We start from the raw sequence: 144179 nt of genomic DNA, 5'->3' as shown, positions 1-144179 counted from the left end.
AGACAGCATATTAAAAAGCAGAGATGTTACTTTGCCAATGAAGGTCTGTCTAGTCAAAGCTATGGTTTTTCTAGTAGTCATGTATGGATATAAGAGTTGGACTATAAAGAAAGCTGAGCACCAAAGAATTGATGCTTTTGAACTGTGGTATTGGAGAAGACTCTTGAGAGTCCCTTGGACTGCAAGGAGATCCAACCAGTCCATCCTAAAGGAAATCAGTCCTGAATATTCATTGGAAGGACTGATGTTGAAGCTGAAACTCCAATCCTTTGGCCACGTGATGCAAAGAACTGACTCATTGGAAAAGATTGATGCTGGGAAAGATCGAAGGCAGGAGGAGAAGGGGATGACAGAGGATGAGTTGGTTGGATGGCATCACCAAATCAATGGACATGAGTTTGAGTAAGCTTCAGGAGTTGGTGACAGACAAGGAAGCCTGGCATGCTGCAGTCTGTGGGGTCACGAAGAGTCAGACAGGACTGAGCGACTGAACTGGACTGATAAGTATTATGGGAAGCTCCTTGTTTTTGTCCGCCTCACCACTCATTGAATACTTCTGTACTCCAATGTGTATGGGTTTTTCCAAACTAAGCAATTCTCCAATTCTTTGCAGATACCAGATGTTTTACAATTCAACTCAATTCTGATATTACCTACCTGGTGGTGAGTAGTATCAAATCCCACAAATTAAGGACTCAGTCTCACAAGACTGTATCCCACTGCACTTGCCAGTTGCCAAGTCCAGGTTGCTACCTGGCTTCTGACTGGCTGTAAAGCAGAGGTTCCAACAACCCACTCCTCAGGTTTGATAATTTGCTAGAACGGCTCACAGAACTCAGGGCAAAAAGGAGTTTATGTACTAGATTACTAGTTTATTACAAAGGATACAACTCACGAAGGGCCAGATGGAAGGGAAGCATAGGGTAAGACATGCAGGAAGGAGTGTGGAGCTTTCTTGCCCTTTCAAGGCTTGTCACTCTGTCAGCACCTCCACGTGTTCAACAACACAGAAGCTCTTTGCATTTTGTCCTTTCGAGTTTTCAACTTCTGCCCCTCTTCCTTCCCCAGGTTATTTCTGCTTTTTTAAATGATTGAGTAACTCATTACTCAACCATTATATATGTTTATACACCTATATACATATATATGTGCATGTATATATATACACACCACATCTTCTTTATCTATTCATCTATCAATGGACATTTGGGTTGCTTCCATATCTTGGCTCTATTGAGGTGCATGTTTCATTTTGAATTATAGACTTCTCTGAATATATGCCCAGGAGTGAAATTGCTGGACCATATAGTAACTCTATTTTTAGTTTCTTAAGGAAGGAAAGTTATGACCAACCTAGATAGCATATTAAAAAGCAAAGACATTACTTTGCCAACAAAGGTCCATCTAGTCAAGGCTATGGTTTTTCCAGTGGTCATGTATGGATGTGAGAGTTGGACTGTGAAGAAAGCTGAGTTGATGCTTTTGAACTGTGGTGTTGGAGAAGACTCTTGAGAGTCCCTTGGACTGCAAGGAGATCCAACCAGTCCATCCTAAAGGAGATCAGTCCTAAATGTTCATTGGAAGGACTAATGCTGAAGCTGAAACTCCAATACTTTGGCCACCTCATGCAAAGAGTTGACTCATTGCAAAAGACCCTGATGCTGGGAGGGATTGGGGGCAGGAGGAGAAGGGGACAACGGAGGATGAGATGGCTGGATGGCATCTCCGACTCAACGGACATGAATCTGAGTAAACTCTGGGAGTTGGTGATGGACAGGGAGGTCTGGAGTGCTGTGATTCATGGGGTCACAAAGAGTCGGACACAACTGAACAACTGAACTGAAGGAACCTCCATACTGTTCTCCATAGTGGTTGCACCAGTTTACATTTCGAGCAACAGTGTAGGAAGGATCCATTTCCCCACACTCTCTCCTGCATTTATTTACATATTTTCTGATGATGGCCATTCTGACTGCTATGAGGTAATTATAGCTTTGATTTATATTTCTCTAGTAATTAGTGATGTTGAGCACTTTTTTTCAAGTGCCTATTGGCCACCTATATGTCTTCCTTGGAAAAATGTCTACTTAGATCTTCTGGTCAGTTTGTTTTGATTGTGGTTTTCTTTTTGCATATTGAGCTGTATGACCTGTTTCTGTATTTTGGAAATCAGTCCCTTGTTGGTTGCATCCTTTGCAAACATTTTCTCCCATTCAGTAGGTTGTCTTTTCATTTTGTTTATGGTTTCCTTTGCTGTATAAAAGCACTATTGTAATTCTTTTTGAAGCCTAATAATGTTTATAATTTTTTTCCTTCTATGTAATTTTTAGAATAAGCTAATCACAGTCCACTTTTAAAAAAATCCTGAGGAGATTTGGACCATAATTACTTTGCTTTCGAATATTGAGTCTTCCTATTCAGGAACATGGTGTGTCTCTATTTAACTGGTTGTTTTGTATGTTTGTAACCCACTCCAGTGTTCTTGCCTGGAGAATCCCAGGGACAGGGGAGCCTGGTGAGCTGCTGTCTATGGGGTCACACAGAGTCGGACACGACTGAAGTGACTTAGCAGTAGCAGTAGCAGTTTGTATGTTTGTAAAGTTTAATTTTTTTCACACAGATTTTGTGCGTTTCTTATTTCATTTATTTCTCTAAACTTTATAGTTCTTGATGCTGCTGTGAATGGAATCTTCAAAAACATGTTATCAGCAGTGTATAAGAAAGATACCCATTTTCGCAAGTTGATATGTATATAGCCATTTTTCTGGTTACTGACAGTCTCTTGCTTTCAAAGTTTTTTGTTAGCAATTGGAGACAGAAGTTGGCTGCTCTTTCCCTCATCTCTTATTCCTGGAGATTAAAGGCAAGACTTTATTTTTATGTTTTAACTAGATGTTACTTCTTTGAGGATTGTGATTGTTGTTCAGTCATTGGGTAGTGTCTGACTCTTTGCATCCCCACAGATTACAGCACACCAGGCTCCTCTATCCTTCACTATCCCCCAGAGTTTGCTCAAATTCATGTCCTTTGAGTCGATAATACAGCTAATCATGCAATCCTCTGCCGCCCTCTTTTCTTTTGTCTTCAGTCTTTCCCAGCATCAAGGTCTCTTCCAATGAGTTGACTTTTTGTATCAGATGGCCAAAGTATTGGAGATTCAGCATCAGTTCAGTTCAGTTCAGACCTCAGTACTGTCTGACTCTTTGCAGCTTAATGGACTGCAGCATGCCAGGCCTCCCTGTCTATCACCGACGCCAGTGTTTACTCACGCTCATGTCCATTGAGTCAGTGATGCCATCCAACCATCTCATCCTCTGTCATCCCCTTCTCCTCCTGCCTTCAATATTGCCCAGCATCAGGGTCTTTTCACATAAGTCAGTTCTTCGTATCAGATGGCCAAAGTATTGGAGTTTCATCTCCAACATCAGTCCTCCCAATGAATATTCAGTACTGATTTCCTTTAGGGTAGACTGGTTGGATCTCCTTGCAGTCCAAGGGACTCTCATGAGTCTTCTTGAACACCACAGTTCAAAACCATCAATTCTTTGGTGCTCAGCTTTCTTGATAGTCCAACTCTCACATCCATACAAAACTATTGGAAAAACCAAAGCTTTGACTAGATGGACCTTTCTTGGCAATTAATGTCTCTGCTTTTTAATATGCTGTCTAGGTTGGTCATAACTTTCCTATCAAGGAACAAGCGTCTTCTAATTTCATGGCTGCAGTCACCATCTGCAGTGATTTTGGAGCCCCCCAAAATAAAGTCTCTCACTGTTTGCATTGTTTCCCCATCTATTTGCCATGAAGTGATGGGACTGGATGCCATGATCTTAGTTTTCTGAAGGTTGAGAATTAGGCCAACTTTTTCACTCTCCTCTTTTACTTTCATCAAGAGGCTCTTTATATCTTCTTCACTTTCTGCCATAAGGGTGGTGTCATCTGCATATCTGAGGTTATTGATATTTCTCCTGGCAATCTTGATTCCAGCTTGTGCTTCCTCCGGCCCAGTGTTTCTCATGCTGTACTCTGCATATAAGTTAAGTAAGCAGGGTGACAATATACAGCCTTGATGTACTCCTTTTCCTATTTGGAATCAGTCTGTTGTTCCATGTCCAGTTCTAACTGTTGCTTCCTGTCCTGCATACAGGTTTCTCAAGAGGCATGTCAGGTGATCTGGTATTCCCATCTCTTTCAGAATTTTCCACAGTTTGTTGTGATCCACACAGTCAAAGGCTTTGGCATAGTCAATAAAGCAGAAATAAATGCTTTTCTAGAACTCTCTTGCTTTTTCAATAATCCAATGGATGTTGGCAATTTGATCTCTGGTTCCTCTGCCTTTTCTAAAACCAGCTTGAACATCTGGAAGTTCACAGTTCATGTACTGTTGAAGCCTGGCTTGGAGAATTTTGAGCATTACTTTACTAGCATGTGAGATGAGTGCAATTGTGCAGTAGTTTGAGCATTCTTTGGCATTGCCTTTCTTTGGGATTGGAATGAAAACTGACCTTTTCCAGTCCTGTGACCACTGCTGAGTTTTCCAAATTTGCTGGCATATTGAGTGCAGCACTTTCACAGCATCATCTTTTAGGATTTGAAATAGCTCAACTGGAATTCCATGACCTCCACTAGCTTTGTTCATAGTGATGCTTCCTAAGGCCCACTTGACTTCACATTTCAGGATGTCTGGCTCTAGGTGAGTGATCATACCATCATGATTATCTGAGTTGTGAAGATCTTTTTTGTATAGTTCTTCCATCTGTTCTTGCCGCCTCTTCTTAATATCTTCTGCTTCTGTTAGGTCCATACCATTTCTGTCCTTTATTGAGCCCATCTTTGCATGAAATGGTCTCTTGGTATTTCTAATTTTCTTGAATCTATCTCTAGTCTTTCTCATTCTATTGTTTTCTTCTATTTCTTTGCATTGATTGCTGAGGAAGGCTTTCTTATATCTCCTTGCTATTCTTTGGAACTCTGCATTCCAAAGGGTATATCTTTCCTTTTCTCCTTTGCTTTTCGCGTCTCTTCTTTTCACAGCTTGTAAGCCCTTCTCAGACAGCCATTTTGCTTTTTTGCATTTCTTTTTCTTGGGGATGGTCTTGATCCCTGCCTCCTGTACAATGTCATGAACCTCTGTCCATAGTTCTTCAGGTACTCTGTCTGTCAGATCTAATCCCTTGAATCTGTTTGTCACTTCCACTGTATAATCATAAGGGATTTGATTTAGGTCATACCTGAATGGTCTAGTGGTTTTCCCTACTTTCTTTAAGTCTGAATTTGGTAATGAGGAGTTCATGATCTGAGCCACAGTCAGCTCCTGGTCTTGTTTTTGCTGACTGTATAGAATTTCTCCATCTTTGGCTGCAGAGAATATAATCAACATGATTTTGGCATTGACCATCTGGTGATGTCCATGTGTAGAGTCTTCTCTTGTGTTGTTGGAAGAGGGTGTTTGCTATGACCAGTGCATTCTCTTGACAAAACTCTATTAGCTTTTGCCCTGCTTCATTCTGTACCCCAAGGCCAAATTTGCCTGATACTCCAGGTGTTTCTTGACTTCCTACTTTTGCATTCCAGTCCCCTGTAATGAAAAGGACATCTTTTTTGGGTGTTAGTTCTAGAAGGTCTTGTAGGTCTTCCTAGAACTGTTCAACTTCAGCTTCTTCAGTATTATTGGTCAGGGCATAGACTTGGATTACTGTGATATTGAATGGTTTGCCTTGGAAATGAACAGAGATCATTCTGTATTTTTGAGATCGCATCCAAGTATTGCATTTCAGACTCTTTTGTTGACTATGAGGGCTACTCCATTTCTTCTAAGGGATTCCTGCCCACAGTAGTAGATATAATGGTCATCTGAGTTAAATTCACCCATTCCAGTCCATATTAGTTCGCTGATTCTTGATTTCTGATCAGCAAATCAGGAATCGGGATCAACATCAGTACCTCCAATAAATTTTCAGGGTTGATTTCCTTTAGGATTGACTGGTTTGATCTCCTTGCAGTCCAAGGGCTCTCAGTCTTCTCCAACACCATAATCTGAAAACATAAATTCTTCGATGCTCAGCTTTCTCTATGGTGCAACTCTTACATCTGTGTTTGACTACTGGAAAAACCATAGCTTTGACTATATGGATCTTTGTCGGCAAAATGATGTCTCTGTTTTTTAATATGCTGTCTAGGTTGGCCATAGCTTTTCTTCCAAGGAGCAAGCGCCTCTTAATTTTATGGCTGCAGTCACCATATGCAGTGATTTTGGAGCCCAAGAAAATGAAATCTGTAACTGTTTCCAGTTTTTCCCTTCTATTTGACATGAGGTGATGGGACCAGATGGCAAGATATTTGTTTTCTGAATGGTGAGTTTCAAGCCAGCTTTTCACTCTCCTCTTTCACACTCGTCAAGGGGCTCTTTAGTTCCTCTATATTTTCTGCCATTAAAGTGGTATTATCTGCATATCTGAGGTTGTTGATATTTCTCCCAGCAGTCTTGATTCCAGCTTGTGATTCATCCAGCCTCGTATTTTGCATGGTATATTCTGCATATGTTAAATAAGCAGGGTGACGATATACAGCCTTTTTGTACTTCTCTCCCAATTTTGGCCCAGTCAATTGTTCCCTGTCTGATTCTAACTGTTGCTTCTTGACCTACATACAAGTTTCTCAGGAGACAGATAAGGTGGTCTGGTATATCCATCTCCTTAAGAATTTTCCACGGTTTGTTGTGATCCACACAGTCAAAGGCTTTAGTGTAGTCAATGAAACAGAAGTAGATGTTTTTCTGGAATTCCCCTTGCTTTCTCTATGATCCAACGAATGTTGGCAATTTGATCTCTGGTTCCTCCCTTTTCTAAATCCAGCTTGTACCTAAGTCCACAAGAAACCTTAGGTTTAACCCAGGTTAAATCCATTTATGGATGCCTGAAATGTTTATCACTGTAGTTAACTTTAATATGATGTATAAGAGAGATGGAAGCTTAGTAAGAACTGAGACAAGCTTGAATATACTGGCTAAGATAGCTTTATTTCTTATTCTTTGATTTTATCTCTTTTTTTAAAATGTTACAACAATTACAAAATAGCAGTTTGATAATAGTGAAGACTATAATTTTGGGGATCTTATAATTTTCCAAAGGGAACACTGAGTACAGTATTAATGTGGTTTTTGGTAACATGCCTCAATCTGGCTCAGTTCAGTTAGTTCAGTTGCTCCATCGTGTCCGACCCTTTGTGACCCCACTGACTGCAGCATGCCAGGCTTCCCTGTCCATCACCTACTCCCTGAGTTGCTCAAATTCATGTCCATCGAGTTGATGCCATCCAACCGTCTCATCCTCTGTCATCCCCTTCTCCTCCTGCTTTCAGTCTTTCCCAGCATCAGGGTCTTTTCAAATGAGTCAGTTCTTCACATCAGGTGGCCAAAGGATTAGAGTTTCAGCTTCAACATCAGTCCTTCCAATGAATATTCAGGACTGATTATTATTTATCATTACATTATTTCTGTCTACTATTGTACATAATCAAGAAAATGAAGTTATATAGGCTTGAGTACTACAATTGCCCATATGCCATGACTATATTAGTGGAATGTGAGCAGAAGCATGGCTATGTATTCATACTAGATATTTTATAACTATTGCAAAGCATGTAGTTAGATTGACTATGTAACCACTCACTCCAATATGTTATACAATAATTATTTTGTATATTTGGATTTAATCTATATGGGAAAAAATCACCAAGATAAAGCTTTTTCTAAAATATTATTTTTATAGTTTATTAACTTAACTATCACGTCTTACTTTTGTCCTTGTTTCACTGTCACTTGAGCTGTAAGTTGAAGTGCTCAGAATTACCACTGAATTCATATCACATGACCCCGGCTGCACATGAGAATGGATAGTACCCTATGCTACTCTATATAATTAGTAAGTGTGGTTTTTAAGGGTTTCATGTAAAGATTTTAAGCTCAAATTTTCCATTGCTTCCATTAACAAACAGATATGTCCACAGAGAATATGTTGGCCCCAAGGAATAATAAAATCACTCTTAGGAAAACAACAAATCCTTTAAAGTAACCATTTTAAAGGAAAATGTCATTGTGAACATATCCCTGAGAAAATAAAATAAATTTTCCACGCTATCATTAGAGAATTACTTTGCAGACAGAAATTTTCAAAGCTTTCCCATGAACATCTAAACCTCTATAGCATGGTATCTTTGTATTAACTTACAGCTTCCTCTCCACTCTTCTCCCCCATGAAATCTCTGCTCAAGTGTTATGTTTTTCTTCCCATTTTCTGAAGATACAATGAAATCTCGCCTCAGGACCTTTGCCTTCAAACTTTCCTCCCTCTATGCTTAGCAAGCTTCCATTGACTCCTCCTCTCCCCCATCTCTGCTCTTACTACTGTTTTGTTTGTATTCAGTCTGATTCCACAGGGCATTCTGACATAACAAATTATACCATAGAATAAATTCTTACATTGAGCTGAGCAGACTGGTTCTGACACCCACATGTCAAGCCGTCATTACCTGTGGGAAACCCTGGAAGGGATGGTGGAAGGCAGTTTGTGAGGGGTGTGGAGCAAACCCTTGCAGGCCAGGCAGTTTCTGCCAGCTTAGGACAATTCTCTGGAGAACAGGAAGGCTGTGTTGGCACCTTATTAGGTGGATCTGGTTGAGGCACCAACTGTATCTACTATAAAAGTGATTGCTCAAGTAAGTATGTTCTAACAGGATCAGCAAACAATAACGTGGTAGCAAAACAATATAACTTCTACAACAGCATCATGAATTACTGGATTTTATTCATTTCTGTGTATCAGAAGCTGAATTGAATTAACAAACTGATTAAAGAAACCTGTAGATTAGGAATTACTATAAAGGCTTAATAATCTGTGAGATAATGAACTAATTTTAGCAGCCAACAACTTCCATTCAACCAGTATTTATTTAAATCTTACTCTGTGTCAGTTCGTGGCACTGGTGATATAAGGTTGAATCAAACAACTGTGCCACCCTCCTTCCAACAAGAAACATAAAATATAGTGAACTGATTAAATATTGCACATCTAAAACACACAGATCTTGCATGATAATTTGATATTTTGTCAGATTAAAACAGACTCCCTTGCTATATGCTTTTAGCATTCTATGATAAGAAAATTCACTTCCAATTTTCAACTCTTGCACTGAAGTCTTTTTGTGTGTTTAGGTTTACTGGATAGGACAATGACATAATGGAAAAAACACACATGTTGTGATTAAACAGATATGTATTTAAATTCCAGAGCAGGACTCATCCTTCAATTTAAACTTTTGCAAGTTACAGAATAACTTTGAATCTTTTTCTCTTTCTCTCTCAAGAAAATGGCAATAAAATACTCATTGTGCAGGGTTAATGTGTGGTCTTTCATCCTGTCAGTTCTTGCCTCCTTCCAGAAACTGTATGTTGAATATAAATTTCAGAATAGAGGAAAATGAAATAGAGAGACTGCTCCCAATTACTATAGATTACCTAACAATGGAAAACTCTGAATCTGTACAGTTTCTATCCTGAATTTTAGTACTACTAAAGATTTTTGGCATGTGCAAAAGTTTTGGAAAGCAAGCCTTATTTTTGGTAAATTGAAAAGTATCAATCAACTTTTACTTTTTCTATTCAAGAGCTATCTGAAGGAAAAGGGCTTCCCAGGGCGCTCAGTGGTAAAGAATCCACCTGCCAAGCCAGAGACACAGGTTCAGTTCCTGGATCAGGAAGATCCCCTAGAGGAGGGAATCGCAATCCACTCCAGTATTCTTGCTTGGGAAATCCCATGGACGGAGAAGCCTGGTGGGCTACAGTCCATGGGGTCGCAAAGAGTCAGACACGACTGAGCAACTGAGCACATCTGAGGGAAAAGAAAGTCACTGATACAGATTTTCTTTTTCTGTAACTTTCTATGATCTTTCTGCAGTCATCATGAAGAGAGAAAAATTGGCTCAACTGACTAAGGGCCCTGTAGATAAGAACTAATCTTCCATTGCTTAGTAAATTCTTACAAGTTAGAAGATTTAGGTGAAAGGCAATAGGACAAAAATGAAAAGTTTTACAAGCCCTATAGTTGGGTCAAGACTAGACAAAAATGTGGAGAGGATGGTCTTTGGTGTTCCTGATCTCTCTTTTCACTCCTCCATCTTGAGTACACAGGGCGCTCCAGTGCTTTCCCCTTTCTCCTTTTATTGGAGGTTCTGTTAAATTAACTCTAATTTGTAAATGTATTACCTCCTTCAGGGGTATTTTTCAGTCAACAAGGAGGTAGGACAAAGTCAGAGGAATATATGAGAAATATATGAATCTGTAAGCAGTATGAGGAATATGTTTAATGAACTCAAGGATTTCTTCACCTCAATGAGATAGTTGAATGTGGTAAAATGAGCACTGGGCAAGCATACTGGGCATAGGAGGTTTTCTTTTTTCTTCCGTTCTCCCTTTTTGGGCAATAGCATAATAGTATTATAATTTCCTTTTGTGGAATTACCTCTCCCCTATTAAATAAAAACTTCCTGATACCATAAATCAAGGTGCATGTCTCACTGACTGAGGAATGGATAGGTGACCCAAGAGCCAATCTGACTTTTTCTTACTAGTCCTTGGGCTCATTAATGGATTGATCCAGAATAGGGACAACATATTGGTTCCTTATGTTCTATGATTGCTCTCTGTCAAAACATTGAATACTTTCTGTGACCACTGTAGCTACCTGGTTTTTTTATTTATTTTTTTTTATTTTTTTTTGTCATACATTGATATGAATCAGCCATAGATTTACACGTATATCTTGGCACTTGAGACTTTGCCTTATCTGTGAGATCTCCATTATCTCCCAGCTAGTCATTCTTAGGATAGCGAGGGAGGCTTCTGTTTCTTACAACCGGAGACAGACATCCAGCTTAAGGTATTAGGAGACATGATGGCTCTGTGTGAAATACCAAGCATCTCTGGTTTTATTTTTCTCCTGTGTGAAAAGGAGGTAGTTGAACTACATGATTTCTAACATTTCTTCTCTAACTCTAAAAAGAAATAAATATATAAGGCCAGCCCTCCTTAGAAGTCTTTAATAATTCTGAGCATATGCCTATTCCTAGATGAATAGATTGAGGGATAATGCACTTTCCCATTAACTGTGACTTCTCATTTGGTCTCTTAGCATGCCTTCATCCTCTAGGCCCTGGAGTCCATTTAAGGTCATTTAAGCAGAGGCCACATCTGCAATATCTGAATTATCTGGCTAAGCATCCTGAACTTGTTGGATATTTGCCAACCATATGCTAGGTCAGGGCCTGTCAGATGGCCTCATTTTGAAGGGCTATTTAAATGGCAAGAGAAATTACATCTGAGAGAAAGAAAAGCATGGGTAAAGAGTACAAGGAATTGGCACAGCTGGGTTTCATTAGCAATAATCAACCTTATCCAAGATAAAAAGCAACAGGAAGTAAGATGGGGACAATGTGTATATGTATGTGTATGAATATTTATGTATGTATTTATGTATATGTTTGTATATATGTATGTCTGTGTAAGAAAGTAAATGTGTAAACATTTTTAAAACATTATTTCTTCTGCCTGCTTTGCTCCCTCATTCTTGACTTGACTCTTTCTACTGTGTTCCTGTGAGAGTGTTTGATGTATGAAATCATCTCAGAATTTCACAGCCTTTGAGGCAGTGACTTTGATGCCACAGGCTCAGAGGAGGATTAAATAATTATAACATTAACAAGAAAAAAAGTGCAAACATTAAACAGCTTCAGGACAATTGAAGCAATGTGAAAAACATATCCATGAAAGATCCATATCCTTTTTCCTCCAATTATTGCATATATTATAGTGATTAATTTTGTGATTGTGAAATAAAACCTTTATTATAGAACACAATAACTTGGAAAATAAATAAAATATATATAAAGGAGCAAACAAATATTACCTATACTTTTATCACCCAGATATATCCACTAATAATATAGTGATGTATTTCCTTTATTTGCAGAAAATGTTTTTTAATGAAATAATCCAAATTTCAGCTTTACTAAAAAGAGTCTATAATTTGGGAATCTTCTAATTCTGAACTTGCATTTAGTTAGCAATTTGCTAAAAAGAGACAGGAGTTCCCTTAGCAACTCTAAATTTAGCTTTAAAAATTTCTTTTAAAATGATTATTCTGCAGATTTTATTTTTGAAGCTTAAATTTGACATTCTATGTTTGCCCCTCCCCCAACCCCACTCCCTCTCAGTCTGTTGTACTAATCCTTGTTCACCTTCAAGTGAAAGCCAAAACCCGTGCCCCACATTCACACAAATCCATAGGACATGTCGAAATGGGAAGAGAGAGTCAACAAAAATCATTGAGCACATGTCAGGTGCCTTACCAGTGACTTTTTGTGGGTCATCTCATTTAATCCTCACAAAGCCTATGATAAAGATAGTACTAATATGCTTATTTTATTGATGAGAAAACTAAATCTCAGGGAAATTAAATGACTTGCTCAAGATGGTTATAAACTAGTTAGTGGCAAAGTTAACGTTTCTGTTCAGGTCAACCTGATCTCAAAGCCGCTATGCTGCTGTAGCATGTAAGGGCAAAGAAAACCCACACCTAGACAAAACTGTGAAGACAGAAGTGTGTGATTAGTGCCCTTAATTCCCATCCAGTAGGAGCCCTTTTTAAAAAGTAGTCTTTGACGGGAAGAGGAGTATTCATTAAGCGTTTTCTGTATTAAGGCAGATGAGATACTTTGAATATTATGATGTTCACAGGGAACACTGACCTCTAGACTATTAGAGCTGGGATCTAGAGCTCTGCTAAGTATATCTAGCTATACTAAGTATGTGTGCATGCATGCTAAGTCGCTTCAGTGTCCAACTCTTCACGACCCCATGGACTGTAGCCCACCAGACTCCTCTGTCCCTGGGATTCTCCAGGCAAGAATAGGAATGGGTCGCCATGCCCTCCTCCACGGGATCTTCCCAACCCAGGGATCGAACCCATGCCTCTTCCATCTCCTGCACTGGCAGGTGGGTTCTTTACCACTAGTATTACCTGGGAAGCCCATGAATTAATTTAATTCCTTCAATTTACAGATAAAAAACAGAGGTCTGGAGAGGTGGGACTGTAACTTCTTGGAAATAATAGGGCATGGCCTAGAATCCATGTCTCTTAATTCTCTCAATCTAAAGCTTTCTGGCCACACCAAGGTGTCTTTCTTTCACAATGTAGATGAATCTGATGAAACAAAATGATTTTGAATGGACTTTGAACAGTATTGTTTTTCCACCTGCTAGATCATTTTCTCTAGGTTCAAATTTCTAAGGCCAAGGCCACATAGTGGCTAATATTTACTTTCAAGACTCTGTCTTTCTGATTTTATCAACAGAATCATGTGAGATTCAACTATATTCCTAAGTTTTAAAATGCCCATGTGAAACTTCTTCTGTACCATCTGTCCTGTGTGTTGTTTTAGTTTATATGGAACCACATAAGGCAGCAGTTATGTCTGAAATGGTTTCATGTTGCAATGTGTGTTCTTTTTCTCTTTTTGGCTCTTTGTTGTAATTTTTTAAATGGAAAAACACGTCAAACACAAAAAGTAACCAAATGAAACAGAAGTATAAAACACAGCCCCTTCCTATAGTTTAACAAAAATAGCTTAGAAAATAAAAGGATAAATTAATGCATACAGAATCATTTCTATTTGAATTCTTATGATTGGTCTCAAGTCTACTAGCCTTGGAAGAGTCCACTCTGAATTTTTGCATCATGAAATTCAGTGCTTCTTTTCAATCCAGAACTCAAGGCCATTATTGAAGCCCCTTTACCTTCAGTTTGAAAGACAGTTTCTTTTCCCTTGGTTTTGAACTTAAGCTTGATTTTGAGCCTCTGAGTTTGACTATTTAAAATAATTAGATTGCAGAAATAACAAGAATATTTCTTATCAGATAGAAATGATGAAAACAGAATGTCTACTTAGTTTTATTCCGATAAAGCCTGAGCTGAAATTCCCAGAAGCCTGAATAAGAGTAAATAGTGAGGACAGATGTTATCAGATTTGTAGACTTATGAAGCAATTCTGTGAAATGTCATTTGAATAAGTAAATGTTTTTCAAAACTAAGCTCCATCAGCAGCACACCCAGGATGTTTACTACAGTATGCATTTCAAATAAACACATATGGATTTTCTATATTGATGCTTTTTCTTTGAGTTTGCTAAAGGCTTGAGTTATGTTAAATGAAACAGAGAAGCAGAGGAGGATATCTAAATGCTGGGTGACAAGTGGGGGTGATGGATGCCTATAATTTATACATCTAGAAATCTAATCTATCATTATTTTGGGAAGAAAAGCATTTTATATGGTTAAGGACTGGCTACCTTTACAAATCTCTTTCATTTCAGAATTCCCATAAGTTAAAGTGCCATTTATATTTAGATATGTAATACAAAATGAATATTTGTACATTTTTAAATAGAAAAATATTTGGCATATAACATTGTGTAAATTTAAAGAATACAACATGCTAATCTTAATACATTTATATATTGTAGTATGATTGTTATTTTATTGATAATTAGCACCTCTATCACTTTAACTATCATTTCTTATGGATGGCTAGACAAATTAAATTCTAGCCTTTTAGCAAGTTTGATGATTATAATAGAATATTGTTGTCTATATTCACCATAATGAGCATTATTAGATCTCTAAACTACTCACTGCAAGTTTGTCCCTTTAAACAAAATATGTCTGATTCCATTCCTTCCCTCACATCCCTGGTAACCACCATTTTACTGTTTCTATGAGTTTGGTTTTTTAGATTCTACATAATGAGTGAATCATATAGTACTTGTCTTTCTCTGTCTGATTTACCTCACTTAGCGTAATGTCCTCAAGCTTCGCCCAGGTTTTCACAAATGACAGGATATCCTTCTTTGTCGTGACTGAACAATAGTTGATTGTGTATATACACCACAACCTAATCAATCATCTGTTGGTGGGCACTTAGGTTGTTTCCATATCCTGGCTACTGAGAATAATGCTGCAATAAATATGAGGGTCCATATATCTCTTCAATATCCTGTTTTCATTTCCTTTAGATATATACCCAGAAGTAGCACTGATGGGTCAAATGGTAGACCTGTTTTTAATATTTCAAGGAATTTCCATATTGTTTTCCATAGTGACTGGACCAATTTACATTTCCACTCACAGTGTATATGCTTTCCCTTTTCTCCATATCCTTGCTGACAGTTGTTATCAATTGTCTTCTTGATGATAACTATTTAATACGTATGAGGTGGTATCTCATTGTGGTTTTTCTAATTTTAATTTTTTGAATGTTATAGCTTTTAATTTATTTTTAGATCTCATTAGAACATCAAACACCTATATTTTCACTGTGGTTTAATTTGAGTTTCCCTGGTGATTAGTGATATTGAGCATCTTTTCATGTACCTGTTGGTCATTTGGATGTCTTTGGGAAAATGTCTGTTTATTTCTTCTACTTATTTTTAATTAATTTATTTGTTTTTTGCTGTTGTATGAATTTGTACCTTTTAAGTTCACAATTATACAGTATTTAAAAATATCCCATATCCTTATATACTGTACCTTTGGCACATGACTAAAAGAAGTTTATGCATGCAGAAATCATTTGATTCTGGATGAAATCTCAATTCCCTGACAGTGGCAAAGACTGAAGAAAAAATACAGATTTCCACATTTTTTGTGATAAGCCCATGTTGGGTAATGCTACCCTATATGGGGCTTAGATTAATATATTATCAAGTATTTTCTAAATGTCTACTCTATGCAAGCACTGGGCTGCATTCTGGATACATAGTAGTGAATGAGATACACATTATCCCTGCTTCCTGAAACTTTCAGTCCCGTGGTCAAGACAGAAAAGATAAATAACTACAAACTGTAAAAAGAGGATAGAAGAAACAAACAAGGAACTCTGGTAGGGAATATCTGGGATGAAGGAGATGGGCGAGGAAGACCTCTATGAGGAGATGACCTTTAAATAGAATGCGTGGTGAAGTGGGGTAGCAGTGAGGTGTTCTTTTCATCGCAACCACTTTTTTGAGCTGTAAATCTGAGCTAAATTTTTAAATGTATTATCTGTCACCTCTACAATATGATGCCCACATTAAAGATGAGCAAACTTACGCCTTAGTTACCAAGGTCACAAGGCCAGTAGTAAGTGGAAAGGTCAGTCAGTTCAGTTCAGTAGCTGTTGTGTCTGACTCTTTGTGACCCCATGGACTGCAGCATGCCAGGCCTCCCTGTCCATCACCAACTCCCGGGGTTTACTCAAACTCATGTCCATTGAGTCAGTGATGCCATCCAGCCATCTCATCCTCTGTCATCCCCTTCTCCTCCTGCCTTCAATCTTTCCCAGCATCAGGGTCTTTTCCAATGAGTCAGTTCTTCGCATCAGGTGGCCAAAGGATGGGAGTTTCAGCTTCAGCATCAGTCCTTCCAATGTCACTCTCAGACACTTTTCAGGAAGTTTTAACAGAGTATTCACATATAACATGCACATCTCCTTTACTCCCTTAATTCCTTAGATTTGTACAAAATTAAATAGAAACAGAAAACCTAGGGCAATAGAAAATATATTTATGGAATTTATATAGTTGTGTTTGAAAGTTACTGTACTTTTGATGACTGAATACTAAATAAAGCAAACATAGAACAAGAATCAACAACTCTCTTGGTCAATTAGAATTTTCATCCTGATCCATGAACTAGTTTGGACTCACCTAGGTTATGATTCTGTAGAAGTAAGTAATAATGTGACATGCCAGAAAATTTACCCAAAACTTGGAAATAAGGCCAGAAAAAAAAAAAAAAGGTGGACACTCTTCCACCTTTTAAAAAGCAGGGGCCAAGGCCACCCAAGGATTATGTAGGGAAGGTACTCAGTTCATAACAATACTTAATACTGATTAAAGGCCCAGACTTTAGTGACATGGCTCGCTCACTCAGAGACTTTGTCAACTGGAGATAGTGATGGAGTCTGCTAGAAAAGATAACCCCAGAGATTTATGGCCTGTTGGTCATTACCAGTTTACATCTTAACCCAGGAATCTCATTCTAATATTTCTTTGTTAAATTTCCCATAAATACCTCAGCTTCTTGAATTCTTTTTGAACTTATCTTACTGGCTTTCTTGTTAGTTAAAGAAAACCTTTTACATGTGTTAATTTTATATTTGCTTGAGAGTCATGATTTTACTTTTTGAAAATTATACTTTAACATGAAGGATAAAGAATCTTTATAACTTGGTTTTATTGTGTTTTATTGATGTTTGTGAAATGGGATTATTTTTAATTTGCTGTGAATTTTTATTCTTATTACTTGATTTATAATTCACTGGGCTTCCCTGGTGGTTCAGATGGTAAAGAATCTGCCTGCAATGTGGGAGACCTGGGTTTGATCCCTGGATCAGGAAAATCCCCTGGAGAAGGGAATGGCAACCCACTCCAGTATTCTTGCCTGAAGAATCCCACAGACACAAACTATAATCCATGGGGTTGCAAAGAGTTGGACACGATTGAGTGACTGAATGTTCGTGTGTATATTTATGCCTGAAACCTCCATAGAGGAGGTTTTATTCTTTTTAATCAGTGCTTTTGCAAGCAAATCCTCAAAAATTTTCAGTTAGATGAAATATTTAAACTTAGTGGACCCAATTAACATTTACAGTAGGAGCCTAATGCCCAGAATAGATGAAGTAAGCTGAGACCAATCTGATGCTACAGCTAAAATGGAAATGACATCATCATAGATCCTTCTGTACCTGATTTCCTCCTTTGCCTCATTTTCCATTTATCCTCTTGTACATACTTTGCAGGATATGTTGAGACAGGTGTTTTTAAAGAGCAATTAAGTGGGCCAGTATTTCATATCTGTTTGCCTGCCTTTGTTATTCCATTCGGTAAGGTGAATGGACATCCAATTGCTAAGAGCATTGTTTATGCTTGGGTTCTATGCCTACAGTGTTCCACCGATTTAAAAGAATATAGATTCCAATTTGATAAGCAGTGCTCATTAATGGATTTCTCCATTTCTTTCACTGGAAGTTACTGACAGACAGTTAAGACTGCTTTGAATTTGGAGGAAACTATCTGATACGAATAAAATGGACTGATAACGAAGCACTCACTTTACTGCCCACATCTCATTTGTCTACATTCCATTAATTCTATATAACTCCATGCTCATTGACTTAAGGTGTTTTGTTTCTGTTATGCTGATATGCTGTGGAAATAACATCTTTTAAAATTTCCAGCTCAAAGTATCCTACATAACAGTTGAAAGTGATAACTTGAGCTTTGAGGGAGAGGGATGCCGTATCACACCACTGGTACTTTTCAGGTTTGTAGAAAACAACAACGACAAAGTAGTTGAAATGTAAATGATCCAGCTCTGCCTGATTATTATGTCAGGTGATTTCCATTACTGATAACTGTTATATATAAACCAATTAGTCATCTTTGTGCAATTGTAGACCAAGGAATTGCCACATTATTGAAAAAGAAACTAGAGGCTTCCTTTGTGTTTTATGTTCACTTGCTGTAGACAAGTTAAACTGTTGTTAGGTCCTGGATGTTAAAGTTCCAAATAAGTCTCATTGTGTCCTGAAACTTTAAACTTTTCTAAAACAATCATCTTGCTTTCACACTAACTGGTGAAGTGATGTTTGGCAAGGCAGTTAACCTCTCTTCTAGGTTTCCTTATCGTGAAAAGTGGTTGTTGAAGCAGGTGACTGGAAAGATTTCTTTTCTAAGCATTTTTGAGTCTTTAATTTGGGCCTTAATTTAATGAAGCTCAGGCATTTATAGGCTATTACTAATTGGTGAATTTTCTTTTAAAATGACACTCTACATTAGTGTTTACAGTTGACATACGACTCCCAGAAAGAAACAGGTTTGTCTCCTCAAAACTAACAGCTTATTGGGAGTAGTAAGTGTTTAGTAAATATATTTTGTGTGAATTAATACATTCTACTACAAATGTTTAAACCTTCCTAGAGAAGGTTTGTGGTGTTTTGTTTTTTTTTTCAAGTATTACAATAATAACAGGGCTTCCCTGCTGGATCACACAGTAAAGAATCTGCTTGCAATGCAGAAGACCTGGGTTCAATCCCTGGGTTGGGAAGATCATCTGGTGAAGGAAATGACAATCCACTCCAGTATTCTTGCCCGGGAAATCCCATGGACAGGGAAGCCTGGCGGACTACAGTCCCCTGGAGTAGGAAATCCCCTGGAGTAGGGAATGGCAACCCACTCCAATATTCTTGCCTAGAAAATTCCATGGAGAGAGAAGCCTGGTGGGCTCCAGTCCATGGAGTTGCAGAGTCAGACACAATTGAGTGACTGAACTGACTGATTATAATAGAAGGTAAATATTTTCTTCAGTGATTTGCAATAGTTAAAATGTGGAAAGAGCACTGGATTTGTAGATAGAAGAACTTGTTTCTAGTCTTGTTCTGCAACTCAGTTGGATGATTCATATCTCTTATCTGTAAAGTGGGAATAATATCTCACAGAGTTGAGATATATACTACTTCATCTGTGAAGTGCTTTGCAAATCTGAGATAGACTCATTTTTGGATTAATTTATACGACTTAGCAGCAGCAGCAGCATACAACTCTTGATGAAAGTGAAATAGGAGAGTGAAAAAGTTGGCTTAAAGCTCAACATTCAGAAAACTAAGATCATGGCATCTGGTCCCATCACTTCATGGCAAATAGATGGGGAAACAGTGGAAACAGTGGCTGACTTTATTTTTTGGGGCTCCAAAATCACTGCAGATGGTGATTGCAGCCATGAAATTAAAAGATGCTTACTCCGTGGAAGAAAAGTTATGACCAACCTAGACAGCATATTAAAAAGCAGAGACATTACTTTGCCAACAAAGGTCCGTCTGGTCAAGGCTATGGTTTTTCCAGTGGTCATGTATGGATGTAAGAGTTGGACTGTGAAGAAAGCTGAGCGCTGAAGAATTGTTGCTTTTGAACTGTTGTGTTGGAGAAGACTCTTGAGAGTCCCTTGGGCTGCAAGGAGATCCAACCAGTCCATCCTAAAGGAGATCAGTCCTGGGTGTTCATTGGAAGGACTGATGCTAAAGCTGAAACTCCAATACTTTGGCCACCTCATTCGAAGAGTTGACTCATTGCAAAAGACCCTGATGCTGGGAGGGGTTGGGGGCAGGAGGAGAAGGGGAAGACAGAGGATGAGATGGCTGGGTGGCATCACTGACTCGATAGACATGAGTTTGGGTAAACTCCCAGAGTTGGTGATGGACAGGGAGGCCTGGCGTGCTGTGATTCATGGGGTCGCAAAGAGTCGGACACGACTGAGCGACTGAACTGAACTGACTGATACAACTCTACATAGTAGATTGCGTGCATGCTTATTTGCTCAGTTGTGTCCGACTCTTTGAGACCACATGGACTGTAGCCTGCCAGGCTTCTCTGTCCATGGAGTTTTCCAGGCAAGAATATCAGAGTGGGTTGCCATTTCCTACTCCAGGGGATCTTTCCCACTTAGAGATCGACCCTGTGTCTCTTGAATTTCCATCATTTGCAGGTGGATTCTTTACCACTCCCTGATCTGGGACGCTCCACATACTAGATTAAGACCTCTTTATTTTTCTCCCCCCAGAGTTGAAATGGAAAACTGCAAAGGTTGATGAGTTTATGCTCACAAAACCAAGTTGAAAAGCCAGGGCAGCTATGGCAAGGTTGAAGTTTATCCATCAGAAGTGAATGAGACAGAAGGGAAAGCTTCCTAATCATTTGATCACCAAGATAATGATGGCTGACCAATTAAATTAGTAATTATATCCAGCATAAAAATGGCCATAACAGATGTGATCATCCACACTGTAATTTAATGGAAAACAACAATCATTAATAACACAAGACTGCGGGTAAGGAAACCTGGACTTACACTCCCACCAATAATAAAGAATATAATCTAAAGTTAATCATTCAATCTTTCTGAGCCCTAGTTTCCACTTCTGTGATACTGTGCTTGGCAGTAAATGACTTTCATGTTTCCTATTTGGCATCATTGCTGATTCCTGTTTCAGCCATGCCTTCCAGTGATAGAGTTGAGGTAGGTGTTTTCTTTTTGCTACATTTCTATATCTTCTCAAATCTATCTGGAATGGCAGGTTAAACTATTCTTTATTTTGTGCCTACCGACAATCATTGCATTTAGGTTAGTCAAAACATCTGTCTTGGCTTTTACGATTTGAAGTTTGGAAAGGATATTTCCAAAGAAAATTTAAAGAGGTTGATAATTAAATTTATCTGTTCACAATTCAGAGGATAAATTAGGCAGGCTCTTTTAATACCAAAAATTATTTTTCAACACAGTCCAAATTAATAAAATGATTGCAATCTAAGATTACGTATACATAAATCATAAAATAGAGCTTCTAATTTTTTAAAAATCAGATCAAATAAGATTTTTCTTCAATAGCACATTATCACTCAAGCTTAAAAATATTTTGAAGGTAAGTAAAGCAATATTCTAAGCTCATATTTACAAAGAGAAATTTTTCTCAAGAGAACTAAACAAGTACATTGCATCATGACATTGAGACTGATAAGGCTGGTAATCAGTCAATCCGAAAGGAAAATCAACCCTGAATATTCATTGGAAGGACTGATGCTGAAGCTGAAGCTCCAGTGCTTTGACCATCTGATGGGAAAAGCTGACTCACTAGAAAAAACCCTGATGCTGGGAAAGATTGAGGGCAGCAAAAGGAAAAGAGGGCGACAGAGGATGAGATGGATGGATGGCATCACTGACTCAGTGGACATGAACTTGGGCAAACTCCAGAAGATAGTGAGGGACAGGGAGGCCTGGTGTGCTGCAGTCCATGCTGTCCTGCAGACAGAGAGTTGTACACGACTTAGCAACTGAACATCGAAGGCTGGTAAACTGCCTTCCACGGAAACCAGAGAAAGTAGTCTCCCTCGAGACATGTAAATGTGAATCAACCTGGTGAGGCAATTCATGAATCAACTTGAATAACTAAAATCAAACAAAGCCTCTTTATGATACCATATACCTTGTCAACATTTGTTCATTTGCCTGTCAACCTTATTTGGCTGTTATAAAGGCCAATTAAGTAGGAAGTGAAAACTCAGAGAAATGACTGAGGACTGTAAGATTTTCTTGAGGTAGGATCAAGCAGGATGGGGTCTAAGCCCTGGGTCTCTGTAGCTGGCAAGTCTTTACCTCTTTGTTAGGGCCTACTACATTGGGGGCATTGTTGCTGTTACAAAATCAGGGTTTTGTGCATGAAGGGGAGGAAACAGCTGTCTTCCATGCATATTGTCCAGTATACTCATATCTGATTGACTTCCTCTAAGTGAGTACCTATTCAACCAGGATTTCCAACTTTCACTCCCTTTCTTTTATGCTATGGAGCTGCTAGAAAAGAAAAAAAGAAATCCATGCAAAATAGAAAAACAAAACTAATGACTTTTTCTGCATAAGCCTTGCTGAGGTAACTGCCATGGAACCACAGAACTCTGAAGGACAGTTTGTAAACCACTGTATGAATTTGTCAATTTTTTAAAAAGTTGTGACATCCAAAAATGAAGACATAATTCAGGGCATGCATGAAGTTTGGCTTGCATAAAATTGATCTTTCAACTCACTTGCTTATATCTGGTAGATGTTTTTTTAACCCATTTTCTGTTTACCTATATATCAGATTAACCAAGTATTTCTGTTCTGTCAGTAAAGCTTACCCACTGAAGCCTACAGTGCTGAAGACTCAAGGCTAGGGAGGCTATTCTCTAGTATACTCTATGTGTCCTCTCTCTCAGTTGAGTGGTACACTTACCAAGACTCAGTTGAGCTTTTCTAAGTTCTTCATATAGTTGTACTTGTTACTGCAATAATGTAATTTGAATATTATCTAACCAAAGAAATACAAATGCAAAAATAAAAGTGCTATCTTCTGTTTACAATAGCGAAGACATGGAAGCAACCTAAACCATCAACAGAAGAATGGATAAAGAAGATGAAGTAGATATATACAATGGAATATTACTCAGCCACAAAAAAGAACAAAATAATGCCATTTGCAGCAGTATGGATGGGCCTAGAGATTGTCATACTGAGTGACTTAAGTCAGACAGAGAAGAAGAAATATCATATGACATCCTTTACATGTGGGATCTAAAAAGAAATGATACAAATGAACTTACTCACAAAACAGAAAGAGATTCACAGACTTAGAGAATGAGTCTATGGTTGCCAGAGGGAAGGATTCAGGGAGGGCATAGTTAGGGAGTTTGGGATGGGCGTGTACACACCGCTATATTTAAAATGGATGACCAACCAGGACCTACTGTATAGCACATGGAACTCTTCTCAGTGTTATGGGGCAGACTGGATGGGAGGAGAATTCGGGGGAGAATGGATACATGTGTATGTATGGCTGAGTCCTTTTGCCTTCACCTGAAACTATCACAACATTGTTTATTAATCAGCCATACCCCAATACAAAAAGTTTTTAAAAAAATAAAAGTGCTACCTTGTGGAAACTAGATTGACAAAAATTAACTCAAAGGAGAAAACATGGGAGACAGTCTTTGAAACCTTGGCTTAAGCCGAGCCAAAATTTCTTAGATGGGACACAGAAAACACAGACTATGAAAGAAAAAAAATCAATAAATCAGACTTCATTGAAATGAAAACATTTTGATCTTTGAAAGAAAATGAGAAGAAAAGCTTGAACTGGGAGAAAACATATGTAACACATATACTTGATAAAAGACATATTCATAATAATAAGAGATAAGTAAAAAACTCTCACAATTCAATAAGATCACACACACATATGTGTGTGTGTGTATATATAAATGTAATATATATATATATAAAACCGATTTTAAAAAAAATGATCCAGAGTTGAACAAATAAGTAATGGGTGGTGGATGAGAAGAGCCAGGTTTCTACCAGTTGGAGAGGGAAATCACAGATGAGCAAGAAGAGAAGGCTAGAAGGAACCCTGTGATACTGGATTAGAGCCTGAGACATCTTTTGAATTCAGTAAATAATCTTTCTAGGTGGCTCAGTGGTAAAGAATCCACCTGACAAGCAGGAAACACGGGTTTGATCCCAGGGTCAGGAAGATCCCTGGAGGAGGAGGTGTCACCCCAATCCAGTATTCATGCCTGGGAAATCCCATGGACAGAGGAGCCTGGCGGGCCACAGTCTTTGGGTCACAAGGAGTCGAACACGGCTTAGCAACTAAACATCAACAACAATGTAGCTGGTACACGCAAGAACCTAATTCTATCTAAGAGGGCGTAGGGATTTCAAGTATAGCTGGGCCTCAAGAGAACAGGGAAGAGGTCTCCATAATGCAGCCTCCCGAGGCTCACCAGACAGCTTCTCTCTCTCTGATGCTCTCTGTGGTCACAGGGTGTCTTGTTATCTCACCTAAAGCTTCTACATTCTCCAGTTCTTCTTATAACTGGCCTTTTCCACCTGTGAAACTGCAAGCACATGGTTGTAACTTGCCACCAGCTTAAAGTCTACATTAACTAAGCTCAGTGCCCACCACCATTGAACTAAGCTAATCTCTGTCTCTTAGATTTAGTTCTTCAGAGAGGATATCCTTGGGCCAGCTTGGCTCACCTGTGTCTGGGGAGCAGGGTTACTTGTGTAAATATGGCTGCTGGGCAGGAAACTTCATTGGTGTGCAACCTGTGCAATCACGTGGGGTCCTGGGCTCCGAAGGGCTCGCCAAACTCACTTTACGGTTCCACTGTCGCTATCATAAAATTCTTTATGTCTATATATATATATTTATTATTTATTTATGACTGTGCTGCATCTTCGCTGCTGCTTGAGCTTTTCTCTAGTTGCAGTACGCAGGCTTTTCATTGCAGTGGCTCCTCTTGTGGAGCACGGACTCCAAGGTGCACGGGCTTTAGTAGTTGCAGCACATGAGCTTAGTAGTTGTGGATCCCAGACTTCAGAGCACAGGCTCAACAGTTGTGGTGCACGGGCTTCATTGCTCCCAGGCATGTGGGATCTTCCTGGACCAGGGATCGAACCCATGTCTCCTGCATAGGCAGGCAGATTCTTAACGACTAAGCCACCAGGGAAGCCCTATCATGAAATTCTTAGTTTTCAAATGAGGGCCCCGTAGATGATTTCGCCAGTTCTGTTCCTGGGCTCAGCCATGGGACAGGATTTGGTGGTGTGGATAGACTCCCTTATAAGCAGACACTGGCAGATAGGCAATATTTGGTGTATTTAGAGTCTCGATTTTCAAAACTAGGCTTCTTCCTTCTTTGTAGTCACATCCCTGCTTAGTGTCTCATTCATCTCATCAGAAAATTGTTGTTGTGTCCCTAAGTCATGTCTGACTTTTTTGTAACCCCATGGGCTGTTCATGGGATTTTTTTCAGGCAAGAATACTGGAGTGGGTTGCCATTTCCTTCCCCATCTTTTCGACCCAGGAATTGAACCCATGGCTCCTGCCGCACCTCCTGCATTGCGCTGGGTTCTTTATCGCTGAGCCACTGGGGAAGCCCATGTATATTGGCTCCTAATGTACTATTCCGTGCTATGTACTGAAAACACTCAGTGAACAAGATAGATTTAGTTTGTTGTCATGGAACTTAGCGTCAAGCCAAGTTGACGCCAGTCCTAGAGTTACTGCCTTCTTCAGTTCTTCCTCAAGGAACTGGGATTCTGGTGGTAAGTAACCTCTGACCTTTCCATCCTGAAGCTCCTGCCTGCTCTTGTCATAACTCAGACAAGTATAATTGAAAGGTATGTAGGGACCTTAGTGGCAGAGACTGGTAAGGAAAAGAAGCCAGTAGTAGGATTTGTAGATTTGCCAGACTGAAGTTTCCTTTATTGCCCCACTTCAAGTGCACTGAGTCCCAAGAGACTGATAGTCGGCAGCCTAATATGGCAAGTCTGAAGGGCATATTAAGTTTGCCCCCAGCTGCCATTAATATAAAGGTTAGTCTTATCTGATAGGAAATGGGAGTGCAAGGCATCAGGGAGTTGTAAAACTCAGATGGGCAGCAACATTGTGGTTTTAAGTCCTGGATTTATTTTATAGCAAGATAGTTAGCTAGCAGCTGGGAACATAAGGAAACACAGCCTTCCTAGTGGAAAGTGCTGGAAGAAGTAGGGAGGAGGTATAACATGTCAAGTATATAGATGCTCAGATATTAATAAAGATCAACTAAGGAAGCCAATGCAGAATACACCATAGAAAGTCTTAAGAGGAGGCTGAGATCCCTGGACTCCTCGCAAATCGTGGTCAACACACCAGCACAACCATTTTCAGATCCAACCAGCTGCTGACTCTTCCTTGTACTGTGCAGAAGTCACTCAGGAGCCAAGTGTGGCTGACTCTGTGGGTTGAAGGTATCTGGATCTACAACTGATCAGATTTGCTTAAATGCATACATTTGTGAATATTGTTAACTCTGCAATTATTCTATGCTGAAGATAGCTCAGAGGTAGAGAATCCGCCTGCCAGTGCAGGAGACACGGGTTGGATCCCAGGTTGAAAAGATCCCTTGGAGAGGAAAATGGCAACTCACTCAAGTATTCTTGCTGGGATAATCCCATGGACAGCTGCCATAATCCCATGGCAGGCTGCAGTCCTTGGGGTCGCAAACAGTCAGACATGACTGAGTGAGCACACGAAAGTAAACCACATTTTGAGGTACTCATCTACTTTGTGGCATACTTCTCTTATTCTGACAGCTTCACTAGAGCATGCCTCATGATGTGTCCTGCAATAAAGCCACTTTGCTACAGCAAAAATTGCTAACCCTTCTTCCTGTTAGTAAGAGAACACCTGAATTTGGCTGATCACATGACTGTGCAACTTTATTTCTCAGCACCCTAGGAGCAAGATATGGCTTATAGAAGACTAAGCTTTGCTTGTGTGATGTGACTGGAGATGATGCGTGCAACTTCAGCATCATTTCCTTAAGAATAAAACTGCTCACTTGGAAGTCCTACTTTCCCTTTTTCCACTGGCTGGATTTCCAGGCTACAACTGCAGCAGGGTCCTTGACCTGAAGTGTGGCAGAAATAGTAATCTGGGCCCCAGGATGACCCCATCAAATTAAGCACCCCTGCCAACTTGGGACTGTTAAGTGATAGAAAAATGACTTTTTAACCCACTATTTTGGGAGTCTCTTTACCGCAATTATTGTAGCCTATACTCTAATTTGGGCTTCCCCGTGGCTCAGTGGTAAAGAATCTGCCTTTGATGCAAGAGCTGCAGGGGACTTGGGTTCGATCCCTGGGCCAGGAAGACCCCCTGGAGAAGGGCACGGCAACCCACTCCAGTATTCTTGCCTGGAGAATCCCATGGACAGAGGAGCCTGGCAGGGTGGGGTCCATGGGGCTGCAAGAATCTGGCACAACTGAAGCGACTTAGCACATACTCTGATTCACCTGTTTATCGAGGACTCCTTTGTGCCAGATACTGTGCTGTGAGCATTTCTATGTATTATCTCATTCAGTTCTTCCAATCATGCTGTCCAGACAGTAGTAATATCCCTATTTTATAGGTTGCTAAATTGAGGTTCAGAGGAGTTAAGCTACTTACTCAAGATTTCTTAGCTACTAAACAGCATAGGATTCAAATTCAGGGCTGTTTGACTAGTCAGTCCTTGTTGTCTCTTCCCATGTATCTCCCATGATGCTACTGAGCCCTCTAGGAATTTTGTTTCCTCTTCTAATGTGACACTGTAGAAATGTTGCTGCAGATAGTAAAACATTCTCCTCTCCACATCCCACTTCATCCACACAAAAATGCAGAGTTTAATACACATTATTATTAAAGGTAATAAAACAAGTGGGATGGTCCATTTCCAGTTATATTGTTTACCCCTTTGATTCTATCTTCAATTTCTTCTTGTAACACTATTAATGAGGGTATGACTCTATGTACGCCAGGAGTCATTTTCTGTAATAAGTTTCCTTTCCTGATATATAATTGAAGAGAAGCTCTGAGACTATTAGAAGAATTAACCTTTCAACTATATAAGAGTCTTATTGCTTGTATATATTTTTTAATTATAGGAGAATGTCATCAGTAGATAAAATATAGTCTCTACCTCCATGTGCAACATACTGGTGGGTATATTGCTTTTTTAAAAATTTAATCTGGGGAAGCCTCAGTTGCAGGAAGGGTATGAGTTAGGTAGAACTGAACTCCAGCAAAGTCTTACTTTAGGGTTTAAAACCAGGAAATGCTGAGATTAAAAGCACATTGATATCTTCAGGAAACAGTTGTGAGTGTGTGGTATGGGAGAGAGGATGTGGTCTAAGTCATATAAATAACAAATATTTGAGTTCACTAATTGTCAGGCACTACAGGCATACCTCATTTTATTGCACTTCACTTTATTGTGCTTCACAGATACTGTGTTTTTTTACAAGTCAAAGATTTGTGGAAACCCTGTATCAAGCAAACCTATCAGTGCCATTTTTCCAACAGCATTTGCTCACTTTGTGTCCCTGTGTCCCATTTTGGTAATTCTTACACCATTCCAGACTTTTTCATTACTATTGTATTTGTTATTGTGATCTATGATCAGTGATCTTTGATGTTACTATTGTAATTGTTTTGGGGCCCTCTGAACCATGCCCATGTAAGACAGTGAACTTAATCCATAAATATGTGTGTTCTGATCACTCCATTGACTGACTGTTCCCTCAAGCTTCAATTTCTCTGTGTGTGTGTGTCTGTCTGTTTATTTCTCTCCTTGGGCCTCCCTACTCCCTGAGACACATCAGTATTGAAATTAAACCAATGAATGATCCTATAATATCCTGTAAGTGTTCAAATGAAAGGAAGTATTGTATGTCTCTCACTTTAAATCAAAAGCTAGGGATGATTAAGCTTAATGAGGAAGACATGTTGAAAGCTGAGACAGTCCAAAAGCTTAGTCTCTTGGGTCAAACAGTTAGCCAAGATGCAAATGCAAATGCTCATTGACAGTACACCTGGTCAGCCAAGAGCTTTGATGGAGATGTGCAATGAGATTCATGTTGTTTTCATGCCTGCTAACATAACTTCCATCCAGCCACCCATGGATCAAGGAGTCATTTTGACTTTCAAGTCTTATGATTTAAGAAATACATTTTGTAAGGTCATAGCTGCCACAGATGGTGATTCCTCTGATGGATCCAGGCAAAGTAACTTGAAAACCTCTGCAAAGCATTCATCATTTTAGATACAACTAAGAATATTCATAATTCACAAGAAGAGGTCAAGATATCAGCATGAACAGGAGTTTGGGAGAAGTTGATTTTAACCCTCATGGATGGCTCTGAAGGCTTCATGACTTTGGGAAAGAAATAGCTATAGATGTGGTAGAAATGGCAAGTGAACTGGAAGTAGAAGTGGAGCCTGAAGATGTGACTGAATTGCTGCACTATCATTCTAAAACTTGAATGGATGAGGAGTTGCTTCTTACAGATGAGCAAAGAAAGTGATTTCTTGAGATGGAATCTAATCCTGGTGAAGATCCTGTGAAGACTGTTGAAATGACCGTAAAGGATTTAGAATATTTCACCAATTTAGTTGATAAAGCAGCAGCAGGATTTGAGAAGACTGATTTCAGCTTTGAAAGAAGTTGTATTGTGGGTAAAATTTTATCAAACAGCACTGCATGCTACAGACACAGAAAGGAAGAATCAACCAACACAGCAGATGTCATTGTTTAAGAAATTGCCACGACCTCCCAGTCTTCAGCAACCACCACCTTGAACCATCAGCAGCCATCAGCATCGAGGAAAGACCCTCCACCAGCAAAAAGATTAAGACTTGCTGAAGCCTCCATTGATGGTTAGTGTTTTTTGGCAATAAAGTATTTTTTATATGTGTCCACTTTTTTAAACATAGTGCTATTATGGGCTTAATAGATTACAATTTAGTGTAAGCATAACTTTTATATGCACCGGAAAACCAAAAAATTAGTAACTTTCTTTATTGCAATATTCACTTTGTTGAGGTGGTCTGGAATCAAATCTACAGTATTCCTGAACTATGCCTATATAAGCTGCAACAGGGATACGAAGATAAATTAGACATGGGTTTCATGTACATGGAATTTTGCTTTTGCTTTTTAATTCATTTGAGTTATTATAAGTTTATTCCTTGAGTTTTCTGTATTGTACTCTATGGAAAATAAAATTTGCTTTTAAAAGACAGAATTTCAAGATATAATGATGTTCTGACCTAGAACCAACTCATCCCTCATTAATATCACTATTCAAAACTACAATTTCTGCATGGATGATTCAGAAGACAATAAAAAGAGTCATAGGACCAGGAGAAAGGGACAAATGGACCTCAAAGTGTTTGGGGGGAGGAGACAGCGTTTTGCTTCACAACCTAGAATGAAATAGAATCTGAAACAGATTTCCTGAGTCAGAAAATTTGGGTTAGAACCTTGCCCTTGTCTATAAGTTCAGGCAAATTACTTCAATATTCAACACTTATTTATTGGAAACTGTTGTTGTTTAATCGCTAAGTCATGTTCAATGCTTTTGCAACCCCATAGGCTATAGATTTCCCAGGCAAATATACTGGAGGGGGTTGCCATTTCCTTCTCTATATTGAAAACTGACAATGGGTCAAACACTGAACTAGGTGTATATTGTAGTGAACATCATAGATAAAGTTCCTGTCTTTGTGTCAGTTTAGTGGTACGTATTTGACAAAGCCCATAAAGGAATAGACAAGTACTACTTTAGAAAGGGTGATCAGGAACGACCTCTCTAAAAGGGTGTCATTTGAGGCGAGGCTTAAATGAAGCAAAGATATTATCTCTTCTGAGCTTTGGCTCTCTCATCTATAAAATGAAAAATAATAAAGGTCTACCTTATGGGGCTGTTAAAAATAGACTGAGACAGTATATGGGGTTCGCAAACCATAATCACTAATCCAAAGTGAGGTATTCTTGCTTTTACTGTTAATGTTGTGTTTCTCTTTGAAAATAATGTTCTAGGCATTTACAGAGGTTGTGAAGGAGAAAGGAGCAGATTACAGAAAATACAAAAGAGCATAAAAAGAAGTTTAAGGACTTTCTTGGTGATACAGTGGACAAGAATCCACCTGCCTATGCAGGGGACATGGGTTCAATCCCTGGTCCAGGAAGATTCCACATGCCGCAGGGCAACTAAGCCCGTGAGCCACAGCTGCTGAAGCTGCACACCTAGAGCCCACGCTCTGCAACAAAGAGGAGCCCCCACTTGTCGTAACTAGAGAAAGCCCACGCACGGCAGTGAAGACCCAGTGTAACCAAAAAGTAAAGAATTTAACCTATTTAATAATTTAGTATAGAGTATCTGTGCTACTTGTTCGTCCTTTTTTATAATCCAGTCTTTAAAATCACAATTCTGTAAACAATTCATTTTTTGAATGTAACATTTTTTTCCCCAAATTTAAAAATAAGCTTTATTGAAGTATATGTTGCATATAATAAAATGCACTTATTGTATACATAGGGCTTCCCTGGTAGCTCAACTGGTAAAGAATCCACCTGCAATGCAGGAGACCCTGGGTTGATTCCTGGGTCAGGAAGATCTGCTGGAGAAGGGATAGGCTACCCACTCCAGTATTCTTGGGCTTCCCTGCTGGCTCAGCTGATTGGGAAAATCCCCTGGAGAAGGGAACGGCTACCCACTTCAGCATTATGGGTTTCTCTGGTGGCTCAGATGAATCTGCCTACAATGGAGAAGACCCAGGTTCAACCCCTGGGTTGGGAAGTTCCCCTGGAGAAGAGAATGGCAACCCACTCCAGTATTCTTGCCTGGAGAATTCCACTGACAGAGGAGCCTGGTGGGTTACAGTCCATGGAATTGCAGAGTCAGACATGACTAAGTGACTAACACTTTTCCCCTATATTGTACACTTACAGTTCAATGCATTTTGAGAAATGAATGCAACTATGTAACACAAACAAGATTTAGAGCGTTTCTGTCACTCTTTGTGTCCTTTGCAGTTTAATCCTCTCCACCCTTGATCCCAGGGAACTATTGATCTGCTTTCTGTCACTATTGATTAGTTTGCCTGTTCTAAATTTTATACAAATGAAAACGTACAGTATGAAATCCTTTGAGTCTTTTGTGTTTTTATTCAACATGTCTTCAAGACTTGCATGTATTGTTGCATGTATCTGAATTTTTTTCATTTTATTACTGAGTAGTATTCCTTGCCATGGATTTAGAGCAATTTGTTTATCTAGTCACCTGTTGATGGACATTTAGGATGCTTCTAGTTGTGGGTTTTTATTAATAAAGCTGTTATAAATACTCATGTACAGACTTTGTGTGGATATGTTTTCATTTCTCTTGAGTAAATATCTAAAAGTAGGATTACTAGTTGTATGTATTTAACCTTGTAGGAAACTGCCAAATTGCTTTCCAAAGTAGTTGTGATATTTAAAATTTCCACAGGCAATATATAAGTGCTCCAGTTGCTCTGTATTTTCACTAAAACTTTGTATTATCAGTCTTTCTAATTTTAGCCATTCTAGTAGGTTTGAAGTGGCATCTCATTGTGGTTCTGTTTTATTGTATACACCTGCGATGACTAATGATGTTGAACTATTTTCATGTACCTATTGGATATTAATACATTTTATTTTGTGAGTTATTTATATTAATATTTAAATCTTCTGCCAATTAAACATTTTCTTCTTATTTTTTTTCATTTATATGAGTAATAGTTTTCTTTCTTTTTTTTTTTATTAGTTGGAGGCTAATTATTTCACAACATTGCAGTGGGTTTTGTCATACATTGACATGAATCAGCGATGGATTTCTTCTTATTTTTTTGCTGTAAAATTGCTTTGTATATTTTGGATACAAGTCTTTTGTCCAATGTATGTATAGTGAATATTTTTTACCCCATCTTTGGCTTGTTCTTTTTATTTTATAACTTTTGCTCTTTTGATTTTTTAAAAGAATCTTTTTGAAAAGTAAGATTTTAATATTTATGAAATCCAATTTATCAATTTTTTCTTTGATGGTTAGTTTTATTTTTTCTACTTTTATGAAACATTTATGTACCCCAAGTCCATAAATACTTTATTCTGTTTTTTTCTAGAAATATTTGTATATAATTCGAATTTTAGGAATAGGTGAACTAAATTCATTTTGGGAATCAGTGAACTAAAATGGACTGGAATGGGTGAATTTAATTCAGATGACCATTATATCTACTACTGTGGGCAAGAATCCCTTAGAAGAAATAGAGTAGCCATCATAGTCAGCAAAAGTCCGAAATGCAGTACTTGGGTGCAATCTCAAAAACGACAGAATGATCTCTGCTCATTTCCAAGGCAAACCATTCAATATCACAGTAATCCAAGTCTATGCCCCAACCACTAATACTGAAGAAGCTGAAGTTGAATAGTTCTATGAAGACCTACAAGACCTTCTAGTACTAACACCCAAAAAAGATGTCCTTTTCATCACAGGGGACTGGAATGCAAAAGTAGGAAGTCAAGAAATACCTGGAGTAACAGGCAAGTTTTGCCTTGGAGTACAAAATGAAGCAGGGCAAAGGCTAACAGAGTTTTGCCAAGAGAATTCACTGGTCATAGCAAACACCACCTTCCAACAATACCAGAGACAACTACACATGGAAATCATCAGATGGTCAGTACCAAAATCATATTGATTGTATTCTTTGCAACCGAAGATGGAGAAGTTCTATACAGTCAGCAAAAACAAGACCAGGAGCTGACTGTGGCTCAGATCATGAACTCCTTATCGCAAAATTCAGACTTGAATTGAAGAAAGTAGGGAAGACCACTAGACCATTCAGGTATGACCCAAATCATATCCCTTATGATTATATAGTGGAAGTGAGAAATAGATTCAAGGGATTAGACCTGATAGAGTATCTGAAGAACTATGGACAGAGGTTCGTGACATTGTACAGGAGGCAGGGATCAAGACCATCCCTAAGAAAAAGAAATGCAAAAAGGCGAAATGGCTGTCTGAGGAGGCCTTACAAAGAGCTGTGAAAAGAAGAGAAGCCAAAAGCAAAGGAGAAAAGGAAAGATATACCTATTTGAATGCAGAGTTCCAAAGAATAGCAAGGAGAGATAAGACAGCCTTCCTCAGTGATCAATGCAAAGAAATAGAGGAAAATAAGAGAATGGGAAAGACTAGAGATCTCTTCAAGAAAATTAGATACCAAGGAAACATTTCATGCAAAGATGGGCACAATAAAGGACAGAAGTGGTATGGACCTAACAGAAGCAGAAGATATTAAGAAGAGGTGGCAAGAATACACAGAGGAACTGTACGAAAAAGATCCCAATGACCCAGATAACCATGATGGTGTGATCACTCACCTAGAGCACAACATCCTGCAATGTGAGGTCAGGTGGGCCTTGGGAAGCATCACTATGAACAAAGCTGGAGGTGATGGAATGCCGGTTGAGCTATTTCAAATCCTAAATGATGCTGCTGTGAAACAGCTACACTCAGTATACCAGCAAATCTGGAAAACTCAACAGTAGCCACAGGACTGGAAAGGGTTAATTTTCACCATTAAGTGTGGTATTATTCTTTAGGTTGTCCATATATATCATGGATGATTTTTTTTTTATCATGACAGATCTTGGATTTTGTTAACAGCTTATTCAGCATCTATTATAATGGTTATGTGCTTTTGCTACTTTAGTTTGGTGAACTACATTGATTAATTTTTGAGTATTAAACCGTCTTTGCATTTGTAGGACAAATCTCATTGTCAAGATTTATTAAATTTTTTATATGTTGCTAGATTTGAGTTCATAATATTTTATTTTAAATTTTTAACTTTTGTCTTCCTGTATTACCTAGCTGATTTTGGTGTCAGAATAATGTGGCCTTATAAAAAGATTTGTGAAGTGTTCCCCTGTTTTTTATTTCCTGTATTGTGTGGGATTACCTCTTTTCCTTCCTTAAATGCATGATATTATTCATCAGAAGATTCTCACCTCTGATCTCACCTTTTGTTTTATTGTCACAGTTACACTTCTAACTTGAATTATTTTGAATATTAACTACTTAACCAAAGAGTGCTGATAAACAGATGCTGCCTGGGACTGATAAGTTAAAAGCTAGTTATAACTAGATTAGAAAAATGAGAATTTAACTTACTTACATTATTCCTGTCTTTTTTCCTCTCCTCCATATGTTTGATATTTGTATTATTTTTAGTTCTTCTACTGTACATCTTTATAGCTCTAATGTATATTCATAACCCTCTATTTCTTGTTCCATAAAGTTTTAACAATCTCTTTTAACTCCCGTTTCTTTTAAGTTTATAGTATGAATGCATCTATTTTATTTTTTACTTGTCATCCTGTTTCCATATCCTCCCTCGTGTCAACTAAACTTTAAATTTTTGCTGTCAGGGATGTTGAAATTTGCATTTGGTCTTAGAAACACAAGTAGGTCGTCTATATTTTGCCGTAAGTTAACTCTTAAAGTTAAAAAGCACTAGATGGTCTTTATTATCACGGTAAAATTTATTCAATGCTGGTTCAATTTACTGTGCCAAGATTGTATTTCTTTCTTTATAGATTCAAAGTAAAAGTGGCCTTTTTGAAGAAAAATATTGCTTGGTTTTTTTAAAATTATTTATTTATGTCTACACTGGATCTTCACTGCTGTGCCTGGGCTTTCCTATAGTCACGGCGAGCGGGGGATCCTCTCTAGCCTCAGTGTGCAAGCTTCTCATCGTGATGGCTTCTCTTGTTGCAGGGCTTGGGCTCCTGGCACGTGCGTTCAGTAGTTGTGGCCCACCAGCCAGGTCGCTCCACAGCATGTGGGATCGTCCCAGACCAGGGATCAAACCCATGGCCCCTCCATCGGCAGGCAGAGTCTTAACCACTGGACCACCAGAGAAGTCCCAAAATATCACATTTTAAGATCGAGGGTATACTCTTTGTTAAGCTTTTATTAACCAGTAGCTTCATTTTAATTTTTTTCTTAGTTAGACTGTGTGTTTCATGTGTTTTATTTTGTTTTTCCTGGGTTTCTGTCCTTTTTCTGCTTGCATTATCATGTACTGGTTTTCTATGGCTGCTATAACACATTACCACATACTTGGTGCCCTCTAATAATACACATTTATTATCTTACAGTTCTCTAGGTAAGAAGTTTAAAATGGACTAGTAGGGCTGCATTTCTTCTGGGTGTTCTAGGAGAGAATTTGTCTGCTTGCCTTTTCCAGTTTCTAGACACTACACCCATGTTCCTATCCCCCTGACCCTGCACTACTCCAGCTTCTGTTTCTATTATAATACCCCCTTCCCTCACTCTGATTCCCCTATCTCCCTCTTCTAAGGCCTTTTGTAATTACAATGGATCTACCTGGCTAATCCAGTATAATGTTCTCATTTCAAGATCCTTAATTTAATCACACCTGCAAAGCCTCTATTGCCAAGTGAAATAACACAGTCACAGGTTCTAGGGACCAGGATGTGGATGTCCTTGGGGAACCATATTCGTACGTACAGTATTTTACAACTTATCAATCATATTTTACTCCAGCAAAAAATAAACATGTAAGAGTACCCTGCAAATCAAGTTTTCCCTAGAATTAATTTCCAGTTAGTTCTTTCCCCCATGCTTTTCCTGGCACTAACCTTGTATAGGGTAGGAATTTGTATTTTTCAATCAGATTACTAGACTGTCATCCATCTTCGTTATTAGACAGAAAAAACCTTTTGAAAGAAGATATATGTGCTTCTTTCCCCATTTCTAATTCAACTGAAAGTTGTCCCCTTTTTGGAAAAAACTGCCTGAGGCCTCAAAGAAAACTCAACACATTATAACATCCAGGTTTGTCCTTCCAAGGCTCTGAATGTTGCATTTTTATTAAGTACACTGTCTGCATCACAAGATTCAACAGACAATTAACTAGCTGTGTGCTACAACATAATAAAGTAGCACTTGACTTTTTAATTACAAGCAAAAGCCACTCAATGTATATCACATCTAGTCACTGTGCTAATTCCATTGATGGATGTAATGATGAATATCATGGTTCCATGATGGTTTAATGAAACTCAATCTGGGGGTTTTATATGGACAATTGAAAATAGATTTTTTTTCTTTAAGGTTTTTGTACTGGTAAAGATGTCCTTTGGAGCTGCTGGTAGCCTTCTTGGTATCATAAAGGGAGAGTCTATGTGAAAGAAAAACCAACAAAAAGAATAAGTAGAGCTGTGAGTTGGAAAGACAGATAGATGGTGAGTCCCAGTGACAGTTGCTAAGCCCTTTGATCTAGTTACGGCTAAATCCAACTGTACATCTCCATTGTCTGAGATAATGAATTCTCTTTTATTTTAAGCTAATAGGTCTTAGTTTTTTATATTCTTTTTTAAAAATTGAAATACAGTTGACGTAAAATATTATGTTAGTTTCAGGCATACTACATAGTGATTTGACATGTACATACATTATAAAATGATAACCACGAAAAGTCTTGTAACTATATGTCCCCATATAAAGTTATTACAATGTTATTGACAATATTTTTATGCTGTATGTTACATCCACATAGCTTATTTATCTTATAACTGGAGGTTTGTAGCTCTCAATCCCCTCCTCCTATTTTGCCCTCCAGGTTCCTCCCTTCTGGCAACCACCTGTTTACTCTCTGTGTCTATGAAACTATTTTCATTTTGCTTTGTTTGTTGATTCATTTTGTTTTTCACACTTGTGAGATTTTGTGTGTGCCCTTTAGGAGCAGAGTTGCTGTTTCCTGTAGCTCTCCACCTCTCTATCTCTCCCAAACATAAGCCCTGCTGGTTTTTAAAGCCAGATGTTCTGGGGGGTTATTTTCCATGTTAGGACCTCTGGTTGAGAAGCCCAGTGTGGGTTTCAGCCACCTCACTCTCTGGGGAGGACCTCTACAGTTGTGGTATTCCTCTGATTTGTGGGTCACTAACCCAGGGAGTTGGTGATGGACAGGGAGGCCTGGCATGCTGCGATTCATGGGGTTGCAAAGAGTCGGACACGACTGAGCGACTGAACTGAACTGAACCCAAGGATGTGGGTCCTGACTACTGCTTCTCTACCCTTCCTATCAATCTATTTGTGATTCCTTCTTTATGTCTTTAGTTGTGGGGAATCTTTTCTACTAGTCTTCAGGTCATTCTCACAGATAGTTACCCTGTAAGTAGTTAGAATTTTCACCTGGAAGGAGGTGAGTTCAGAGTGTTTTATTAATACTCCTCCATCTTGGCCCTTTCTAATAGTCTTCATTTTCTTCACAAGTTAAAAATAGCTATTTAGGTAAGAAATTTGTGAGGACAGAAATATGAATCAATAATTCACTCATTTGAAAATTTCCCTGAGACAACGTGAAACTCTGATCTAAAGATCTTGTATTTGCATTCTATATTCTCTTTTCTCAAAAGGAGCAGAATATTGTTCCCTAATGGTAATTTCTGTTACATGTTTATTTACTCACCTCTCAGAATAAAACTTTGTAGTGGGAATTGAGTGGCTATGACTTCCTAATAGAGGAAGACAAAGTCATTTAAGCTCTCTGAAATTCCCAATTACTGGGCTTCCCCCGTGGCTCAGTGGTAAAGAAACTTCTGCAGTGCAGGAGCTCCAGGAGATGGGGGTTTGATCCCTGGGGCAGGAAGATCCCCTGGAGCAGGGCCTGGCAACCCACTCCAGTATTCTCGCCTGGAGAATTCCACAGACACAGGAGCCTGGAGGGCTACAGTGCATAGGTTCGCAAAGAGTTGGATGCAACTTAGCATGCACATTAGCTTTGGGGCTTCCCAGGTGGTGCTTGTTGTAAAGAACCCTCCTGTCAATGCAGGAAACATAAGAGATCCCTGGGTTGGGAAGACCCATGGAGGAGGCCAGGGCACCCCACTCCAGTATTCTTGCCTGAAGAATCCCATGGACAGCGGAGTCTGGCGGATTACAGTCCATAGAGTCGCAAAGAGTTGGACACACCTGAAGCGACTTAGCATGTGCACACACGTTAGTTTTTATCTCTTGAACATATAGACAGACAGATAAACACACACACACACCCCCCCCCAGAAAGAAACTAAAATACGCCACAGAATGTTTTAATAGTAAGGTTAAATCTACGTCCTTTGACTGATCAATCCTCTTTCATGTACGTAATTACTTACAAGGACAACAAAAAATTTCATCCCAAACATCTGTATATTTAACACATAATCCCTCTGCTGGATTTACTTTGGATTTGGTTCGCAAAGATAGACTCTAATGTCTTTAACTGAAGCTTTAAAAAATAGATTTTAGATACCCGGGCTCTAATCTGAATTCTAGGGAGAAGCCTCCTCAGTGCATATCAGATTTTAACAAGAACCATCTCATCTTCCAATATCCACTTTAAAAAATATTTTCCATGCTCTTTCTGTTATCTGCTTACAAAATATTGGACTGGTTTGTCTAATGTTATTTGCAAAGGAGTGACTTTTGTGTTGCCCTCTCCCAAATCCCAGGATAATCCTCTCTGAAGGTCTGATAGACTTTATAGAATTAATATGACATTCAGAGTGCTCTCAAGGCTCTGAACCACACAAAGTATTTTTCCAATATTGTAATTTATCTGTGATCTTTTTACTGCTGCGTCCTCTAAAATACTCAAGAAGACAAAGTCAACATGGCTTATTCTCTAGTCCTTTTTTTTTTGTTATAGGAAGGCAATTTTTGAATGTGAGAGGTAGATGATGGTACATTCATAGTTTCCTCTTTGGAAGTGAAAAGTATCATTGTTTTTTCACCAATGGGTTTAATGGCTTTGGATACACATAGCTTAACTGGATCCTTTGCCACTCTCACAGTAACATGTACCCATTTCCCAGTATTGGGGGAATCTGTGGGGCATCCAGGTACATAAGCAAAATAACCTTCACACTAGGTTTGATAGAGGACTCTTAGCTCTGAGTTTTGTTCTGAAATTGCTTCATAACCCTGCAGCGTCTCAGGTTCCTGAATTGTCTACTTCTCAGGAGAGATAGGGGTGTGTGTGTCGGCCCATAGAGTCATACCTAATCACTAGCTGTTTGGTGGGGAATTGCTTTATTCCAGAGCTATCATCTCAGAGCTCAGCACTGGAGAAATAAGATTCTGATGTGTCAGAGTATCATTTTGAAGCCCTGATCATTGCCCAAGTCTACATAGAGAACTATGAAGGGCTGTGCTTGATGCTATGGAAATCTGAGTTACAAGGGATCAGGAGAGAGGAGAAAGGCTCGGAATTCAGATAAGTTTGTCTGTCTCAGTTTTGCCAAATGGTGGCTCTGTTTCAGAGCTCAACTCCAAGGGCTGGGGGGAATAAAAACTTTGAGTTTATTCTCCTCCCCACTTTATGCTTGTTTTAAATTTTTTCCTTTGTGGTCACATCTGAGTTTTCCTGACTTCTACACTCACAGAAACAATTTCATGCTGAGAATTGTTACAAAGCAGATCAGTGAATAAAAAATAAGTCAAATGTTCACATCTAAGGTCAAAACATTTATACTGCTCTGATAAAGACACCCAGTAATTTTCTCATTATTTAAATGGAACTTATGTCTATAAGACATTCCCAGAAACAATCTTCCATGTAGCTGCAGATAAAGGATTTTTTTTACCACTAGCTCTCTACAAAACCTCTATTAACAGAGCACAAAGTAATTATATTGTCTGGTTGTTTGGTAATATTTGGAAAAAAGTAATTGTTTAAAAAAGGAGAATATGCAGACAGGCAGATTTAATAATTTATATATCAATTTTGCCCTTTGGGTGGTTCTTATTAACATATAAATTAACTTATAAAGCATATTCTGAACAGTGCATAAATTCTGGGACAATTAGATAAAATAAAACCAGGCTCATAAAGTTTCCCTCTACACTTTAGAATTTCTTGTAGCTCAAAATGGAAAAGTAACTCAAAATTCTGAAAACATGTGAGACTGCCTCACTGTGCTGTAGAATTTTGAATCACTTCCAACAGAAGGCTTTCTTTAATATTTGGGCATAGATCGCTTGCCAAACAGGGCAACAAAAGGTAGAAAATGCAAGCATTAGAAGCTCTTCCTATATGTCCCATTGAGTTATTGAATATTCATACCCTACTTGTATGTTCAAAAAAGGTATTAGGATTCAGGGTGCAGCTTCTGCCAAAAGTCCACTTGTGAATAGACATTTTTTAAAAATTAATTAATTTTTTGAAAGATAATTGCTTTACAGAATTTTGTTGTTTTCTGTCAAACCTCAGCATGAATCAGCCATAAGTATACATTTATCCCCTCTCTTTTGAAATTCCCTCCCACCTCTCTCCCCATCCTACCCCTCTAGGTTGATACAGAGTCCCAAATAGACTTTTAAAATCTACTCTAGTAAAGCCCAGAAATCATTGCAGCAGTTTATGCCATCTAGTCTTAAATACTTTTGAAGCCCAGGAAATGGATCATGCCTAAAAGGCCCAGGATAGGGTATTTAAAAATATTATAGTATTTCTAAAAATATTATAAATGGTAATGGATAATTGATGATGGTAATTGATTCAGTAATATTTGAAGACATCTTTATAATTATTGTCCCCTAAGATCCTTCTTTCTGATCAATGAGATCCCTTTTCAAATTCATTTATATTTGGAAAGAAATCTCAACATATAGAAAATGAAATGAATACTTTTTTGCCTTTTCATACTGTTCATGAGATTCTCAACAAAAGATCTTCATGACCCAGATAACCACAATGGTGTGATCACCCACCTAGAGCCAGACATCCTGGAATGTGAAGTCAAGTGGGCCTTAGGAAGCATCACTACAAACAAAGCGAGTAGAGGTGATGGAATTCCAGTTGAGCTATTTCAAATCCTAAAAGATGATGCTGTGAAAGAGATACACTCAATGTGCCAGCAAATTTGGAAAACTCAGCAGTGGCCACAGGACTGGAAAAGATCAGTTTTCATTCCAATCCCAAAGAAAGGCAATGCCAAAGAATTTTCAAACTACCGCACGATTGCACTCGTCTCACAGACTAGCAAAGTAATGGTCAAAATTCTCCAAGCCAGGCTTCAACAGTATGTGAACTGCGAACTTCCAGATGTTCAAGCTGGATTTAGAAAAGTCAGAGGAACCAGAGAGCAAATTGCCAACATTCACTGGATCATCAAAAAAGCAAGAGAGTTCCAGAAAAGCATCTACTTTTCCTTTATTGACTACGCCAAAGCCTTTGATTGTCTGGATCACAACAAACTGTGGAAAATTCTGAGAAATGGGAATACCAGACCACTTTACCTGCCACGGGGCTTCCCTTGTGGCTCAGCTGGTAAAGAATCCATCTGCAATGTGAGAGACCTGAGTTTGATCCCTGATTTGGGAAGATTCCCTGGAGAAAGGAAAGGCCACCCACTCCAGTTCTGATCTGGAGAATTCCATGGACTGTATAGTCCATGGGGTGGCAAAGAGTCGGACACGACTGAGTAACTTTCACTTTTACATTTTACCAGACTCATGAGAAATCTGTATGCAGGTCAGGAAGCAACAGTTAGAACCAGACATGGAACAACAGACTGGTTCCAAATAGGATAAAGAATACCTCAAGGCTGTATATCATCACCCTGCTTCTTTAACTTATATGCAGAGTAAACATGTGAAATGCCAGGCTGGATGAAGCACAAGCTGGAATCAAGATTGCCAGGAGAAATATCAATAACCTCAGACGTGCAGATGATACCACCCTTATGGCAGAAAGCAAAGAAGAACTAAAGAGCCTCTTGCTGAAAGGGAAAGAGGAGAGTGAAAAAGTTGGTTTAAAACTCAACATTCAAAAAACTAAGATCATGGCATCCGGTCCCATCACTTCATGGGAAATAGATGGAGAGACAGGGGAAACAGTGACGTGACAAACTTTCTTTTCTTGGCTCCAAGATCACTGAGGACAGTGACTGCTGCCGTGAAATTGCAAGACGCTCCTTGGAAGAAAAGCTATGAGCAACCTAGGCAGCATATTAAAAAGCAGAGACATTATTTTTCCAACAAAGGTCTGTCAAGTCAAAGCTTTGGTTTTTCCAGCAGTCACATATGGATGTGAGAGTTGGACCATAAAGAAAGTTGAGCACCAAAGAATTGATGCTTTTGAACTGTGGTGTTGGAGAAGACTCTTGAAAGTCCCTTGGACTGCAAGGAGATCCAACCAGTCCATCCTAAAGGAGATCAGTCCTGGGTGTTCATTGGAAGGACTGATGCTGAAGCTGAAACTCCAATACTTTGGCCACCTGATGCGAAGAACTGAACTTTTCATTGGAAAAGACCCTGATGCTGGGAAACATTGAAGGCAGGAGGAGAAGGGGACAACTGAGGATGTGATGGTTGGATGGCATCACTGACTTGATGTACATGAGTTTGAGCAAGCTCTAGCAGTTGGTGATGGACAGAGAAGCCTGGCGTGCTGCAGTCCATGGGGTCACAAATATTCAGGCACGACTGAGTGACTGAACTGAAAGAACACCTATGATATTCACCTTCAAAATAAACAAGCGTTAACTTTCATTCCCTTCAGTTGTTTTTTCTTTTTTAAATAAAGCATTAAAATCTCTCTGTTTCCTTTGTCCTGCCCCATTCTCTTTTCTTTCCAAAGGTCAGTGTCATTTGTATATGTATCCCAATTGTATTTTTGTACCATATTAATGTTATGTTCTTTAACATAGTTTTTGTGATATTTCCATAAATGTCTTAATTAAAATTTTTGAATTGTATTTCCTATTTGTTATTGCTAGTGTTTAAATTGCTATTGCTTTTTGTCTGTCACTCTCAAGTCAAATAATCTGAATTCTCTTAATTTTATAAGTTTATCTGAAGGTTCTTTTGAATATTTTAGGAAGGTAATTATATGGCTTACCAGTTAAAATTTTACATCTTCTTTTCTAGCTCTGATACCTCTTTTCTTTTATTCCTTTGATTAGGAATTCCAGTTTGATTTTGCAGACATCCTCATCTCATGTTACCAGATATGCTTCTGAAGTTTTACCATTTAGACTAATGTTTATTGTTAGTGCTTGATAGATTCCCTTGATTAGGTAGGAGAAGTTGTCTTCCCGCACAGGCTGTGTGACCTTGGACAAGTTACTTAATCTCTCTTCACCATAATTTTCTCACCTATAAAATGAAAATAATTATAATTGTATCTACTTCATGGGATCGTTGTGAGGTGGTTTATTATTGTCAATGATTGTCAGTTTTGATTACAATTAGAATGATTATTACCATGTCTTTGTGCAGATACTGTGTTAAGTGCTCCCATGTCTCCTCAAGTTTCCCAGCTTCCCCGGTGGTAGTATCATTGCTTAGGAATGGTGGAGCTACGCTTGAATCCTCTGACTCTAATGCCCATCTTCTTAATCACCACCTTCCTGTGACTGGAGGTTTATGAGAGGATAAATCCAAGAAACAGTTCATAAATTCTGGCATCATTCTACAGTATCAGGTATCTGAGAGGGAAAAACAAGAGGACTTAGGCTGCCTTGTGACAATTCTCACGTTGTCACCAATCTTGCTGCTGTTTAGACCACTCAACCCTGATTGCAGTCTACAAGACATCCCACAAACTTCACTGAAAACACTTCAAGAATGTCATGCCTATTTTCTTTGCCATGAAAAGGCCAACATAACTTAAACAGTTTTGTTTGGAAAAAGGATGTTTTTGGCATTGAACCATTTAGCATGAGGATATTTTATGGAACATCAAACATTCGATGATAGCTAACAATGCTGGTTTCGCTTAAATGAAAGCCAGCATGAAGCAACCAAATTGTTGCATCTAACCAAGAGCCACAAGACTCAGTAAGCCATGGGGGCATCTATATCAAAGGGAAAGATTTTCCAGCTACTACTTAACCAGAATGTTAATCTCTTTCTGGAAAAAAAAAAAGCAAGGTAGAAGGACAATGAGAAAAAAGAAAGAGAAAAGGAAGTTCTAGTTATTGGGAGCTAGCAAAACAAAGTACCCCAAGTACCTTCATTTCTTGAATAACAAGTAGAAGTAGCACTCCTTAGAGGTATAAAATAGCATTGATAAGGATTCTGTAATTAAAGTTTGAATTCTGAGTAGTTATATTAACATAAGTAATAATGTGTAAACCATTCTCCAGTAGAGAATGGGAAGCTCCAAAGAAGGCCACCAAGCAAAGAAGAATAAAATAAATAAAGAAGAACATCTAGACAGGAGAGCTCAAGGACTCCCACTGTGATCCTCTCATTCAGGATTTACCTATCCTTTTATTTTTGTCCTTTTACAACTTTTATTTTGTATTGGAGTATAGCTGAATAACAAACAGTGTTGTGATAGTTTCAGGTGGACAGCCAAGGGACCCAGCCATACATACACATGTATCCATTCTCCCCCAAACTCCCCTCTATCCAGGTTGCCACACAACATCTAGCAGAGTTCCATGGGCTACAGTATTACCTATCCCTTCACAAGAAAGGGTTACAGCAAATACCAGAAGCATCCTCTATATTATTTGTAGTTTGTGGTGTTATGAATTGTTGCTTAGATTGAAAGTGGAGTAGCAATATACAATATAGCATTTATCCTTTTACGTCAACATAAAGTCCTGAATAAAATACCTCCATCTCAGGCAGTGCTTATGGAACTATGGAGGATTCAGCTGATAATAGTGGTATAGGCTTGTTACCTATGCAATTTTCTCAGGAGAGAAAGGAAAAAACAGAGAGAAAAACAGAGTGAGAAAGAGAGATGTGAAATTAGCCCTAATGCCCTAAGGCATCCATTGTATGTAATGAATAACTTCCCTCCTTTGCATCTAGAATATTACTAGTTATTCTATGCCACCATCCTTGGAAGAAATGAGAATATAATATTCAAATCACTTTTTGGTAGAGTCTAATTTTCTTGTGGAAGCTGCATTGAAAGAGACTGCTAGAAAATGTTTTCAGAGGAGGCCTTGGCCCATCTGGATGCGTCAGAGGTTTCACTGATGTGTTGAGAGATGTTGAACTATTATTTCTTGTTACTGACACTTCACCCAATGGCATTAAAATAGCCTTTAAGCACTGACTTTAGAGTCTAGCAGGCATGGATTCAAATTCTAGGTCTTGCATCTCTAGGCTGTCTGATTTCAGGAAATTTATTTATCTACACCTGTGGCATGTATGATACATAACATAATAGTAGTGTCTACCTTACAGGCTGTTGTGATTTCAGGAGACAATGCACATAAAACAGGCTTCAGTGCTATTGTTAATCACTGGTTGTGACAACCCTGAGTACCCCCCTCTGCATAGCTCTCCTCTGGGGGAGATGGAGAACAACATAGAACCATTAGACCTGTCTCCTACTGAGCCATCTGGCATCGATTTTTCAGCTGCACATCCCGGGGACAAGCTGCATCTCACTAGGGCCATAAAATAAAGGAAGCAATAATTTTCCTCTGACCACTCAACTGCTAAAATGAAGGGACCTGGAATTTTACACCCTCCAGTTTAACACAGAGAAAGCCTTGTAATAGGTTACCCTGTTGCTGGTTTCAAGAATGTTAGCTAAGGGGGAAGGGATATTTTGTATGCTAGAAGACCTTCCATTATCCATTAGCGTTGTGGTCTCTTTGAGTTCTTGTCATAAACTGAAGTGGTATTTTATGAAAAAATTAACCCCAAGTATCTTTGGAACCAATAAAATTATATTCTGTAGAAGGCTTATTCATCTTCTGTCTATATTTTACTGCTATGTAAAACATAAGGAGTGAGAAAATGCAGAGAAAATGCATGAGGAGAGGCAGAGAGATGAGCAAAGAGAAAAGGAAGAAGTATGTATTGATCCTAGTCTTTTTCGCTTTGACTAAATATGTATTTTCTGTTTTAAATTGGAGTATAGTTGCTTTACACTGCTCTATCAGTTTCTGCCGTATAGCCAAGGGAATCAGCCATACATATACATATATTTCCTCTTTTTTTTGGATTTCCTTCCCATTTGGATCACCACAGAACTCCCAAGTAGAGTTCCCGGTGCTATTCAGTAAGCTCTCATTATTTATCTATTTTATACATAGTAGTGTATATATGTCAGACAAGGGAAATGCAAATGTATATAGTGTATATATGTCATGCCCTCCTCCCTTCCCGCCTTGGTATTCATACATTTGTTCTCTATGTCTGTGTCTCTATTTCTGCTTTGCAAATAAGATCATCTATACCATTTCCCCCCTAGATTCCACATATATGTGTCAATATATGATATTTGTTTTTCTCTTTCTGACTTACTTCAGTCTCTTTGACAGTCTCTAGATCCATCATGTGTCTGCAAATGACATTATTTCACTCCTTCTTACGGTTGAGTAATATTCCATTGTATATCCATACTAAAACCAAAAATAAACAAATGGGACCTAATTAAACTTAAAAGACTTTGCATAACTAAGGAAACGGTAAACAAGATGAAAAGACAACCCTCAGAACGGGAGAAAATATTTGTTAATGAAACAACTGACAAGGGATTAATCGCCAAAATATACAAACAGCTCATGCAACTCAATGTCAAAAAAGACACAAACAGCCTAATCAAAAAATGGGCAGAGGACCTCAATAGATATTTCCCCAAAGAAGACAAACAAACACATGAAAAGATGCTAATAAAAACATCACTAATTATTAGGGAAATGCAAATCAAAACTACAATGGGGTATCACTTCACACTGGTCAGAATGGCTATCAAAAAAATCTACAAACAATAAATGCTGGAGAGGGTGTGGAGAAAAGGGAACCCCCTTATACTGTTGGCTTCCCTGGTAGCTCAGCGGTGAAGAATCCGCCTGCAATGTAAGAAACTTGCAGGAGATGTGGGTTCTATCCCTGGGTCGAGAAGATTCCCTGGAATAGGAAGTGGCAATCCACTCCAGTATTTTTGCCTAGGAAATCCCATGGACAGAGGAACCTGGTGGGCTACAGCCCATGGGGTCTCAAAGGAGCTGGACACTACCGAGGAACTAAACAATAGCAATAAAAGCTTACACTGTTGGTGGGAACGTAATTAAATATATATTTTCTAAGTCTCTTTTTCAGACTACAAAGTAAAAAGCAGAGCCAAGTTTTATTTTTTTTTAAATTAAAAACCATGTTCTGCTTTTCTTTCTGGTTATAAATATTCATTGGGCTTCCCAGGTAGTGCTAGTAGTAAAGAGCCCGCCTGCCAACGCAGGAGACATGAGACCCGGTTTGGATCCCTGGGTCGGGAAGATCTCTGGAGAAGGGAATGGCAACCTGCTCCAGCATTCTTGCCTGGAGAATCCCATGGAGAGAGGAGACTGGCAGGCTACAGTCCGTAGGGTCACAAGGAAGCAAGCACGCCTGAAGCGACTTAGCACACACGCATAAATATTCATTAAAAAATATAAAAAGGATATTGAAAATAATACTTTAAATTTCCTATAATGCTATTAACCAGATGTAAACATTTATCACATTTTGGTGCATTTCCTTTCTAGTATATTTTCTATGTGTATTTGTGAGGGTCATATTAAACATATAATTTTTATCTTCCCTTTTTTATCCTAAAGGAAATCAGTCCTGAATATTCATTGGAACAACTGATGCTGAAGCTGAAGCTCCAATTCTTTGGCCACCTGATGAGAAGAGCTGACTCACTGGAAAAGACCCTAATGCTGGGAAACATGGAAAGCCAAAGAAGAGGTCAGCAGAGGATGAGATAGACAGCATTACTGACTCAATGGACATGATTTGAGCAAGCTCCGGGAGCCAGTGACAGACAGGGAAGCCTGGTGTGCTGCAGTCCATGGGGTCACAAAGAGTCAGACACAACTCTTAGTGACTGAACATCAGTAACAAATGGATTCCTAGAAGCTAAATTACTGAGATAACACATGCAGCACTTTTGAAACACTTTTAGTGTGGGATAACACTTTTAAAATATTTGATGCATATACTGGCAAAAAGCTTTGGGCAACCTTCTATACATTTATTCAGTTATTCAGTTATTTCACCCATGTATTCATACCAATTTACAGTATTTTGCATGCTCACATCCCTCCTTAACACTGAAAAGAAATTTTCTTAATATTTCTAAATGTATAAGAATTTTATTACATTTTTGTTACTATATACATTGTATTAGAAAAAACATTTTAATATGCTTACTAGCCATTTATTTGTTCTAGGAATTTTCTATGTTTTCTGCTTATTTTTAAGGATGTTGTGGGTTATTAATTGATAAGTATAACTTCTTTATGTAGAAGATAACACTTGGCTGTATTTATTGCAAAGGAGGATGAATGGCTTAGCTGCTTGAATTTTAACTACACAGCCCTGGCCCTGATGTGCAGAGGAAGGTTTAGCAGGAAACACTGAAGGCGCTAGTAGGCTGCAAAAGTCCTGGTAAGTGGGGCTAGCTGAGGAAGAATTAGATTATAGAGAAAGAAAAAAAAGAACATTTAAACAAACATGAGGATAGGGGAAAACCTTCCCAGGGAGCTATAGTTCACAGGCTTAATTAACTTCATGGCAAGAGGCAGTGGGAACAGCCCCTGGCATACTGGGCTGAAAGTGCTCCCTCCCAAAAGACAGTGCAAGGCCTGTCTCTAGGTGGGACCTACTCTCCTTGTGGTATCTGGGTACCAGATGTGGAGCATTGAGAGGCTTTAAATAGGCAAAATGGCAAATTTTATCAGTTATGAAGGTAAGAACACAGCATTATCTCAAATGCCATTCTCTGAGATAGGAGACAGTTTGCATAGGTAAATATCACCATTCACCTCCATCTCTAATTCCAGCAGATGTGCTGTTTATTTGCACAGGTAGATAACCAAAGCTGACTGGCATTCTGGTGAGATTGAGATCAAGTTTCCTTCTAAGGCTTATTCCATCTTAGATGATATTGCTGCGAGTCTGCTATGATCTTTGTCGATATCATAATTTTGAGATCTTGGGATTTTTCTTTTTTCTGGGATAATGACTTTATGTGCTAGGTGATTACTTTTTTATTTCTTCAGCGGGTGTTTGGGGAGATTCTGTGTCAATCTAGTATATTCTGTTAACTCTTCAGGAGGCTCATGATAAAGTGGGTCCCACAAGAGGCTTCTTTAGCGTCTGAGGCCCTGAAAGAAACATTCCCATCCCAGGAAAGACAGCTGAGGCTGCAGCAAACCAGGAAACATTGATTCTTTCTCGGCATTGCAAATGGTAGACTGAGCAGAATACAAAATTAGAGCATAATTTAATTTTTTTTGAACTTTAACTCATAAGAACAAGAAAATCTGATTTCAAACTTAAAGTCCTCTGGATATTTATATTTTTAGATTCTAATATGCAAATAATTTTAACCTTTAGACTTAAATTTCTCCCCAGGAATTTGCAATGGAATGTTAGTTTATATAGCAATATTGGGCATTGCTATTTTATTCTTGGAGTACTTCAGTTGGCTAATCTCATTGCAAAGCCTCTGCTGGGCTGTGATGAGCAATGTGGCTGGATATAATTTGGAATAAGAAATAGAATGAGAATTTTCTTCTTCTATGACGTTCATGAAAAAGAACAATGTCCAGAATGACTGTTACAGGGCTCTTCCTGTCTCTTCTTTCACCTGCACCACAGTCTAGGTTAGGTTATATTGCAGTAAAGATCAGCCATAAAACCTCAGTGGTTTAATACAAGGAAATTTTTTTCCCTAACTCATCCTATGCATCTAGTGCAGGTCAGTGAGCACTGCTTATCATAAAACTTACTCAGGAACCCAAGCTGATGAGTGCTCCTTCTTGACCTGAGCTTCTTTCAGCATCACGGCAGAGGGAAGGGAACATGGTGAATCATAAACAGTGCACCTCAGCTTACATCTCATCAACCAAGAAAGCTGCACTCCAAAGAGGATGAGATCATATGATCCTACTACGTGTCTAAGAGAAGAGAACTGAAATAGTTTTCAGCAGCTCTTCCGCAAACACTTTATAAAAATCCCACCTCCAAGTGTGTATTAATACACCACTATTGATTCCTCTCACTTAATACATTTAAGAAATTGAGTTTCTAAATGAATGTGGAAAATTAGACATCAGTTTGCACGAGTGAATGGTGCATAATGATCTGGACGTGTTAAAAGCCATAGCCAGTGGCCGTACATTTTACCTGTGGGTAAAGACCCTGAGTAGAATAGCCTAGAGACAGTCATGGGCTGGGGGTGGGAGGGGGAAATGAAGTGTCTTCTTACTTCTGTTCAGGCCAACAGTTTCCTCTGTGTCAGAAAGGAATGTATTTATAGACCATTGAAAATAGATTCTCAGTCTAGTTCCATCAACTTGTGGTTTGTGTCTATACTGGATTTTGGCCACCATTGACTGTCAGTCTTAGATTGTAGTATTATTGTTATTGTCATATTTTTTTCTGTATTGCTTCTAATTGTTTTAATGGGGAATAGGTAAAAGTTGCATCGGAAGCCATATAAAAATGTTAACTAGTGAATTTTTATAGTATTGTTCTATGAAGTCTCATAAAGGATTTATTTTCATTCATATTGTTGATTTTAAGTAATGTCTATGGATAAGTTGTTGATTTCCCTTGATTTTGATTGAAGAATTTAACTTTTAAATGAGTGAAAGTTTAATAAGTATAGAATATAAAACCTCCAAGCTAGAAGACTTAGAGAATGAACTTACGGTTGCTGGGGTGGGGGGAAGAATGGGGGGAAGCGATAGTTAGGAAGTTTGAAATGGACATGTACACACTACTGCATTTAAAATGGATAACCAATAAGGTCCTACTGTATAGCACAGGGAACTCTCTTCAATATTATGTGGCAGCCTGGATAGGAGCGGAGTTTGGGGGAGAATGCATGCAAGTATATGTATAGCTGAGTTCCTTTTCTGTTTACTTGAAACTATTACAACAGTGCTAATTGGCTACACCCCAATACAAAATAAAAAGTTAATAAATAAGAAAAACAAATCTCCCAACTAAACATTTCAGAGAATGTTTTAGTCCTCATTATTTTCTAAATTAGTTTGCTGGGATTACAGTATCAAAGTGCCAAAAAACTGGATGGTTTAAAGAACAGAAACTTACATCTCATAGTCCTGGAAGCTGGAAATCCCAAATCAAGGTGTTAGTAGGGTTTATTCTTTCTAGGGGCTGTTAGAGAGAATCTGTTCTAAGCTTCTGCCTAGCCTCTGGTGGTTTGCTGGCAATCTTTGGCATTCCTTGGCTTGTAGAAGCATCACCCCAATCTCTGGATTAATTTTCACATGGTGTTCTCCCTGTGAGCATGTCTGTGTCCAGATTTTTCCTTTTTATAAGGATACTTGTCATACTGGGTTAGAGGCCCACCCCACCCCAGTATGACTTTTATTAACTACAATAATGCACCTTTATCTTATTGGGAGATGCACTCCAAGACTGCCAGTTAATGACTGAAAATGCACAGAGCACTGAACGCTATATATACCATGTTTTTTCTTATGCATACATATCTAAGATAAAGTTTACAATTAGGCACAGTAAAAGATGAACAACCATAGCAAATAATAAAATAGAACAACTATAACAATATACTGTAATAAAAGCTATTGAATGTGCTCTGTCTCTTGCTACCTATCTTGTTCTCTCTCTCAAAATATCTTACACAAATTTACTGTCTTTTCCATTTTAACTAATCACTTATGGCATGATGGACATAACTTTTGCAATCTGAGGGATGACAATGAAACTGTATGATTTTCTTTTTCCTTCTTCGTGGTTTGTTCTTACAATAGACCTTAGCAACCTCAGCATATGAAATTTTTCTTATAGAGTCAAGAACTTTCTCCTTTTCACTTAAAGGAAGCACTTTATGGCTTCTCTTTGGCATATCAGAATTGCCAGTAGCACTTCACCTGTGCTTTGGAGCCAGCATTAAGTAAAATAAGGGCTGAACACAAGTATTGGGATACCATGACAGTCAGTCTTGTAACCCAGACAGCTGCTAAGTGACTACTGGGCACGATGCAGTGGACAAAGGGGTGATTTATGGCCAGGGCAGGACTGAGTAGGATGGTGTGTGGGTTCATCATTCTATTCAGAACAATATGCAATTTGAAACTTGTCAATGATTTCTGAAATTTTCTATTCAATAATTTTGGACCACGGTTTACCATGGAAAACTGAAACTGTGGCAAGTGAAACTATGGCTAATGGGGGAGGGGGCTGTTGTGAGTACATTTGCAATACCTCTTTCCAAATAGGTTCACATTCTCAGGGGCTTCCAGCACAGCCCAGTCGGTAAAGTATCTGCCTACAATGTGGGAGACCTGGGTTTAGTTCCTAGTTTGGGAAGTTCCCCTGGAGAAGGAAATGGCAACCCACTCTCGTATTCTTGCCAGGAGAATCCCATGGACAGAGGAGCCTGGCAGGCTACAGTTCATGGGATCACAAGAGTTGGACACACCTTGGCACTTTTTTTTTTTCACATTCTGAGGTATGGAACATCAACACAGAAATTTGGTTAACTCATAATATATAGGAATATGAAAACATAATTTAAGCCATAACATTTACTATATAATAAAGATCTACAAAAATAAAAATGTCCCCCACAAATTCATTTGGCCCCCTTCGTAAGGAAAACATAATTGTAAGGGACAAATAGAAAGCAGGGGAAGAAAGTGAAATAACTTTCACTGAACTCTTATAATATGTCGGTAAATATTTAGGCATTTGAAGCATACATCATTTAATCTGATATCAACTGTCTTAGGGAGATAAGTGTAAATGACAAAAACCAAGTTTCAGTAATTAAATTACTTTCCTAGGATAAATTAGAAACTGGATTCACACTAGGATGTGTCTGACTGCAAAGCCCAGGACTCTACCTTTTTCTTGGCTCTCTGCAAAAGCAAACTATCAATAATAATGATATAGTAATAATAATAACCACCTCAACACCTGGGAAAGTTTCATTAAAGCAATCATTTCTTAAATTAAAATGGTTAAAACAATCAGTGTTACATCTGACAGGGTGATAACACTCAAAGCTTCAATTCTCCCTGAACATTCACAGCAGAATTTTCCTTCCTACAGCTGAGTAGAGGCTAATTCCTAAGAAAAAAGAGGGACAAAGAACAACAGAACACAATTGAAATATTTATGAATGCCAGAAATTAAAAACACCTTTTTCACATCTGAGTTTTAAATCTTCAGGCTAGTCATAAAGCCAATATTATCCTAAGAGTTTCATGACAGCGATAGCTAGCAGTTATTAAAGTTTCCTAGATGCCAAGCACTTTTGCTTGGCAAACGTATTAACTCATTTAAACTTCACAACGATCTTGTGGGTTAGGGATAAGATCATCTCCATTTTACAGATGGAGCAGAGGAACACAGCCCAAATTCAAAGCCTGGTTCTCAAACACTATGCCTAGCTCTTTCTCACTGAATAGAAATGTTAAACCATAAATGAGAGCTCTGTGTGGTCAAAATTCTGCTTTGTAGCCAAATCTTTCCTAATGGAGGATTTACAGTGGTTAGAGCAAGAGGTTTGGAATCAGTCAGACCTGAATTCGAATTCTGGTTCACATTTTATTAGGTACCTGAACTTAGGCAAGTAGCTTAGCCCTCCAGCCTCATTTATCATTTTCAAAATTAGGATAATAACACTTTTGCCACAGGTTATTATAAAAATTAAATGAGGTAATGTATGCAGACCACAATCACTGGAGCTTAGGTAATAACTATCAAATTTATTATTATTATACATAACACTTTTGAATTATATTCAGATACATTTTCATGTCTTATAAATCATGTCAACTGGCAATTTATCACTGTTTAAAAAGGGGAGTTCAAGTGCTTCAGGAGAAGGATAGGTACCTGTTAAATCAAAGAGATTATGGCTAATGTATTTGGTTGAGATCAAAGCAAAGCAATAGTTTTAAAAGCCTCATTTTGCCAAGGAAGAAATGATTTAAAATTTTCTTTTACCTTTATTAGCATACTGAAAATTGAGCCTGAGTTTCTAAAATGTAAATGTATTTCCTTGAGTAGGGCAAAGACTTCTGAAGCCTCTCTTGGCTGGCTTTCGGTCTCGACTGTAATGAGAGGAGAGCATAGAGGAAGCAGGATTTACAGTCAGAGCGTTGCACAAGTAGATTAAGGAGGTCAGCTAGCGGAGTCCTTCTAGTAGCCCTTTCTGCTTAGGACTGGGAGCACCGGAAAGCACCTCAAGAAAGTTAGTAGAAGGAAGCATTTTCAGAAACACCCAGAGAATTTAGGAAGCATCTGGAAACAGCAAGGTTTCTGGCCAGCTTTTCTGGTCTGGGTGTAATGTGTGAATGCTGCAGGCATCTGGGAGAAGTCTAGCTCAGGACGAAGTGTTACATCCACATGGGGTGGGAGCAAGATCATGGAGGTGGTGGTAAAAGAACGCCAGATCAATGGGGCTTCGCTGCTCTCCTGGTTCCCTGGAGCTCACACGTGGCAAATGCATGCAGGAAAGTAAGCAGGAACACTGAAGAGGCCACAGATCTGCAGCAGCCTGGGTTAGAGTGAAGAGCAGTCAGTCCCCTTCTAGGAACTGGCAACAGAAAATACAGATTCCAGTAGTGGATCCTGGTATATACATGCTTACTTGATTGCTTTAGTCATGTCCCGCTCTCTGAGACCCCATGGACTGTAGCCCTCCAGGCTCCTCTGTCCACTGGATTCTCCAGATAAGAATACTAGAGTGGGTAGCCAATTCTCTTCTCCCGGGGATCTTCCCAACCCAGGAATCGAACCTGTGCCTCCTGCATTGGCAGGCAGATTGTTTCCCACTCAGCCCCTGGGTGGGTGCTGGTGCGCCTGCTTACAAACTGTGCAAGTTCAACCTACACCTCAGTGACCTCCAGGCCAAGCAGCAATCTGAATCAGAAACTGTCTAGCAGTGACTGGCCAAGGCTTTCCAATCAGCTTTCCTCATGGCTAAATGTTAGCCTGTAGATCCTTTTCTCTTAGTACCAGCTTGGAAAGAGCAGAAGAAAAAAGCAAAACTCTGAATGACTGGAAAATTTCCTGAAGCATCCAAGCAGAGATTATAGAAATTAAACCATAGGTCACACAGATATCACTGGATTGTTCTAAAATGTAGTATATTTTCTTCTGCTGCCTGGTGGGTTGGGTCTCCTGGGTTAGAACGGATAAGGCATAGGAGACAGGAAGTCCAGTTCCTTTACACATCTTGCCTCACGTAAGAGCCTGTGAGGAGACTTAAACATCAGGGTATAGCTGTTTTCACACCAAGAATTGATTATAACCCCTACCAAAATGAGAATGCTATGGTTTTTCCTATAGTCATATACGGATCTGAGAGTTGGACCATAAAGAAGGTTGAGCACTGAAGAATTAATGCTTTTGAATTGTGGTGCTGGAGAAGACTCTTGAGAGTCCCTTGGACAGCAAGGAGATCACATCAGTCAATCCTAAAGGAAATCAACCCTGACTATTCATTGGAGGTACTGATGCTCAAGCTGGAGCTCCAATACTTCAGACTCCTGATGCAAAGAGTGAACTCATTGGAAAAGACCCTGACGCTGGGAAAGATAGCTGAGGGCAGGAGAACAAGGGGATGACAGAAGATGAGATGGTTGGATGGCATCATCAACTCAATGGACATGAGTCTGAACAAACTCCAGGATATGAAGGGCAGGGAAACCTGGAGTACTGTAGTCCATGGGGTCACAAAGAGTCAGACACAACCTAGTAACTGAACAACAAGATTAGAATGAAAAGTTTTCTTAAGGACCAGGCCATGAACCTATGAGAAAAACACGGGAGGAATTCAGACTGTTGTATAGATATGCAGAGAGAAAGAAAGACCTAGTAGATAGTTTCTGGTGTTCAAAATAGGTTTTTTGGATATGTAGCATGATACTGAATTTGAAAGTCAGTCTTTTAAAGAAAGCCTTTGGAAACAGCCTACACAAGCTAATTTCTATGTTGGAAAAAAATGGCATTGAAGGTAGTGACAGATGACAAATGAAAGGATGAGTGTTGTAAGTTGGCTTCTCTGGAAATAGATGCTGAGACAGAGTTTGGGGGGCAAGATGTTTTTAGGGATCAGTACTTGTGAGAAAGGGGAAGCAGTAATGGACAGAAAAAGAAACTGATGAGGTTGTGATGAGACTCAACAAAGCCTCAGCTAACCCAAAGGGAAACTCTAGAGTGAGAATTGCCCATTAGCATTGTTTTGCAATCTGCTGAATTGGTCAGGTCTTTACACCCCACCTCATTTAGGGTTGCCCTGGGAAGGGCATGACCTTGGCTGAGACGCCTTTTTATAGCTGAAGGAGATCCTGAAGGAGTTGTAAGCCCAGATGCTATCTGCTGACCACTCTCTCAGCTGCCAAGGCAGCAAAACTTTTCTTGAAGGGGGATCCGAGCAGTGAGCCTTAGGTCTACCATCAGGGGTTGGAGACAGAGTTCCCAGTATCCCTTTGCTGAAGGACTCTGAAGTATCTGTTAGTCCCAAAGGGGCACGCTCTGAGTACTGGCGGAGGGGACAATCCAATAAAGTCCTGAGGTTATGATGGAGAGGCTGCTGGGAAGACTTGCAGAAAAATAAGGCCAGCAGCCCCCTGATGAGTGCCACATGAAGGGGCGTCCCTTTCCAGCCCCTGTTCATCCAACACCAGGAGGATTCAGAGACCACAATAGAGCTGAGGATACCCGTCTTACCAGCTGAACTGCACCTCTATTATTCTGTACAGGCAGACACCACCTTGGAGTGGAACAAAAGGAGCAACAGAGCATTTAATATTTGTTGTGGTTACCTGACCAGAAATTGAATTCCCTAAAGAGATTTCAAATGAGTGGACCAGACTAAGGTTCCAAATTTAGACTAAAACTTGGCTTTTAATTTCCCATTATCTACAAGGCTGAGAGAGCATCAGAGAGACAACATCAGCTGAGAAGTGCTCAGGGCTTCACTGGTGGCTCAGTGGTAAAGAATCTGCCTGCAATACAGGAGACACGGACTCAATCTCTAGGTCAGGAAGATCCCCTGGAATAGGAAGTGGCAACCCACTCCAGTATTCTTGATTGGAAAATCCCATGGACAGTGGAGCCTGGCGGGCTACAGTCCGTTGGGTTGCAAAGAGTCAGACCCAACAGTGACTGAGCATGCACGCGTGCAAGGAAACCACGTCTGCTCTGCCCGCTTGGTTGTAGTGTGAGAGCCACTTTATATTTGCTGCTTTACCAAAGGAAAACAAGCACCAAAAGTTCATTCCAGACTTGGAGGACAAAAATGACACTGGAAGAGGGATCAGGATTACGTTTTCTGAGAAAGTACATTATGCAATTGCTAGGTTTGGTGGGTGGACAGTGTAATTTTTCATTCTGGCTTACTTCCTATATGAAGTTCTGAAATATTAGGACCTTACTCATTCTCACTGGCCATAAAAGTTATATGTTAAACAAAGCCCAAGATTTAGTAACCTACAAATCACTTCTGACTTCCCGCTACTGTGAAAATCTACACCCAGCATAAAAAAAAAAAAAAAAAGGTTGTCATTGATCTAGTTGCCTATGAACATTATAAACACTGAAGTCAGCAGCCAGAGACTAAAGAAAATTAAATTCACATAAATTTCTTCATCAGCAAGTAAAACCCCAAAACAACACAACTAAAACTCTGGAATCAAAGGATGGCAAGATGTGAGAAGCAGGAGGTATACTATCAGAAACCCAAGGCACAGCCCAAAATTAATGAAGAGAGCTTCAGATGAGAGAAGCCTGGCCATCCCTCAGCTGTGCCAGCCCCTTGAACGGAAAGCCATAGATGAAAATGTCAAACAAAGCCTGGAACAACTGGGGTCTTAATTCACTCTAAATTTACTAATCCCTTGAAAATGCACAAATGCTCAAAATGATCACTTTTATTATGGCCACAAAAGTCTAACTCTGGAAGGAGTTTTAGCCCCATTTCTAAACAATTTTTTTTTTTGGACAATGGAACAGAACCTTGAGGCTTTATTGTGTAATATCATTATGTGTACTCAGAAGTATGCCAATGTGTCTTTCCAACCGTGCTAAAAGATCTGTAAATGAACCTCCTTTCCTTTTTCCATCTCTCCTAGAGCTCCATCATGTTGCAAGTAGGACTGATTTTTATAACAATAACAACAACTGACATCTATTGAGCATTCACTATAGTCCAAGCACTATACTCAGTGATACATTTTAAAGTTTTAATTACAATCATTTAAAAATTTTAATTCCTCCCACTCTTCATGAGATAACCATTATTATTATCTCCATATTACCCTGAAGAATAGAAGGCTCAGAGAAATTAAGTAATTTTTTCAAAGTCTCATATTTATGATACAACTGAGTAAAAAGCCAGAAAAGTGTCCCTAGGTGAGAAAAGCCAAAATTGGTGGTGAAATCGGCATGGTTTTGCCCGTGGATCCAGTGGTGTTGTCTCAGCCTGTGTTACCCAGACAGTAGAGCTGGAAGCAAGGCGCTTAGAATACTTCTGCTTGATTAGGGAGTGCGTTTCCAGCTTGGGGGACAAGAGGCAGAAAAGGAGGAGCCGGTAGAGGACCACATTACCAAACTGGCAGCTGTCAAGTGAGACTGACTCTTCAGAGCCACAGGGTCATCCTTCAGGAAGTCACATAAACGGCATCTCAAAAGAGACCATCCAGAGGGAGAAAGAGAGATAGGCTGTTTATTAGCTGTCTCCTTCAGCAAAAGTTGGCCTCGTGGGGCACCCACTCCCTGCACTTCAGGGCTCTACGAGCAGAATCCTGTAGCGCTCTTAATCTTGGCATTAACGCCTCCCTGGGGCTGGAGATGAGAGGAACACGGTGCAGCCTAGTGCGAGGCGCTGTCGGCAGGAGCCCACATAGAGCTGCTGGTGTTAAACAAGAGACAGGTAAGTCTGAGAGCTCCGACCCCTCTGAGGGCTCTGAGACATGTGTGCCCTTCTTTTTTTGCAGGATAGAACTCAGTTCTAGAATGTTACAAGTGGTTGGGATGCTTAATAGTGACTGAAATATAGGAAGTTAGTTTGTCATCTCAGGTGGACACTGAAGCGAATTCTTATGCTCTAGTCCAGAACGCAGAGTCTCAAGGCATCTGGACAAACAGCAGTTATATAGCACAAAAAGGGTCAAGGGTAGAGAAGAGGAACATAAGAAAAGCCACCTAGTCATGAATTCTTCCCAGAAAACTAACCAGTGGGGTCCAAATACATGCACGGAGGATCTCAAGAAGTGCACCCTCTTTCCTGGAGGAAAGAACCAACTGATAGATTGTGATATAAGAGACTTGGATGTCAGCCCTTGCTCTCATATTAACCAACTATGTGACCTTAAAGAAGCAACTCAAATACCTTGGTTTTGTAATCTGTTACAGCTTTTTGTTTTGCTTTTGTTTGTTGTTCTGCGGCCTCACCACGTGGCCTGTGGGATCTTAGTTTCCCAACCAGGGATTGAATCAAGGCAATAAAAGCATCACGTCCTAACCAGTGGACCACCAGGGGACTCCCCCAATCTGTTTTTTTTGGTTTGTTTTATTCAAAGGTTTTCAATTTTTTTTTTTAAACGAACATACATGGGATTCAGTAAAGGTTACTAACTGAAGGCGATCTAATGCACAGATTCTCTGTGGCTTTGACACAACTTCTACATGGTCAGCTCGCTAGTTAGGACTGTACATCTGGTACTTTTTGTTGTTCTTCAGTCATTCAACAATGTCCATCTCTTTGCCGCCCCATGGAGCCCTCTGTCCACAAGGCTCCTCTGTCCATGGGACTGTCCATGGGACTTTCTAGGCAAGAATACTAGAGTGGGTTGCCACTTCCTTCTCCGCCCCTAATCTGTTTTTTTAAAAGTTTTTTTAAAAGAAAGACAGAAAAAGCCATTGGACTTGGGATAGGGAAAAGAAGACTAATAAATGGGAGTACTGATAATGTACAAGGAATTTTATTTTCAGTCTTTACAGTAAGTTTCCTTGGACTAGTAGCCTTCTTCCCTGCTCATGTCATATATAACCACTCTTACCATTTCAGTGTACCTCCTACCAGAGTTTTTCTATGCATTTAAACACTACGCATTAACCTTAGAAATCATATAATAGTGCTTATGTATATATATATATTTTCATGTGTATACTTTTCTACAGAAAAGTGATGGCATCTGTGTGCAGCTTGTTTTTTCCTTTAACTATAGGTCTTGGAGAGCTTTGGTTTTCCCAATGGCTCAGCAGTAAATAATCTGCCTGTAATGCAGGAGATGCAGGTGGAATCCCTGGGTCAAGAAGATGACTTGGAGGAGGAAATGGCAACCTGCATCAGTATTCTTGCCTGGAAAATCCCACGGAGAGGGAAGCCTGGTGGACAATAGTCCAAAGGGTCACAAAGAGTTGGACATGACTCACACACACACACACACACACACACACACACACTTGGAGATCTAGGTACCTAGAGATGGTACCTAGAGAGCTATCTCATTCCTGTTTGCTCCTGCATAGTATTTCATAGTATGGTGATAACTGATTTATTTATCCATTTCCCTGCTGGTGGATATTTTGTTTATTTGCTGTTATCCCATGTTTCTATTCCCATCTTCTAGAGCTGAGTTCCCTCGTGGCTCAAATGGTAAAGAATCTGCCTGCAATGCAGGAGACTCGGGTTTGGTCGCTGGGTCAAAATTCCTCTGGAGAAGGTAATGGCTACCCACTCCAGCAGTCTTGCCTGGAGAATCCTATGGATAGAGGAGCATGGTGGGCTACAATCCATGGGGTCACAAGGAGTCTCACACAACTGAGTGACTCTTACTTTCACTCACAGACTCTTCTAACTAAAAAATTCTGTGCCATGAAGGAAATGAAAATGTCTAAGGACATCATAATTCACTTCCAAAAAACTCATTTATTAAGCAGTGAATTAACACCAAATTGTGAGATATATGTTACCATTAAAATAAAAGAGCTAAAGAGACCAAACAAAGGAATCTAAACAGGTCCAGGCAAGGATAATGTCTCTTTGGTAACTAGGGACAAACCAGAATCTACTCTGTGTTCATTTAACCTTGTGACTCAAGGCTTTGCATGGATAATCTTGATTATAGCAGTTTATTCCAAAATACTTGAGGCTTAACAAGATACCATGCAATATACTGGATAGTACAGACATTATCTTTTTAATCCTTGATAATAATCCTTTAGAGAAGGTCTTTGTTTTGTTGATGAAATCCCTAAAGGTTTAGAAAAGCTAAGTAATTTTGTCCAGAGTCACCAACAAGTGACAGGACAAATTTCCAACCTAAACTCCCTGACTCCAGAAGTCTGCCTTCTATCCGCTGTCTGTCATCAATTCCTTCTCTCTAGAGTCAGTTCAGAAAGACCTGCTCCTAAAGAATGGGTTCTCAAAAAAAAAAAAAAAGCATATGTTCTCACCTGGTGGAACAGCTGTCAATGCCCTGTCCTGTGCTTACCTTCTCAGCTCATCTCCCACTCTCTTCCCTGCCCTGGCCCTAAATTACTTAGAGTCTCCCTGAACACATTACTATGAACTTTGACACATATTATTTTTCTTTTCCTGGAACACTTCTACTCTTTGTCCAGGCAACTCCTACTTATCTTTCAGCTCAAACATCACTTCCTCCAGGAAACTTTCCTTGTAGCAGCCCCAAGATTAGGTTAGGACCTTTTCTTAGCTTCCTAGGTTTCTAGGACCTAAGTAAACAAAAAGTAAACAAGATGTTTACTTTTCATAGCATATATGACATAATTATAAATATTACAAGTTTATAAATATTTATAAATATTCATAAGTTATACATATTTGTTACCTGCCTGTCTCCCTATATTACACAGTGAACTCCTGTGCGTTGGCAGGCAGATTCTTTACCACTAGTGCTACCTGGGAAGCCTTGAGAACGGATACCACAGCTTATTCATAATTCAATCTCTAACTCTAGCACAGTGTATATTACACAGTTGTTTAAGTTGCTAAGTCATGTCCAACTCTTGGCACCCCATGGATTGTAGCCTGCCAGGCTCCTATGCCCTATGGGCTTTCCCAGGCAAGAATATTGGAGTGCGTTGCCATCTCCTTCTCCAGGGGATCTTCCCAGGGATCTAACTTGCATCTCTTAAAATCTCCTGCATTGGCAGGAGGGCTCTTTACCACTGAGTCACATAATACACGATAGGCATTCAATAAATGTTTGAAAACTAAATCTCATAGTGATGACAAAAGTGAACCTGGAAGTGTACTTTTTAGCACCACTTGTGCTGATGGCATTCCTTTATTAGTGTGTGAGATGAGTGCAATTGTGCGGTAGTTTGAGCATTCTTTGACATTGCCTTTCTTTGGGATTGGAATGAAAACTGATCTTTTCCAGTCCTGTGGTCACTGATGAGTTTCCCAAATTTGTTGGTGTATTGAGTGCAGCACTTTCACAGCATCATCTTCCAGGATTTGAAATAGGTCACTAGAATTCCATTACCTCCATTAGCTTTGTTCGTAGTGATGCTTCCTTAGGCCCACTTGACTTCACATACCAGGATGTCTGGCTCTAGGTGAGTGATCACACCATCATGATTATCTGGGTCATGAAGATCTATTTTGTACAGTTCTTCTGTGTATTCTTGCCACCTCTTCTTAATATCTTCTCCTTCTGTTAGGTCCCTACCATTTCTGTCCTTTATTGAGCCCTCATCTCACACGCTAGTAGAGTAATGCTTAAAATTCTCCAAGCCAGGCTTCAGCAATACGTGAACCATGAACTTCCAAATGTTCAAGCTGGTTTTAGAAAAGGCAGAGGAACCAGAGATCAAATTGCCAATATCCTCTGGATCATCGAAAAAGCATGAGAGTTCCAGAAAAACATCTATTTCTGCTTTATTGACTATGCCAAAGCCTTTGACTATGTGGATCACAATAAATGGTGGAAAATTCTGAAAGAGATGGGAATACCAGACCACCTAACCTGCCTCTTGAGAAACCTGTATGCAGGTCAGGAAGTAACAGTTAGAACTGGATATGGAACAACAGACTGTTCCAAATAGGAAAAGGAGTACGTCAAGGCTGTATACTGTCACCCTGCTTATTTAACTTATATGCAGAGTACATCATGAGAAATGCTGGGCTGGAGGAAGCACAAGCTGGAATCAAGATTGCCGGGAGAAATCAATAACCTCAGATATGCAGATGACACCACCCTTATGGCAGAAAGTGAAGAAGAGATCTAAAGAGCCTCTTAATGAAAGTGAAAGAGAAGAGTGAAAAAGTTGGCTTAAAGCTCAACATTCAGAAAACTAAGATCATGGCATCTGGTCCCATCACCTCATGGCAAATAGATGGCGAAACAGTGGCTGACTTTATTTTTGGGGGCTCCAAAATCACTGCAGATGGTGATTGCAGCCATGAAATTAAAAGACGCTTACTCCTTGGAAGGAAAGTTATGACCAACCTAGACAGCACATCAAAAGCAGAGACATTACTTTGCCGACAAAGGTCCGTCTAGTCAAGGCTATAGTTTTTCCAGTGGTCATATATGGATGTGAGAATTGGACTATAAAGAAAGCTGAGCACCGAAGAATTGATGCTTTTGAACGGTGGTGTTGGAGAAGACTCTTGAGAGTCTGTTGGACTGCAAGGAGATCCAACCAGTCCATCCTAAAGGAGATCAGTCCTGGGTGTTCATTGGAAGGACTGATGTTGAAGCTGAAACTCCAATACTTTGGCCACCTGATGTGAAGAGCTGACTCATTTGAAAAGACCCTGATGCTGGGAAAGATTGAGGGCAGGAGGAGAAGGGGACGACAGAGGATGAGATGGCTGAATGGCATCACCGACTCAATGGACATGGGTTTGGATGGACTCTGGGCGTTGATGATGGACAGGGAGGCCTGGCGTGCTGTGGTTCATGGGGTCGCAAAGAGTCAGACATGACTAAGCAACTGAACTGAACTGAACTGTGCTAATGGCCCCAAGACAGTCACCTTAGTCTCCCCAGTGCCAGACTGCTGACCTTCCTGAGCTTTCAAGATTTTTTTTTCTGCATAGGGGTCAGGAGGCTTGGGTTTAAGAAAGCTTGGGAATCTAAAGTCTGTAAAGACAAAGTAGCCCTTCCTTATGTGGAGTCCAGATTTATCTACAAAAGATGGTGCATTCCTCTACATGAAGAAAGAAAAGAGAACTGGACTCTACTGAAGAAAAAATAAATTGTAGAAGAAAAATAATGAAGATCCCCTGGGAAATGTCATGGAAAATATATCGTTCAATAGTTTTAAAGAACAAGCATCAAAAAATCCAAAGCAGAATATGTGAAACATAAACAGATTTTGCAGATGATAAATTGGTCTCCTGTGCACATTTTTCTCTTTTCAGTTACAGATCATTTGATGAAAAGAATTTGTTTAGTCCAAGTTTGCCGACAGAATTTTTGTTTTGACAGTTCAAGGAATGTATCCACTTTATCTCACTGCCTTTGAGCCCTCAAGATGTAGAAATTTTGTGTTCTAGACAATGTTTAAAAAGTATTCATGGAACTGAAACTTACAACTTGGGCTAACTAAATATTAGGAAGAAAAAATAGAATGTGGCACCAGAGAGAAACTGACCTACACTTCAGAAAGAGTTGACATCTTCATTTGATTGTTCAACCATCCTTAAAAATAATGCTAAGTCACTGCAGTCGTGTCTGACTCTGTGCGACCCCATAGACGGCAGCCCACCAGGCTCCCCCGTCCCTGGGATTCTCCAGGCAAGAATACTGGAGTGGGTTGCCATTTCCTTCTCCAATGCATGAAAGTGAAAAATGAAAGTGAAGTCGCTCAGTTGTGTCCGATCTTAGTGACCCCATGGACTGAAGCCTACCAGGCTCCTCCATCCATGGGATTTTCCAGGCAGGAGTACTGGGGTGGGGTGCCATTGCCTTCTCCAGTAGCAGTAATTATGGCTACCTTGTACTGAGCACTGACTATGCCAGTGTGCATTTGTGTGTGTGAGTGTGTAGCTTATGTGCTCAGTTTCTCAGTTGTTGTTCAGTCACTCAATCATGTCCAACTCTTTGCAACCCCATGGACTGTAGCCCATCAGGATCCTCTGTCCATGGGATTTTCCTGGTAAGAATCCTGAAGTGGATTGCCATTTCCTCCTCCAGGGGGGCTCTTTCATAGCCAGGGATCGAACCTGTGGCTTCTGCATTGGCAGGCAGGTTCTTTACCACTAGTGCCACCTAAGAAGCCCCAACTATATGCTAGGCACGCTGTCAAATTATGGCAATGCAGTAGGAAGCAAAAGAGATATGTCTTGTCCCTGGATAAGTAGATAGTAAACAGATCATTACATATATACATATATAATTCTGAAGGTTAGTAAAAAGAGATTTTTTAAAAAAAGAATAATAGAGGAAGACCTACTCTATATTGATATTAGGGGAGACCACTTCAAGGAGATAATGTTTAAGCTGAGACATGAAGAATCAGTCAGCCAGGTAGAACTGTGGGGAAATAATTGTAGGCAGAGGTCAAGAAATATGTAAATATCTTGACTCTGGGAAGAGCTTGGCCTTTCCAAGGAACTGAAAGAAGGCTGTTGTTTTCCTGTTAGTGCCCAGATCAGTTCTTTCCCCTGCCCCAGGAATGCTGGCATCACCAAGACCTGACTCTGCAGGTTGTTTTAGACTGTCTTGTCGGATGACTCTGCTGAAGAGAGCCTGCAGAAGGGGCTGGTAGGAGATTGAGGTGAGCAAAAGGGAGAAACCAGGATACTTCTATCTCTTTTCCCTGTCTCAGGAAACCCTCTCCAGCAATGATGATATCTTCTCTGTGGCTTTAGAGGGTTTTGGCTTTGGGGAAAACATGATGATGATCCCTTTCCTTTGCTTTAAGACTAGAATAGTTGGCTGGGGACACAATTCTTATAGTTTAATGGTAACTCCTTGTGCACAAGGGTGTAGCTGTGGTTACAATCACCCAGTTGCTTCTGTTTAGAAGGTAACAAGTTTATAAGAAACGGAAAGGTTAAAACATTGCAGCACTCGCACATTAAAACACCATCTTCCTATTTTCCCACTAAAAGAGAGAAAAAAAAAATACTGTGACCCATTTCTGGAACATCTTGCAAAGTTATCAGAATTTTGATCAGGGCAGCCAAGGTTTAGAACCGTGACTCACATGATCAGTAATCCACATGGAAGCAGCTGTCTGAATTTTTTTTTTCTTTTTTGGCTAACAGTAGTAAGTAGAAAAGTCTACCCTTGCACAGGAAAATTGCATGTGACCCAGAGTGAGTTGAGTGTGTTACGTATACATTTATAGTAGTAGTCACCAGTAACTGGACATTAATTCTGCTCTGGCATCTAGATTCTTTACATATAATGATACATTTTCATGATAGATCAAAATTACCCTTAAGATTGTTAGTATTATTACCTCCTTCTATAGAAGAGAAACTGAATGTTGAGAATATTAGGAAATTTATTTAAGGTCAAAGAGATGGTAATCTGCCACAAATTCGCATCTGTTTGACTTTACAATCCACAATGCTATACTACAATAGTATCTCCTTTTTTCAGTAATCTCACAATAGTTCCGTTTCATGGTAGAATTAAGTATTTAAAAAATGAGGCTTGAATTGTATTCAACTTTAAATATCACAAGTAACTGAGCCAGGACTGCAAATATGTAAATGGTGGCAATGAGGTAAAAGCAACAAGGCTGTTAGATCCTATTGGGCTATGCTTTTATTAAGGAAGTGAATGGATCTTCAAAAACTGTTTTGCTGTAGTTGTTGTTTTAAATAAAAATTTGAGATGTGTTGCACTGGCTCCCAGCCAGTCTTGGATGCCCGGGACTCCTCCCCTTGAGTATGATGATCAATACCTTCTTTAAAACAGCAAGCATGTATGAGGATGTTTGGTACTAACTCTAACTAACTGCAGGGGTTTTCCGGAGTGCTGTGCAAAAACCTCTAGGAGTGAATCAGCAGAAAAGAGGGCCTTGACATCTCTGGAGTACTCTGGGGGACGATGGATGCATAGGGAAATTTATACTTGCCATTTCTGCCTTAGCAACCTATTGCTGGTGTCGAAAAATGCCTTAATGCTTTGGGTTTCCTTCTTCTACTGGACTTCCCAGGCCAGTTCCTCAAACCCTTTCAAAACAAGTCATTATAAGATGTGATACTGGCTGTATGGTTAGGGGAAAAGGCATCTTCTTTTTCTTCCTTTTTGTTCTCGAAATATGAGGCTAAGAAGAAGAAAAGAGGGGAGTTTGGTAATGTTTGCTGATACAGCACACATGGGCTGAATGACCTGATACCACACGCACTAGACCTGGGCCAGCATTTATTCAGAGAAATTCACAGAACCAGGAAGCGAGCAGATGTACAGTTCCTCACTTGCCAGTTGCTCTCTGGGACAAAGCAAAGCCATCAACAGGACTGCCATCTACATTTTGGACTGATAAGCTGCATGCTTAAGGAAGTGCCTGCATCAGCTTCGATATGATGAGGGCCTTAGGTCCAAGCCTTGTGTTCTCCGGTCTCAGAATTTGTGACTGGGGCAGCCTTTGGCATGAACAGCTGCTCAGGTACAAGCCTTGCAGTTTCAGATGTCTGTGCGTGGAACCTTGGCCTCCTGTCCAATTCCTCCACCTCAGTATTCTCTCAGGATATTTGCCAAGTGGTCCCGCCCTGCAGGAAGACAACTCTTGCTCTGGGAGGCCTGCCAGGGGAGGCCAGATAAATTAACCCTTACTTCTCACTGAAGCATAAACCTGAAGCTCTCTGAGGACCAGGTAAAATTGAGACCATTTTGTTAGCATGCTTTGTTGAGTCTTTACCAATGCATCAAGTGTTTCGGCCTGTAGTATTTCTATTATCATCCTAATCGATCAAAAGAAATCGATCAAACCAAAAGCCTTCATTTTATGGGTCAGAGTCATTCCCTCCAACATGTCTGCTGTCCAAATTCTTGGTCATTTCATTATAAGCAAATATGAGTTTTCCAATAGCTTGATACATCTGTTTCTTTGAATTCTTATTCTCTAGTGATTTTTTCCCTTCATCCTACCTCCCCGACACTCCCACAGTCCTGTTGTAAATCTTGTCATTACCAGCAACTGCCACTCCTTTGTTATCTCAATTTCACATCCCCACCTTTTATCTTTCCAGTTCATGCCTTTTAAAGTTCAACTTTAACCATCCTTTGACCTCATCAGGACTTCTAGTGCCTTGATCCCTGTATCATTTTCCTGTCCCTCATCCTGCTTTCACATTCTTCATTTCTATCTTAAAGTCTACGATGACCCCATCATCACTTCTGTGCATGTAGAGAAATGCCTCTCTCTCATATTAACTTGGAGAAACACAACCCCGATTAAATCTAACTCCCCGCCTACTCTGTATAATATGCAGCAGAAGGAAGCCATACTACCCTTTGATTAGCCCCATTTTAAATTCATAACTACAAACATCAAAGGGGTCTAATGCTGCCTGGCAATATCACTGTATTACCTGGTCCATTTACTATTCAACTTTGCCAAACAACTATTTTCCACCTTCTCTTCAAACTTTTTTTTTTTTTTTTTAATGCATGGCTTTCTGCTTCCTTTTTTTCAGGTTTCTGCTCAAATGTCACCTCATCAGAGAAGCCTGCTGGCATAAATAGTAATTGCTTTCACTCTGTCTCTTTGCACTGCTGCCTGCTCCCAGAGCACTAAAAACCATATGAGAGACATTATTTAATGTATGTGTTTGTTGTCTGTCCTCTGTCTTCAGCTAGATGGTGAGCTACTTGAGGACAAGGACCTTGTCTTTGTTTTGTTGAATATTTATCTATTTATTTGGCTGTGCTGGGTCATAGTTGTGGCACATGGGATCTTTGATCTTTGTTGTGATATGCAGAATCTTTAGTGGCAGCATGTGGGATCTAGTTCCCTGACCAGGGGTCAAAACTGGGCCCCCTGCATTTTGAGTGTGGAGGCTTAGCCACAGGACCACCAGGGAAGTCCCCCCAAACTCTTCACAAACTCTCTCCTCCATCTTTGCCCTCAGATGATAACCTTCCTGCCTACTGACTTAAGAAAATTGAGGTACTTAAAGTTTAGACCTTTGCTACACATTTACCCTGTGGTAGCATCTGTACCGTGTACACTGCCTTTCTGCCTCTTCCCAGAGATGAGCTATTCATGCACCTAGCTAAGGCCAGCACCTCAAATCCCTTTCATATGCATGCAAAGATTTTACTCTGATAAATTTTTTCCAGTAAATTTCTTCTCCTTCTGCAGCATTATATTTTTCTTCCTCTCAGGGTTATTGCCATAAGCTGCTAAACATTATATTGTTTCTTTCATTGAAAACAAGCAAGTCTCTTGATTCCAGTTCCTCCTACAGTTACTGTCCCATTTCTCTGTTACTTTTGACAGCAAATTTCTTCAAAAGAATTGTCTCTGCCTGCTCTCTCTAATTCTTCTCCTCACCTTCTGTCCTGAATATCCCACTGCACTCAGGCTCTGACCCCCGTGATTCCATTCTAACTGCTCTTATCAACTTCACCAATGACTTTTACTTGATTAAATTCAGTGGTCAATCCCAGGAGCATTTGCCATCCTCTCATCCCTAATATACCTTCTTCACTTAACCTCCAGGACACTATATACTCTTGCTTTCTTCACACCTCACTGGTGACTTCTTATTTCCCCCAATGATTCCATCTTTTTCTTCCCCCAGACTTAAAAAAAAAAAAATTTATTTGCTTACTTATTTGGCTGCATCAGGTCTTAGTTCTGGTATATGGGAACTAATTCCCTGACCAGTGATGGATCCCAGACCCCCTGCACTGGGAGCATGGAGTCTCAGCCACTGGACCACCAGTGAAGTCTCCCAGACTTCTCAACATTTGCTATTGACAGGGTTCAGTCTTTGGAGAGCTTCTCTTTTCTATCTACATTTACTACCCATTTACTACTATCTACATTACTATCCCTTTCTATCTACATTTACTAATCTCATCTAGTCTCTGTAAGCTTTGTCAGCATGGATCTGGGTTGACCTATACGCTAAATCTAGTTTAGTCCTTAAAAAGTAGATATTTTGAAGTCTTGACTGAGTTCTCCCAGTGTCCACTCTGCCTCTCCATCTCAGTTAATTGGAACTTGAACATTTCCCAGCCAAGGGCAAGCTCTGGTAATTGTTCAGTTTGTGTGTGTGTGTGTTGAGTTGCTCAATTGTGTCCTACTCTTTGCAGCCCCATGGACTTAGAGCCCACCAGCCTCCTCTGTCCATGGAGTTTTCCAGGCAAGAATACTGGAGCAGGTGGCCACTTCCTGCTCCAGGGGATCTTCCTGATCCAGGGATCGAGCCTGAGTCTCTTGCATCTCCTGCATTGGCAGGTGGGTTCTTTACCACTACACCATCTGGGAAGCAGTTTATTCTCCAGTAATTAGAGTTGCCAGATAAAATATAGTAAGTACACATTGATACTCAACACTTATTTGTTGTTCACCTAAAATTAAAATATAACTGTGCATCCTATGTTTATATTTGTTAAATCTGGCAGCTCTAGCAGCATTTGGGTTTTGCCTTTCCTGTGGAATCTTACCCTGCATATGCATAACTTAAGAGTTCAGTCAAGGACTCAAGGGACATCTCTGAAGATTTATGGAGATCTAGCTCTATAGACAATTTTTCATCTATAGTACTCTGTCCTACCAATTCCTTAAATTCCAGTCTCTGACTCTTCAACAACAAAGACCTAGCTCTATCTGGGCGACCTCACTCTTTTCCACAATCCTGAAAGGGTGCCAAGTAGGAAGCTGGGAGAATTGTAGGGCTCATTTAATTTGCTTTCCTTCTCCCAGGAATTCCAGTTCTAAACTGCCTATTGTCCAGTGTCTGAAGACAATTGTTTATTTTAGTAGTGATAGTGAAGTACCATCTGCTCCTTCACAGACAGAAGCAAAAATCCATCTTTTGTCTTTTGAATTTTCTGGTGGTTTTCTTTCTTTGTTGTCCAGAAATTTAAGAATTGCATAAAAAGTCAAATTTAGCAAACATTTTGGTATCATTTAGTGCTATAAAAGACCCTTTCCAATAAATTACTATTAAATTTTAATCAATTTTCTTTTAATAATTGGTTTACTTTTTTACAGTTAAATCTTTGGTTTCTCTGAATTTATTTTGATGTAAGGAGTGAAGGTTCAGTCAGTTCAGTTCAGTCACTCAGTTGTGTCCAACTGTTTGTGATCTGATGGACTGCAGCACGCCAGTCTTCCCTGTCCATCACCAACTCCCAGAGCTTGCTCAAACTCCATCGAGTTTGGTAATGCCCATCCAACCATCTCATATTCTGTCATCCCCGATACAGATTTTTGTTCTTGTTGTTGCTTCCAGCTACCTAGAGTAGAAGATTAAAGACATTGATAAATTCATAAATTTGTGGACCACATTCCCAATGAGAGGTGGATTCTACTTCCCCTGTCCATGAATCTGATCTGTCTTAGTGATTGGCATGGCCAGTTGAGAACAGCAGAGGTAATGCTTGCCAGTTCTGGGCTTAATATTGGACAGCAGTGATAGCTTCCACCTTAGTTTCTTGGAGCTCTAAGTTGCCATGTCAGAGGATAGCGCCATGCCTGTGGGAGAAGTTGTATGGAGGGGCTCTGGGGCTAGCTGGGAAGAGAGTGGGGAACCAAGAAGAACCCAGTCTTCTAGCTGTTTCTGCCAAAGTTCCAGGCATATGAGTGATGCTCTCTCAGACATTCTAGACTGACTCAGCTATAGCTGAATATCACTAAGTGACATAGTCAACACCATGTTAGAGCAAAATAATCACCTAGCCAGATCCTACCCAAATTCCTGCCCCCCAAATCACAAGATATAAACAGTAGTCTTGTTTTAGCCATGAGTTTTAGGGTAATCCATTATGTAGCAAATTTTTAGTTGTCCCAACAAGATTTTTGATGAATCTATTTTTTTCTATTCATGTGATTGTCACCTTTATCAACATTAAATTTTCTTTTGTAGGTTTTTTCTCAACTTTTGATTATGCTGCAATGATCTCTTTATTATTTCTTTACCAGTTCTGCAGTGGTTTACTATATAGCTTTATGATATATGTGCAATGTAGTGGAGCTAACATCCTCTCATCTTTCTTATTTTTCAGAATGCCTCTGCAATTTGTGCATTTTCAGGTGAGGTTTTATATACTCTTGACATGTAACAAAAAGTTCACCATTAGTATTTTTATTGGTACTAAATTATACTTCAATCTAAATTTAGAAAAAATTAACATGAAATATAGATAAAATTTTCATTCTTTTATAAGCCTCATTGGTTTAAAGTGTTTTAAGTATGTAAGCAAGCCCTCTGCATCTTCTTGGAAATTTTTACATGAATATTTGATCACTCTTGCTATCCTAAATAAAAATTAGTATTCTATAATTTTCCAGTTTATTATTGCTTGAATATAAAAAATTTGATTTGTATATTAATTAGAAATTATTCAATGGCTGAGAGTTCTTGTTTCTCATAATTTGCATTTGAAATTTGTGATTTTCTGTGTATACGGTTATTCACATCAAATCATAATTTTGCCTTTCTTTCCAAAATCAATCTTTACTGGTTTTATTTCTATATTGTAAGTTCCACGAGGGCAAGGGTTTTTGTCTTTTATGTGCTGCTATATCTTTAGTGCCCATAAGTCTGATATGTGATAGACATCCAATACACTTTTGTCAATTAAAAATTAAGAGTGCAATAATTTCGAGTTGGAGTCAGAGTGCCTGGGTTTGAATCCCGGCTCTACTATTATTGGTGTTAATCGAAATTTCATAAATGGAGACCTGATTAAAAGAGGAAAGTGTCTATTTGGGGTTTGTTAGGACTGCAGCTTGGGAGTCACAGATTCAATAAGCACTTGAATTGTGTTCCGCCAGCCTCCAAAATGGAGGAAACTTATAAAGGCAAAAAGCTGCAAGGCCAGTCAGTTACGTAAGTTGTTTGTCAAGAATTATAATTGGAGCTGGCAAGCAGTGACGGTGCCTGGACAGCAAGGACTGGCTGGGGTTTGCAGTGGTTGCATAGTTACAAGGGGAGACCTTGAGACCATAAAGTTGCAGCCGGCAGGTGTTGTTCTGAATCTGCCTGGTGGTGTCCTTGGGTCTGGTACAGTTCAAAGAAAGTTCAAGTTCTCAGCGGTGCAGGGACACGCCTCAGACCAGATCCTCAGTAGCCACCCTACTCCATTTTTGTGTGTCTGAACTGTGATTACTCCATTATAATTTCAATTTGCCATTCTTGGATATGTTACTACATCTCTGAATTAAATTTTCTTAGCCTCAGTTTCCTTTTTCAACAGCAATTTGGTGTTGCAATAGCATCTTATAAAATTGTGAAGATTAAATGAATAATCATAAAAACATCTTAATGGAATACTTGACACATAGTAGGTTCTTGGTATATTTTGATATTTCCCATTATTTCTCATGTCTAACTGTTCTTAGTTATAGAATACAATAAAGTAATAGTAATTATGGTAAATCACTTTTGCACAATTAGGAATGCTTATAGAGTTTCACCATTAATCATGATGTCAGTTGTTGGTTTGACACAGAGATTTCTTAAATATGTTAAGGAAGATTAGATATACAAAATCCTATCATTAAGGTTTTGATTTAGAATATTTGTAAGATTTGGTTAAATTATTTATTGAAATAATCATGTTATTTCTTCTTTAACCATTTAATAGAGTTTAAAAATCTTAAGAGAGTTTATAGCACTATAGTTTTTACTATTGAAAAATTATGTTCTTTAGGCATTAGGAATCCAAATAGCATTTCAGGACTAAAATTTTAAAAAAATACACTTATCACAGAAACGTGATTCTATATACTTCCTTAAAAAGTAATAATCAGTTCTCACAATAACAGGATCTTTGAACTGGACTAATATGTGATGCTTCTTGAAATTTCAGAGTTCTGGTGCAGGTTCACAGTTCATGTAAAGAATCTGAAGTTACCACAACATTTATCTCAAAGAGGAGATTTTTAGAGGCAAGCGCTTGGACTTTCTGCATTTCTACAACAGAACTGACTATAGAGTTTATTCTTTGTCCCAGATATTTCATATATCTTTCTCCCAATATTTTATTCTGCAAATAATTCAAACTAAAATAATTTTTGAAAATCCTTTCAAAAATTGTATAGCAGCAACGTATATGTATATTTAATGAATGATGAGTATGTGTTTTATCTTTTGAAAAAATTCGGTTCTATTGAGATATAATTGATGTATAACATTGTATGTTTCAAGTGTATAACATAATGATTTGATATTTATATTTATTACAAAGTGGTTACCACAATGAGTTTGGTTAACATAATTCACCTCACATAATTATAAGGTTTTCTTGTGATGAGAACTTTTAAGATCTACTCTCTGAGCAACTTTTCAAATATACTACAGACTATTGTTAACTATAGTCACCATGCTGTATATTACACCCCCAGAACTTATATTATATATATACATATACATATATGTCTTATAAAACTGGAAGTTTGTACATTTTGACCACCTTCACATAAACCTTTCTTTTGTATCGACCGTTTCTTCTTAGCAGTTTTGCTTGCTGTTTCACTTTACTTTCCAACTCAAACTGCTAGTGTCAGCCTACCCATCTCATTAGTAGTAAAAGGATCAACATTTATAACATAACATTTTAATGGCTTTCCTGTTGATTTGGGTTCTGACTACTATGGTCCTTAGAAGAAGCAAATCAAAGAACCACATTTTCCCCAAATCCCAAACCTTTAGCCTGATAAAAGTATTTCCCCCTAAATTTGTGTTTATTTATATTAAAAAGTTTCATAAAAATCAAATCATATTAAAAAAGAGTAAACTGCCTGAAATTGGGACTATCTCAGGAAACTTCCAATCCCCTCACTAAAGTTTGAAATGTGCTCTTTCCATTCATCCCTGGTTTAATTTCCATGTATATATTGACCTTTTATACTTTTGACCATATTAAAAAAATTTTATACCTTGGATAGAGATATATCTCAGTGCCCTTGGATTTGGGATTTCAAAGATCATCCTTTTTCCCCACAATTTCCCTTACATTTATGAGTTTTTCCACCTGGATGCAGTGGATACTTGATCTTTTTTTGTGTATACATCCTTCATTTTTCAAATGTTCATTCCAGGACCGAAACGATCACACTCCTTTATTGCTGCAGCCGGAGTTCCAAACATGTTAGGTGACCATTCTGAGGGCCAGTATATTGTTTCACCAGAGCCCCACATTCTGTGACTATTCCTGCCCATCTGCTGAAGCTAACCGTGTTTTCTCCTCACTGATATCCCCAGTCAACCGAAAGCTGCCCTCCAGAAAGCAGCAATAAAAGCTGGGTGGTTTATGGGCTTGTGTATTTGCTTTGGAAGTGTTCTCCAGTGCCACATTTCTGGGCTAGTAATTTTCAAACATTAATTTGTTATGGTAGTATAAGACTCTTCAAATATCATCTTACATGGCAGTCCACAAGGTAAACTAGATGAAAAGGTTGTTGCTCTGGTTGATGTAGGGATAGGGCCCGGAGTCCTGGGAGCTCAGAGTTCTGCATCTCCTGCTCGCTCGCGTAGAACAGCACCTATAGGTCTCGGTAGAAGTCCTCATGTGAAGGTCTCAAGATGGCAAAGATGTATTACAAATAATACATCTTTCTTTTAAGGTCTCTTGCTTCTGTTAAATGTGTTTTGTTTGACCTCTATAGTGTTCTTATTAACTATATTTTTTTCCCAGCTGCTTTATTTTCAAAGAAATCACAATGAACTCTTTCAGCTGCTTAACTTGATACTTTACCTCTTCACTTCTAAATATTATGTGTTTACTGCCATTTCTTTTTTCTTTACTTTTTACTTTTTTACTAGTTAGTATTTATAAACATACCAAGAAGGTTGGTATTGGAGACACAAAATCCAGAATCTGAACTACCTGGCAACCAAAAGGTGGAAGGGTATGTTTTACTGTAACTTACCATCAACCAATTTCTTTCCACCCCTTAACTGAGAGAACCAGGGATTTGAGAATGTCTTCTACAGCGCCTCTGTAGATTTTCTTTGACCAGAGGACCCTAAAATGGTTTCAAAAAAGACAAATTGCTATATCTTCCTGAGCTTAGCAATTTCACAATTAAATTTTCATATCAATTAATTTTGACCAAAGGGCAACTATCCCCTTCTTAAGCATACTTTTATTACATTGTGGCTTGTGCTCAGTCGTGTCTGACTCTTTGAGACCCCATGGAATGTAGCCCGCCAGCCTCCTCTGTCCATGAAATTTTCCAGGCAAGGATACTGGAGTGGGTATTCATTTCCTCCTCCAGAGGATCTTCCCAACCCGGGGATCAAACCCATGTCTCCTGTGTCTCCTGTCTCCTGCATTGCAGACAAATTCTTTACCCACTGAGCCATCAGGAGAGCCCCTTCTTAAGTATACTTTAGGTTTTTTCCTCAATATTTTCATTGTTACTGACTGCAGTTTACTTTCTTTTAATATATATTCTATTATCATGTATACATATTGAAAGTATAATAAATTTTTCTGTAATAATTTCAATTGAATAAAGTTTGGTTTTTTTGTTATACAAGTAAATATTGTAAGTTTATTTGTATAAAATATGGACTATTTTGCCAATTTCCTTTTCTTCTTTTCCTGTATTTGTACTGGAAAATTTGTATCTCCTATTTTTTTTTGTTGTTGTTGTTGTTCTTTATGCCTTGGCTGGCACTTTCAGAACAATAATGATACATAAATTTGATTGTGGCCACCCTTTGGTTGCTCCAGCCCTAATAGGAATTCTTTAATAGCTTGGGCTTCCCTGGTAGTTCAGCTGGTAAAGAATCCACCTACAATGCAGGAGACCCAGGTTCAATTCCTGGGTAGGGAAGATCCGCTGAAGAAGGGATAGGCTACCCACTCCAGTATTCTTGGACTTCCCTGGTGGCTCAGCTCGTAAAGAATCTGCCTGAAATGCGGGAGACCTGGACTCAGTCCCTGGGTTGGGAAGATCCCCTGGAGAAGGGAATGGCTACCTACTCCAGTATTCTGGACTGGAGAATTCCATGAACTGTATAGTCCATGGGGTCGCAAAGAGTAGGCCATGACTGAACAATTTTCACAATAGAAGCAGTGAGTTTTATTCCTGGTCTAGGATATAAGATTCCCCATATACCATGTGGCGAGGCCAAAAGATTTTTAAAAAATTGTTTCAGGTATATTCACAATTGCTTGTTAAAGTATTTCTGTGACGGCTGTTTACAAATCCTGTGAGGTAACTCCAAAGTCTGTGTCATCCCATTGTTGACATTTGTTGACTGCTCTTTCTAATTCAAGTTGAGATTCTCCTGGTTCTCTGTAGGAGAAGTGATTTCATTTGTATCCTGGAGATCACTCTGTTTCCTCTTTACCTTCTTTTGTGCAGCTATTCATCCCGTGTAGGTTTTCATATGTTAAATGTGGACAGTTACAATACACTACACTTGTTGAAATGCTGTCTTGGAATTTCACTTTTTCATACAAAGAGCCTCTCTGAGAAACCTCACATACTTTGGCTAAATTCACTGTCCAATTTATAATTACATTTTGTTTCTTACTGCTGTTATTTAACTTTTAACATCTCTTACTTTTAAAGTCCATAAATATTCATTTTTAAAAGAATATTTTATTATTTATCTTCTCCCACAGAGGGCCCCAGGCCATTTCCATCTGTCCCACCTTTTCCAGCCATGTTCTCAGCAGCGAATCAGAATACAGGTATTTAGCTTGCTATTTTTGTTATTCAGTCATGAAGTTGTGTCTGACTCTTTGCGACCCCATGGACTGCAGCACGCCAGGCTTCCCTGTGCTTCTCTTTCTCCTGGAGTTTGCTCAAATTCATGTCGATTGAGTTGGCGATGCTATGTAACCACTTTGTCTTCTGCCGCCCCCTTTTCCTCTTGCCCTTAATCTTTCCTAGCATCAGGGCCTTTTCCAATGTGTCGGCGCTTCACATCAGGTGACCAAAGTATTGGAGCTTTAGCTTCAGCCTCAATCCTTCCAATGAATATTCAGGGTTGATTTCCTTCAGGATTGAGTTTGATCTCCTTGCTGTCCAAGGGACTCTCAGGAGTCTTCTCCAGCACCAAAGTTAGAAAGGATAAATTCTTTGGTGCTGAGTATTTAATACTCCTCAGATCTTTCTGAGATATGAAATTTTGCAGGGTTGTCAGGCTGTCTCACTCTTAACTCTCATAGACAGCCTGGGATCCTGACGTCCTTTCCCAGTCATTTCTTTCCCGTAGCCCCACCATCCTTCCTTCTCTAGGGCACCTGAACTGCCTTCCAGAGAGCATATTTGTACCCACACTCAGTTTAGCAACAACTGTTGCTAATTAACTTATTCATATTATTTCTTCTGGAAGACTGGTGTGAAAGTGAAAGTTGCTCAGTCGTGTCCGACTCTTTGCGACCGCATGGACTCTACAGCCCATGGAATTCTCCAGGCCAGAACACTGGAGTAGTGGCCGTTCCCTTCTCCAGGGGATCTTCCCAACCCAGGGATTGAACCCAGGTCTCCTGCATTGCAGGTGGATTCTTTACCAGCTGAGCCACAAGGGAAGCCCTAGAAGAGTGATGTAATGGCTTCTAAACATTGGACAGAACTTCTGCTTTTGAGCATTGTGAAATTATTCAACGGGCAAAGTAAGCACTAAAATCAAAATTAAATCACTTTCTCACCCACACTTAGGCTCTGGACTCTGGAGGAGGAAGACCAGTAGGGCTACAGGAAGAGAGGGTGGGAAGGGAGACTCAGAGAGACTCCAGATTGTCCCTGGAGTGAGAGCCCAAAGGCCCCTGGAAAGCTCCACCTCTCAGAAACATTCAGGGAGTATTAAAAAGTTAGTAAAATACGTATGTTCTAATCAACAATTGGACCTAGCTAGACCAGGTGGGGTGTGAAAATGACCTGACAGCATAGGTAGGAAAAGAAAAATAGTAAAACAATTGCAGAACTTGCAAAACAGAAGAGATGCTAAAAATCCAGTGATAGAAATAGTAACCAGGTCTTCCTTGGTGGTCCAGTGCTTAAGAACCTGCCTGGCAATGCAGGGGACACGGGTTCGATACCCAGTCCGGGAAGATCCCACATGCTATAGAGCAACTAAGCCTGTGTGCCACTACTACCGAAGCCCGAGTCCCCTAGAGCCTGTGCTACACAACAAGAGAAGCCACAACAATGAGAAACTCACACACTGCAACTGAAGAGTAGCCCCCACTCACCACAGCTAGAGAAAGCCTGCATGCAGCAAGGAAGGCCCGGGGCAGTCAAAGAAAGAAAGAGTAAACAAATGGACCATCTCCTTGCTTTCCTAATTTCAATTTTTCTTATTTTATTCGTATCCAGGATGTAGTTTCTCATTTTAAAGTGTATGACAAGTGTTCCCTTCTTGCAGACCAGATAGTGGTGTCTTTGGATTTGAATGTGTAAACTTGAAAGGAAATGGAGGCCTTTTACATGGGAACATTGTGCCAGAGAGGGCCTCCTCCTATCTAACTGGTCTGGTGAGCAATGTATTGAGCAAGGTGAACCTGCTCTTCACTGCTATTCATGCAGGAACTTGTTTTAACTGTGCTTCCCTCATTAGGCAGATCAGCGGCCTGTAGGTGGTTGAGTGCATGAGTAAATAAAACAATAATAATATGGAGGACTTGGCCTACCACCTCAAACCTATTTTCAGGCTGACTACATGACCGGTGATAGAGGGGCAGTAGGAATGGGAGGAGAGGAAAGTACTTTGCTGGGAGGAGGAAAAAAGGGTATAGGTCCCTAACAAATTGAAAGAATGAGGTCCCTGGACTGCAGACTGATGGATGGGCTGCTCTCCCGGGCCCGTGCCTCCCAGACAGGTGTGCGGCTGTGCGCATGTGTTACGTTTATATGCTAGCGCTGCAGCTGTCTGTGTTTCTCTAGCCTGGTGCCTTTAGCTTCTTATCTCTGTTCCACATGGCATCTCAACGTCTGGCCTCTGCCCAGCTCAGTCTGCTTTTTTTTTTTTTTTTAAGAAAGAAGCCATTTACAATTTTTAAAAATATTTTGATTTATTTATTTGGCTGCGCTGGGTCTTAGTTACTACAGGTAGGATCTTTAGTCTCGTCATGTGAACTGTGTGTTGCTGCATGGGGATCCAATTCCCTCACCCAGGATGGAACCCAGGTCCCTTCATTGAGAGCATGGAGTCTCAGCCCCTGGACCACCAGGGAAGTCCCTCGGTCTGCTTTCTAGCCATCCTCCTGCTCCCCCATCTTGTTTCTGTTAGTGGGCCTGGATATTTGATTAAGGAGCTCTGAGGACAATCCATGTCTTTACCCATCAACCCCCCACCAATTCCTCTCATTATCTCCATCCTGCTTATCAAACCTGGTCCCAGAAGACCTGAGAAGCTGACTTCTCTTGGGGAGGTGCAGTCCCAAAGTGTTTGCATTTTTAGAGGCAACCAAGTGAAAATGTTAGTTGCTCAGTCCTGTCAGACTCTTTGCAATGACGCCATGGACTGTGGCCCACCAGGGTCTTCTGTCCATGGGATTCTTCAGACAATACTGGAGTGGGTAGCCATTCCCTTTTCCAGGAAATCTTCCCAGCCTGAGAATCGAACCAGGGTCTCCTGCATTACAGGCAGATTCTTTACCATCTGAGCCACCAGGGAAGCCCCTAAGAGGCCACAAACTTCATGTCGAACAAAGCAATCTCTAATTATATTGCTTTAGGCATCAGTAGGAAGAAAAACACTCTTTGGAGAAGATTGCAGGGAGAGATCCTATGGGTGTTTAGAATTCTGATTTAATAACTAAATCACCATTTTTCTGTCTATAAAATGCAGATTATAATAATATATAACAGAATTTTTGAGGTCTAAAGTGAGAGTGCCTATATCAAGTCCCGTGTCACATACGAAAATAAGTGTTTGATAAATGTCTGCTGCTGCTTCTGTGGCGGCAACTACTCAGCTATGTCTCTATACTGGGCACTGGGCCAGGCAGTGGGGAGACATCCAAATACAATAATAACAAGATGATTCTCCAGACCCCTAGGAGCTCAACCCAAGGAGAGATCATTAGCATTTTGACAGCCTAGTTCATTCTTCCCTAAAATGTTCTCATACATGTTACCTCACTTAACTCTCATTTTCTGCCAGGTATGTGTAATTTTCTTGGTTTCCAAGAGACTAGAAGATTCCAAATGACTTGCCCAAGTTCCACACCCAATCTGGAGCAGACTTTTTTTTTAAGTGAACATGACTCAAAGCTATGTATATCACAGCAAAATACATTTATTACAAATAATCCTTAGCACATTACTGAACTCAGGACCATGGGAGGGGAGGACCCATGAAACCAAGAGAAAATTCTGCAAATTTTTCAAAGTATGTGTCTGAGTTATGGCTCAGAAAATATGACCAATGTAAATGTAACATGATGATAGGAAATCATCAAAAATGCTTCTTAAAACAGATTTTATTCATGCTGTCACACTGGAAGAGCCACAGGCCAGTTCTCTCTCCTCCTTACCTTCCGTATGTATGTTTAAATGGGGTAGAGGTTAGTGGAGGGTAGCTTAGCATGAATAGACAGTCAAATAAGCTCCATGTTGCAGTATACCCTTCATAAAAGTGAGCACTTAATTAATTCAAGAGCACACCTGTCACTTTAATTATGATTCTGTCAATAAATTTTAGTGCCTATGAGAGGTGCTAAAGTGAAATTACACTTCACCTTTCCTGGCACAATAACGAAGGAGGACGAAATCTGCAGTCAATGACTCTATGCCCCCTGCCTCCATAGGGGACCTGGATACCAGAGCCAAGATCTAATTAAATCTCGTGGTTTGTTCCTATGTATTTCACAGTTTTTGTGGCTACTGTGTATAAGATCTATTTTTCTATTTAATGATGAATGTTAGCATATACCATTACACTTTCATGGCTCATTTTGGCAACCCAAAATTTGATTGTCTCTTAAAGATCACTCTATTGCTCTGTCCCCTTGAGGATGGAAAATTGACTGTGATGGTGATAGAGGAGGTGAACGTTGTGGGGAAAGCAATTTTGCATCAAGTGTGGGGTGGAGGTTTCTGGGTCCTTCACACAGCATTGGAGGAGCTCTGAGAGTGCAGCCCGGAGCACCATTTGCCTGGGAAATAGAGGCAATAGGGTCTCCACTATAGGATCTCCCCCTCCAAAGTCTCACATATAGTGTAAGTGGGCATTCCTGGTTGCGTGGCTTCAGGCTCCACCCTGCTGGCCTCCCACAAATGTTGTGAACTGGCCAATATCCTTTCGTATGTTCTTTTCTTATTTAAGCCAAGCCGAGTCTTTACCCACAATCCGTGGATTGCTTTGTAGCAGGTAAAAAGAATTTGATAGGTTATACACACTGACATGGCTTCCCAGGTGGTGTTAGTGGTAAAGAACTTGCCTGCCCATGCAGGAGACATAAGAGACGTGGGTTTGATCCATGGGTTGGGAAGATCCACTAGAGGGGGAAATGGCAACCCACTCCAGAATTCTTACTTGGAGAATCCCACGGACAGAGGAGCCTGGTGGGCTACAGTCCACGTTGTTCAGTTACTCAGTTGTGTCCCACTCTTTGTGACCCCCTGGACTGCCGAACACCAGGCTTCTCTGTCCTTCACCTTTGCCTGGAACTTGCTCAAACTCACGTCCATTGACACGGTGATGCCATCCAACCATCTTGTCCTCTGTCGTCCCTTTCTCCTCTTTCCTTCAATCTTTCCCAGCATCAGGGTCTTGTCTAATGAGTCAGCTCTTCAAATCAGGTGGCCAAAGTACTGGAGCTGCAGCTTCAGCATCAGTCTTTACAATGGATATTCAGGACTGATTTCCTTTAGGATGGACTGGTTGGATCTCCTTTCAGCCCAAGGGAATCTCAAGAGTCTTCTCCAACACCACGGTTCAAATGCATCAATTCTTCAGTGCTCAGCCTTCTTTATGGTCAAACTCTCACATCCATACATGACTACTAGAAAACCCATAGGATCGCAAAGAGTCAGACATGACTGAGTGACTAACACACATTGACAAGGAATTCCTAAAACATTATTATGTATTCAACACAGCAAAGCAAAACAAACAAAAAAGATAAAATCAGTGGGCCTGAGTATAGCAAATCGAGAACAGGAGCCTCCAGCCCATTATCAGCTTGATTCCACTGAACAAATTCTATGAGCACTGTGCCATGTACTGTTCTTTAGCCACTGAGTCGTGTCCGACTCTTTAGCCACACCATGGACTGTAGCCTGTCAGTCTCTTCTGTCCATGGAATTCTCCAGGCAAGAATACTGATGTGTGTGTTTAGAATACTGGAGTGGGTTGCCATTTCCTTCTCCAGGCTATCTTCCCGACCCAGTGACCGAACCACATCTCCTGCACTGGCAAGCAGATTCTTTACCACTGAGCCACCAGGAAGACTGTCAATGAACCAGACAAACAGATAAACACTATACAGTGTTGTAAGTGGGAGGATAAGAATACGAAGAAGGTTTGTGGGGAGCTCCTGCTCACCCACCCAGTAAGAACAAAAGAGGTAAAGCAAAAACTTCCTTGAAAAGGTGACACCACTCTCCAAGTCTTGAAGAGTAAGAGAAAACAAGAGAAGGAAGGGTTCACAGTAAGCTTGACATTCTATGAAGTACAAGCAGCATTATAATTCCCCTCTAGCTCATCCTCAGCAAAGCTGTTTTTCCCCACCAGGTGAACAAGACAGCCAAAGCAGACCACATCAAAGAAAACTGTTAACAAGTAGCAGCACATCAGAGCATTCAATCTGAGCCCAAATAGCCTCAGGCGGCACAGGCAGGTTCCAGGGCCAACTTGGAGACAGCTGTCTCCATCACCAGGAGTAAAGCAGAAACCAAGAGGCTTCCTTGGGGCAACATTGTCGTAACTATCACCGGCATGTTTTCCAGGCAGTGTGGGGGCATTTACTGAGTGTTTACTGTGTTATAAACTATTGAGTCTTTATACAAAGATCACAGGATGAGGCTGCATAAGCTCTGATGGATAAATAGCTAATGCTTATCTTCCTCACCCTGCACACTAAACCTGTGACCTTGTCCCACTTTCTTATCTACCTCATTCCTTATTCCTTTCCCTCATGGCACCTACTAGTGGCCACCCCCGTGCCTTTCAGTAGTCAGGACCTCCCAAACTCTTCTTGGTAAGTGTACCTTTCAGCTTCTATTTGAACATCCAGACTTTTCCTTTGTCTCAGCAGCCAATTTTTGACACTCCCAGTATGACTTGTCTCGGTCTAGCTGAATCTTGGAGCCAGTCTGGTAAAGTCAGCTTTCCAGTGTGATGATGGAAGATGATGGCTTGATGAGTAACTCCTGCCAGGTAAGAGATGCATATTTTAATCAAGTCTCTAGGGCAAGCGATCTCTTAAGCCCAAAGAGGAACACCGATACATGGGGAATTTAACCATGGGATTGCCCCACCCCCTCCGCCCCACCATTCTGGTCAGAATTAATCACCTGGGCTGTGCACCTTCTGTTCTAGGTCATCCTCTTGTCCAGCCCAGTTAGGTGCCTCTGACAATCCCTACTCTAGTCTGTGAGCTCCCTGAGGGCAGCCCTCACTGTGAACCCCCTGTTGTAGAGCTCAGTGAAAGTCAGCTTGAGCTCACTCATCCAAAGAAGTTTTGAACTCCAACTGTGTGCAAGAAGCTGCTAATTCTGGGGACAAAAAAAAAAAAAAAGAAAGAAATGCTCTAAAGGAGTCCACTGTGTGTAGAACAGTTCCTCTTCCTGATTTATGAGAGTTTATATCCAATGGGAGAGAAGAGATGGTCCAGGCATAAATAAACCCACTGCCAAGCCAAACACGTACAAGTAACAGTGTTTCTCACATCACCACAGCAGTTAAGCTGAGTGAAATATATGGACAGGTCTCTGGTATTAGAAGAACAGTCTTACATTCAAATAGAATGGTGGGTCTTTTCCATTAGTTTTCTATTTTATTATGAAACATTTTGAATAATAAAGATAGCAATATAGAAAATATCTTTACCACTGAGCCACCTGGGAAGCCCAGGAGTTGTTTTAGGTTCCTTTAATTCATTAAATCTGTTAATCTTTACTACAGCCTTTCGAGAGACATAGTATTGAGTTGGCCAAAAGGTTGTTCTGGCTTTTCTATACCATCTTACCCCAAGCAAACTATTTGGCCAACCCAACTGTTTGGCCAACTCAGGTTTATATTCTGAGGCTACAGATGCTGGGCTGAAGTAAGTACCCTAGCCAAGATGACAGAGCCAAGACATGGCAGAGGCAGGACTTCAGACCAAATCTCAGGGGCCTCCAGGGCCCACAGTGTTACACGAAGAGAGATGACACCCTCAAGAAAACACACAAAACTAATTTCTGCCAAAAATGGTAACTTGAATCTCATTTAGAAAAAACAAACCAAATTGAGGGACATCCTTCAAAACAAATGAAATACACTCCTCAAAAATATCGATGTCATGAAAGACAAAAACTAAGGAAACTTTCCAGATAAAAGGACACTAAAGAGACATGACATCTTAATGCAATGTGTTACACTAGCAGGGGGGAATGTTTTACAAAATATTACTGGGGTTACTGGCAAAATTAAGCAGATTACATTTCAGATGATAGTATTGTTGTTGTTCAGTCACTAAGTTGTGTCCAACTTTTTGCAACCCCATGACCTGCAGCACGCCAGGCTTCCCTTTCCTTCACTATCTCCTGGAGTTTGCTCAAACTCACGTCCACTGAGATGGTGATGCCATTGGACCATCTCATTCTGTGTCATCCCTTTCACTTCCGGCCCTCAACCTTTCCCAACATCAGGGTCTTTTCCAACGAGTCGGCTCTTCATGTCAGGTGGCCGAAGTATTGGAGCTTCAGCTTGAGCATCAGTCCTTACAGTGAATATTCAGGGTTGATTTACTCTAAGGTTAATTGGTTTGATATCTTTGCTGTCCAAAGGACTCTCAAGAGTCTTCTCCATCACCACAATTTGAAAGTATCAGTTCTTCAGTGCTCAGCCTTCTTTATGGTCCAACTCCCACATCCGTGCATGACTACTGGAAAAACCATAGCTTTCACTATTCAGTTCAGCTCAGTTCAGTCGCGTCTGATTCTTTACGACCCCATGAATCGCAGCACGCTAGGCCTCCCTGTTCATCACCAACTCCCAGAGTTTACTCAAACTCATGTCCATCGAGTCGGTGATGACATCCAGCCATCTCATCCTCTGTTGTCCCCTTCTCCTCCTGCCCCCAATCCCTCCCAGCATCAAGGTGTTTTCCAATAAGTCAACTGTTTGCATGAGGTGGCCAAAGGATTGGAGTTTCAGCTTCAGCATCAGTCCTTCCAATGAACACCCAGGACTGATCTCCTTTAGGATGGACTGGTTGGATCTCCTTGCAGTCCAAGGGACTCTCAAGAGTCTTCTCCAACACCACAGTTCAAAAGCATCAATTTTTTGGCGCTCAGCTTTCTTCACAGTCCAACTCTCACATCCATACATAACCACTGGAAAAACCATAGCCTTGACTAGGTGGACCTTTGTTGGCAATGTAATTATTAAATCAACATTAAATTTTCTGAATTTGATCTTAGTCATTATGACTTTGAAGGGAAACATGTCTGTTCTTAGGAGAAACATTTCTTTCATTATTCATAAGACCGATCACTTACTTCTAACATACCTATAGATTACTTGTAGTTCTTCTATGAATATCCTATTGTTATCTTTGGCCAAATTAAAAATGAGGATATGATATGACTAGATTAATTTCAGTTTTGTTTTTATTTAATTTTTAATGAAATTTACTGCCTGCATATTGAGTGGATCACAGAATCAAGGAATGAATTGGAACAACAAGGCTGGAGGAAAAAAGAACTAGTATTTGATAATGTCATTTTTAAGGATTTGGTGGGTTTCTTTGGTATGAGGCCCCTGGCTCTTTAATCATGAACTGTTCTCTAGCGGGGCTGTGACTACATTCTACCTCATTAAGTGCCAATTACACTCTTAGACTTCAAATATGATACTTGTGCCTGAGTTCAAACTGTCATTATACTAAAAATGCATTAGTATGCTTTTAATTTAAAGCCTACAGCCTTCGACAAGTTTCGGGGTAAAAGAGAGAAAATTCCATTACAAAACTGCCAATTAAATGCCCGTGGTAAGGGAGAGAAGTTTCAGTCAGGTCCTATAAATATAATCTTTTGAGACTCACCCTGAGGATGACTTCTCCAGGTGGTCAGACTGGGCTAAGGCTGCTTGTTGGTAGTCCAGCAGCATTTCTCTGGCACTTACTTAAAACATTTGATTATTGTCAGGGCCCATCATGGGCGTCTCTCTCCCCTATAAATTATGTGTGTCCCAAGGAAAGATAGACTTATTTCCTTTGACCTCAGTTGTCTAACCCAGTTCCTGGCATTCAGATGAAGGTCTGTAAGTAGTTAGTGAATTAATCTAAATTTCTGTTTTTTGTTTTTTTTAAAAAAAGCATGTCCAAGTTCATTTATGTGTGTCTCTGCATCTATATCTAAAAGTCAGGGTCTGATGACTCCAGTGATCACCTTGCTCACTTGCTTCTTGTTTTATACAGAATTCTAATAAGCGATTCTAGTTTCATGCCTTCAGTAAGAATCAAAAAATGGAACAGAAAAAAGAGGTTTTGTAGTCTGCTTCTAGAGGAGAACATTCATAGCAGCCATAAGTAATACCCCAACAGAGATGAGAAAGAGAAAATTAGGAAAAGTAAAAGTCTGGAGATATTTACTATAATTGATGTCTATAAGGACGATGCTAATTAGATTGTACTCCATATACTCTGGTTCAGCAGACAGCAAAACATATAATGTCTCTAAAAGTTAAAATAAAAATGTTATGAAACATTTAAATTGTGGATTTTTTTTTTCCTTTGGACACATCACTCCTGTTCAGAGTTTAATAGCTAGGGAACGGCTATACGTGCATTTTTAATTACTTGTTTTTACTGAAGGCTCACAGGGCTCCTGCTTTTAATTTTAAAGCAGATGAGTTAGAACATTTTGTATTTTTCCCTTCCAGAAAGACCCCACCAAAAATGAATTTCTGTTGTGGCCCTTGACCAAATTTTGTCAGAAATGAAACATGACTTCCCTCAGGCACCTTTGCAACCTCCGGAGGAGGGAGGAGAGATGGGCCAGCCCCTTCCCTTCCTCCCACACATTTCCAGTCTTGTCAACACTGCAGCCGCCTGCGTGGCAGAGGCAGGTCAGGAAACAAGGCTTTCCCAGCCCTCGGTCCTCTTCCTCCACCCGGGTTCCCAGCCTCCCACCTTTCTGAAGGGTGACATTCTGAGTACAAGCAGCCTTTGTCGGTCTCCATCAGCGCAGGAAGCCAACTCCTGGGAGCCGCTGGGGTGGCAGACCCAGAAGCATCAAGGCATGACCAGGGAGCGCTTCATCCAATCAGTCTCACGGGGGCTCCTCGGGAGCCCCTGCCTGCATCGCAGCGCGGCACAGCGTGAGGTCCTTGTTCTCAGAGCTCAGAGACAGCTGTCCTGGCCGCCCAGTTCCTAATTCCTTTGGCCAGAGGCCTTATCCAGAACTCGCTGCCTTTGGAGATCAAGCCTCCAGCTTTCAAGGATGGGGCAGCGCTGCCTCCAGCCCAGCCACTCCTGCTGGATGGTTCACGGCCTCCCCCTCCGCTCTCCGAGCCCCGCCGGGGAGGGGGAAACTGGGGGCTGACAAACTCTCTGGGTTCTGCTCAATTTCTCAGTGCTTGGCCCGGCTCTAAGGAACCTGGCCTTATTCTTCTTAGCACATCCACCCTCCCTCTTTTGCCAGGGATCTGTGCTCTGCGGAGCATGGCTTCAGAAGCCCACTGAATTAGATTTATTTGTCTGTGTTTTCAGATAGAGAACCATCAACTGTTCCACTCATTCACTTAAAAAGTTTTAAGAACAAAGATTGTGAGACTTGTGGAAAAAGAAGACAAAGAACAGAGCCCACCTTTGGGTCTGCATTTTGGCCATTGATACGAAGAGAAGTATGAGGAAGAAAAAAGAAGATAACAGAAGAAAATAAAGGGGCCAGGACAGGTTAAAAAGATATAAAGAGATTTAGACAGCAAGGAAGAGAAGACCAGACATTAAATAATTGAAAAAGAAAGGACTGTACAACTGCAGACCAGACGTGCCTACAGAGAAAGTCAGAGAGAGAGAGAAAGCCACAGAAAACCAAAATACTATTCACAGAAATAGAGCGGTTCCCTGAGGACAAGCACTGTGTCTTTTTGTTTCTATTTTCCCCAGAACCAAACACAGTGCCTGACGTAGAGCAAGCACTTAAGAAATAGTTGTTGACTGTATAAATGAACAAATGAGACAAGCGCATGGAAGGCAACAGAAAGAAAGAAGTCTGTGTAGTGACCAAGCACAGGTGGACGTAGGTTCTGATCTTGGCTTCTTATCTTCAGATTTGTGTCATTTGGGAGTAATGCACTCATTACTTTTTAAATATTTTTGTGTCCCAGTACTTTAATATGTCAAACAAAATTCTGTTCCAGGTATTTCACTATTTTGTTCCTATCTCCAAACTACCCTTCCATGTTCTGCTCTGTGTCTCTGGGGCTGCAGCTTTGCAGATCACACTCTGGCTTTGCCAACTGGCTGAGAAGGAAGAAGGGGTTTGCTCCTCCCCTCTGCTTCCTGTTGAGCGTCCTTTCCCCCAGAACTTCATCACAGCAGTGGCAGTTCTTTCCTATAGCAGCAACTAAACTCACTTTGCCATTTTCCTAATACCTGCAGAGTCAGCTTCCCTGGCACCCCTCAGGCCCTGCAGAGGCCTGAGGTTCAGGTCTGAAGCTCTCCTCCTCTATATTTCTAAAGTTTAATAACTTCAGCCTCTTGTTTTGGTTCCCCCAGGCCCAGGGTGGTAGCTGCTTCCTGCTGCCTCCTTGGTATGTAGAGTCCTCTTTCTGCCCTTTCAGTTGCTATGTTCTGCTTAGTTGCTCAGTCATGTCTGACTCTTTTTGACCCCATGGACTGTAGCCCACCAGGCTCCTCTGTCCATGGGGATTCTCCAGGCAAGAGTACTGGAGTGGGTTGCCATGCCCTCCCCTAGGGAATCTTCCCAACCCAGGGATCGAACCCAGGTCTCCTGCATTGTAGGTAGATTCTTTACTGTCTGAGCCACCAGGAAAACCCAAGAATACCAGAGTGAGTTGCCATTCCCTTTTCCAGGGGAATTTCCCGACCCAGGAATCAAACTGAGGTCTCCTGCATTGCAGGGGGATTCTTTACCAGCTGAGCTAACCTGGGAGGCCCCACCCTTTTAAGTACTAGTTATCAATTTCATACCTTGTTAGCAATTATTTCTAATCCATTTTCTCTGTTTAAATGACTAGTACTGTTTCTGCCTCCTGCCTGAATCCTGACTGAAACACAGTTACACTGACATCATTGAATTGTGAGGCTAGCTGTGTACAATGCTTAGTATGTGGCCTGGCTATAGCAAGAAACCCAGTAACTATGAGCAGTGTAGTACATGGAGACGCAGACAGCACATTTAAACGATAATACTGGAGATGACACAGGTGGGCTTTCATGGAGCACTACATCGACTTTATGACCTTTGGAGACATAGGAGACCTTTGACAGGTGTGCTCAGCCCTCACAGCTATGGCACAGACAAAGTATCCAAGTCAAGTCATTGAATCTAACACACCACTGATTGTCAAGTGAAAAGTGAAAGTGTTGGTCGCTCATTTGTGTCTGAGTTGAACCCAGTCTCCTGCATTGCAGGTAGATTCTTTATCATCTGAGCCACCAAGGAAGCCCGATGGTTAAATATACCATTCATTAATTATATGTATGACTAAGAAAAGTAAAAAAATCACTACCAATTAAACTAGGATTTTTCAGGTGGTGCTAGTGGTAAAGAGTCTGCCTGCCACGGTAGGAGATGTAAGAGATGTAGATTCCATCCCTGGGTCAGGAAGATTCCCTGGAGAAGGGAATGGCACCCACTCCAGTATCCTTGCAAGGAAAGTTCATGTGCAGGGGAGTCTGGCAGGCTACAGTCCATGGAGCCACAAAGAGTCGAATACGACTGAGTGCCTGAGCAGACAAACCCGCTAAGCTGCGGTATATTATAGACTGTGAAACTCATTCTGATGTAGAAATACTAAAATGTGAAAAAAATGTGTGCCTTAGAGTTGATGCAACAGTAGTCAGTCCTCTGTATCTGTGGGTACCACATCCATGGATTCAATCATCTGTGAATCAAAAAATTTTTTAATTCAAGAAAGATCCAAAAAGCAAAACCTTAATTTTCTGTGTGCAGGTAACTATTTTACATAGCATTTACATTGTATTAAGTATTATAAGTAATTTAGAGATGATTTCCAGGATGTGCATAGGTTATATGCAAATACTACACCATTGTATATAAAGGACTTGAGAATCCACGGATTCTGGTATCCATGGAGGGTCCCAGAACCAATCCTTTGTGGGTAACAAGGGACAACTGTTTTCACATTAAACTGGTGAATTTTAGGAAACCGTTGAATAGATCTATAGTCATTCCTTAACCCTTACTCTATACTAACATTAAAAATATATACATACACCCACACAATTAGGAAAGGTGAAGAATTTCCTCCACTTTCATGTATCATTATTTGAGGGTCCCTGAGGATGCCAACAGTTGGCAATTGGCCCCAACAAACTATATCTTTTGTTTGGTTTAGTCTGCCTATTCTAACTAAGGTCTTACCTCTCTCACCCAACAAAGACTTCCAGTTTTCTGAGCAAAATAACCTAGGACACAAACCACAGACTCATCAGAAGTTTGTTTTCCGTTCAAACTGAGAAGGAATGAGAACCTAAAGTGGAAAATGTCCTTGCTTACTAGCATGACTAGTGGTACGAACTAAAATTATCCTGTGTTCAGATCATTCTGTGGGCTTTTATGCGTCATACTTAAGCTTCAGTCCAAGTATGTTTCTGGAGTATGGTTACAGTCAGAAAAACAAGGAATGTGAAAATAGCACCTTATGACTCAATGGATTTCCTGGCCCCAAAGAGTTGTTACTATAGCTGGCCTCCACAGCCCCAATCACATTGGGGAACAGCCTGGAACTGACTCCACATCAAGACCACCTATCCCCATATAAAGTCATGAACTACAGAAAAGTGCTGAAGTGATGGAACTTAAGGAAGGAGAGAGGAAGCAAGAGAGATGGATGAGTGTGAAACTAATTGGCAGTTGATTTGAAGAAGGAAACAAACTAAATGCAAGCTCTTCAGACAGTGTCCATTGACAGAGGCTTATTTTCTTTAATTTTCACACACTGGTCAAACGGGGAACTGTGAGCCATCTCTTTCCCTGCCTTCATCCGCTGACTTGATACGAAGGTGGAGAATCACAGTAGAGCCTCAGCCTCTTCTAAAGCTCTGTCCATTCTGCGGGCACACTTGTCTAAAAATCCTTTCCATGCCTCTCTGTCTCAGCTTGCAATTTTTTTCCCCTAGGATGTGTAAAGAAGAAAATTCAGCACCACCAGGTAAGAATATTGGAAAGGAGGAAGTGTGGGCTGCAGAAGAGGGAGGAAATGAACCTACTGGGCTAGTGTTGTGAGATCCTCAGAAAGCCTAAACAAATTGCTGGAAGAACACCAAGAGAGGATGTGGAGAGGGAAGTAGATTAATCAGGTGATGTATGATGTGTCCTCTTTATTGCACATTTACTACATAACTAGCATTGTGCTGGACCCTGGGGATGCAAAAACAAATAAGAGAATTCTAGCGTCTAGGAACTCACAGTGTAATCAATCAACCCAATAATTTCCAAAAGTTAAAAGCAGAGTTGTTGATTCAGGGCCCACAAAAATGACAGAGGAGGAAGTGAATTAAGAGGCAATCACTCCCAGGACCTTTGTAGTTGCTATTCTCTCTGGCTGGAAGTTCTCTCCTGAGATATCTTTGTGGCTTACCCAGTCAGCCATGCTCAGAAAAGAGCTAGCATCAAGGAGACAAGGATACGATGGGTGAATCTATAGGGTCTGTGACACCCCTGAGATCCTTCTATCAAAGACCAAATCTCTTACCATATTATTCAACAACATTTTGATCATAGCACTTTCTTTCCCCACATGTGTGTCAACTTCCCTCTGTGCTAAACTTCTCAGAGGTGAACAGTATTTCTGATAATATATTCTGGGAAAAGTCCCTAATAGAAAGGTAAGTCGAACCCTCTCCTTGGTGACTCAGTAGCAGTCATGGGCCCTGGAGCTTCAGGTTGCACGGCAGTAGTGAGGCTCTAATTGGAAGTCAAGGGCATGCTGATGCTGGCTGGCATGGCTCATAAGAACAAAAGGCTAGAGTCTTAAAAATTTTGCAAACTAGTTAATCACATGTTTATAGCTTGAAATCGGCTATATGTGAGTATTGAAACCATAGAGATTAGCCAACAGTACACACCAGTCTTTTCCTTCTGTGAAGTTGGTTGTTATCTGTTTACTAGCACACCATTGCTAAGGATGATCCTTCTGGATTGCAGGGAACAGATTTGACCAAATAGTTCCTTTAACAAAAACAAGACACAGCTTGTGAAAGGCAATAGGGAACAGGATCCTCCTTGATCCTGAGCAAGAATGAAGGTCCTCACATGCTCCATGCTCAACAGCTCCTTGAAGCAGGACTGGCAAACTTTGTAAAGAGCCATATAGTTAATATTTTCAGCTTTGCAGGTCATCCTGTCACTGTTGCTACTATTCAATTCTGACTTTGTCGCACAAAAACAACCAAGGACAATACATAAATGTTGGGTGTGGCGGTCTTCCAACAGAATTTTGTTTATGGACACTGAAATTTGAATTTCATATCACTTTCATGTCTCAAAATATTCTTCTTTTGATCTCTTTTCAGTCACTTATAAATGTAAAATCTACTCTCAGGTCACCATCTGCCCAAAATCAGACTGGATCTGGCCCATGGGCTGTAGAGTGCCCAATTATACAAAGTATAAGCGCCAGGGGCTATCCTCTGCCTTGAAGTATAATCCTGTATGATATTGAATCGTACTAAAGAAGGAAAAGATATCAGTGTGTCTCAATGAATAGAAATAAAATTTTTTTTTTTTTTTGGCTGTGCCAAGTCTTCATTGCAGCTCGGGCGCTCTTCATTGCTGCCCACAGTCTTTCTCTAGTTCTCTTTCTTGAGCAGGGGCTACTCTAGTTGAGGTGTGCAGGTTTATTGTGGTGGCTTCTCTCGTTGCGGAGCATGGGCTCTAGGTGTTCAGGCGTCAGTAGTTGTAGCTCACGGGCTCCGGAGTGTGGGCTGACTAATTGTGGTGCCCGGGCTTAGCTGCCCCTCGTCATGTGGGATCTAGTTGCCTGATCGTGGATTGAACCCATGTCCTCTGCATTGGCAGACAAATTCTTAACCACTGGATCACCAAGGAAGTCCCAGCAGCTCTCATTAGTGACTAGTGTGTGTCCCAAGTGCTGTCCTAGGAGATTGATATGCTTTTACTCAATTAATCCTTAATATGATCAAGAAATAAATACTATTATTGAGGCTCAGGGGAGAAAAATTCCATGACCAAAGCCCCACAGTGGGAACATGGCAGAGCTGGCTGAGGTTTAGATTCAATTTTTCCCTCATTTGAAACTTGTCGTTTTAGCCTATACCGCCCCTTTTTGGAATTGGCTGTCTTACCACTAGCTCATAGAGCTTCCCTCCTTCAGCTGGTCATTTGCAGCTACTCCCGCTTTCCTTCTCTCGTCTCCAATCACAGGCCATCCAGCAAGCTTACTTCAGAAGAACAAGAAGATGGGCAAAGTCACATGCAAGTGACTTTTTTCAAGAACTACATAAAATATGGAAGTAGACTGAATAGCATTTGCAATATGTTTCTAAAACATTAGGCAAAAAAAGAGGCCTCTGGGTCCCACGAGGATTAAGCAAAGTCCCTGGCTGGACTTCACCCTTGACTGACAAAAGGACCAGCTCATGTCTCAGGGGCTGAGAGGACAATGCTTCACACCATTTCAAAGAATAAGACAAAGAAAATGAATTCTTGAGAGGACAGTGACTCCTGGCAGGAAAAAAAAAATTATTTGGGAGCTGTATGTGTATTTGTGTGTGTGTATTTATGGAAATAATATTCAGAAATAAGAAAAAATGTAAATTACAAGGTTAAATTATTCCTAGTAGATTAAATATAATTTCTGTAATTATCTTACCACTACTTTAGTAAGAAAAAAAATCGGATGAAGTTAATTTAAAATGTTAATATTTTTAGATCTAAATGAAATGTTTCACAATTAACTCAATTTTTTAAATGCATAAAACAAATAGTATGACTGAATAAAAGATAGATTTTTATGTAGAACATAAACAGTTGTTTAGCTGGAGTTCTAAGGTAAATCAGAGGGACGGTGACCTGAGTGCAATTGAGTGGTGTCCTAATAATGATTTTCCAGTTTAGGTCAGCTCTAACCAGAGATGATCCTTCACTTGGACATTAATTTTACTCAGCTTTGAAATAAGCCCAATCTGTCTTTGCCAATAAAACTCAGAAATCCAGACACACAGTTAAAGGGAAACTTTGGTTCAACCCTGACGACCAGGATAAACAATCATTGGTTTATGGAGAAAGTTGATTTGTCTCCTTGGGAAGCCAACTCTTTAGATAATAAAATGCCATGCCTGCTTAACCTTGAAAAAGGTCAAGCTACTGGTGATGAAATCCAGGCTTCAAAAAAAAAGAACCAGGAGTCAGAATGGAAATGATCAAGGTGACAGATGGTATCTAGTGTTGCTGAGGGTTTGGGGAAACAGGCACGAGCATGTACTTTTGATGGCAGTGTAAATTGGTATAGCCTTCCTAGGGGAAAACTTGACAGCATGTAGAAAAGCCTTTTTTCAAAAGTCTTTGACTTAGAAGTTCCACCCCTAGAAACCTACCCTAAGCCAATAGTTGAGTAAATGTGTTGGATGAACAAACAGGATGTTAATTGCTGGAAAGATTATGGTACTGATAAATTTGAAATGACCCAAATATAATCAATAGAAATTTACTTAAATAATTATGGCATATCTATACAATGAAAACCATGAAGCCATTAACTAGAATGATTTGGCTATATGTTTATAGACATGAAAATATAGATGTTTATATGTTGCTAAGTTGGAAAAAATGTCCTCTGATTCTATTCACTTTGCTATACACCTAAGACTAGCACAACACTGTAAATCAACTATACTTCCATGAAAATTAAAGATAAAATAAAAGTTAATTCTGATCCTGTGTTTTTCATGACATCTGCTAGTTGGTCTTCTGACACAGGCTTCTCAGAGGTTGAGATATTCAAGCGATTTCCATTTTTCTAGGGTCTTAGCATGGCGTGAAGTGAAAGTTGCTCAGTTGTATCTGACTCTTTTTGACCCCATGGTCCATGGAATTCTCCAGGCCAGAATACTGGAGTGGGTAAGTTGTTCCCTTCTCCAGGGGCTCTTCCCAATCTAGGGATTGAACCTAGGTCTCCCGCATTGCACGTGGATTCTTTACCAGCTGGGCCATGAGGGAAACCCAAGAACACTGGAGTGGGTAGCCTAACCATTCTTTAGCAGATCTTCCTGACCCAGGAATCGAACCAGGGTCTCCTTCACTGCAGGCAGATTCTTTACCAAAGGAGCTATCAGGGACCCTCTTAGCATATATGTGTATATATATTCACACAAATTCAATTTGTACTGCATCACAGACTGTGTAGTCCTGTAATAGGCCACAAGTTTAAAGTGGTATAATGAAGTTCTTTGCCCCAACCCTTTCAGACTATCTCTAGGCCTGACCGTATGCTCCTTTGGAGATATCAGAAATCAAAATAACCAAAGTCAAAATTTGAGGCCTTTTGGCACGTACGCCTTGAGTCATATGGGCCTCCTGACACTCTTATGAGAGGCTCCCCCTCTGTCCCAAGCTGGACTACTTCAGTACAACGGCATACTCCGTTCTATCCAGCCCCCACTTTTTCCTCATTCTGGTTTTTCTAGGCTGTAACCTGAGTCTCTTGGCCTACAGCTCTCAAAATATATTTTCCTCAGAGTACCTCAACCCAGTGGGTTTTACGTTGGAGAATCTGAACTCTCTCAACCCCCATGTGAGAAGTGTGTCTGCCAGCAGCACCACAGTAAGGGCCCAGCACCACATCATGGTTTCTCTGTTGCCTGAAGAACTCAAAGTTCTAGAAAGAGTGATTTGGGAGTTTGGTAAGACGACGAAGTCACTGATGGGGGAACCACGGTGCTAGGAGTAAACCAAGGAGCATTAGACACCTGCCTGTGTTCAGAGAGGGCAGCTGCGTGGCGCTGGAGCAACCATGAGGAGATACCCCACGTCCAAGGTCAGAGAAAGTCCAGTAAGATGGTAGGCGCTGGAGCAGGCATAAGGAGATACCCCACGGCCAAGGTCAGAGAAAGTCCAGTAAGATGGTAGGCCCTGGAGCAGCTGTGAGGAGATACCCCATGCCCTGCCCAAAGGCAAAGGAGAAGCCCCAGCAAGATGACAGGAGGGAAAAATTTGCATTTAGAATCAAACCCCATTCCCACCAGAGACGCTCAGAGGGCTCAAACAAACCTTGTGCGCACCAGAACCCAGGGACCCCACAGAGACTGAGACAGAACTGTGTGTGAGTGTCTCCTGAGGAGGTCCAGGTCAGCAGTGGACTGCCGCAGGGGCAGGGGCTCTGGGTGCAGCAGACCTGGGTGTGGCATAAGCCCTCTTGGAGGAGGTCACCATTAACCCCACCACAGAGCTGCCAGAACTTACACAGGACTGGGGAAACAGACTCTTGGAGGGCACAAACAGAACCTTGTGTGCCCCAGGACCCAAGAGAAAGGAGCAGTGACCCCACAAGAGACTGACCCAGACTTTCCTGTGAGTGTCCAGGAGTCTCCAGCAGAGGTGTGGGTCGGTGGTGGCCTGCTGCAGGGTTGGAGGTACTGAGTGTAGCAGTACATGCATGGGATCTTTTGAAGGAGGTCACCATTATCTTCATTACCTCCACCATAGTTGGCCCCAAATAAATAACAGGGAGGGAATACAGCTCCACCCATCAACAGAAAATTGGATTAAAGATTTACTGAGCATGGCCCCGCCCATCAGAACAAGAATGGTTTCCTCTTCATTCAGTCTCTCCCATCAGGAAGCTTCCATAAGCCCCTTACCCTTCTCCATCAGACGGCAGACAAACTGATAATCACAATCACAGAAAACTAACCAAACTAATCACATGGACCACAGCCGTGTCTAACTCAATGAAACTATGAGCCATGCTGTGTAGGGCCACCCAAGATGGATGGGTCATGGTGGAGAATTTTGACAAAACTGTTCTGAACAGTATGAAAAGGCAAAAAGATAGGACACTGAAAGATGAACTCCTGAGGTTAGTAGGTACCCAATATGCTATTGGAAATCAGTGGAGAAATAACTCCAGAAAGAATGAAGAGATGGAGCCAAAGCAAAAACAACACCCAGCAGTGGATGTGACTGGTGATGGAAGCAAATTCTGATGCTGTAAAGAGCAATATTGCATAGGAACCTGGAATATTAGGTCCATGAATCAAGGCAAATTGGAAGTGCTCAAACAGAAGATGGCAAGAGTGAACATCAACATTTTAGGAATCAGCAAACTAAAATGGGCTGGAATGGGTGAAGTTAACTCAGAAGACCATTATATCTACTACTGTGGGCAAGAATCCCTTAGAAGAAATTGAGTAGCCATCATAGTTAACAAAAGAGTCTGAAATGCAATACTTGGATGCAATCTCAAAAATGACAGAATGCAATGTATGACAAAACCCACTACAATATTGTAAAGTGATTGGCCTCCAACTGGTAGAAATGAATGAAAAAACTAAATAAATAAATTAATTAAATAAATAAAAATAAAAATAAAAAATACCTTCAAAAAAAAAATGACAGAATGATCTCTATTTGTTTCCAAGGCAATCATTCAATAGCATGGTAATCCAAGTCTATGCCCTGACCAGTAATGCTAAAGAAGCTGAAGTTGAACAGTTCTATGAAGATGTACAAGACTTTCTAGAACTAACACCCAAAAAAGATGTCCTTTTCATTATAAGGGACTGGAATGCAAAACTAGGAAGTCAAGAAATACCTGGAGTAACAGGCAAATTTGGCCTTGGAGTACAGAATGAAGCAGGGCAATGGCTAATAGATTTTTGCCAAGAAAACACCCTCTTCCAACAACACATGGAAGAGCAGACTCTACACATGGACATCACCAGATGGTCAATAGCGTAATCAGATTGATTATATTCTTTGCAGCCAAAGATGGAGAAGCTCTATACAGTCAGCAAAAACAAGACCAGGAGCTGACTGTGGCTCAGATCATGAACTCCTTATTGCCAAATTCAGACTTAAATTGAAGAAAGTAGGGAAAACCACTAGACCATTCAGGTATGATCTAAGTCAAATCCCTTATGATTATACAGTAGACATGAGAAATAGATTTAAGGGGCTACATCTGATAGACAGAATGCCTGATGAACTATGGATGGAGGTTCGTGACATTGTACAGGAGACAGGGAGCAAGACAATCCTCAAGAAAAAGAAATTCAAAAAAGCACAATGACTGAGGAGGCCTTACAAATAGCTGTGAAAAGAACAGAAGCAAAAAGCAAAGGGGAAAAGGAAAGATATACCCATTTGAATGCACAGTTCCAAAGAAGAGCAAGGAGAGATAAGAAAGCCTTCCTCAGTGACCAATGCAAAGAAATACAGGAAAACAATAGAATGGGAAAGACTAGAGATCTCTTCAAGAAAATTAGAGATACCAAGGGAACATTTCATGCAAATATGGGCTCAATAAAGGACAGAAATGGTAAGGACCTAACAGAAGCAGGAGATAGTAAGAAGAGGTGGCAAGAATACACAGAAGAACCATACAAAAAAGATCTTCATGACCCAGATAACCACGATGGTATGATCACTCACCTAGAGCCAGACATCCTGGAATGCCAAGTCAGGTGGGCCTTAGGAAGCATCACTACGAACAAAGCTAGAGGAGGTGATGGAATTCTAGTTGAGCTATTTCAAATCTTGAAGGATGATGCTGTGAAAGTGTTGCACTCAATATGCCAGCAAATTTGGAAAACTCATCAGTGGCCACAGAACTGGAAAAGGTTAGTTTTCATTCCAATGCCAAAGAAAGGCAATGCCAAAGAATACTCAAACTACTGCACAATTACACTCATCTCACAGGCTAGCAAAGTAATGCTCAAAATTATTCAAGCCAGGTTTCAAGAATACATGAATCGTGAACTTCCAGATGTTCAAGCTGGTTTTAGAAAAGGCAGAGGAACCAGAGATCAAATTGCCAACATCCATTGGCTCATTGAAAAAGCAAGAGAGTTCCAGAAAAAACATCCATTTCTGCTTTATTGACTATGCCAAAGCCTTTGACTCTGTGGATCACAACAAATGGTGGAAAATTCTTAAAGAGATGGGAGTACCAGACCACCTGACCTGCCTCTTGAGAAACCTGTATGCAGGTTAGGAAGCAACAGTTAAAACTGGACATGGAACAAAGGACTGGTTCCAAATCGGAAAAGGAGTATGTCAAGGCTGTATACTGTCACCCTGCTTATTTAACTTATATGCAGAGTACATCATGAGAAACGCTGGGCTGGTTGAGGCACAAGGTAGAATCAAGATTGCTGGGAGAAATATCAATAACCTCAGATATGCAGATGACACCACCCTTATGGCAGAAAGTGAAGAAGAACTAAAGAGCCTCTTGATGAATGTGAAAGAGGAGAGTGAAAAAGTTGGCTTAAAGCTAACATTCAGAAAACTAAGATCATGGCATCCAGGCCCATCACTTCACGACAAATAGATGGGGAAATAATGGAAACAGTGACAGACTATTTTTGGGCTCCAAAATCACTGAGATGGTGACTGCAGCCATGAGATTAAAAGACACTTGCTCCTTGGAAGAAAAGTTATGACCAACCTAGAGAGTATCTTAAAAAGCAGAGACATTATTTTGCCAACAAAGGTTTGTCTAGTCAAGGTTAGCGGAGAAGGCAATGGCAACCCACTTCAGTACTCTTGCCTGGAAAACCCCATGGACGGAGGAGCCTGGTAGGCTGCAGTCCATGGGGTCATGAAGAGTCGGACACAACTAAGCGACTTCACTTTCACTTTTCACTTTCATGCATTGGAGAAGGAAATGGCAACCCACTCCAGTGTTCTTGCCTGGAGAATCCCAGGGACAGCGGAGCCTGGGGGCCTGCCATCTATGGGGTTGCACAGAGTTGGACACGACTGAAGCGACTTAGCAGCAGCAGCAGCACTCAAGGTTTTTCTAGTAGTCATGTATGGATGTGAGAGTTGGACTATAAAGAAAGCTGAGTGCCGAAGAATTGATGCTTTTGAACTGTTGGAGAACTGGTGTTGGAGAAGACTCTTGACAGTCCCTTGGACTGCAAGGAGATCCAACCATTCCATCCTAAAGGAAATGAGTACCGAGTATTCATTCGAAGGACTGTTGTTGAAGCTGAAATTCTAATACTTTAGCCACTTGATGCAAAGAACTGACTCATTTGAAGAGATCCTGATGCTGGGAAAGACTGAAGGTGGGAGGAGAAGGGGTCGACAGAGGAACAGATGGTTGGATGGAATCACCGACTCAATGGACATGAGTTTGAGTAAGCTCCAGGAGTTAGTGATGGACGGGGAAGCCTGGCGTGCTACAGTCCATGGGGTCACAAAATGTCAGACATGACTGAGGGACTGAACTGAACTGAATTGAACTGTGTTCAGAGAAACATATAGATACAGATCTAGACCAAGACCACAGCTGCCTTAACGTGGCAGCAAGCTCCAAACTAAAAGCAGGAGTTTTTTTCAACTTTTCTGAATGACTAAGAGACTAGACCCTGCCCAGATGCCACATTTGAATGATTGAATAGACAAGGCTTCCGCATTCTCAACGAGACAGAGACAATCACTCACAGTGATTTCCTGGAGAGGAAGCAACTGAGCCAACTGTGATGACATTCCTTGTTTTGCCACATCCTCTTGTGAGATGGAGAGGAGTAGACAGACCCTGGGAACCCAGTGTACTCACACAGTCACCATAGGCAACTGAGAAAGGGTGACCGTCCTGGAAGAAGAATCAAATGTAAGATACTCCAAAGCACCTCTGTAAGCTACACTAGCATCAGGAATGGACACAACAGACAGACAAGTCTGGCAGGCAAGTGGTGCCACAGACAAAGCAAATGGTCTGGAAAACACTTTTTGTTGTTGTTTACTTTTGAACATTCTGTTCAGTGACATCAAAAGCCCACACAAAGCCTCTCCCTTATTTTACTTATAAATTAATTTCTATAATAGATTATATTATTAAATAATTATTACATAAACTAATTTCCATTTATTCTGACCACTACCGTCATGCTTTCACCATAGGCAGTCATTTTAATGTGTTTAATGTAGATGTTTTTATTTGTAGGTCTTTTTGCAAAACATGTAATGCTTTGTGTTCATGCATTTTTTTTTTTTTTGCCATGTATGTGGCTTTCTGGATTTTAGTTCCCTGACCAAGTATCAAACCCATGCCCTCAGCAGTGAAAGTTGAGGGTCTTAACCACCGGACTACCAGAGAATCACCCATCAATTTTTAACTTACATAAGTGGTTGTGTTAAACATCTCATTCTGTTTTCTCCCTTTTCTGCTAATTCACTAAATATTAGCATGGCTATTTGTTGGTGTATTCCATATTGTTGTATGTATATCTATTGCCGTGTACATACATCTAATACACTTTTAAGTTCCACCTCATGCCCAATCATGTGCATTCACAGCATTTTACCCATTGCCTTTCCCAGTGATAGACAGGCACTCACAAACTATATTGCAATTAACACTATTGTATATGCTCTCTTATGAACCTATGTCCCTGGCATAGGTACCCAGGAGCTATGCCGTTGGAACACTGGATGTGTGTATACTTAGTTTGACTTAAATTCTGTAAGATTGCTTACCAGAATGGCTGCACCAATCTCTACTTGCATTAACACTGTGTAAAAATTCTTCTCTCCACATCCCCAGGGCAGGAACCATTTATTTACAAGAGGTAGGTCACACTGTGGAGCCCTTCTGTTTTAGATAATGGACCTTGTGTGTCTTGCTCCCAGACTAAACGCCTGAGCACAACACTGGAGGAACTCCTGGGAGTTGGTGCTGAGAATACTCGTTGCTCAGGCTCCCTGGATGAAAAGTGCATTAATGAGCCTCACTGCTGTTCAGTCATTTTTTGAGTGCCTACTAAAAGCAAAGCTCCAAGATAATGTAGAAAATCTCATGGGGTCTGTGGCTTTTTCTGGATTTAGGAATTAGTGGGGAAGAATGACATTAATTCAAATTCCTACAAATGAATAACCACAAGCTTGCAGGGTTGTGAATGAGAAAGCTGTGGGGAAATTTATCTAAACAAGAGTGAAAGTACCAAGACGGAGGGAGTTTTTTAATACTGTATATTAGTTTCTAGAAGAGTGCCTGACACTGGTTGCCCTCATTAAATATTTGCTGAATAAAGGACTAAAAGAATAGAAAGTCAAGGTTGAGGTAAGACTTCCCCAAGAAGGTGATGTTTGAACCAAGCCTTGGAAGGTGAGTATGGGTTAGTAAGGGCAGTAGTGGGGGTACCAGGAGTTCTCCCAGGGAAGGAGTTGGGGAACAACTAAACCAACCTGCTCAAATACCCTCACATGGCACCTCAGACAGTTGTGTTCTGGACTTCTGATCCCTCTTCTCAACAAAGCTGTTGGGACCAAGTTCAGACCCCTGAGCAGGGTCAAAGGCAATAAGAAACCCTGCAGCCCCGGGGCAGCAGACACGTTTCCATATAATGAATTGGTGAATTTTTTTGCAGTGCAATGAAAAGAGAACAAATTTGGAATCCAGAAAAACCTGAATTTAAATTTTCCCACTCTATCTCTTAGCAGCTAAGCAAACACATGCAAGTTACCTAACTTCTTATAGTTTCCACGTGAATGAAAAATGAGATGATGGCACCAACTTTCTAGGGGCTTTGAGAAAATTAAATGAGCTATGTTAGATTTATAAGATATATAATAATAAGATGTATTATTATAATGTTAACAGCTAACTACTGCTGAACATATTTGCAGAGTTCTTTACATAAATCATTTTTTTTTATTTTATGTATTTATGTCATAGGATTTTGCGCACACAAAAGCACTTAGAACAGTGTTTGACACGAAAACACTCAAAAAGTGTTAGATATTATCACACGAGTATCCTCACTTTATAGATGAGGAAACTGGCATTTGGAGGGGTTAAGTAACTCACCCAAATTCCCGTATCTAATAAGTGGCAGAACACACTAACAAGCAGACAGGATCAAACACAATCTCAGCTTCATAATTTCGCCAAGGGTGGTGCTGACACGCAGTGGTCTCAAAATACCGACCAGCCTCTCTCACCACCCAACCCCATGGATCTTTCCACCTTCCTCCCATCCTCCCACTTTCCTCCCTTGAGTAGTAGTTAGCAATGAGGAGCTCCAGAAAGGTCTTCAAGAGTGGATGGAACTGTTGGTGATAGCATGAGGCATCTAAGCATTCCTCTGTATACACACACACACACACAAACAGAACTTACAGATATTTCTGACAGATGGAAGACAGGCCATAAGTATTGTAAATGGTCCTAAATGGACACAACAAAATGTGTCCGGCTTATTTGGGGGCACTCTAAACCTCTATGACAAATAGCGGTAGATTTCATAAACGTCGTTTAAAATTGGAGGTAATTTAAATTAGAAGGTATTAAGTCATTTCCTCACTTTTCCTTGAAGAAACATGAAATTTTCATGATGGTGCCTGACAATTACTACCTATTTAATTTTTTCGGAAATCCACAATTGGGCTGAATCCTAGATTCAGAATCTAGGTTGCTGAATTCCAGGTAGTCACTGGTATTTTGTTTTAAACAAAATAAATCCAAGGCATGAAGAAGTTCAGGTACTCTGGAGAGAGAATAAATCATTTGAAATAGACAAATGGAAGCCTGAAACATTCTTTTTTCTCTCTCTTTGTGCATTTTCTTTTCCAAGGAAGATTTAGCTCAGATGGAGTAATCTGTTTTCTGAGAAGGTTGAAGAATTCTCTTGGGATCTCTTGAGGATCTGGTAGAAGGTACAGTGATTAAGTAACTCAGTCCAGATGAAGAGCCAAAAGTTTTCTATCTGCTTTTCCCAGGCTCCTTTCTCTTGCTCTCCCCTCCCACAACTCTTCACGTTTTTAACCCTACAATCTCTCCGAGCACATGGATTTTCAAGAAGCATACTCACCGGGGACAAAAAGGATTTATTTTACAAGGTAATCTAAATATCTTGGGGTTTCCACCAGACACAGAAAGGACTTCTGGCAGTGTAGAAATGTGCAGATCCGGGGAAGGGGAAGAAATCCTCAGACTAGTGAGGAGTGATTCCTGACAGATTTGTGGAGGCCTCAACCATGTTCTCAGGAAAAGGGATACGACTGAGTCTCTAACAAAGATACATAGCATAACCATGCTAAAGGAAAACTGCTGAAAACACACACACACACACAAACAAAATGGGAGGAAAGGAAATGGAGGGGAATATGTAGATGACTTAGACCAGGTATGTGCATGCCAAGTTGCCTCCAGACTCTGGGACCCTATGGACTAATAGCCCACCGGGCCCCTCTCTCCATGGGATTCTCCAGGCAAGAATACTGGAGTAGGTTGCCATTTCCTTTTCCAGGGGATCTTTCCAACCAAACGATTGAACCTGCCTCTCTTCTGTCTCCTGCGTTGGCAAGCGAGTTCTTTACCACTAGCACCACCTGGGAAGCCCCAGACGACTTAGATTAGGTGCAGTTTATACTAATAACATGCTAGGCAGGACTTGAAGGAATTGTATGACAAGCTGTGAAAATAAAAATATAAAAATAAATCTGATAGAAGATACAAAATGTATTTTTTCAGGGAAGGTTTACAAACTAGGGAGATTATGTTTCCTCATGAATAGAGATGGATTTCCACCTGGGAATGATTCTTTAGAACAAATTGTCAACAAATCCTTCTCTGATTAGGACATTCCCTTTTCTCCTGAACTGGAATACCACAAACAGCGAAAGGTGTTTGTGAGTGTGTGTGTGTGTGTGTGTGTGTGAATCATTATCTAGATAGATGTGTACTATGCGTCATGTTGATTTTTCTGGTAGTTCAACACTAATTCCTGGCAAAGCACCCTAGGAGATTCCAGACTTTTGCTTTTCTGGAAGATCACAATCAAATGTGTAGAAATCCAACTATATTTCAAACAATTCTTGGATTCTTTTTAAAATCAGGAAACAGCACCCCTGTATTATTTTTCTCCTCTTCTGGTAAGTACCATTCATTAAACTGCTAGTATTTTAAAAATTTGACCTAATCCTCAAAATACCTCAGGAGGAAATGTGACAAGTGTTACCACTACAATTCTCCAGAGATTAAAGAGAATGCACTTCCCAGGCCAGTGGTGGAAGTGAACATAAACACCGGATTTCGTTACTCACAGTTTAGTGAGAAATCCGTGACACAATGTCATTTTCTTGCCTCTAGAAATCATAAATAAACTGTGTTTCATTTAAACTTTAAAACCTAAGTTTTCTTTAGCAAAAATAAAAGAAGCTATACTGTTAGAGGAATCAGAGATCAATTTGCCAACATCCACTGAATCATAGAAAAAGCAAGAGAGTTCCAGAAAAACATCTACTTCTGCTTTATTGACTATGCCAAAGCCTTTGACTGTGTTGATCACAACAAACTGTGGAAAATTCTTCAAGACCACCTGACCTGCTTCCTGAGAAATCTGTATGCAGGTCAAGAAACAGCAGTTAGAACTGGACATGGAACAATAGACTGGTTCCTAATCAGGAAAGGAGTACGTCAAGGCTATATATTGTCACCCTGTTTATTTAACATATATGCAGAGTACATCATGAGAAATGCTGGACTGGATGAAGCACAAGCTGGAATCAAGATTTCTGGGAAAAATATCAATAACCTCAGATATGCAGATGACACCACCCTTATGGCAGAAAAAGAAGAAGAACTAAAGAGCCTCTTAATGAAAGTGAAAGAGGAGAGTGAAAAAGTTGGCTTAAAGCTCAACATTCAGAAAACTAAGATCATAGCATCTGGTACCATCACTTCATGGCAAATAAGTGGGGAAACAATGGAAACAGTGAGAGACTTTATTTTGGGGGGCTCCAAAATCACTGCAGATAGTGATTGCAATCATGAAATTAAAAGGTGCTTGGTTCTTGGAAGAAACATTATGACCAATGTAGACAGCATATTAAAAAGCAGAGACAAAGGTCTGTCTAGTCAAAGCTATGATTTTTCCAGTAGTCATGTATGGATGTGAGAGTTAGACTATAAAGAAAGCTGGGTGCCGAAGAGTTGATACTTTTGAACTGTAGTGTTGGAAAAGACTCTTGAAAGTCCCTTGGACTGCAAGGAGATCCAACCAGACTGTCCTAAAGGAAACCAGTCCTAAATATTCATTGGAAGGACTGATGCTAAAGCTGAAACCCCAATATTTGGCCACCTGATGCGAAGAACTGACTCATTGGAAAAGACCCTGACACTGGGCAAGATTGAAGGCAGGAGGAGAAGGGGGCGACAGAGGATGAGATGGTTGGATGGCATCACGGACATGATGGACATGAGTTTTAGTAAGTTCCAGGAGTTGGTGATGGACAGGGAAGCCTAGTGTGCTGCAGTCCATGGGGTCACAAAAAGTCAGACACTGTTAATGCCCGATGTCCGAATCCCCGAGTGGGAAGAGAGAAGGCTTCCAAGACAATGCAACTCGCAGGAAGGGAAGTTTATTACTGACTCGAGCCAGGACTCTCCGCCTGCAACCAACGCAGTGGTGCGGGTCAGAGAGCCCCGAGCCCAAGCTGTTACACAAATTTATAGGGTGAGAAGCGGATTGGTTACACGTTTGCAAAGCAATTTCATTGGTCAATACTTTCGAGCACGCGGGACTTTCCTGGGGTTTTCCGCCCCGTTCCTAATTTCCTAATTGGCAAACATCGGTGAAAGCTAATTGGTCCTAATTGGCAAATAGTGGTCATTGTTAAGCGAAAGCTACCTGATAGTAGGAAGGCCTACTCCTAATCTAAGTTGCGTTACTTCTGCTCGCCTCACAACACGACTGAGTGACTAAATTGAACTGATACTGTTAGATTCCTTTTTGCACACAGCACCAAATTATTCAGTCAATTCAGTGAAGAAAAAAGACACAATCATTAGATTCCTTTTTGCACACAGCACCAAATTATTCAGTCAATTCAGTGAAGAAAAAAGACACAATCATTAGATTCCTTTTTGCACACAGCATCAAATTATTCAGTCAATTCAGTGAAGAAAAGACACAATCTCAGTTAGCATTAAATAAGTAAAAATAACCTAAATTTGGATCAGTTATGAGATAAAAAGTGCTTCTCCCACCTGAATACTCTTCTTTCCCTCCTTGCCCATCTAGGTTATTTGCTATGGAAATGGGTGTTACTACCGTTCCCATTTTACAGATGAGGAAATTGCCTTGAGAGTGTTGAGTAAATTGTGCAATGTCACAGGCCTGTTAACATGGAAGAGCAGTGTCTACACCCACAGCTGTGCAAAGTTCAGATCTCTTTCATAGGCTCACAAACTGACCGTCTGCTAGCTCTTTCTTATAATTAAACTGTTCATCAAAGTCTGACCCCTTCCAGGCTTATCTGTACTTCAGTAAGGACTGTTTTTAGAATGTGCACTCCATCAGGGTAAGGACTTGGTTTATTTTGTTCAAAACTACAGGTTAGCAGGTATTAGATGCTCTGTAGTTACTGAAACCCTCTCAGAAGAGCTCCACACTTGGGATTAATGCTCTGTAGTCACCATCTTGAAATCCTTAATAATTTAACCTTTGAACTTTTGTCTTATGGATGATGACGTCTGATGGGACAATGAAACTTGGGCAGGGCACTTGAAGTCTCAGTTCAGCTCATGCGGCATGGCAGCCCTGAAAGACTGTGTGATCAGTGTTCAGAGGTCAGGCCTGAAAGGGCCAGGCTTCACATGCCTGAGTGTGAGTAGATATGTGAATGTAGTCACATGTGAACCAGTGGGAATCATAGGAAACAGGTCAAAATTAGAAAATGGCACGCTGATTCCTAAAAGCAATCAAACTGACTCTTAAAAACTCTATTGGCTAAATAATAGCTATCTACAAGTAACCTTGTCCATTGAAGCCACAGTTCTCTTGCGGGAGTCATCACCTGGATGTCCCTAAAGTGGCCTGTTCTAGCTCTGATTGTCAAGAAATTCGGGGGTATAGAGTATTTTCTTAATTCTACCCACAGTCTACTGGTCTGGACTCAGTCACAGGGTGCTACTTAACTGCAGGGGAATTTGGCAGCTCACATGAACTTTTCCTTCTAGCAAGGCCCTTTCTGAAATTCAGATGGGTATGATATTTAAATACAGGCAACGGTCGGTGAATGGTCTGTTTTTGAGTCTATCGCCTAGGTTTGAAATTTGTTCTACCCTAATTTTAAATCCTGCTATGCAACTTTATGAGCTGTATGACTTTAGGCAACTTATTTAACCTCCCTTCAGCTCATTTCCATCTACCCATATGCCTAGAAAAAAAGAGCGGGGGTCTTGCTGCTGCATTGGGAGTCTTTGCTATTACAGTAAAGATTGTGTAACGTTTTCTTTGTATACATGATGACTGGCACCTAGGAAGTATTCTGTAAATATTTTCCAGACGAGGAAAATAAATGAAGTGGCGTTAATTGCATTCCTGTAGCAAAACAAAAGTTCTGATCTGAATATATTTAAATTGAGAGGGCATGTTAAAAATAAAATAAGCTACAAGGATATGTTGTACAAGTGGGGAACATAACTGATGGTTTATAACTATAAGAAGAGTATAACCTTTAAAAATTGTGAACCACTATATTGTATATTTGTAACATATAATACTGTGCATCAACTATACTGCAATAAGAAAAAATAAAGTGAGAGGTGGTGTTGTTTACAGAAAATGAGAATTCAGAGAGTTGACTGGAACTGTTGATTTGTGTTTGTTCTCTGACCCAGTGAGTAAGTGGAAGATGTGTGTACAAAGTCAATCTTCTCTACCTCATTTGCTTTTTCTGTTTTAGTGAATTGCTTTTCTCCATATTAGATTCCTTTCTCTTTATGTTTGTCCATTCTCCAAAGAACATGCCAAAGGTTTTCCAAATTTTGATCCTGCCCTTTTTGTGATGTCATCAGTTGTCTTAAAAACACTTCTGCTCTGAAAGATATTAATGGCTCAGCAAAGCATAATAAACTTCAGCTTGGATTTAGGACAAAACAAATGTCAAACAGATATTAACTTCAATGACACATCTTTCATAACATAAGCAGTCCCCTAAACAGGAAGAATACAAATGCAGTACCCTTTATCCTAGTGGCAGATATTTACCTTCATCTGTACATACTCAAGTGTGCCAGAATTATTCTCTTTGCATTTTCTATTTCCTTGAAATCATTTTTATTTTTTCCCCTAAGTGTTCATTCTACTGTCTGGTGCAAAGTTTCATTTTAGACTTTATTAAAGCCTGAAACAGCTTCTGAGATAAGACCAGAAAGCAGGAGAGTTCTTAGGACTCAGAACTGGGAGAAGGTCCTCTAATATCTAGTTTATCCCAGTTTCCTCCTGAGTTCCTCATTGCTCAGACCAAAGTCCAGATGCTGTCAGCCTCACTGTCATGCCTGTGCATAGGGCATCTTCCCCTGTGCTCAATGCCTCAGTGGTCCAGCCTCCCAAAGACCCTGCCTGGTCAACCCGTATGGAGCTTTGTCTATATAGAGTGTTCAGGGAGCTGAGGTTGGGAGTTGCTGGTGGTGAGGAATACAATCAGTGATATTAGTAAGGTTTGGAGTCACTGCCTTGATTAGTTCTAAGGTAGCATCAGTTTTATCCAGATTGTTTTAGCAATCTCAACATAGTAACTGTACAGGCAGACATCAGCTAAATTAATCTTGCCAAGGAGTTCTTCAGACAAATTCCATAGCTCCTAAGAATCTAAGTTCACACCATGGTGAGAAGAAGTCTCAGTATAAACTATACAATGTTAAAGCAGGGAAAACCAATGCCCATTGGGATGGGGTAAGCACAAGCCCAGCATGAACAAGCAGCCTAAAGAACCTTTAACCTGGAACCTCCCTCATGCACCAGTAGTTAGGAATCCACTTTCAATGCAGGGGTCAGGTACTGCAACTAAGATCTGATGCAACCAAATGAATAAATAAATAAAAAAGAACCTTTTACCCAATACCCAAACTTGGATTCCACGAGTTCAATACTCCCACTTGCTTATCTGCTTCATTTCACTCATCTGTCATGAGAATTACAATTATCTAGTTATATGACATTACTGTTACCTAATCTAATTATAGTTGTCAACCCTAAACACAAAAGTAGTAGGAAGAGACTTCAGAATCTCAGACATTACTTTCTTCACCCACAAAATAAATGTGGCCAGTTCATAAGAAGTCAAAACTACTTTTCACAAGGATGTTAGATTTCGACCATTACCAAATGTTGTTGTGTAAAAATCTCACTAAAATTAGATTTTACACCCTGGATCACTTGGTAGTAGTAATAAGAGCAACAATACTATATATCTAGCAAAGCAGCTATACACAAGCCAATGTGATAATCATCACAGCTCAGAGGAATGAGGATAAACTAGGGCTTCCCTGGTGGCACAGTGGATGGGAATCTGCCTGCCAACGCAGGGGACATGGGTTCAATCCCTGGTCCAGGAAGATTCCTCAAGCCACCAAGCAACTAAGCTCACGGGCCACAACTACTGAGCCTGTGCTGTAGAGTCTACACCCTGCAACTACTGAGCTCATGCGTTGCAACAACTGAAGCCTGTGTGCCTAGAGCCTGTGCATCGCAGTGAAGAGTAGCTCCCACTTGCTGCAACTAAAGAAAGTCCTCACACAGCAACAAAAACCCAACTCAACCAAAACACTAATTAATATTTTTAAAAATTATAAAAGGAAAAGATAAAATAGCTTCTTATTAATCCCATTTTGTGGGAGGGAACCCTGAGAAATTATGTAATTTGTCCAATGTCATATATTTATTGGGCTTCCCTGGTGGCTCAGATGGTAAAGAATCTGTCTCCCGCTTTTGGGACCAAAACCCGGCTTTCAGTCCTTATTATTCTCTGTTTATATGCATTTTGACTGTACTAATTATATTGTTTTTATTTTCCCATTAGCTCAAGGGCAACATCTTAGTAGGACATCTACGTTTAATATTCTTTCCACAAACTCTTCAGAGTTTATTCATTAGAATAAAGGGTTTTGTCAGCAGTTAACCTTTGGACTGCCTCTCAGGAAAGCAAAGGCAAGCCAGTGGAATTGCTTCTCTCTGTGTGGGATTTCCTAGGCAAGACTACTGGAATGGGTTGCCGTTTTCTTCTCCAGGAATCTTTCCAACCCAGGGATCGAACCCAGGTGTCCCATACTGCAAGCAGATTCTTTACCATCTGAGCCACCAGGGAAGCCCCTTTCTTTTTTGGCTTTTTTAAGCCCTTTGGTCTGCCTCTCAGGAAAGCAAAGGCAAGTTGGTACAGATCTGGAACTGACATTTTTTAGTAGCTGCTGCTGCTGCTGCTAAGTTGCTTCAGTCGTGTCCAACTCTGCGCAACCCCATAGGTGGCAGCCCACCAGGTTCCCCCGTCCCTGGGATTCTCCAGGCAAGAATACTGGAGGGGGTTGCCATTTCCTTCTCCAATGAATGAAAGTGAAAAGTGAAAGTGAAGTCGCTCAGTCATGTCTGACTCCTAGCGACCCCATGGACTGCAGCCAATGAATCAGTTGCAGTCAAGATAGACCATTGGAGCAAACTTCATCTATCTTTACGCGCCAGCCATTTTCAGAAAGCAGAAAGGAGGAGTCAGTCACTGAGAGGGTATGTTTATCCCATAACCTTGATCACACATCAACAAGATAGAGAAAGCTCAGGAAGTCCAGGATTCTAACCAGTTTTCAGGGCCTAACAAATTCCTGGATTCTGAGCATAGTGGGAAGACCAAAGGAATATGTCTTTTGATGGAGAGGATGGGTGGAGGGTAATGCAAGGGCTCATAGGTAGGTCTACAAACAGGCCCTGTTCAAGGAAATAGGACAGCAAGATGGGTGCATCACAAGAAAATGGCTTAAGCCAAGATCTCTGTCTTTAGCCCCTTATAGTCTATTAAGGCAGAGAAGGCAATGGCACCCCACTCCAGTACTCTTGCCTGGAAAATCCCATGGACGGAGGAGCCTGGTGGGCTACAGTCCATGGGGTCGCTAAGAGTCGGACACAACTGAGCGACTTCACTTTCATTTTTCACTTTCATGATTGCAGAAGGAAATGGCAACCCCCTCCAGTGTTCTTGCCTGGAGAATCCCAGGGACGGCAGAGCCTGGTGGGCTGCCGTCTGTGGGGTCGCACAGAGTCGGACACGACTGAAGTGACTTAGCAGCAGCAGCAGCAGTCTATTAAGGAACATACGACACAGGAAACAGGTGTCACAGCCAGGACTGCAACATAAGCGATCTAGCTTCAGAGTTACCTGGCACTTAATGGCCCATGGCATTATTGGCAAGGGCATTAAGAGAAGGGCTAATTGAGTACTACTCAGGAACAGAAAGAGGGAGAGAGGCGGGCTTAGGCCATTCTGCCTGGAAGGAATAAGGAAGGCTTCACAGAGAGTGAGTTTGAACTGGGCTTGGATACTGAAGAAAATTTTGATTGATAGAGGATAGAATGTGAATAATGGAAACGACCCACCCAAAATAGTTTAGGCAAAACAAAAGTGTTTTGGCTTGCATATCTGAAAAATCTAGAGATAGTTTTGGCTTTGAGCTTAGCTTGATCAAGCTTTCTAATAACACTGTAGAGGAGAAAAAGAAAGCTTTTTCCTCTACTTTCTTAGGTTCTCCAGCCGGAGCCAACAAATTAGACTGATGCACACATGTGCACACACACACACAAAGATTGACAAGAGAAAAACAGAGTTTATTAAAATGTGCAGTGTGCTTATAGTTGGTGAAACTCAGTGATAGGTAACTCAAAGGTGTGATTAGAACTTGAGGCTTATATAGCATCTTGACAAAGAACAATGCATTTGTAGAGATGTGACAAGAAAATGCAAAAGGTTTTAGGCTTCCAAGGGCAGCAAACTCTTGGAAAGTAACATAGGAAAACTAATGGAGGAAGGTTTGTTTGTGCAGGTCCATCTCGATGCCAAATTCCCATCTTCTTCATGGCCATAAAACTTTCCCCTAAAGAGATTTATGGCAGTCTTTATTTCTCAGAAGCTTCTGCCTTTAGTCAGAGAAGGTTTCTTTCAGCATGTGTTGACTCTCATTTCCCTCCAACTCAAAATAACCCTGATGCCAAAATGTCATATCTGAGGATGGCATATTTTGATTCCCCCACTGTATCTTTGGGACCTGGTTTCTCACTCTGTCTCAACTTTGCTTTTGGCCATCTCGACCCCACCCTCAGGGCACCCTATTCTCCTAGTAGTTAGATGGCTGCAGCAGACCAATTGCTGGGCAGACTGTCTCCAGGACTGCATACTTAATCACTGCATCAGACTTCCTCTTAGGTAAAGGAGTCTAGAGGAGAGAAGGTTTGGTGTGGAAATAATAAATCAATTTCCTATATGTTTCTGTACCCCAATATTCAGTTCAGTTCAGTTGCTCAGCCGTGTCTGACTCTTTGCCATCCCATGGACTGCAACATGCCAGGCTTCCCTGTCCATCACCAACACCCGAAGCTTGCTCAAACTTAGATCCATTGAATCAGTGATGTCATCCAACCATCTCATCCTCTGTCATCCCCTTCTCCTCCTGCCTTTAATCTTTCCCAGCATCAGGGTCTTTTCTAGTGAGTCAGTTCTTCGCATTAGGTGGCCAAAGTATTGGAGCTTCAGCTTCAGCATCAGTCCTTTCAATGAATATTCAGGACTGATTTCCCTTTAGGATGGACTAGTTGGATCTCCTTGCAGTCCAAGGGACTCTCAAGAATCTTCTCCAACACCTCAGTTCAAAAGCATCAATTCTTCCGCACTCAGCTTTCTTTACAGTCCAGCTCTCACATCCACACATGACTACTGGAATAACCATAGCTTTCACTAGGCAGACCTTTGTTGGCAAAGTAATGTCTCTGCTTTTTGATGTGCTGTCTAGGTTGGTCATAGCTTTTCTTCCAAGGAGCAAGTGTATTTTAATTTCACGGCTGCAATCACCATCTGCAGTGATTTTGGAGCCCCAAAAAATAAAGTCTGTCACTGCTTCCATTGTTTCCCCATCTATTTGCCATGAAGTGATGGGACCAGAAGCCATGATCTTAGTTTTCTGAATATTGAGTTTTAAGTCAGGTTTTTCACTCTCCTCTTTCACTTTCATCAAGAGGCTCTTTAGTTCCTCTTCACTTCCTGCCATAAGGGTGGTGTCATCAGCATATGTGAGGTTATTGGTATTTCTCCTGGCAATCTTGATTCTAGCTTGTGCTTCACCCAGCCTGACATTTCTCATGATGTACTCTGCATAGAAGTTAAATAAGCAGGGTGACAATATACAGCCTTGACGTACTCCTTTCCTGATTTGGAGCCTGTCTGTTGTTCCATGTCCAGTTCTAACTGTTGCTTCTTGACCTGCATACAGATTTATCAGGAGGCAGGTCAGGTGGTCTGGTAGTCCCGTCTCTTTAAGAATTTTCCAGTTTGTTGTGATCCACACAGTCAAATGCTTTGGTGTAGTCTTTTAAACAGAAGTAGATGTTTTTCTGGAACTCTCTTGTTTTTATTTAGATTATCTAAGCAAATATTGTGATTATTTTGAGTCCAATATTAGAATATCTGTATTCAGTATTCTCTAGTCTCAAGCTACTTTTGCCTAGATAGGTGTGTGGTTGGGTGGAAACTGAAGCTATTTGACAAGGCATCAGTTGACAAATGGTTTCCCTACCCAGAATGATTCCAAAATTCCATGCCTCCCAAGAGAAACATATTCAGAGCTATCCAGTGGGAAACCAGAGTCCCTGTCAATGAAGTCTGGAGGTCACAAGTCAGACCAAGTGATTAAACAGACATTTCTCCAAAGAAGACATACAAGTGGCTAACAAACACATGAAAAGATGCTCAACATCACTCATTATCAGAGAATGCAAATCAAAACCACAATGAGGTACCATTACACGCCAGTCAGGATGGCTGCTATCCAAAAGTCTACAAGCAATAAATGCTGGAGAGGGTGTGGAGAAAAGGGAACCCTCTTACACTGTTGGTGGGAATGCAAACTAGTACAGCCACTATGGAGAACCAGTGTGGAGATTCCTTAAAAAACTGGAAATAGAACTGCCATATGACCCAGCAATCCCACTGCTGGGCATACACACCAAGGAAACCAGATCTGAAAGAGACACGTGCACCCCAATGTTCATCGCAGCACTGTTTATAATAGCCAGGACATGGAAGCAACCTAGATGCCCATCAGTAGACGGATGGATAAGAAAGCTGTGGTACATATACACAATGGAATATTACTCAGCCATTAAAAAGAATTCATTCGAATCAGTTCTAATGAGGTGGATGAAACTGGAACCCATTATACAGAGTGACGTGGGCCAGAAAGAAAAACACCAATACAGTATACTAACACATATATATGGAATTTAGAAAGATGGGAATGATAACCCTATATGCAAGACAGAAAAGGAGACACAGATGTATAGAACAGACTTTTGGACTCTGTGGGAGAAGGCGAGGGTGGGATGATCCGAGAGAATAGTATTGAAACATGTATGTTATCAAGTGTGAAACAGATCACCAGTCCAGGTTGGATGCATGAGACAAGTGCTCAGGGCTGGTGCACTGGGATGACCCAGAGGGATGGGATGGGGAGGGAGGCAGGAGGGGGGTTCAGGATGGGGAACACATGTAAATCCATGGCTGATTCATGTCAATGTAGGACAAAAACCACTACAATATTGTAAAGTAATTAGCCTCCAACTAATAAAAATAAAGGAAATAAATTAATTAAATAATTTTAAAAAAAGAGTTGTGATAAATTTGTAGGCAAAACAACAGAGTCAATTGCTTGAGAATTGAGTTTGATGAGCTGAAATTAGCCTTTGAGAATTTACAATTGTTGAGTTAAAACAAACAAACAGATTTACATTTGTTGAGTTCAAACAAACTCTGTGCATGGTAGAATTCTTTTTTTTTTTTTGGTAGAATTCTATAACTAGCTTTTATTTGCCCATTTTTCACACATGTGTGCATGCTAAGTCATTTCAGTTGTGCCCGACTCTTTGCGACCCTACAGACTATAGCCCACCAGGCTCCTCTGCCCATGGGATTCTCCCGGCAAGAATACTGGAGTGGGTTGCTATGCCCTCATCCAGGGGACCTTCCTGACCCAGGGATCGAAGCTGCATCTCCTGTGTCTTCTGCATTGGCAGGCAGGCTCTTTACCACTAGCACAACCAGGCAAGCCCTTTGCACACGCTGATTATCTAATAAAGCCAGATTAGTCCACCCTAAAGACTTTTTAATGGGCCTAATCATTTTTTACCCCACCTCTCTGCCAACATTTTCTCACAAAAAAATGAAAAATCTTTTGTGTTTCCACAAACAGGGAACCAGTTAAATGCCCAAGGACTCTGCCAAGTGCTAATCACACAGTTTCTGATCTCCAGTGGGCAAACCAAAGAGACAGGAATGACTGGTCACTATGGAATTACAGTTGAGAGTAAGTTCAAAGGCTTACTTCAGAATTTCAGAACATGCTTCACCTCTTACTGTACTGAAAATCTGTCATCTGGCACTACGTGGTGAATGCCTTTAGACAATGATGAGTTTCTCCCTCACCTAATACTTAGAACTGGAATTTATTTATAATCCTGGCTGTGTCCACAGAGAACTTCAGGGAGGGCGAAGCCTGGTTCTAGACTTACAAGAACCAGGTTTGATCCCAACTTCCACCACTTACCAGCTGTATAAACATGGCAAGCATCTTACCTCTTTAAATCTCAGATTACTGGAATATAAAATGGAGATTGAAGTGGCACCAGATGTAGCGGTCATTGAAAAATAATAAGGTGATAAGACTACGCCACCCCAAATATGCCACTTTGGTGTAAGGATTATTTTGAGCTGAAGTCAGTTAAGGAAACAGACACAGAACAAAGAAAGCTCTCTAGCTTTGTCTAGTTTGCGTGAAAGCCGGACATAAATTTCCCTCATGACGGTGTCCTTCCTGCCTAACACTCTCATACCAGGAGGGGCAGAGTAGTTCTTAGTCGCTAGAGACAACTCTGGACTCTTAGCTCATGGGTGGCACTAAGAAGAATCTGCCTTACAAACCTTACGAAGATGAGCAACCCTTATCTTCTATTAGCTTTCTCAACTATTTACATCCTCACAATTTACTACTCCTGGAAGCTCAAATCCTTTTGTTCTGTCATGTCTCCACATTTATCACTCTATGTTAAGATGGTACATAAGCCTCCAGGTGTCCGTGCCTCTTTAGAGCTTTCACTTCATTTCTGTGAAAAGTGCTGGTCACTCAGTCGCGTCCGACTCTTTGCAACCTCAAGGAACGTAGCCCACCAGGCTCCTCTGTCCATGGAATCCTCCAGGCAAGAATACTGGAGTGAGTTGCCATTCCCTTCTCCAGGGGATCTTTCAGACCCAGGGATCGAACCCAGGTCCCCTGCACAGCAGGCAGATTCTTTACTATCTGAGTTGTGAGACTTCCCCTACTCATTTCAAAGGTTCAGAAAACCTTTTCTCCTGCTAATCTGTCTTTTATCAGTTTCTCTTTCAGGGTCTCAGTCACCAAACCTAACAGGGTAGAAGAAACTATTTTTTTTCTCCCCAACCAATATCTCATATTCAAAAAGTTCTGTTTATATCCTGTAAAGGTATATGCTCAAAGTTGGTGGTTTCTTCATGCTCAAGAAATACAATACATTGGAAATTTTAACTGTTATCCTTGATTCACTCCTGGCTAATGCTACTTTTTCCTAAAGTTGCCTCTAAATTGGCATCAGCAGGCCTATGAAGCAAATTATCATTATCTCTTTTATAACATTTTTAAAATATTTAACATTTACTAGTAGCTTACTATCTGCTGAGCCATCAGTGTAAGTGAAGCACTTCCACTATCCCTATCTTCCAGATGAGGAAACCAAGACTCAGAGATGTGAAGTAACTTCCTCTAGGTTGCATAGACCACATGACTAATTATTCTGACAAAACATGGTCCACTAGAGAAGGGAATGGCAAACCACTTCAGTATTCTTGCCTTGAGAACCCCATGAACAGTATGAAAAGGCAGAACGATATGACACTGAAAGATGAACTCCCCAGGTCAGTAGGTACCCAATATGCTACTGGAGAAGAGTGGAGAAATAGCTCCAGAAAGAATGAAGAGATGGAGCCAAAACAAAACCAAAGCCCAGTTGTAGATGTGACTGGTGATGGAAGTAAAGTCTGATGCTATAAAGAGCAATATTGCATAGGAACCTGGAATGTTAGGTCCATCAATCAAGGTAAATTGGAAGTGGTCAAACATGAGATGGCAAGAGTGAACATCGACATTTTAGGAATCAGTGATCTAAAATGGACTGAAATAAGTGAATTTAATTCAGGTGACCATTAAATCTACGCCTGTGGGCAAGAATCCCTTAGAAGAAATGGAGTAGCCCTTATAGTCAACAAAAGAGTCCAAAATACAATACTTGGGTACAATGAAAAACAACAGAATGATCTCTGTTTGTTTCTAAGGCAAATCATTTAATATCACAGTAATCCAAGTTTATGCCCCACCACTAATGCCAAAGAAGCTGAAGTTGAATGGTTATATGATAACCTACAAGATCTTCTAAAACCAACACCAGAAAAAGATGTCTTTTTCATCATAGGAGACCGGAATGCAGAAGTAGGAAGTCAAGAGATACCTGGAGTAACAGGCAAGTTAGGCCTTGGAATACAAAATGAAGCAGGGCAAAATCTAACAGAGTTTTGCCAAGAGAACGCACTGGTCATAGCAAACACCCTCTTCCAACAACACAAGAGACGACTCTACACATGGACATCACCAGATGGTCAATAATGACATCAGATTGATTATATTCTTTGCAGCCAAAGATGGAGAAGCTCTATACAGTCAGCAAAAACAAGATCGGAGCTGACTGTGGCTTGGATCATGAACCCCTTATTGCAAAATTCAGATTAAATTGAAGAAAGTAGGCAAAACCACTAGACGATTCAGGTATGACCTAAATCAAATCCCTTACAATTATTCAGTGGAAGTGGCAAATAGATTCAAGGGATTAGACCTGATAGAATGCCTGAAAAACTATAGACAAGAGGTTCATGACATTGTACAGGAAGCAGTGATCAAGACCATCACCAAGAAAAAGAAATGCAAAAAGGTAAAGGGTTGTATGAGGAGGCCTTACAAATAGCTAAGAAAAGAAGAGAAGCAAAAGGCAAAGGAGGAAAGAAAAGATATACCCATCTGAAAATGCAGAGTTCCAAAGAATAGCAAGGAGAGATAAGAAAGCCTTCCTCAGTGATCAATGCAAAGAAATAGAGAAAAACAATAGAATGGGAAAGACTAGAAATCTCTTCAAGAAAATTAGAGATACAAAGGGAAATTTTCATGCAAAGATGGGCTCAATAAAGGACAGAAATGGTATGGACCTGACAGAAGCAGAAGATATTAAGAAGAGGTGGTAAGAAGACACAGAAGAACTGTACAAAAAAGATCTTAATGACCCAGATAACTATGATGCTGTGATGACTCACCTAGAGCCAGACATCCTGGAATGTGAAGTCAAGCAGGCCTTAGGAAGCATCACTACAAACAAAGCTAGTGGAGGTGATGGAATTCCAGTAGAGCTATTTCAAATCCTAAAAGATGATGCTGTGAAAGTGCGGCACTCAATATGCCAGCAAATTTGGAAAACTCAGCAGTGGCCACGACTGGAAAAGGTCAGTATTCAATCCAATCTCAAAGAAAGGCAATGTCAAAGAATGTTCAAACTACTACACAATTGCACTTATATCACATGCCAGCAAAGTAATGCTCAAAATTCTCCAAACGAGGCTTCAATGCTACATGAACTGTGAACTTCCAGATGTTCAAGCTGGATTTAGAAATAGTAGAGGAAGCAGAATCAAATTGCCAACATCCATTGGATCAAAGAAAAAGCAAGAGAGTTCCAGAAAAACATATACTTCCGCTTTATTGACTATGCCAAAGCCTTTGACTGTGTGGATCACAACAAACTATGGAAAATTCTTAAAGAGGCGGGACTACCAGACCACCTTACCTGCCTCCTGAGAACTCTGTATGCAGGTCAAGAAACAACAGTTAGAACCGGACATGGAACAATGGACTAGTTCCAAACTGAGAAAGGAGTACATCAAGGCTGTATATTGTCACCCTGTTTATTTAACTTCTATGCAATGTACGTCATGTGAAATGCCAGGCTGGATGAAACACAAGCTGGAATCAAGATTGCTGGGAGAAATATCAATAACCTCAGATATGCAGATGGCACCACCCTTATGGCAGGAAGTGAAGAGGAACTAAAGAGCCTCTTGATGAAACTGAAAGAGGAGAGTGAAAAAGCTGACTTAAAACTTAACATTCAAAAAACGAAGATCATGGCATCTGGTCCCATCGTTTCATGACAAATAGATGGGGAAACAATGGAAACAATGACAGACTTTATTTTCTTGGGCTCCAAAATCATTGCAGATGGTGACTGCAGCCATGAAATTAAAAGACACATGCCCCTTGGAAGAAAAGCTACAACCAACCTAGAGAGCATATTAAAAAGCAGAGATATTACTTTGCCGACAAAGGTCTGCCTAGTTAAAGTTATGGTTTCTCCAGTAGTCATATACAGATGTGAGAGTAGGACCATAAAGAAAGCTGAGCACCGAAGAATTGATGCTTTTGAACTGTGGTGTTGGAGAAGACTCTTGAGAGTCCCTTGGACTGCAAGGAGATCCAACCAGTCAATCCTAAAGGGAAATCAGTCCTGAATATTCATTGAAAGGACTGATGCTAAAGCTGAAGTGCCAATACTTTAGCCACCTAATGCAAAGAACTGACTCATTGGAAAAGATCCTGATGCTGGGCAAGATTGAAGGCAGGAGGAGAAGGGGATGACAGAGGATGAGATGGTTGGATGACATCACCAACTCGATGGACATGAGTTTTAGTAAGCTCCAGGAGCTGGTGATGGACAGGGAAGCCTGGAGTGCTGCTGTCCATGGGGTCACAAAGAGTCAGACACAACTGAGCAACTCAACTGAACTGTCATCCCTGGTGATGAAGTAAAGATGGGAAGTAGAAGAAAAGATAAGAAGGGAAGCAAAGGAAAAGGGTCTATAGACATGTTCTCTTGTTGAACAATGCCTTGCATGTGGCCAGTACTTAAATATTTGCTGGGCTTCCCAGATGGTGCAGTGGTAAAGAATCTGCCTGCCACTGCCAGAGTTGCAAGAGATGCAGGTTTGTTCCCTGGTTGGGATGATCCCCTGGAGTAGGAAATGGCAACCTGCTCCAGTATTCTTGCCTGGAAAATTCCATGGACAGAGGAGTCAGTTGGGCTAGAGTCTACAGTGTCACAATGAATTGGACATGACTAAGCACACACACACTTTACACATACCTCCTAAATATTTGCTAGATGAATGACATACAGGAAATAACAAAATAAAATTATATTAACAGCCAATGAGGTCAGTTCTTCTCCTGGCCATAGCTCTTTAGCTATATGAATATTATCAGAAAGGCCAACTGTTCATCCCACCCTGAACTCTGTAAATACTGATTTCCCATCCATTTACCTTTATGACATCTTCTATCAGGTAATCACATGAAATTTCTCTGTGTGTCATATTATGTTTACAGCTTTATCTTTCTTCTCACTGCTATAATCTACATGATAGGCCAGCTGGGTGAGTAGATTAAAATCCTTTTCAGATCCACTCTTAATGCAGCTCTATGGTTCTGTCCTATAAGCCATATAGAATGGAGTGTTTGTGAAAAAGCAGTGAAATCTCTTGGAACAAAATGTGATCATTTTTGCAATCATTCTGCCCCAAAGCACATTTATAAGCCAGTAAGTTCCCTGTTGTCCATTTCAAATTCTCATTTCCATCAGCCAAGCACAGAGCTCTGAAGATTAGATTATTTTAAAACTATTTGAATGTCATTTGCTGATACTATGTGCTAATTTCCCTGGGCCAAGTGTTTTGAGTTCATTCAGATTAGGGATTTCCATTAGCAGTTAAGCCAAGTCTCCTGTCCTTGACCCTGTAATTGAGAGTGATGAGGCTGTGACCATGACCTCCATTTCAACCTAGGTCAGAATTCAGTCTAATTGTCTGAGGAACCTCTATAGATGTTAATAAAAAACCCCAAAGTTACTTCCAGTTCTCTGAAGAGTGATTTCAAACAGGATATGTCTTTGCTTATCATCCACAGGCTTGAGTCAGATCCCCCCTGGATCACAATTTGGCAAGTTACATTCTATTCAGAAGTCTTGCAGTTTAAGGAGCTGAAACAGAGTGGTCATCCCAAGAAGTAATGTGGCCACTCCTGAATGTCCTAAAAGTGGGGAAAGTTTGGTCACGTAGGCAGCATCATCCTTAGAGCTAGCCAAATATATCCCCTGGCCTGTGCCCCACCCTGGTCTTCCTCTAGGCAAACTCACCTCCAAGTAATGAGGAGCCATGAAGCCAAGGAGACGTGTCCATACTGAAGTCACCCCCAGCCCCAGATCATCCTCACCAAACGGGCTGTAGCAAATACCAGCCTCTTCCTTGAGTCCATCCTCCAAAGACAGTCATTGCACACTCCTGAGCCCAAGATAAGGCCAAGGTGAGACTATTGGGTAGGCCGGGGCTGGGGCAGATTGTAGACTGGATAACTAGTGTGTTCTTATAGTTGCTCACATAAACCACTTTACCCCACCACCTCCCATTGTGATGGCTACAGCCACCAGTGAGAAGAATGGGGGCTTGGGTCCTGCATTTGTACTTTTGCCCTGAGCTCTGCAAATGGCAGGAAAAGGACCACAGGAGGAGAGGGGAGTGAATTAGTTGGGTCACCTCAAATTTGCAGGTTAATGAATCTGGTTTGTATACCGTAATATGCTAGCTCTCTAGCAAACACATCTCTCAAGAAGGTGGTACACAAATCAGTGGTCCGTTTTTCTGCAATGAGAACCAAAATGAGTTGCCAGGCCAACTGGGATGTTCATGCCAGTTGATCAAATATTTGCTCACTAGAGGAAACGCTGTACAGAAAACCAGATTATAATCACTTGTGTTCTTATCAAATGTGGAGTCAGAGGAATGGGAGTCAAGAGCAAGGCCCGTGCTTCAGGTTGATGTTTTTTGAGATCCAGGTTTGGGGATATGCCTGCTACGTGGCCTCAGTGCTTACAATGCCAGCTTCTTAATCAAACATTTCTTTTCCTATTAGACAAGCTCTGAATGCACTTCTCCTGGAGGAGGGCATGGCAATCCACTTCAATCTCCTTGCCTAGAGAATCCCCCATGGACAGAGGAGCCTGGTGGGCTACAGTCCATGGGGTTGCGGAGGCAGATATGACTGAAGCGACTTAGCACACAGCTCACACGAATGCACGTCTAGGTTTGCTTTCCCCGCTTGGAATTTATACCTCTTATTTACTTAATTTTTGGTTGCACTGGGTCTTTGTTGCTTCACACAGGATTTCTCCTCTGCTCACACAGAGGAGCACCAAGAAAGGGCTCCTCTTCACTGTGGGGCTGGGGCTTCTCATTGTGGGGACTTCTCTCTTTGTGGAGCACAGGCTTCAGGCACGTGGGTTTCAGTAGTTGTGGCACACAGGCTTAGTTGCTCCTCAGCATATGGAGTCTTCCTTGACCAGGGATCGAACCAGTGTTCCCTGCATTGGCAGACAGATTCTCATCCACCGTACCACTAGGGAAGTCCAAAATGTATACCTTTTAAAGTGAATTTTCAGAGAAAAATTCTCGGTTGATGCTTATTGGACTAAATGCCAGTGATAAACTTGAAAGAAAGTGTAGGAATCTTCATTTGTCATGAGAAGACTGACAACTATATACATCATTTTAGAGTTACTCCCACCCTGAGCAAGAACATGGGAAATTCTCAGTTTTTATTAAAATTACTTACCAGAATTTTTCTTTTCATGTCCTTTGCTCATAATCTGGAGTAGCTTGCATTGGTTACTGTAAATGATGTTTTCCTGTATCCTGGGTTTGAAAGCAAAAACACAGCAGGGATGGTCTTCAAGCTTTCCATCAGCCCTTCCCTGCCAATTCCTCCATCCACTATTACCTTTTCTATTTCACTAGTCACCAAGAAACAGAAGAGACATTTCAGAGTGGTTCTCATCCTCATAGACAGGAATAAACATGAAGTCTGGCGAGTATGTCATGTGATACCTCCATCTCGAAGTTTAAAAAGTGTTTGGATGTCTGTATTCTAGGTCTTATAAGAATCACAGAGGATTAAAATTCCAGAGCAGAGCACATCAAAAATGTGCATGTGTGCATATATGTGTGTTTTGTTGTTTAGTCTCTAAGTCATGTCTGATTCTTTTGTAACCCCATGGACTGTAGCCAGCCAGGCTCCTCTGTCCATGAGATTTCCCAGGCAAGAATACTGGAGTGGGCTGCCATTACCTTCTCCAGGGGATCTTCCTGACCCAGGAATCAAACCCATGTTGCCTGCATTGACAGGTGGGTTCTTGTACTACTGAGCCACCAAGGAAGCCTATATATGTATGTGCATGAGTGTATATATGTGTGTGCATGGGCACTGATTCCCTTTGTTTTGGTACTTCTAGGGATCTGTGATAGAAGCTGGAGAGTAACTGCCAGCAGATGCTTGGCTTTCCCCAACTTGTGATGAGAAAAGGAGTAGGAAAACACTGTCAAAAGAACCTGCTGATTAAACATGGGATGAGTGATTCCAAGTTTTGACAGGCAAAGAATGTGTTTCTGGATGGAATCGATTTTCAGGCTGTCCAAATGTACACAGCATATTCATGAAGAGAATAGATAACCGGCCCACTTGATTTTAAAGCTATCCCCTGATTCAGTGTCTGCACTTACACCCTGGTAAGATTTTTGGCCACCTGATATGAAGAACTGACTCATTGGAAAAGACCCTGATGCTGGGCAAGATTGAAGTTAGGAGGAGAAGGGGACAACAGAGGATGGGATGGTTGGATGGCATCACTGATTCAATGGACGTGAGTTTGAGCAAGCTCTGGGAGATGGTGTTAAGGACACGGAAGCCTGGAGTTCTGCAGTCCATGGGGTCACAAAGAGTTGGACATGACTGAGTGACTGAATAACAGCAAAAGATTTTACAGCACACAGCATCTAAAGATCTCAGAAAACACTTTCTAGACAATTGTGTGCTCAAGATTGCCTCTTGCCTTTATTTACATTCTTCTCTCTTCTTGCCTCCTTATGAATCTTAGGCCATTGTGAGACCTAATATTTTGCTGCTCAATGAGGAATCCAGAAGGAATCAATCTAGATGAACGTGCTGTCAAAAGGGATGCTGGTCCAGGAGAGGTCTGTCGACCACAAAATCCAGCAAACTCTGGTCATCAGGCTCACGAAGTAAGGGGACAGTCTGTTTGATGAAAAATACCCCGAAGCTACAGAAAACTGGACTCAGAAAACAGTAGTAACAGTAACAATATTTACAGAAAATATAATCATACTTAAAGGCTTGGCAATGAATGCTATTTCCACTCAGACTAATGAAAATGCAGTTCTGAATTGTTATAAAACTTTGATGTAAATATATTGCAGGATGGCATTGAGGGTAGGGGAGCTAGAATCCACACACACTTTAATGTCTACATGGATGAACGATAGTAGCATGTGTGTATTATTTAGAAAAATGAGCCCCGACCAAGAATCAAGAGCTTCAATAACAGAAAATGGTTGCCTCTGGAGAGTGACATGGCTATGCGTGAGAGAAATGTAGCTTCAGCAATAAGCTTACTGGTCCCATTCAACTTGTGAAATCACACTCATGTATCACTGTGATAAAACAACATTAAAAAAAAATTGAACTCTGTCTAACTCCATATATCACTGCACAGGGAAGTCAGCATTACTAACTTCTCATTCCCCGTGTAAAGGCAGAGGGCCACAGTTTGCACACTCCTCAGTTTGGAGCTCTCTCTGCCTTGCAGTCCAAAAACACTGTCAACTGGGACAGTGAATTCCCCTGGGCTAGATAGACAGGGAGGTCTGGCGTGCTGCGATTCATGGGGTCGCAAAGAGTCGGACACGACTGAGCGACTGAACTGAACTAAACTGAACTGAGAGTGACTCTGAAGGTCTGTTTTCAACATTTCTGGTTTTCTGCACACACACACGCTTCCTATGCAGGCCATATTATCGATAGCTTAGTTGAAGGAGGGCTTGTTGGATAACATAGAAATAATTTGCAAAAAGAGACAAATACTGGCAGTTAGAGGCTGCTTTTAAGGGAATGCACCCTTCCCATTGCCACTGGTGACCATGCATTTAGATTCTAAATCAAGAGGAAAACAAAGCAGTGAAATGTTAAGCGACTCTTGGTTTGAAGGAAGGTTAATAGCCCCTTGGGAGTTTACGCCATTCCTCTCTAGAATTCACTCGCACTTTTTCGGTGTTTATTTGCACATACCTAGTTTCACAGAAGTCATAAAAGATATTTATTTCTCTCTGTGCTTATCTTTTAGTTACACACCAGAGGCCTTACCTGAAACTTGAACACTGGGGAGAGGCTGTTCCAGACAAAATCACCAGAGCTCAGAGTCAGAGATTCCCTGGTGACAAAGGCTTTTAAATCCAATAGAAATGGAGAACTGCATAAAGCAGCGGATGGTCAACTGTGAGCAGTGCCCTGCCACCCAACTCAGGGTAACCTGACTCGCTACTGTCCTTGGGGAGACAGCACTACCTTCAGCCAGGTAAACGATGCTGATTTGATTCTAAACCCAAGCATCTCTGGGTGAGGGTGGAAAGTTCTTTCTGGAGTGAACAATACCAAACAGTGAGCTCCAGCAGCATTCCTGAGCTGCGTGCCAATGCTGCAGGGCCTGCCTCTAATCTCCAGGGCTCCCGCCTTCCGGTCCATGCACCCAGTCTCAGCTCCTTAGTGTCAAGAAGACAAACGGGGACAGAGATAGAGTCTGGGGACCATGCAGTCACTGCTGCTGGTGGAGCTGTTTGAAACTAATATCAAGGAATCATTGCAGACCCAGAGTGTCAATGAGTGTGGTGAACATACACTCAAGCATCATAATGGACTAGAAATCAGAGGGTCTGTGTCCAGTTATCAGCTCCACTAGGTCCCATCTTACAACATTAGTCTAGTTACTAACTAGAACATGTCTACTATGGAAGCAAAACTGCCTTAATTTTTTATTAATAAATGTTGAAGTCACTTGAACTTTTTGGGCCTCTGTTGCTCTATATTAAAAAATAAGGAGGTTCCTATGTTGGTAATAATGATACCTGTTATTTATTGATCAATTACTATGTCCTGGGCACTGTTTTGAATTAATTAAATCTAATTAATCAATCTAAGTAATTAATTAATTCAATAAGCTAATTAATTAAAAGGCAAAGTTAAAATCTTTTTAACATACAAGGAAATAAAAATACAGAGAGGTTAAGTAACTAGCCCAAAATTATTCGTTTGGTAAGAGACACAATCAACATTCAAAATTTCAAAGCCCATGTGTCTACCCACTTTGCTTTTGTCAACTTCTAGCTTTATTATTATTAATATTATTCTCATTTTTGTCAATTGTTATCATCAATGGGAAAATGTTTAATCTCTTCTTCTAATTCTATGTATATGTCTTCTATTACTTCTCATAGATTGATTCTCCATGTATCCATCAACACTTGAGCCTCCAAATGTCACTGAAAAGTCTGTATTTATAATCCAAATATGAGAAATCAGAAATTTTGTACCCACCTGTGGATACAGTATAAAGAGGAGAGGGACAGCAAGTATTTAGACAGAATCTCCAACCAAAACATGCTAACTGGTAATATAAAGGAGCAGACAGAACAGGATACAAGGACTGGGATTATACACAGCTGTGTACTTTCTGAAGTGGAAAGACTTGATATGCAATTTCCCGAAGCAATGTTACAGGCCAAGAGCTGCAGTATGCAGAGAAACCCTAGTCATGGTGGAAGAAAAGCATAGGGCTTAGATTTTGAGAACTAACTGGCTACAAAACCCTGGGCAAGTCTGTTGACTTCACTGAAACTGCCTCCACTTCTGTACAGTGGGGTTGTGTCAGGTACGTTACAGGCTTCTTATAAGGACTGAATGGGGTTACAAGGAAAATACACGGCAAACTCTTAAGACTGGCTGTGCAACGTGGTGCCCATCACAGAGCAGCAGCTACAGAATCACTTAGGAGTTTGTTCGAAAGGCAAATCCCAGGCCTCATCCTAGACCTACTGAGTCAGAATCTGCATTTCAACAGAATGCCCAGGTTAGTCATAAGCACATTAAATTTGAGAAGTTCGGCTGTAAGGCAACAAATAAATGCAGCCTGTTGTAATTTGAGGCTCCGTTTTCCTTGCATATACTGCCAATGAAATATAACACGGCCACATTTCAAGGATTTGGCCTGCTCAAAGGTTTCTACATCCTCCCTCCCTGGGTCCTGATGAGTTGGCCTAGTACACATGTGACCAAGCAGGTTATTCTTAGAGAGCAGTTCTGTTTGTTCAGGAAAGGACCACCCAAGAGAGGCATTACCTTGTAAAACCCTTGGTTATTTCTGAGTTAGGAGAACCAATAAAGTGCATACCCACGTGTTTAAAACTGTCTCAGCCCTGGGAAAGGTTGTTAAACATGAGGTTGTGTGCTCAGTTATGTCCGACTCTTTGTGACCCCATAACCTACCGAGCTCCTCCGTCCATGGGATTTCCCAGGCAAGAATACTGGAGTGGGTTGTCATTTCCTCCTCCAAGGGATCTTCCTGACCCAAGGATTGAACCCACAACTCCTGCATTGGCAGGCAGATTCTTTACCATCAAGTCACCTGGGAAGCCCAAGGTTGAAGGGGAGTAGCAAGCAAAGTGGAGATGGTGTAAATTTTAATCTTTCCTGTTCAGAGTCCCTGAGAGCAGCAGCTGAAGGAAGCCACTCAGAGTGGAGGGCTTTTGTCATAAATGTGTCTTTTATTAGATCCCTGTTGTGTATGGGAGACACGGAGCAGGTGTTCACAACTGCCTGCTAACATGGGTGGGATACGGTATCTATCAGCTTCTTACCTGTTAATACAATTGTGAACACATGCTATCCTAAAACATGCCACTTTGGATATTGAATATTTTAAACTGAAGGAGTTTGAGAAAACAGCCAAACAAGATCTCTCTTGTCTTTCTTCTCTGAAACATGGCACAAGACCCCCAGGTGAGATGCTACCCCTCTGAACTCTAAGGAAAGGAGCGTCCTTACCTCAAACACAAGGGACACTGCCAGAAGAATTCAAACAAACAGGTCTCACTGTTTTCCCCAGTTTACTACATTCACCTTATATTTTTTGACCTAAAATATTTCTACATGACTACCCGCTCATCATCAAGCCCAGCATAAAAATAGATTTAACCATTTCTTCAGGTCTTCATTTTATTAAGACTCTCATATCACACAAAATGTATATTAAGTACACTTGTATGCTTGTCTTCTCTTATTTGTCTTTGTTGGTTGAATTTTCAGACCCAGCCAAGGACCCTAAAAGGAAAACGATTTTTCCTCCCTTTCACTGGATTAACCCCATTTTATGTGTATAGATGCACACTTACATCACCATTACTCCTTTTCACCACTGTGATCTTCTTTACCTTCCATTCTCCTGGTCAGAGATTAACCAAGTGAACACATAAATGTTAATAACCTGTCAAAATGTCATAATAGAAGTGGAATGATTCCATTTGTAAATCAGTATTGACAAAAAATATTTCTGCATTTCAAAAGTGTTTTAAATAGATATCTGCCCTAAATTTGGTTTAAGAAAGTCTGTTCCAGAAAGTCTATGACTAAGATATGAATGATGAACTAAAGTGAATTAATGAAGCATTAGTGCTCAGACAAATCATTGTTCATTGTTCTAAAATGTCAAAGGTCGGAGTCCTTTGCTGTGTAGAAGTGGGTCAGGGGAGGGAAAAACCTCCCAAGTGGAGAAAGTCTCAACTGGAGAATGTCCCAGTTGAGCTTATGTGCTCCTCAGGACTAATGCAATTCCAAATAGCTTCTTTTAGCTCCCATGGAAGAGCATGGGAGCAAGCATATTGGCACCCTCTCCTTGAGCGGTGATTGTCTGGTGTGAGGCATGGAAGTTGCCTGGGAGGGCTTGCCCATCAAGATCCTCCCAGGCCCTTATTATAGGAAAGCTGTGTGTGTCCTGGGACACATTTGCACTCCCCAAAGTTTCAGCATGAGTTGACTTTATCACAATGGTAGGATTATATAAAGCACTATTCAGTAACAATGGAAAGTCTGTCAGAAGGTGCTTATACATACTCAAGTATTCATTTACATTTTGTTCTAAAAGCTCCATTTACTTAAGATTCAGTCATCTCTGATTATGGGTGGGTCCTCAAGGTCTTTTAAAAGAGAGACAAAGGGGCTCATCCCAGGGGAAGCAAGTAGAGCCCCACAAGCTTGTTCTAGGACAAAAGCAGCCTCCTAGGAAGTGTTTTTAATAAAACACAACTATCAGGTCATCCCCTGATCTATCTTCAAATCCTGGCTGACTTCTCAGAAGACGAGGCTGCAAAAAAAAAAAAGCCGCCTCCGCACAGGTTCCACGGAAGACAAGCCCCTTGGTGGCAGCGGTGACAGGCAGAGGTCTCAGCACAGGCTTGGGAGGCTGTGAAGGCACAGACACCGATGGCCAGAGTCAGCGGAACCTTCAGCGGCTATCTGCAGCATCAGCGGGTGAGCCACTGAATTTGGCGGTGCTGATGACCACGATAACAAACCAAGGAGCCACAGGAGAGAGAAGGAGAAAGCTGTCCCATTACAGCTAAGGATGATGCTGTGCCGTGTCAAACCCTCAGGGCCTCTGAGAACTATTCAAGGTGGAGTTTAAGTTGGGAGTGGTGGGCTTCCCTAATAGCTCAGTTGATAAAGAATCTGCCTGCAGTTCAGGAGATCCTGGTTTGATTCCTGGATCAGGAAGATCCTCTGGAGAAGGGATAGGCTACCCACTCCAGTATTCTTGGGCTTCCCTTGTGGCTCAGCTGGTAAAGAATCCTCCTGCAGTGTGGGAGACCTGGGTTCGATCCCTGGGTTGGGAAGATCCCCTGGGGAAGGGAATGGCTACCCACTCCAGTATTCTGGCCTGGAGAATTCCATGGACTATATGTATAGGGTCACAAAGAGTCAGACAGGATTGAGCGACTTTCAGTTTCATTTGGGGGGTGGGGTGGGATTGGAGGTAAGGGGTAAGTCCTGCATAGCAGGTCACATCAGAGACAAAGAAATACAATGAACTTTTGCTGTCTTCTCCCCAGTTCAAGACTGGTTGGATATGGGAAACAAAGGGCAGAATAGAAAAGTCCAAGTTTGTGAAAGTTGAGCTATAAATCTGAGATTCAGTCATCTGTGCTTACAGAAAGCCCAAATGGGGACATTTTTACCAACATACCACTATACAGTTGGCAACATTCACTACTCAAGCTTATAAATTATAAATTTTTTGTTGGACTCAATTTTATTCTTAATTCTTTCTTCTCCCCCAGACTGAATGGCACTGCTATCTCCATAAATATTATATGCTAATTTAGTGCAATTAAAAATGATAAAATAATAAACTAGATAAAGTGGGTAGTACGAAAAATAGTATTACCATAGTACTATCATTTGAAGGAAAAAATTTGGATTTTCCACCACCTCAGCCACTGCCAAAACCTCTGCAGCTGCAGATAAGCCCCACAGATGCCAAGAGCCCAGGGTCCACTAATTTCCAACTGTGTTTCCTGTTGAACTTTTTCTGATAGAATTCTAACTCCTGCTCACGTCTTCATTGACGGGTAGCGGTGAATTCTTCAAGAACCATAGTTAGGTTAAATGGGGATGAGAATCAGTTCTATCTCTCAGAAATACAGGCATCAGATGAGACAAAGAGACTATACTGATGATATATGTAAGTTCCTTCCCTCCCACATTCCCTACTTTCTCAAATATAATTTTATTTGTTTATTTATTTTTGGCTGTGATGGGTCTTGGCTGCTGTGTGGACTTTCTCTAGTTGCTGCGATGGGGGCCACTCTCTGGTTGTGGGGCATGGGCTTCTCACTGCAGTGGCTTCTCTTGTGTCACGTGGGCTCGTGGGCCCGTGGGCTTCAGTCGTCGGGGTCTGTGGGCTCATTAGTCGCAGTTCCCAGGCTCTAGAGCACAGGCTCGGTAGTTGTGGCTCACAGGTTTAGTTATTTGATGGCATGTGGGACCTTCCTGGACCAGGGATTGAACCCGTGTCTCCTGCATTAGCAGGCAGATTCTTTACTGCTGAACCACTAGGGAAGCCCACATTCCCTGCTTTAGAGTATCTATTCACCACTACCCCCAGCTTAAAAGGAGGAGCCCTACAGGCCACATGACCCTCTTCCTTGGCCTTAGCTGATGAAATGCCAGATGGACAGCTGAGCCAGGCTGGACCAGCCAGATTCTCTTTCCCAGAATTTGAGAGACTGAGTCATGTAGCCCTGGAGACCCAGGCTGGAAGTTGATGGAGACTTGGGGTCCAAGATTACACTTGGGAGTGGCCCTGATGGGCGTAAGCAAGTGAGTGGATGGAGAAGCTGGCCCACAGAAGGAAGAATGACGTGGCCTTTCAGATAGAAACAGGCAAGACTCTGCATTCCCCCAAAGAGGAGAGATAGTGGGAGAAACTTCTAGTTTCTGGAACTGTCTAGTTCCCATACATCTCAGCTCAAATGTATTTCCTGCATTTGGTGTATAATTATTCTATGAGTGAGTGAAAGTCTCTTTGTGACCCCATGGACTGAGGCTGCCAGGCTCCTCTGTTCATGGAATTCTCCAGGCAGGAATACTAGAGTGAGTAGCCCTTCCCTTCTCCAGGGGATCTTCCTGATCCAGGGATCAAACCCAGGTCTCCCTCATTGCAGGCAGATTCCTTACAGTATGTGCTACCAGAGAAGCCCAAGAAAACTGGTGGGTAGCCTATCGCTTCTCCAGAGGATTTTCCTGAATATTCTAATACAATAAACCTACTGTTCTTGTTTCAGTTTTGTTACTTTAAGTAAGTTTTTGTTGCCTGTAAAAAAAAATATATATATATATATATATGAGGAGAGATCATTGTAAGATCATAAAATGGAAAGCACCATGTAAGATTAATTTTGTCTTTAAGTGTCACCTAGAACATAGCAGCCATTAGGGAAAGGCAAGGGCCGTCCAAGTGCACCTTCCAGATTCCGAAAGCGACTGATACCCCCATAAATAAGGTATCAGGATCTGAAGACAGCCAGAGGAACACCCTGTGTAGAAAAACGTTCAGATTCTTGATAAGGGCTGGTATTCACCACAATTCTTGTTGGCTATGTGTCAGAATCCAAATGTAATCTACTAAAGCAAAAGGAACTGTATTAGACCACCAAATACTAAGTCGATGGGAGGAGGCAAAGGGAAGGGGAGCCAATATCAGGCTTGGAAATCTGTCCTGTCTCAGCCCCACTTTCCTTTGTATCAGCTTCATTCTCAGACAAGCAACCTACCATGATGATGAGACAGCTGGCTCCCGGCAGCTCCAGGTTTAGTCCTGCCAGCTTAGTAACTCCCACCAAGGATACCTCGTAGCTTATAGTTCCAGTCAGACTCCCAGGGATGGTTCTGATGGGCCTGATTTGGGTCCTATGCTTACCCTGAACCAATCGCAGTTGCCGAGGGACTGCAGTGTTTTCTTTTCTTGGGCCTGGGGTGAGGGAGTGGCGCCAACCTCATCTGATTCACACGGACTGAGAGCTGGGTCAGGTTGTTGCCAAAAGAAAATCAGTGGGTGGTGTACCCAAAAATAAAGAGGAAGTCATCCCAGGAGATACCCTGAGCTTGAGCTTCTGAGACTTAAAAATGAGAAGGGAGCTTCCTTTAGAAAGGAAAACCTCTTTATTTCAAAATGGGCAGAGGGACCAAAAGACAGGTGGGCATTGGTTACATACAGCCGGCCCTTACCCACTGCACAAATACTTATCAAACCCCTACCACAGAGAGAGAGGTACCTGTGGGTGAGTCAGTCACTGTCCCGAGGCTCAGCCTCCCCGCCCAGTCTCATCGCCAGCTCTCTGAGTCATCCCATGCCCCACCCAGGGAGTTGTGCCTTTCCCACAGTTTTCTTGAATCTCCTGGGACAGATGGCCAGCTCTTGGCACTGAAAAGGAAAAGGGGTGTCTTTCAGAAAGAGGAGTTCCTCTCCCATAAGCAAAGCGAGCAGAAGAGCTGGCTCAGATGGGCGGGGGTGGTGATCATTAACTTAGCAATTCCTGATGTATTTAAAATCAGATTTTTCTCTCTTATAAAAGACTGATTCACAGGTAACTTCTGCCTTTTTCCATTTCTGGTTAAACACACACACACAGAACACTTCTCGTCCTTTTAGACCCATACAGCTCAGATAGCTCTTCCTGCTTGAAGCCTTTCCCTTTCCTCCCTTCAGACTCTTTCTCGCTTACCTGAGAGGCAGGATGTACCACCTCTTCCCTGCATACTGTCGATGTCACAGTGACAGCGCTTTTCACGCTGTGTGATGGCTAGCCCTCCAGACGGTGGATGCCTCCCAAATGTCAGGAAGGATGCCAGGCTTTTCTTGTGCCCCAGCACTGTACTCAGAGTCTGGTACATAGATAGTCCCCCACAGATGTCAGTAAGTGAAAATGAACAACGTGTTACAGAGCTCGGAGGTTGAACAGGTGGAAGATCCTCTGTATTGGAGGGTTTTCTTAGCGGTAAGTGGACCTCTGTGAAGTAACTAAGAAACTTTTTCTTCTTAACACAATCTTGAGTAGCTCTCTGTGTTAGATAATTGAGGGCCAAGAATATACGCACTAAAAAGAAGCGTTTCTCAGTAATTATATAGGATGTGAAGCCTGAGATCTTACAACTCACGTTAGGGGAAAACTACAGCAGCTTAATTACTGACGTAATGCATTCAATGTTTGGATACAATATGAAACCCTTATTACACACTTTATGATTAATCTGCAATTAATTTAGATATGCAGTTGTGCTACACAGAATAAAATGCAGACGTATAAATATAAATGATGAATAATAAGTCATAATGGACCATCAGGATCTGGAATCCTCTAAAGGACAATAGGCCATTTGACTTTCTAGTTTCTACTGGAAGTCATTTGGGGGTGTTTGGAGCATTAAAACCACTCTATTATTTCTAATAATAGCAAAAAAAAAAATCACAGTTAAAAAGGGAGAGGAATTCCAATCTCTTTCAGTATGTCATCTTGCCATTCTCCCTGGTAAAGGAGAGGCAATGTTCCTGTTTACTCACTTTTCATTTAACAAGTGTTGATAGTTATCTATTGTGTGCTACATGTTTTCCAGGTGAAGAAGATGGTGGATGGAAATATAAGCAACTCACCCTAAGCGTAATGGACTGAAGCTCATTAAAGAAAGTGAGGATTTCCCTGGTGGTCTAAGGGGTAAGACTCCACACTCCCAATGCAAGGGGCCTGGGTTTCATCCCTGGTCAGGGAACTAGATCCCACATGCTGCAATTAAGAGTTCACATGCTGTAACTAAAGATCCTGCATGCTGCAACTAAGACCCAATGCAACCAAATAAACATATATATTTTTAAATGAGAATTTCTAACTTCTTACTTACTCATTCAAAATAACATCTTCCCAGGGACCATTGTTAAAGACTCTTGTCTTTGTACACTTTCCACTTTACAACAAGGTTTTCCATAAATACCTCATGTAGTGTCCACAGTAACCCCTAGTGTAGATAGGACTATCATAGATTCAGTGTTGCAACTGGGGAAGTGAAATAAACTATCCAAGATGACACCAATGGTCAGTTAATGAGCCAGGACCAGGACAAACGTTCCTGACTCTGAGTCTAGCTCTTTTCCCAGTTATTCTGTGTTTAAACAGGAAGCCAGACTAGTGTAGCTAAAAATGGTTTTAGAATTCAACTCTAGCAAAGACATGCCATCAAGAGTCTTTCTCAAGTGTGATCTCATCTATATTTGTATGGGGCCATGAAAAATTACCTGCTACCCAGTATCTATTTCTGGGCCTTCCCTGGTAACTCAGCTGGTAAAGAATCCACCTGCAATGCAGGAGACCCCAGTTCGATTCCTGGAAGATCCCCTGGTGAAGGGATAGGCTACCCACTCCAGTATTCTTGGGCTTCCTTCGTGACTCAGACAGTAAAGAATTTGCCTGAAATGTAGGAGACCTGGGTTCGATCCCTTGGTTGGGAAGATCCCCTGGAGGAGGGCATGGCAACCCACTCCAATATTCTTGCCTGGAGAATCCCCATGGACAGAGGGACCTGGCAGGCTACAGTCCATGGGGTTGCAAAGCATTGGACTTGACTGAGCAACTAAGAACAGCGCACGTGAAAAAATGGAAGGAGATATTGTGGTCATTGGCATCCATCCCTTCCTCCAATAATATCTCTTAATAATTGTCAAAGACTTTCTCCATTCACAGAATCCAGCCATGAAAAGATGAAACCGTATGTGGAACACTGTTGATAAACTGGAGGCCCCTGGAGTTGTGCTTCTGCAAGCTTTAAACAACCACATCCAAAATGCACTAGAGTTTAAATCCTTGGATGCTTCTTAAGAGCTCAACCAGCTGCTTAGAATCAGACACAAAAATCAATGACATATGTCCTTGAAGAAATGAAAACCAAAACACTTTTAACTTTGCCAAGTGAAGTTTTTCCTGAAGTGTTCCTTGGAGTGAGGTTGATATTTAGCATTCTCAAGTGAGCTGTTAAGCCCTGATGCAGTATAAATAGATATAACTTAGTGGCTGGTGACAGGGGATTTTACTCACGTCTGTCCCTCTGCCCTCTCTCTAGTCTGTATTATGGCCAAATGGCCTGTAATAAATCCTACCAGCTCACAGGACCTGGGAGGTGTAAGTATCTCTTACCAGAGCCATTAATGTGTTAGTACCTCTGAGGTAGATCATCATCTATGTTGGTGGTCTTTTGCAAACTTTGAAAAGTTGTGAAGAAAGGAAAAAATCTCTGAAGAGTACGTGATGCAATTTTCTGAACTGAATTGTCTCACTGTTGAATTCATATTACTGAACCGAGCTGGGGTCCATTCACCTGACATAAGCAAATCCAACCTGACACCAGCTGTGGTGAAAGAAAGTACATTTATTGCAAAGCCAAGCAAGGAGAATGGCTGGTTCATGCTCATAGATCTAAACTCCCCAGTGGCTTTTAGGGAAGTGTTTTAAAGACAGTGCTAGGGGTAGGGTTGCAGGTGCCTGATTATCTTGTGCACAATTCTCTGGTTGGCTGATGATGAGGCAACAGAGCGATGTTTCAGGAATCTCATGTTTGACAGTGAGGTAATAGGGTGATGTTTCAAGAATCTCAACCATCAAGCTTCTGGCTCCAACCAGTTTGGGGTCTGCATGCTGACTGATGGTCAGCATGTCGTTAACTTCTTCCGTATGATAGGGATTTTATTATCTGCGAAACAGCTCAAGAATATGACTCAGGATATTACCAATAGCCCTTGAGGAGAAGCTGAAGATCCTTGACTTGTTTTATGGTCAACTATTATTTTTGTCTTGCTTGACAGTTTTCCTTTGTTTCTGCATTTTCTCAGTTCTCTAATGAAATTTGCTTTTTGGAACTCCGAGAAGGCCTAGGAGACTAAAACTCTTCTACAAACAAGAGGGACATGGGGAGTGGCCCTTCCCTTGAATGTTTCCCTCAGGGTCCTGTCAGGCTTATGCTGAAGTCCAGTCCCTAATATGATGATGTTTGGAGATCTGATTTGGGGTGGTAGTTAGGTATAGACAAGGTCATGAAGATACAGCCCCCATGATGGAATTAGCACCCTTATTTAAAAAAAGGCACCAAAGAACTTGATTTCTCTCTCTCTCTCCCTCCATGTTCATGTACTAAGGAGAGAGCACGTGAGGACAGAGCCAGAAGGAGGCTGTCTCAGCTGAAGGATACAGCTCTGACCAGACACTGAGCCTGCTAATCTTAGACTACCCAGCCTCCAGCACTGAGAAATAAATTCCTGTTGTTTAAGCCACCCAGTTTTAAATTTTGTATGATAGCCCACGCTGAATAAGATATGTGTATAGTGGAAGTGGATTAAATTTAACACCAGAAAACTAGGCTCATCTCTTATCCTTGCTTAACCTCTTTGTGCCTTAGTCTCCTTATCTGTAGAATGGGGACCTATGAATAACTCTCCTCACTCCCCGCATCACAAAGTTCTTTTTTAAAACCCTTTTATTTTGTATTGGAGTTTAGCTGATTAGTAATGTTGTGATAGTTTCAGGCGGACAGCCAAGGGACTCAGTTGTACATACACATGTATCCATTCTCCCCACCTCCTTGGGCTTCCCTAGTGGCTCAGTTGGTAAAGAATCTGCCTGCAATGCAGGAGACCCAGGTTTGATCCCTGGGTCGGGAAGATTCCCTGGAGAAGGAAGTGGCAACGCACTCCAGTACTCTTGCCTGGAAAGTCCCATGGACAGAGGAGACTGGTGGGCTATAGTCCATGGGGTCATAAGAGTAGGACATAACTTAGGGACTAAACCACCAAATTCCCCTCCCATCCAGGCTGCCACATAACAAACAGCAGCTTTCCCAATGCTATACAGTAGTACCTTGTTGGTTATCTATTTTAAATATAGCAGTATGCACATGTCCATCCCAAACTCCCTAACTATCCCTTCCCCTCATCCTTCTCCCCTGGCAACTATAAGTTTGTTCTCTAAGTCTGCCAACATCAGAAGGTTCTTGTGAGAATCAGGTGAGGGAAGATTTGTAAACTGCCAACAGAATTGCTTTTTTGATCTTCTCTTGAGGATCTTTAGTTTCATGACTCAAATAATGTGTTGTTGAGAATCTGCCATTAAAGTTGAGATGGCAAAATTGTGTAGGAAAAATAAAAATGGAAAAAGAGGTTAAGAGCTCTACAAAATATTTTTATTTTTAAAATGCTGGAGGTCCGAACCCATGCGTGCTAATTGTTTTAAGTGAATGAATTTTTATGGTTTGGCTGTTCAAAAAAAAATCTGAGCTAGTTTGAATTCCTGTATTAGAACACAAGAAAAATCATTGTAATTCTATTTGCTATGTTATGTGTTATTTTATATTTTATATTTATATTTTATAGTATCCTTTAAGGTATTTGAAAGCTAACCCACCAAGCTGTTCTGTCCATGGAATTTTCCAGGCAAGAACACTGGATTGGGTAGCCATTCCCTTCTCCAGTGGATTTTCCTGATCCAGGGATCAAACCCAGGTCTCCCTCATTGCAAGCAGATTCTTTACCATCTGAGCCAATAGGGAAGCCCTCTGAACTGAATTCATGTGATCACAAATGGCACCGTGTGGTACATGTGATACTTTAGCCTGCTGTTATGGACTGCATTTCTTACTTTTTTAAAATATTTTTTTAAATTTTAGAACAAATTTAGATTTATTACAAAAATAACGAAGCTAGTACATAGAGTTCCAATAAACCCCACACCTAGTTTCCCCTATTATTAATACCTTAACATTAGTATGATATATCTGTCATAGAAAATGGACCAGTATTGACACATTATTAATAACTAAGGCTATACTTGATTCAAATTTCCTTAGTTTGCATCTAATCTCCTTTTTCGGTTCCAGGATCCCCTGTAGAATATCACATTACATTTAGTTATACCCTTTTTTATGTCTTGAGAATTCCTGGCAGTTCAGTGGTTAGTACTTGGCACTTTCACCACTATGGGCCCAGGTTCGATCTCTGGTTGGGGAGCTAAGATCCTGTGGCACAGCCAAAGTTAAAAAAGAACAGTATTGGGTCAGGTATTTCATAGAATGTCCCTCAGATGGCATTTGTCTGGTGTTCTGCTCATGAGTGAGGCTTCCCAGCTGGTGCTAGTGGTAAAGAACCCACCTGCCAATGCAGGAAATGTGAGAGGCACGCGTTCGATCCCTGGGTGGGAAAGATCCCCTGGAGGAGGACATGGCAACCCACTCCAGTATTCTTGCCTGGAGACTCCCGTGTACAGAGGAGCCTGGCAGTCCCCAGGGTCATAAAGAGTTGGACATGATTGGAGCAACTTAGCATGCATACACACACTGCGCATGATTAGACTGGAGTTACGGGCTTTTGAGAGGAATACTCTTCTAGACATTCGAATCACATGAATTTGGGAATACTCCAGTAGAGAGTCAGATAATTCTCTGACTCTGATAAGGAAAAATCTTTTGTCCTGAAGCACCATGGTCCGTAATGGACTTCTAACACCTAGAGAAGTAAGAAGTGTTATCCATACAAAAAGAAACTTACAGCAAGATCTGTTCTAGACCTAACTAATCTCAAGAAGCCATAGATTGCCACAGGTCTGTTCACTGTCTTAAGTCCTTTTGTTCTGAAGTCTTTCAACACATCTCCTGTAGTAAGTTTTCTGTGGGGAAAAGATTTTCAGTTTATTATGGAATTTAATGGGAAAGAAGTATTCATTCATTTTATAAGAATCGTTACTCAACTAAATATCTGAAACCTCTATAGTATCCTGAACATAAATGAGTGAATAAGAATATGGGAATTATGTACTGAGAAGAACTCTTTTTGCCACTGACAAGTATGTACCCGTGTTTGCTAGGTCACTTCAGTTGTGTCTGACTCTCTGCGACCCCATGGACTGTAACTGGCCAGGCTCCTCTGTCTATGGGATTCTCCAGGCAAGAATACTGGAATGGGCTGTCATGCCCTCCTCTAGGGGATCTTCCTGACCCAGGGATCAAACCCATGGCTCCTGAGGCTCCAGAACTGCAGGCAGATTCTTTACCGCTGAGCCACTGGGGAAGCCTCGTGTACCAGCAGAAGAGTCAAATTAATGGTGTCTCCATCACACCAAGCACCTGCGACATTATTTTAAAAATGGAGTGGCAGCTCCAGCATCCAGACCAACGTCAGGCTGCGACAGTCTGATACTACAATTCAGAGAAGCAAGTTTGAATTTGAATCTAAGAAAATGTAGGAATCGTGAACTCTCAAGACTTAACTACCTTATCTAATTTCCTGCAAAGTCTGTGCTGTTAGTAAAGGGAAGACAATTTTCCAAATATAGAAAAAAAAATAAATGTTATATAGTACACATGCATGTGTCCTATCTGCAGGTTGGTTTTTGCAGTTGACAGAATGTCTCCGTGTATATGAGTGTTCAGTTACCCAACCCCTTTATAATCCCACTGTGATCTTTATTCGGTTCTGTATAACAAAGCAGCTTGTATTTATTTAGATTCTATCTGTGTATTATTTTATCTCATTTAATCCTATCTGTTGCAGGTACTCACTGTCCTCGTCTATAAAATGAGGAAATTGAGGCTTAGAGAAGTTAAGTAATTTGCTCAAGATACACAAATAAAGTCAGGATTCAGGACCAAGGCAAGGACTATTTGACTCCAAAATCTCAACTCCTACAGGGTTAAACTACCTTTGTGTCCATAAGTTATTTCAAAATGCCTTCTGTGTAAGTCAGCCACATGTCTTTTCT

The 144179-nt window shown here is 40.7% G+C and overlaps 2 long non-coding RNA genes across 3 annotated transcripts; one reads left to right on the top strand and one right to left on the bottom strand.

Annotated features, from left to right (window-relative positions):
- Nucleotides 1–71408: 71408 nt before the first annotated feature.
- Nucleotides 71409–90931, top strand: LOC122427757. Its single transcript, XR_006265541.1, has 5 exons — nt 71409–71456; nt 73229–73256; nt 78809–78877; nt 85394–85515; nt 90056–90931. It is a non-coding gene; the product is annotated as an uncharacterized LOC122427757 (long non-coding RNA).
- Nucleotides 72398–136265, bottom strand: LOC122427756. Of its 2 annotated transcripts, none has more exons than XR_006265540.1 (4): nt 136167–136265; nt 85347–85508; nt 77100–77195; nt 72398–72460 (listed from the first exon to the last, which is right to left on the bottom strand). It is a non-coding gene; the product is annotated as an uncharacterized LOC122427756 (long non-coding RNA). The 2 variants fall into 2 exon arrangements; XR_006265539.1 differs by lacking the exon at nt 136167–136265 and adding an exon at nt 89477–89911.
- Between the last annotated feature and the right edge of the window lie 7914 nt (nt 136266–144179).

This window comes from Cervus canadensis, chromosome 25 (assembly GCF_019320065.1).
Source record: "Cervus canadensis isolate Bull #8, Minnesota chromosome 25, ASM1932006v1, whole genome shotgun sequence".
Taxonomy (NCBI): domain Eukaryota; kingdom Metazoa; phylum Chordata; class Mammalia; order Artiodactyla; family Cervidae; genus Cervus; species Cervus canadensis.
The sequence above is the reverse complement of the archived record's forward strand: the minus strand, read 5'-3'. Positions and strand labels throughout refer to the sequence as shown.